At 38.0% G+C, this 144,179-nt stretch overlaps 1 protein-coding gene across 1 annotated transcript; it reads right to left on the bottom strand.

Moving 5' to 3' along the window:
* Positions 1 to 28,771: 28,771 nt before the first annotated feature.
* On the bottom strand, positions 28,772 to 100,856 carry CNTN1 (contactin 1). The gene is given in 24 exon segments (XM_062491142.1): positions 28,772 to 28,954; positions 28,956 to 29,049; positions 29,051 to 29,096; positions 40,482 to 40,638; positions 41,693 to 41,805; positions 43,272 to 43,458; positions 49,594 to 49,697; positions 53,281 to 53,515; positions 56,802 to 56,872; positions 59,659 to 59,808; positions 63,012 to 63,170; positions 66,296 to 66,416; positions 77,872 to 78,047; positions 78,736 to 78,863; positions 79,339 to 79,489; positions 81,067 to 81,184; positions 83,213 to 83,337; positions 84,524 to 84,705; positions 84,861 to 84,957; positions 86,176 to 86,382; positions 87,311 to 87,406; positions 88,751 to 88,923; positions 92,113 to 92,242; positions 100,745 to 100,856. Coding segments are annotated over 24 exon segments (3,315 nt in total).
* Between the last annotated feature and the right edge of the window lie 43,323 nt (positions 100,857 to 144,179).

Raw genomic sequence — 144,179 nt, 5'->3', positions numbered from 1 at the left:
TATAATGCTGAAAAGAAAGGAACTCACAATAAGAACACCTAAGAAAATAACGCCTTTCAAAAAATAATGAATGTTCAACAGAGAGTAATCCCATAGAATGTTGTGTGTATTTCTCTGGTCATTCTTATCCAGACTTGCGGCACCATGCAAAAATCCTTTTCTTGTTTTCCACTGCCAGCTCATCCAGAAAAAGAGCTTGCTGGTTATATAAAATGGGGGTTATCAGCAATATTGCTAATTAATGGTGTAGTTGCCAAATAAAAAGTTAAACTCTGACAAACATGACCTAATGTTACACAAATATGCTTCATCAATCACTGTTAAAAATTACACAACAGCCAGCATTTTTTATTTGGACAAGTAATAGAACTTATTGGCAGTTAGCATAATTAAAGGCTAGTAAGCAGATGAAAATGTTTGGGGGTTTGTAGACTTGCGTACAGAAAAAAAAAAAGCTAGAATTATTTTTAAAATGCCACAGCTTGAACTGGTTGTTTCTTCAAATGAGAAGACTTCATTGGGAGCCCAAGGATCTACAGGAAAATGTAGGTTCAGAATGGGGAGCTCTCAGGTCCCTGGGCACACTGAGGCTGTTTTGGATGTCCTCTGATGGATACAGCTGTTGCTGGCACTGACCTTGCTCCCAGCAGTCAGTGCCAGTGCACTGTGGCACTGGCATGCTCCTGGGTATCTCCCTGGTCTTGTGACATAGGGGGCTATTCTTTCTTTGTCCCACTGTGTCCTGTAAAATTTGAAGCTCTTGTGAAATACTGGAAATGTGGAGAGCCCTGAAGGGCTGTGCAAGAGATAGAGTTGTTTGGTTTCTTCCCTTTGAATGGAACAGGAGGAAGTAGAGTCCACTTGTTCAATGTATTAAATGCAGCAGTTTCTGAATGATGGCTTGTAACAGGTGGGAGCTGAAGAGTGCAATGATGAAAAGGGAAATTCAACAGCAAACTCAAATGAGACATTGAGCAGATTATGTTCTTAGGTTTAGATGCAAAGATTAAAGGCAGAGGGGGAGATCTTGCATGGGAGAATTCCCTTTACTTGTTTAGTGAAGTCAAATCAAAGTTTATACAGTTATGTTTCAAAATAATGAAGTCTAATGATCAGGATGAACCAAACATTCTCATAGACTTTCTCTGAATGCTGATTCCCCACATTCAAGAGAATGGATTCATTTTTTAATGTTGTCAGAAAAGCATTTATCATCTATTTTAGTACAGACTTAGTAAATCATTTCACAGTAATATTTATTTAAGGAGCAAAACATTAGTCATTGACATTGAGAACTAAAGTTCCATTTGTGCTTGGCAATTTATCATTAGACCCACTGGATTCACATACCATCCCAGGAAGATAAGGAATACTATGGAAAACTGTTATTTATTAAAAGGAATATCAAAATGTTAATATTAAATATACTTCACTGTGATTTTTTTTTAAGTACTGGTGAAAGAGAACAGCACTATAAAATCAAAACATGCTACATGAAAAGAACATCGATGGAAGTAGTGTCAGTGATAGCTGGCTCTGAACCTTTTGTGAACCTGCTGATTTCAGTGGTCTTTGGATGAGGCCCAGACAAAAGCCATATTTTTATATGGCAGGCAAATTTGATAAAAGCACAGTCAGAAGCAGAAACAAAGAAGTACTGAGGAGCTTTGAAGAGTAGACAATGAAGCAGAATTAAACAGAATCATACAGTGCAAAGGACTAGAATTTACATTCACTCACACTGAAGCCATTTGTCTAATTTCCATGTAAGGAAAATTGAGCTGGAGAAAAAAAAGAAATCTGAATTGAAAAAAATCTTCAATATCTGGGTTATACATCTAAAATAAGCCTTGCCAGAAAAAATGCATCTATTATGTGTGGCATTTGGCTCATGCATTGTATTTCAGTTGGATTTCACTAATAACAAATTCACAGGAGTTTGTAACTTCTTTCTCCTTTCATGGGATCACCTGGCCAGCTCCCCACTATACTTCCAGCACAACTAAGTGACATTAAACTAGTCTAATCCAGGCTTGAATAGGCACACAGAAATAACTGCAAACTGAAACACATCATGTGCGAAATAAACTTAACAGAAGTACCTGTGACAGAAGTTATATTTGCAAATACAACTTGTGTACACAAACATCTAGAGACCAATTGCATTCATAATTACCAAATGTTATTCAAAGCATTGGTTTTATATCATATATATTATATCATATATCATATATATTTTAAATTATAAATTTTGTAGCTGGAAAGAAAACATGTTGGGCCTTACCCACGCCTATCACAGCCCAGCAATACTCTAAGTTAGGTTTTGGATGAAGTTGCAGGCACTTTGAGATAAACTGGCACAAAAATGTTAATTTAATTGCTACTGGAAAAAAATAATAAAAAAAAAAAAGAAAAAATAAAGTATGCTGTATCAAAAGATTGCTTTGTCCAGTCACTGATATGTTGTCTCATCTTTCTTATTTATGTATCTGTGCTTTCAGCCAGTGGTCCACTCAACACCTGTCCACAAATATTGTTCCTATCCTTCAGAATAACTGTGTTGGGAAGCCTCATGTCAGGTTCGGCCATGAAATAGACTAAAAGAAATACCCCAGGGATCCCAGAGGAAGTGCTGCACCTTTGTCAGTATGGGTCACGTATCTAAATATGTATTGAAGATGGAAAAGAAATCTTAGTGGTTTTGTCTCGTTTGGCATGTTATGAGTGGGCTTAGATGCAGACACGTTAAAACATGTAATGCTAGCACTACCTGCTATATTTTACAATTTTTATTAGTCCTGAATTAAATCTAGCCTGGATTCTATGACATGTGTCTGACTGTCTGATTTCTTGAGAACTCATTTTGCTTTACTTCAGAAAGAAAGAGGCTGTGAAAACCTTGAGGACGAAGATTTGTTCTGCAAATTAAAATTACGGGTGATAATATTTCTATTTGTTCACCAAAGATAAAATTTAAATGTCCTATTTTGTTATTTCAGGCTCTTGCATGCATAATATTTCATTTACTTGTTTTTTAATTTTTTTTTTAAATTAGAGGAAGAAAGGACATATTTACAGCAGTATAATTATTTAGAATGAGGGTATAAAGTTTTATAAGATCATTACTGATATTAAATCAGAAATCATTTCACCAAGAATATAATCTTAAAAATAGTTACATAAATGCTGAGCAAGGAATAAAATTTCCTTCTGTTGCATTTAAGTCTTGCACAAAGTCATGTCACACACTTAGATGAGAGCTTTTCACTGTACCACAATGTTGTGCAATGGTTTCCACACCCATACTGGGGACTGAGAGGGGGATGACAGACTGCTTTATCTTCTTCACTTTAGGAAAAGAAAAACTGGTTGACAGTATGTTCAAAGGGAGAGAGAAAGAAAGAAAGAAGGAAAGAGAGAAATTTGTTTGAAAACCACCAATGTTATTATGGAATATCAAGTTGTAGTCCACATGACTCATACCAGCTACTCTCCCCAGGCTGGCCAGAAGACAAAGCACATTATAATTATGTGGGTAAGATTGGAATTCTCTGAAAGCCTACGTAAGTAGCCTATTGGACTCCACCGAAACCCACCAAGGGCAGCAGATCTCCTAACCAAAGACCATACCTAGAGATTACAAGTGGCAAGGCCGTAGTCCAGTGAAAACATGGTGCTACTTGCAAATTGTTTCTCCCTAAAATGATTGCTCTGCTGAATGCCTGAGAAGTGTGACATCAATAAGTGGTCACTCATGATAGTTTTATTCCTTCAGCCATTTCCAATTGCTTCAGCTGCAAGAAAAAAGGATTTTTTTCTTTGTATAAAGCTGCATTTGAAATGAATAGGCCAGGGAAAGCTTTTCTAAAACTAGAACTCTCACTCCCTGAGTAAAAAAGAAAATTCCTCAAAGGATTTATTCATAGCAAGATTACTGTTATGGCATGGATTCTTCACCAAAATAATTTCTTATTGTATGTGAAAGAATTTGAGCAAATGACGACAAAAGGAGAGCACAAACTTCAGGTTTCATTGGCTGGACAAGATCAGCCTTTGTGATTAGTTTGTCTGTGCTTTTGCTCCCCTTTCCATTTTAGAATGAAAATGCTGCCCTATAATGTGTTCCTAAAAATGTCTTCATAAACAAAAGTTGTTTTTGAATAATCAATTCTCAGTGCACTGCAAGGCTACCTTGACAGTCTTAAAAAGGCAAGGTAAAAAAAGAGAAGAAAACAAACAAAAAAACAAGAGCAAATGTTTTTAAAGTAAAAAAAAAAATCTACTATTTTAAGCAAAGTCTAGAAACACAGATCCAGGAAATAATGCCTACAAATGTCTGCTTTCATTTACTCATTCAAACTTTTCCCATTCATCTTCCATTTTCTCAAGGATCTTAGTATTCACTTCTTTTCCTCTAATTATTTTGCCTTTCCCTATACCAGTCCCTAACCCTCCTTGTTCCAGTCTTCAGTATACCCAATTCTTCTTTCCAGTTCTCTATCCCTCCTCATCTTCATCTGTGGCTGCTACATTTTGTGCCGTTTTTTCTCTTCCTCCTTTGCTAGTGAGGAACCATGAGCTAAAGCCTTCTCCCTGCCACAGAAGAAAGGAGACACAGGAGCACATACAAAAACAAACTCCTGTGGGAAACAGGGAAAAGTAGAAGTCCCACCCAGCTGTTGCCTTGTGCTGCTTCCATTCAAGCTTGCAGCTTACAAAATCTTACTTCATTCCTCCCTCATCCTGTATGAGAGGAAAAAGGGAGTAAGAGATTCCTCATGAGTGTCCCAGACCACAAGAACACCAAGGAAAAAAAAAAAACCAACAAAACATTCCCTTTTAAGAAAAGAAGAACAGATGTAGTTTTCCCTGAACCTTTGGAAATACTGCACAGTCACATCCACTGGAGAAAATAATTAATCAGTTTTCTGTCTATTTTCAAATCACTCCATTTACTTTAATTCTTCAGATTAGATAGTCACCTGGCACAGGCAGTCACCAGGAGCTCACTCTGCTGTTTCAAGTCCCAGGTTTCCCAATGAAGAACTCAGGAAAGTTACAATATCCATCTTAACTAGATTTTAGTATCTTTCCCTTTTCACCCTTGAAATGATATGAAAAAAAAGCTCTGAGGGAGCTTAGATATTTCTAGCAATTCAGTTTAAATGCCAGGCCTGCTATATCTGCTGCTTTTCCCACTAGCTTACAGCTGTCTGGTCTTCTTTGTGAGACCTAGCTGGTGTCCTAATCTACCTGTGATTTATTTTTGGGAATGGATATGACTTGTGTATTCAGCTTGTGAGATTATTAAGCAATAGTGCCAGTATAAAACTGAGCTCTTCTGTTTCTCTGAAATAACTGAGAATATAATACTCAAGTACAGTTTACAGAGATTCATGATTATTAAATAATTCTGGGTAATATTTTTTCTTTTGTTTTTAATTTTGAGGGTAATGCTTCTATTTTTGATTCATGCTTCTTAAATGGGGTTTCAGAGGGTTACAGTCACTTTCAATTTACCAGGATGTTGTCTGAGGAAGAACAACTCTTTAAAATAATTCATCTTTCAGCTGGGTTTTTTTTTGTAACCGACATTGAAATGGCATTACTTGATTGTTGGGGGGTTTTTTATTTCCTGAACTTGTCAGTACAGAGCTGTTGAAAACAGCTTGATGCTGCTCCTTTGCCTCCTGACATTAATCATGGTTAATTAAGTGAGAATAAAGTTTGGGTTAATGCAAACAGGCATTAATTCTTGTCATGTCCCTGCTCTCAGGAGTATACAAATTGGACAAGCAGAGAAAAAACAATATTAAAAATATATCCAAGAAAAAAACATTCAATTAACATCAGGATTTGAGGTCTTGTCAGAGATCTGTTAAAATGTGTTCCCCATATTTTCCCAATAACTGCATGAAGACAAATCCCAGTGTCTGCTCAGTAAGACAAAGGATTGAGATCTACTTTACTAGCACTAGGATAAAAGCTTTTGTATCCTTGCAGCTGAATGTATGCCAGGCAGTGTCAGGCAGCAAATGTGCCAGGCTCATTTTTCTAGAGAACCTTAACAGAAACACTGAAATTTTCCCTCATGCTGCTTAGGTGCAGAAAACTAAACCAAATTAATGATTGTTTTGATATTTCTTGGGTGGAAAAACTAGGTTTCGAAAGAAAGATTTAAGTAAACAGGTCTCTTTTTTTTTTCTTTTTATTTGGGAAAGAATAATAATTTAAAAACCAACTTTAAAAATCTGAATAAATGTCACTAGGTGAAACTGTTGTTCCAACCTGTGTTGGCAACAGCCTTGAAATGTTCTTTCAGCTCAGTGAAGCTGTAGTTAGATACACTTACGTATCACTCACATCTCACTGCCTGTTCTTAGAGAATTAGAAAGGAAATCTCTTTCTCAAAGGGTACGAAATACATGAGGTCTGTTATTACATTCAGCTCACATCTCTGTTTCTAGATACAAGACCCACACAATTAGCTCTGTCTGTAAATATGTTCTCCATGGCTTCTTCATGTTCTTCATGGCTTCAGTTCAGCTCAGCCTTTTGCCACCACCAAACCAAAGCTCTGCTGCTCTCCTCACCTGCTATCCAGCCCTGCAACACTAATACCACTGGCACTCCTCTTCTGAAACTTGCTGCTGCTACATCCCCATCACAGTCTCCCATTAATCCCCATCCCATAGAGTTGTTCTCACTCACAGTGCCCCTGCAGCACCTCTGCTGAAGAAGTTCTATGGCTTACAGGACTGGCTCCTCCCAAATGCAGTAGAAGCTGGGATAGGAGTTGCCTTCTTTTACCCTAAAAACAGTTAGAAGTTTATTTGTAGTAAAAAGATACACTCAATACTTGAACTGTCCCATCAGCTACCATGGCTCTCCAACATTCCAGATTCTTGGAAGGTGCTCTTGTCTGTCTTAGGCCACTTCTATTCAGAAATTGCAACTGCTTTTCAGGTTTGGGATGGAGGCTGCAGCTATTGCACCTGCCAGGACCCTGGGCAGTGCATTTATGCCCTCTGTTCCTAAGAGGGAGCAGAGGGCACTGCCAGGGGAACTGTGAGCACCCACCCCGGGGTGCACTCCTGGGGCCCCCCAAGGGCATGCCAGCACTTCCACAAAGCAGTATGTGACTCCCTGCACCTCCACTGCCAAGCAGCCTGTCCTGGAGCACCCCTGGGGCTGCGTTTGTTTTCACTTTGGATAGCACCAGATAAGCAGAAGCAGAGTGCCAATGAGTGTCTGTTTTGTAGGTTTATGGATGACTTGTGTTGGATGAAAAGTGTCTTCAAAATGAAGTTATGGAAGGACATTTGCAACAAAGAAAATGCACTCACAGCATTTCAAGTTTCTCATAGCAAAAATTTTTAATGAATCTTTTAATTTGGGCACTCTTTTGCATACTGCGCTGTACACATTAGTGTTGGCAGGTATAAAAGCAGGCTTCTGATGCAGTCACAAGAAGAGAAGTTGAATTATTTACAAGAGGGAGCTTTTTCAGTCTGGGAATCATACTCAAATGAAGAAAATTAAAAATCTTGACTACTGTACAGTCCAAAGGCTATAAACATAAGATCTCCCATCCCAATTTTTTTATGTGGCTAAAGGACATCTATATTCAGCACAAAAAATAATTCATATACAAGTGCATGCAGGGGGACCTGCTTTTCCTTGTTTTGACTCTTTATGCATTATATGTGGTAAATACACAATTCAACACAGAAACTAAACATAGCCTTTGAATTGCTTGTCATGGGCTTATTACTTCAGGATTCTGCTTCTGTGCATTATTACTACACTTCTGTTATCTTAATTTTTGCGTTCACAGCATCACTACCCTGCTAGGTGCAACAACCCAGCTATTTTTCTCCTCTTATTGCTGCATACAGTAGATACAACTAATAGCGATGCAGAAGGGTAAGAGGAATGTGGAAGCCAGATAGAAAGCATTCTTTTCTGTAGGTCCATATATTCAATTATTGCATAATATAGATTCATGAATAGCTATGTTTTTCATCTATGTCAACTCATAAAACTCTTGTTTTAAAGATGTATTAGTGTATTGTAACAAAGAAATAGTAATGCATTCTTGTGTTCATATTACAGTGACACTATGGAAAAAAACAGACTATACATTCTTTCTGCAAAAAAAAAAAAAAAAGAAAAAGTGAGAAGGACAAGTCTCTTCTACTTCTGTTTATTGGTGTTCACTCTTCCAGAAAAACCTTTTATTAGAAAAATAGCCTTGACCCTCACATGCCATCCTAGAATGGAGACCTGAACTCTCCCATACCTTTGGATAAAGAAAGATGTGCAGTTGCCTCAGCTTTCAGAGCTGGATTGCTCAGAGGACTCACATTTAGATTCATGTGCTACAGATTTTCTTTCTCATGGCAAGCAACTAGCAGAAAAGAAATTTGTTTCCACATTTCTGATACTGTACAGCAGCTCTGCACTTACTTTTGCAAATCTTTCCTCTAGCAGAGGAACTGAGTCCTTGAGGAAATCAGAAGCATCTAGTTCTTCACTAAATCACTGAGTGGGGAGAAAATCACTGCAGAATGAGAAAACACAGCTCATTTTGGTTTCTTTTTTACCTTCTAGACACTGAACCTGAGACAGAGATCACAACACTGGTTGTACTCCTTGAAAAACTTGATTAAGAGGTGGACAGATTATGCCAAGGAGGTCCTCCACATAATATTCCCATAAAGGCAACACCATCTCACCTGGTAAAAACTATTTTTCACCTCTTAAAAGTCAAAGGAGGAATTTAAGAAAGACAGAATTAAAATTTGCATAATTTTCTTCCTTGTGTTCTCTCATATCCACTTTTAGACAAGATTATTAGTGCTTATGAGGAAGCTTTGTTTCAAAATTATTACAAAAAATCAATTATGACTGCAAGCTTTAAATAAAGAGGTGACACTTGGGAGCAATCTGGATTGTTTGATAAGCTGTGCTCATTTGAACCATATGCACTTGAATATAGTTAACATAATGTCATTAACCTTCACATAACAATGTAGGTTACTGTTACAGAAGGGTGATTGTATTTTGGAAATCAGTAACTACATTAAGGACTTAAAGGTCATCAGTACCAGGGAGCTAATCATGCCTTCCTAATGCAAGGCTGATCCTGATTTCACCATGTAATTGTGCAGAATGTGACATTAACTCGTTCAGTTACCAACGTCTAGCTGCATTTGTAGAAACTCCAACTGGAAGGCAGGAATGAATGAGAACATTTTGAAATAGTATATTGCTACAAAAATAATAACTCAGTAGTCAACTGCCTTTGCCTGGCCTCCCAGAATCATGCAGTCATGTCAGAATTGCAGCTTGCATTAAAAGCTAAACAACCCTCCACCACATATTGCTGCCTAGTTTCTGATTGCTAGGGAAAAAAATCTGAAAACATAAACCTTGTTTTTATTTCATTAAATCTCATCATGCTTGGACCTGCCATGCTTCCTATACAACAAATAGAGATAACAAAAAAATTCATTTTAGAAAATATAAAAAGGAGTAGCTAAAATTAAGACAGTTTCTAATATGAAGGTACAATTTTCTAACCAAGGGAGTTTCAATCATCCGTCTGTGCTTGAGAAATGAAGACTAGTGCAGCAAACAGGTTGAATTGATTTGGCTTAGGTATGTCTGCAGATGGTGAGTAAATTGGGATAGTCCCACCTAACTCTAAAGTTTTGGGGCTGTCCATCTTTGGTTTTTTGGCTCCAGCCAGTAGGATAAGTTCATCATCTCTGTTAACTGGTAATTAGTCAGTTTTTCCAGCTGTCAGCTGTAGCTGTGTCTCTCCCAAATCTTGCAACCTGGAAGGTTTTTTTTTTGTGAATCAAGCCGCTAGAGCCAGCTGGTGTTTCTAAAACACAGAGATCAAGGCTGCATTGAGGGCCCATTAAAAATAGATGTATTTGGAGCCAGAACTTCTGAGCTGTTTCTTCAAGCTGAACCAAGTCCTCAAGTACTCACAACACTTAGTCCTGGCATGGAATGGGACCTGGTTACAGCAGCTTTATTCCCTCTAAGGAAAAATCTGGGTGACAAGCATGGACTTTTCCCTGCCAGCCTTGCTTTCTTCCCAAGTCATAGCCTTGCAGCCAGTGATGTGTGCTGGCTCTTCCTGGACATCACAGCTCCTCCTGCAAAGTCCTCTCCCTGGGGTCATCATGCCATCCTTTGCACCTCTCTCCTCAAGCAACAGTTGAGCTAAAACACTGTGATTCAAAAAAAAAAAAAGAAATTCAGGGAGCCCAGCATCAGGCACACTCTTTCCCAAAAGGAAGACTCTTCCTGTACTTCCAGCTTCTTCTGGTGTTCCTAGAGGTTGTCTAGGTGGGTATCTAGAGCTTACTGCTTCCTTGTGCCTCCAAAACTACTTGACTTTACCTTTGTCTTTTTTACCAGAGAGAAGCATTTGTAAGGCTTACAGTGTTCCTGGCATCCCTCAGCTTTGACCAAAAGGCCTTTATTTTCCCCAGAAGTCCTTACCAGTAGTCTTCTGTCTTTAACCCTCTGTTTCTGTGCCAGGATAGCTTGCAGGAATGGAGCTTATATGAGGATATAATCGCTTGGGAAAGGAATGTAATTAAAAGCAACATATAAAGCAGTTTAAAAAAAATCTTCTGAGGACGCTCAGCTGGCACAGTGAGAATCTTGCTGAGAATGTTTAATTGTTTGCATTATTAAGTGCAGACAGGTTGGTTTGAATTCAAAACAAACATGGCAATTAAATACAAAAACCTATGTCACTACAACATTGTAGCTAGAGAATTAAAAAAATGAAAATGTAGGAAACACAAATATTCAGTCTTTAAAAAAATGGGAAAGACCTACTGGATTAAACAGGTAATTGAAAAAATAACAAAACCAGTCCTAAAATTTTATATCAGCTACTCCTTAAGGAACCAGAAGAAACACTGATGCAGTGCCTTGATCATTAATATTTTTTATTCCTGTTTTTCCAGTTAAATGTGCAGCAGAACATATTGCATCTGATGATATCAAGTGTATGTCATAAGAAACACTTGACAGATGAATTTACATTTATTACATTTTCTTTCCTACATGTCCTGTCTTACCATTTAATTTTTGAAGTCTGAGCATGTTGACATACTAATTTAGATTTTTAGCTTATTTTCAGAGAATACATGGAATTTGTTTTCAAGTTTGATGGAAATGTTTGATAGAAATACTGTCAAATATCAGATAGACTTATGTGAGGCAATGCCCAAACTGATCAGAAAAAGTCAGAGCTAATTTTTTTTTTTTTAACTAACTGAGACAGAAATCCAGCCTTCCTCTGGAAGATACCACACAGTTTTATTTAGTATGTCTCTTCAGCAGATATTAATAAATTAACTTATTCTTACCTGAGAGAAGTAGGAAGCATTTAGCCCTGTTTGATAAATTGGAAACCTAAGCTGGGATATTGTTTGATTACCACAGATCCAAAGATGGAAACTCCTTCTGTACTATTATTAGCTGCTAGGTTCTCTCTATTTCTCACCACCTGCTCAAACCTATAGACAGAATGATGCCATCCACTTCAAACAAAACACTTAACATCTTGTTCTCTAGAATGGATTATCATTAAAAGGTGTATTTTCCCCCAAACTGACCGGTTCCTCTTTTGGAGCCCTTTCCTGAACTCTTATATTTATTTCCATTATACCCTTACTGCATTCAGACACTGCTTGAGCCAAATCTCAGCACAAATCAATTTTTCCCTTTTGTCAAAACTAGTCTGGGGAGGAGGGAATGGAGGGTGCTTGGATGACAGTGCTGGCACACTTGAGCTGCTGTGGAGAATCATAAACATGAAGCTCTAATACGTAATCCCTGCTGACAGGTTAGAAATCAAAGCTCATTAGCACAGAGGGAAGATGAGCATTTTAATGCCTCTGGATTCCATCCACTGCAATTAACACCACATACAGCATATTGTTCACCTGAAGCCATAAATCACAGAAAAAAAGTGTCATATTATACACAGATCCTGAAACCACAATAAAGAAAATGAGAAATGGCTTAGGAAAAGTAGGGAATACCACACTTTTTCATATGACCAATTGAAAATTAAACCTAGCACTGAAAATACTTTAAAGTCTTGTAAGATGGATGGTCCCCATAAATATGTCTGAAGGTCACCATTTACCTGAATAAACTGCATTGCTGTAATGCCTGTGGGTCCAACCCTACCAAGGCAAGTAGGCAACAGTAAGACAATGGTACTCCTGAAGTGAATGCATGAACTTATGTGCTTTAGTATGGAATTTGATATAATTTTTGGTAGAAGTCTTACTGAAATTTTAAAGGGAAAATTAGTGACCCTTAAGTTCAAAGGACACCAAGAGGCAAATTTGAACCTGAATGTGACACACAGGTGCAAATTAAACTAGTGATTATTTCTGAGTATTTCTATTTACTGGTGGTGGACCCCAGGAAGACTGTTAGACTGTTGTTACTGTTTAAAGACATCATCAAATCCACTCTGTCAGATTCTTTATTTTAAGCAGTTGATGCACTGCAGGAGGAGGCAGACCTCTTTTCAAGTCCTGTGCCCTGTTCGACACCTTTCTCTGCAGATTGTCACTTAATTGGTCTCTCTTCCTTGCTGTTTAGGGCATTACGTGTGCACACCAACAGCTGATAGAGAGCTCTGCATTGAGTCAGAAAAGTGCTGGAAAGGGAAAGTGTAGTTCTGACATATTTTGCAGCCTTAATGCTGAAAAGTGTTTACACATAGCAGCATCAGTGAAGTTCTGCAGTGGCCTGTTGACAGCACTGGGGATGCACAGGGCACCCTGATGGCCAGCATTCTGCTCAAGCATACAAAGGAGGCTCAGGAAGCACCAACAACCTGCAGCCTCTGTAGATGATATTCTGAAAAATGCTTCTTCTGCTACCCAGGTGCGTCACCATGCACTTGCTTCTCCCTTCTGCCTCAGCAAGGAGAAAAGCAGGATGGTAGGATGGTGCATGTTCCCCACAAATTCTACATAAGCTACATCACCCTCCCCCAAAAGGTTTCCACGAGCCCATCTGCAAGCAGGGACCAGAAAAATTTCAGAAGTCAGCCCAGGACAGCTTTGGTTTTCCCGAGGGACAAACAGACCTTATGACGAACCCCTCTTTATCAGACTCACCTCTGTCCTGGCCTGGCCTGTCTGTCGAACCCAATCTGGGTGAATCCACATCTCAGGATGGATTGTGCAGCTGTGCAGCTCTACATGGAAATTTTCTCATAATCTGGGCTTGGCTGGATGTGGAGGAGAGCACTAGGTCTCTCTTTGGGAGCTCCTTATTGTAGTAGGATATAAGCTTGGCACTGGCTATATACGAAGAGTGGCTCTTTCCTCTGTCTAATTACCATTTTGAGCTGTGGGCCAGGAGAAGTGAGCTCTTGCTGCCAGTTCATTTGTATGCAGCTCCTGCAGAGAGGAGCCATCTGGTGCCTGCCTGCACCCTGGTGATGGAAGGAGATTTCTCTGAGAGGAGTCCCACTGCCTGCCCTTTGGCTAGGGCGTGACTAAGGGACAGCAATTTCAACCCCAGCCCACCCTGGGACCCTACCTATGGGATCAGGCTCCTTATTACTTGCTATTTTCCTGCTCCATGAGTCTTATGCTCCTGTCAGCAGGGGTTGGGGTCTAACAGGAGCATAGGATAGGGTTCGTCCCCTGTGCCTCCTCTTGAGGATGTTTTGCTACCTAGTGATTAAAGAGAGGTATTATAATCCCTTAGGAGACAGAGATTATCCAGATAGTCTTTCTAAGAGAGGCTGCAGATCAGATCCTATCTGAGGAAGAAGCTGATACCATCAGCAACCTCAGCATTTCTGCTCCCATAGGAGACCATTAACCCTGTCATGAACCTGAAGGTCTCCACATTCCATGGGCAGAGTAACAGAGCACAGCCCTGAAGTTCCAACTTGATGGGAAGAAATGATGGCAGAAATTTAATACTCCTATGTCTATCATATCCTGATGGTTGCTCTGACCTGATCCCTGCTTGATGTGTAAACCTTTCTGGGTCAAAGTGTAAAAGCAGAAATCTTTCCTTGAGTAGGAAATCTGTTTTACCTAGGTGGTCTAGAATTTCCTGCCAGATATCTCTTTCTGCCTGTTGTAGCTGTCTGCTTCATGTGTTGCAATCTCTGTCTTGCCCTTGGGCACCAGCAAAAGAAAAATAATAATCAAGTTTTTTTTCTCCACTTCTCTTGTATTTCAATATATTACCCAAAACACTCAATTACACATCTGAATTTCCTCAGCTTGTCAAGAGAAATTTAAGAATTTTGCTCTTTTCCTAGAAGGGTATGGCTGCAGCTAAAGGAGAGCAAAATTCTTACCATAGTTTTCTAATCAAGTATTCTTTGGGGCAAATATTCCCTGTCCCACCTTAAGTGTCTCTGAGGAAAGACACAAGCTGTCCCATGCTCCATAATCATCAGTTATCTGAGCACTACCAGCAGCATTACTAAGATGGAAGAAAGCAGCTTCCCACAGATATGCTTCTCATTTGATTCTCATGTAAAAATAATTTTCAATTAGCCAAGCAAATATATGCTGCAGCGAGCATGTGAAGGCTGCTGGCCACAGCTGCTGGGTGGATTACTCTGCACATGTGGAGGGGACTCAGCATGGGCCTGGTAGGTCATGGCATCCAAGTCCAGACTGTGCTTCACACCATTGTGATTAATGAATCGTTTTTTGAAACCAGTGGCGTGTTGTGAATGGCCTTTAGCCAGTTCTCTTAGACTCTCCAGCTTCAGTAACCACATCATTTACAGCTGTAGATCCAATTATCATATGATTTAGTGTGGACAGCCTGTGGCACAAGTCCAATGCAAAGGTTTAGTCATGCTACTGTGCCACAGTGTACAGCCTTTACAACATCTTTTACAGCTGAACAGTCACAGAAGGAGATTATACACTTGTCTGTGTGTTTCTGGAATCTGAATGAACCTGTGACAGCTGCAGCTGGACAAATGACTCCTCTGCATTAAGGAGAAAGTTGTGGCCAAAGTCCCTACAGCATCCTTTTCTTCCCTTCTTACCTTCTGCAGTCATCATTTTGTAGTAGCCACCACTGGCAGGGGTTAAGCATTTCTTTCCTTTCTCTGTCACTCTTGGGTAGGCAACCTGTTCTCTGTCAGTAATATTAATGTACTAGTGAGAGTAGATTGCCCCAAGTTTTCAGAAATCCATGTGTAAGAAACCACAAGATTACTTAGTTTATCCATATGCCTGAATCTGCTACGGCACTTTTGTGGGCACATATAATGAAGCCAAAAGCAGAGATCAACCTGCCTTGACCTGTTTGCTGTCTTTAGGACTTTCTCATCAGCCCTGAAGTTTTGCCTGAAGTAACCCAAAACTGCTTGTTACATTGTCATACTTGTTCTGTGGGGCTCACAGCAGTTATCTGGCAAAAACTAACCCCAGACATTTCCAACAACAAATTAAATAAAATAAAACAAGTAGCAACAATCAAAGATGCATGGATTCTGTGGGCAAAGCCCATAACAATTTATTGGCTGTTTACATTCCTTTAAAAAACTCACCACTTATTCTACAGATGTGTTTTGACGGAAGCATTTTGGGCAGCAGCCAAGTAAGTATAAACACAGAGAGACAGTGCTTATAGGGAAAGCACAAGAAATGGAGGAAGGAAAGAAAAAAAACCACACATGCACATAGAAAACCCAAAGGACTTTACAACTAGATCAGGAAACGCGGAGAGTATTTAGAAACAAGTCTGTAGTCATTGAACATTGGGAATGACTTTTCTGAGTGGAGCCACCACAGCACCAGGACATGAAAAATGTGACCAGCCAGTGGGCAGGCAAGTGTGACCTCTGCTGTCCACACTGACCTGACATGAGAGCACAGGCAAGTGCTACAGGGCTGTTAGCATGGCACTGTGCTCATACTTAAAGGCAGCTGTGAGGAGACCTGATTTATGTCTGACCAGCCTGAGGGTAGGGGGAATGCTGGGTTTGTCTGCATCAGTGTCTATGGGCCTGGGTAAAAGAGCTTGGCTGAGCCACGGACTGCTCATGGGCCACACTGATTGATGAATTAGATGAATTGATTAAAGACTAGGATCTCCCAGAATACAATTATTTAATTATCAGTTAGAGGGAAGGTGTATTTGGACTTTCAAGTTTCTAAAAAATGTTAAAATTTCTCCAACAAGGAAAGCTTTGACCATGCCCTTTTCTGACAGCCATTTTCTTCTTTTCCACTACTTTAACTTCTTTCTGTCTCAGTTTTACTGTGAAATCCTTGACAAGTGCCACAACCTAGTGCTTCTCTCCATCCTGGCTCTTATGAACATTTTTTTCCCAAAACTAATCTCCAGGTTTTTCTCTGACACTTGTTCTGCTTGCCTTTGATAAAATTCCCAAATCCAAGCCCTTTCCCTTCTCACTTTTCCAAGGATCTCCCTTAGAAACTTCTGCAAATGCGATGGTGGTAGAGTAGTTAGCTAGCACCCAAAAGTGTCTGAACAGATACCAAAAATCAAGTTTTGATATGTGTATGCAGACCTGATACCTGAAAATACCCACCAGTATCACAGAACAGCTAGGTGAAGACATGTCTAGAAGAGAAACCTAAAGCTAGGATGTGTAAGCAGGTGAAATTTCAGGAGGACCAAGCATGAAGTAAATTCCACTGAAACCAAGATAATTATTGCATGATTGTGGCTGTATTTAATACAAACTCTAGTAAGAGACAGACACAAAAAAGGCAAGATTGCACTGGCTTTGAATGTGAAAGCTGATTAAATGTATTTTCCTTAGCCACAATTTGATGTTACTTGTCACTCTATCTACTGATTACTCATTCCTTCTGCATATCATGCTTGTGTTTGCCATGCTAAAGCACACAGTGTTATTCAAATAGCCCAGATGCTGAAACACAAGCCTGTTGAATTTTGTTGGCCAGCTGCAGAAGGAAGAGTTATTCTATGTGTATATAAGAGGTACTTTTTCTTGTCCTTCTGTGTAAGGGAAAACAATGGAATATTTCTTTCCAAAATACTTTCCACGCTTTTATTTAAGTCTTTCAGGCCCTTATCTGTGAGGAATAATAATTCTAATTCCTTGCATTACTGAACTGTTGCAGGTTGAAATCCATTACATTTGGTGAAGTGGTACCATACCATTGTAAAACACCAACAATAAACACCCAGCTCATTACCAAGTTACATAAGTAAATAGTCACCAACCTGGTTTACCAAATCTACTTATCTGATTACTATAATCTGATGAAAAGACAACTTAACCCCAAAATATGTTGCTTCTGGATATTTTAAGATCAGTGACTGATTTTACCTAGAGACCACATACAGCTCTTGGTTGCTCATTAAGATGTGCTCTGGAGTGGACTGTGACACAGTGAACTGCTGCTGGCAGAGGTTTACAGTCCCTGTAGTCTAAGCTATAAATTCAGCTCTGGCCTCACACTCCTGAGCTTTGCTTTTCTTCAAACCTTCTGCCTCAGGAATGCTCCCACTGCCACCACCCTTCCCTGCCCAGCATGTGGCTGCTGTGCTGTTCTCTTGCTGGGAGTCGAGGGGGCAGGCTCTGGTGAGATGTTACAAAGTCCTTGACTGGCCCTCTTTTTCTTGAGACCAGAACTGGAACGTACTTCTTGCTATTCACAATAACATAATTACAGGTGAGTTTAATCTTGCTGGCTTATCCCCCTTTATCTGCACATCAACTCAGAGTACACCATCGAATGGAAATTCAGTATTTCCACAGTCCTCAGCACTGTTCCTCAAGCATAAATAGGAGGTGTGCAGGGTGTGAGGAATGTATTAAAAGCACATATATTTGAATGCCTAAATGCCTGAATTTGCCAGCCTTGCCTCCCTGGTCTCTCTTGACAGTCAGTGCAGACAGAGCGTCTCCCCCAGCAGGCAAGTCAGAGCCTATATCCAAGGCTCCTCTCTGAGTCACCCCTAGAGGTGTTATGCTCATCCCCTGACTCTGAAGGAGGAGAGGGAGACTTATTTCTCTATGTAGGCAACCCAGTTCAGTGGATAAGCCTGTCTGTGTTACTGCTCTCTTCCCTGGATTTTTTCTATTTTAGTTTTTTAAGGGAATAAAAAATAGTGAAAGAACTGCGGATATTATAAGAACTTGAACTAAACCCAGATTAGAGAAAATAGACTATTGCCACATTGGCTTAATGGAAAAACAAGCCCTGGCCAGGAATGCGTGACAGCAATGTCTAAATCTGAAAGACGGACTGGGATGATACATGGCAAAGCCAAACTTCTCAACTTCTAATGAAACCTGTGGCATGTATAGGCCCATAAGCAAGCGTTCCGTATATGGGAGGAAGCTGGTTGTTTTCCAGTGCATCCTCAACGCTGTGTAAACCAGGAGGTGAGCGACTAAAGAAAGATCCAAAATGAGATACCAGGTAGTTCTTTCATCCAGTTTTAAATATATGAATATATAAATCAATGTGTTGTGTTTATGTGTCTGGCTCCAATTAATAAGCACCCGTCCTATGCCTCAGGCTTCCTGACAAGCATCAGAATTAATAATTTAATACATGGAAGAATGATAATCTTGTGGTTAAGTAATTTGAAAGTTGGATCAGTTCTTGGCTCTGCCATAGATTTCCTGTGTGACCGTGGGCAAGTCACTTAATTTCCTTGGCCAAGTACCTCAAAGGTATGTAGATACCAGTTAGGCGCCACTGCTATCTTCAAAAAAGCATTGCTTAGCTGTTCCTTTAGTTGGTAGGTGTCTGATTTCTCTTAGTAGGCATAAACAGGGTTTGCTGACATCATCCTACAAGTTAATGAGCCACTTTGAGGCCTTATTCAATTTTAAACTTCTGGGTCCCCACTGTGTCACAGATGGAAAAGCTGGCTTTTAGCTCATGGGACCCCGCATGGAGGTGCAGAGGATGTGCCTGCCTAGCTGAAGAGAAGCAAGCAATTTTGGCTGGGGAAAGCACTGCCTTTTTTTGCAAGGACTTTGGCTGTTAGAAGTCCTTTCTCAGCTGGGAAGGCTTTTTCCCAACCATCCCATGACTGGACCCCTGCACATTCAGTTAGGTAGCATGTAATCTCAGTATAGGGGACAATATAGGAAGGACAGAGAAGGACAGAGGCTTAGCCTGGGCCAGCGCAGTGCAGCCTCTGTGGGTCACGGAAGGGGAGCAGCCATGTCTGGGCAGTGTCACCCTGCCCACAGTGGCCCAGCAGTGCCTGAAGGCTGTCTCTTGACTCACCGTCTCCTCTTTGGTGTGAGCATTCTTTGCTCTCCCTTTCCCTTTGTCCTCGTGCTGCTGATTTTCCAAGGGGGAAAGCTGATGCTCATCACTACTGCAAGTCCTCACAATAGCAATGGTCAGTGCCCTGCTGAGTCCCCAGTGAAGTTCGAGTTGTGATCTGAAACTCAGACCAACTAAAAAAAAAAGTCCACCAAACATATTTGCCCTTGTGACAGACTGAGGGGATATTGACCAAGGCTGTGACAGGAAAAATCATGCATTCTTCACATTTCCAGCTATTGTCTGAGGATGGTGTGTGAGGCATCTTGGCATTCTCTGGTCGGAGCTGTTGCTCAGAGGCCCCTGCCCATCTTTCCAGAAAGACCTGGAAACCTGAGTAGACCCAAGTAAATCCTAGTGTGCTGTGCAAAGGGGACAACCATAGGGAACTAATTCCACATTTTGCTGTACTTATCCATATTCCTTTGGAAGAAGAATGATTTTAGACTCAGTTTGACTTCCAGGACTGGATTTAAACAAGTCAGTCATGTTGCTCAGGTCTTTAGCATACCATCTAAGCTCAGCTGGTTGTAATTGATCCAAAGAAATAATAAGCAGAGAAATTTTACACAAAGGAAAGGAGCAAACAGAAAATACAACACTGAAATTTTAAGAAATTATTCCAGCTAAAAGCTCACTTACTCTGTTACCTCTTTTAAGATACTGTAAATCAATCAAAATTATATACAAAATAAGATTTTTTTCATATGTGTTTTAATAGTTTCCATAAGAATGTGTAGCTGCTGAATTACTTTAGCCATACATGAGAAAAACAAAGATCTCTGAGCACTGAGCTACCAAGGTAAAGAGATTTCAAGCTAATGAAAGCTATTCCCTGAGGTCAATGTATTTGTGGATGTGCAGGGCTGTCTCTAGTGCATATATTGTGGGGGTAGCAGCTTCAGTGGAGGGAAAAGCCGGCTCTAGTGATAATTTCTCCTTGCGCTGAAAACACAGAGTTCTCTTTTTGTCTTTTTTACTGGCACAGCCCAATGGAGTAAGCCTGCTTGCTGCTGCTCTGCCCACAAGGAAGAGTTCCCAGCATGGGGGATGAAGACCTTTCCTAGGAAAACTTATCCTGTCATCCCCTGAACAAATGTCAAACAAACCCCATTCTCTCCCAGTAACAATAGCAACTTGACGCTTCAATCTTGTTTTGTTCCCTGTTGTGCAGCTGTAGCTTCGTCCCTCCTACAGAAGTGTAGCCAGGGAGGTACAGGAGAATTCCACAACAAATCTTAGCTGTGGCCAGGAGGGCGAAGGCTCCCCCAGCCTTGCAGGTGAGGCTTTGTGAGATGTCAGATGGGACCACAACTCCCCTGGCTCTTGGGTAGATTCAATCGTTGCAAAGTTAAATAGACCAGGGTTTGACAAAGGAACTCCCCTGATACACATTGCAGGAGAGGAGTCAGGTTCAAGGTTTCTCCTGTACCTCCATGCTGTCAAGGAGTGCAGAATGGCAAAAGTGAAAATTTAGGAGCTCTTTTATGACTTTTAAAGTTACCCAGAAAGTACTTGGGGTGCACAAACAAAACACAACAAAAAACAAAACCAAACAAAAATGCAGGAGATTCATAAAAATATCACAACATTTAGAAAATAAATATTGTAGAAAGGAAAGCAATACTTTTATACCTCTGCTGTATGCATCGTCATAGAAGCAACGTCATTCTCAGTCTGCTGTCATTATAGTCAGCAACTGCCACAAATGCCTTTGGGCAGAATCAGATCTTGTGTTGTCTTTCTGGGAAGTTTTTTTAAATGGATATTGCTATGAATAGAGTAAAAAATGCGCTAGTTAAAAGTTTTCCCCTTCAGCCCAGTCGTTATAAAGGTTGATTTTTTTTGACAGTTGATCCAGCATACAGGCATTGACTAAATAAATAGTGGATGGAAGCTTAGCCAAGAAATTAATAAACGTGTAGGTGGAACACCGGTCACAAACTGTGGTGGAAAGTCTCCCATGACAGCTTTTATACAACCCTGGACCAAAAGGGAAGGTTTTTCCTCTTATTGACTGGTAGAAATCAACTGTTTTCTTATGGCTCTGAGCCACCTGGTCTAGTGGAAAGTGTCCCTGCTCATGAAGTGGGGCTGGATTCAGATGATATTTAAGATCACTTCCAACCCAGGCCATTCTATGATTCTATGATCATGCTTTATTGTTTAAAGAGTATATAGCCATTGCTTTCCATTCTGTGTTTTACAGGCACATAAGCACAAAACACTTTGTAAGCTTAGTCATTATTATTCCTAATGATAAGCATTTAGAAATAGTTTATTAACATCTGGCAGTCATCAGCTTGTAATGAGAGCTAATTTTAATACATCCATTACAGAAAATTACTTTTTGATACTTAATAGACAGAAACATTAGCATTCATAATTGAAGGATTTTTAAAACATCTTTCTACATATTTTCCTTATTTTCTTTTTTTTTTTTAAAGTGAGTTACTTTTTACTTCTGGTTGAGCACACACTTTGTGAAGGAAAATAATGGAGGCTTCCTGTTATGAGACAAAGTAAAAAATAAGATTTTAAATGGGTATTGTCAAATAAACACATAATGCTTTTTCATGTGTCCTTAATGAAGTGTACACTTGCTTTATCCAGATTTTGCTTGCAGTTATACGAGAGAGAAGCAAGAAGCAATATGATTATATATTTGGTATAGCTACTATTTTATCCCTTTACACAGTTCTTTCAGTGGTTTGAATACACAATTAACTTATACAGGACGTGTAAGAAAGAGAACACTAGGCCAGTGAAAAACTATTATTTTGTAAATCAGGAATATGGAAATCAAAAAAGACACCACCACTTTCTACAAATAAAGATGGAAGGGGAAAAGCTTAAAATAATTATCGTGTATTTGACATTTTAGAGAAGGATCTACTAGATGAGATCTCCCATTGTATTTTTACAAATGTTCTTTCTCATGAGATTTTTTTTTCATCCTGTGTTTACTTGCATTTTTAAAGGTCAGAAATGGAGTTGACTTCCCTGGAGTTTGATTTTGTATACAAATTCTCGATAGAAATCACAGCTTTTGGCATAACATCAACATTATCATAGTTTATATGCAATTATTCTCACAGTAGGTTCTAGTTCATTAATTTTTGAGACGTTAATACTGCCAACAAGAGAAAAAGAAAGAAAGAAAGAAAGGCAAAGTATTGTGAACATGGAAAATCCATTTTTGCTTATGTTTGCTGAAAGGTTGAGTGCTGGCAGAGCACTGGCCAGAAGCCACTAGGTTATCAAACTGCAGCAAGGGCATCCTGGAAGATACCAAGTAGGGAAATAAATTGTGTTAACTAAGTTCATGCCCCCTGTGCCCTGTGCTCCTGACAGAGTGAAGGCTTCTATCTTTCTCAGTAGTGATTAGAAAAAGACCAAGCCAGCTATTATGCTGTTTATATATTTAAAAAATCCTACCTCCGGGAATCAATAAACCCCAAAGGAGTAGGTTCTTTTGCCAACACAAAAACAGTGAAAATTAATGCTATTTTCTAGGTCATTTGTATTAGCACATTTGGCTCAGTCTTGAGTATTTGAATTATTGATTCCTCCCTTACTTACATAGAATTGTTTTGCCCTCTTCTCCTGTACTGCTGTCTAAATCATCATCTCTGCAGCATCACAGAAGTCAGTGCTGTAGGTTGATGATAGAAACCTGTTCTGGGCAGAACCCAGTGGAGTCATTCTGTGTGCAATTTTTTGGCTCTTGGAATGCAAAGTTTAACCTGTCTGCATAAAAGCTGCCACAAAAAACTGCCTATGCAGTTGTTTTGGGCTTTTTTTGTTTGAGGTATTAATTTTTGGCAGATTATGTTACAATCCCAGTACATGGTTTAACCTACTTGCACAAGGCTCACATATATAAATATGCCCACCTCCTGTAGACCCTATCATTCCATCATGAGCTTTTTACTCAGGATAAATCAGGTACTGAGGCTGGCTGAAGGGTCTTGTGATTTGATGACAGAGGAAACATCATGTTGGCTTTGGCACACATGTCAGAGGCCTGCAATAGTACTTTGGTGCAGAGCAGGCTCAGAGGAGCATCATAGAGAACTGGCTGATTTTCAGCTGATTTGAGCTGCAGGTAGATCTGTAGGGAGTCTGATATACATTATTCTGTCAAGAGTACAGTTAAATAAGCATCCATAATTAACTGTTTTAGTCCTGTCACAGAGATCTGACAGATGCTTATTTCTCAGTATCTATAGCTAAAATCTTTCTGGGCAGAGGAAACAATATATGACTTCGTGTATATCATTGGCTCATCATAGGCTCACAAGACAAATAATAACAGTTTAATGTTGAAGCATAAAAGGGGGGGTCAAGCAAAAGCCTCATCACAGTGAGTCCCTAAAGCCCTGTGCATCTCTCCACTCCCTTTTGAATTGCAGATAGAGATAAATTAGTATTAAGGACTAAGTTTTGTGGAACCTACAGTAATCTTGAAGATTTTAAACTGAAAACTAACAAGCCCAACCTGCAGCTGGTAGTGCCAACCCTGAGACACAGAATCCTCCACTGCCAAGTGGCTGCCCAGGTCTCTGGTGTGGGTCATGGCTGTGCCATCAGAAAAACCAGTCCTGGGAGAAGCACTGGCCATGAACAGTGCCCAATGAATGCTGTGGGTAGTACAAGATTTGAGCAGTTTGGAAACACCATTTGGTTCCACCAGTCCTATTCACCTACCATGTCCATGACTGCTAGCTACCACGCTGCAGTCAACTGCAGGGCAGCTGTTTATAGAGAGCTGTCTGGATGGGATGAATTCCCTGAGTCTAGTGACTCTGGGAATCTGGTATTTTTCTATGTGTTTCTCCCTGTGAGAATCAGAAATGAATGTCATTGTAGCTAGCACAGTTATTGGCACATGGGTCGTTGTTGTGGCTGGTGCCTGGCATCAGTCTGACCCCGGCTGACACAGAAGTCTTGGATAGAGAACTCACAAGGAACAGCCTGTTCTGGAATCCCAGGCAGTCTCAGCCACAAGGTACCAAATGCATCAAGGCCTGGATTTCAGGCGATCAGCTCTTTTAGTGATTTCAGCTGAGTGATTTCAGCTCAGCTCAGCTCACAAGGTATCTCAGCCAATGCAGGGAGAAGAGATGGGAAGCGCTGTGTAGAGATTCCATAGAGTTCTTTATTAGCAGCTTCTGCAAAGGAGTCCAGTGACAGCTGCATTGCACTGAACTGGGCAGAAGCAGGGGTTTTTATAGGGGAAGGTAGGGCTTGGCAGAAGGACCAAAGATTTGGGGCTGAGGAAATATGACCAATAGTTTTACAAGGAGATAGAGTGGGGCTCCACGATGGGGAGAAAGGTCTCTTAGTCTAGCCATCATGACTAAGCAATTCTTATCTAGGTAGTAGCTCTCCAGGGAGGCCTTGTGAGGAGCCCTGCTCTCTCCACAAGTCGTCCAAGTTGTGCATTCCCAAAAGCTTTTCACTTCAGGGCAGCTTGTGCTGGATGTAACATTTCTGAGGCAAGGGCAAACTTTCCATGTCCGGCCAGAGGCTTTGTGCTCTGAGGACAACAGCTCTGCTTGCTTGTGTGCTCTCCACTGCCCTGAGGCCACACCACCTGGGTAATTCCTGAAGGATTTAAGACCAGCCTGCGGTCAGGTAATGATCTGCAGTACCATTTACCTCTATGTCATGTGCCCACTTGGAGCTGCATGTCACCAAACAGGTTCTAAATTTGCCTGATCTGGATTATCTCAAAGCAATGGAAACACTTCTCTATGTGCTGCTTTCTGCAGGCATCAAGTAACTGAAGGATGGAGGTGACACAGGTAAATAGCTGTACCATGACAGCCGTGAGGAGGGGATGATGCCCAGTCAGTATCTTTGTCTTCTCTGTTTGGATTTGCCTTTTTGCCAGCAGATGATTTTACATATTGTCATGTCTGCTGCCTGCTTCTATAAAGAAATTATGTCATACCTTTTTGTGAAGCAGATAGTGGCTGTGACAACACAGTAAAGACCAAAGGCATCAGGTGTTAAAGACATGATTAGATTCTTTAAATACAGACCAGAAGAATCCAATCATCAGTGTTCACTGGGGCTTGCCTGTTGAAGTTACCACCTAAATCATGAGTTTTTTACGTGTTTTGGAGACTAAAAAGTGGCATAATTTCCAGTGTCATTCATATTAATCGAGAATAAACCAGAGTCAAGACCAACTAAGGGGAAGGAGGTACTTTTCATGTGTCTTTTCAGATCTTGAGACTTGGTCAATTGTCATTGAGGTAAAAGATGAATGTATTAGCCTGGCAAGGAAAGACAGTGCTAGTTCTCTTTGAGATGTGAACACCATTTTTTTTATTTCCCATTCATGAGGTCTTTTGTGCATTCTCTCCTTTCTTCTGTTTTCAGAAATAAGAAGAATTTTTAAATGGCAAAGCAAAAGGAGTTAGTGGTAAAAATGTTTAGAAGACAAATCAAATGGATCATTTCAGGAAGAAATGGAGGAGTGGGGAAGGAACAGCTGGGACAGCTGACCCCAAACTGATCAACGGGATATCCCAGACCATATGACACTATCCTCAGCAAACAGAGCTATGGGAAGATGAAGGAAGTGGTGAGCAGTTGGAGTAACTTCCCCAGTCACCCTTACCCCTGATCTATCCCTGCTTCCTTGGCAGGGAAAGATGGCTGAACACCTGCCTGCCCAAGGGAAGTGGTGAGTGAATCCTTTGTTTTGCTTTGCTTCTGTGCACTGCTTTGGCTTTTTCAATTAAACTGTCTTTATCTCAATCCATGAGCTTTACCATTTTTACTCTTCTGATTTTTTCTCCACTCACATTCAGGCAGAGAGTGAACAGCTGTGTGGGGCTTAGTTGCTGGCTGGGGTTAAATCACTGCATATATCTACTGGAATAGAAAATGTTACCTGAAAAAATTGTCTCCTTAGTTATCTCTTCCTTCCAAAAGTGCCAAAAAGCTCTCGGGATGCTCTCTGTTACTGATTCTAGAAAAGATAGAAAAATCTTTCTATCTGGATCACCTATAATCAAAGCAAATCATCCAGAAAAGCTCTTAAACTCCTGCAATAGTCACAAGAAGGCAGGGCAGGGATATACAGGACTATCCACACTTTTACTATCACAGATGACCACATCACTGTTATGAAATTAGAAAGCTCCAATTCAAAAGACAGTTATAATACTTTGAGTAACATTAATACATTTATTTAATTTTCATTTACTTTTCATTCATAAAAAGGACAAAGCACAGTCCTGTTCTACTCATTTGAAAAGAAAAGATAAAAAGTAACTAAAAAACCAGTTCAATATTTATCAGTATCAAATAATAGCAATATCAATTTTCCTGAAATATAAAGAAACAACAAATATGTCTATCTATATAAACTTTAATTAAGAACCTTGCGTTTTAAAGCAGATGATACATTAGTTAGTTCTTCTTGACAACAATTGAAGCTGAAGGTCCCAGTCAAACTTACACAATTATGTGAAACAGAAAAGTCTCCAACTATCTGATCAGTATGTGACACCTACCTCATCCATGTTGCTGATTTTAAAAAAAAGAGAAGTGGATTTCCTTCCCAGGCCATTTCCATGCAAAAATGAAACAGTTTTACTTCTTCTACCATGTATTAGAAAAGTAAAAGGCAATCATGCATTTGGCAAAAGATGTACTTGTGGTTGTATATTATATAAAAATGAGTCATACTGCAAAAACCAAAACCAAATGAAACACAATAAAACACATTTTTTTTTACAGAAGGCTTACAGCATGTTTCTTATGTATGAAGACAGCTCATTTTTCTTTCAAATAATTATACAATTTATGAAACTCAATAGTGTTTGACACTTTGACATTCCTCTATAGGGAAGTTATCACTTTTGCCTATTTAAAAATTTTTCATCTTGTAACAAATAGTTAAAATTAAACTAAAACAATATTATTGATATTTAGTAATGAAGACTCTACACTTTTACATGTAAATATATAGTACAAAATTATACAAATAAAATAAAGGGGTGTAAATTATTAACAGACCTATCCTTGCTTCATGTAAATATTATTACAGACCTCTACAGTATCAGTTCTAAAAAGATAAAATCTATTTCTAAGTAGCTAGCAAGGTTGTGCTAATAAAATATGATTCAAAGCTTGTAATTCTTGAAGCATCAAACATTGCACTATTACTTGAGCCAGCTGATTCAACATCACTGTGTTTCTTCATCATTCACACTCAAACTAATTCCCAGCATACCATGGAAAATGAAAGGAATGTGCATTTGTTTAACAACTTAAAAAACCCCAAACAAACCAACAAAGAAACGCGGCACTGAAACATTCTAGACACAGTCAGAACAAAAACATTCTCTATTTCAAATAGAGTTCCCACTTTGAAAAGGCCATAGTAAACATGTAGCTTTGACTAACAGTTGGGATCTGACTTTTACGTACTAACACACAGTTGGATCATCCAGTACTCTATCAAATAGAGAAATGGTCTCAGAACTTTAAAACTCTTATTTACAACACTATGAACATTAGAATAATACCAAGTTCTTGAAAAAGCATATAGGTCTCCCAGATGTATGCCTTCAATACAGGAAGGTAACACCTGGTGTCTGCAGCATAAAAATGTAAATATAATAATTTTTTTTCTGTGCTACTCTGCTTTTGCCATTTATTGTATATCTTTCTCTTTTTTATATTTTAAATTTTTTCACTTTAAAAAATAACATATGTTTCCTACCATTTCATGGTCCACTTGGCTGATCTTAGCATGGACTCATCTCCAAACTCCTAAGTGTTATATTGCTACCTTAATAATAACAATAGGAATAAGACTAAATCAAAACCAATACATTACGCTGCTTCCCTTAAAGCTGACATTTGACTCCCAAACCCAGCAACAATTACCATAACATAATTTTTCAACAGAATTCTTTTAAGAAAAGATTCTAATAAATCTCGGGTCAGTGAAGCACTGGTAAATTCCTATAAGCTGAGCATGCTATCCATGTCTCAGGTGCCCCAAACATATTTAAAACAAAAAAAAAATCCTTATCACTGACTTTTATTTGAATTCCTTCAAATTCTATCAAATAACCTCAAGAAATATAGCTCTAAACAATGAAATGTTTTTGCTTTGACTGTCTCTCTAAAAACCAGTAATCCAAATAAATGATAATGGGGATATTCAAAAATATGCAGTACACAAAACATACAGGATAGTACAGACAGACGTAGTACTCTTACATTTATCACATACAATCAACATTTCAATCTCTATTATATTTCACAATTTGTTATTCAAGTTAAAGCACCTACGTATGGTGATTTTACTTTCACTGTACAGCCTATGTTATTGGGTTTTAACACTGTAACTTGCCCCATTGAACCGAATCATGCAACTGTCACAGATCAGCATAAGTGTTTTATAAGGCATATTGGAACAAGTTAAAAATATTTCTTAGCCGTTCAAAAGTTGATTTATTTCATGAAGGAGTTCCTGGATGCCTCAGTCCTCTTAAAGTTTATAGGAAATTGGTAGGGTTATTCTTTTTAAAGTGTAATTTATTTGGCTTAGGATGGTGCCACAGGAATCAAAAAGAAATCGTGGTCCTCATCTTCAAAGGGAGTCCTTTGTGTTAGGTGGAGGACAAGGTGAATCCAGCTACATTCAGAATCCCGAGCAGGCAAGGACACCCAGGGCAGGCACCACTAGGACCAGGAGCAGAGTTGGTACTCCAACAGCGGCACCTGTGCAATGAACAGAAAACAACACAGTATTGGTCTTACTTGGTCTTACTTCAGCACTGCTTGCAGTGGGGGGAATAATCCTGAAGCCCACAGAGTATGTAGGCTGGAAACCAGCTGGCATATCTCAGCACAGCCCCTACCTGTATGGATAATCTGAAATGGACAAAGAGACTTGCTACACTACAGCAGAGGACTCACTCTTTTGTTCTGCAAGAGCTGCATGTTTATGCAGCATGTTTATACAAGAAACAAGGCCATTCAGGACACATCAGTGTATTTTGATTTGGCCAGTCCGACAAGCCAGGAGGTTATTATACCAGGAGGCAAAAGGTCAAAATAAATATTTAAGCATGGGAAAACAAAATGAATGGAGTCTTTGAAATGTGACAAAGCAAAGAGACACCTTTGGAAATGTTAATGCTCATATGAACAGCAATAATCTGAGAGATGTCAAAGAGACTGGTCCATTTGTTTACTTGCCAGATTACAAAGTCCAGGTGGCTGACTTCTAGCAGTGTGGCATTTGCGTTTGTTGAAGTCACAAGGGTATTTCTTAAACAAATATTTTAAGACATAAAATATTAATCTATGGCTTACAAGCTTTACATGACTCACTCTGGCAAACAGAAATAAGAATTGCTATTTTTAAGCAGTTTTTATTGCAATGGTCCAGCTCCCTGTTAAGAAGCATCTGTATGAGAAAAAAACCCAGGCAAACTGTGCCTAGCTGTCAGTCTTGGAGATGGGCCAAAGCAGCCTGAGAACTGGCTATTCTTTCATCCCAGAGAGGGCTTGTCTGTATCAGGATGGTAGATGGGCAGTGCAGGACCCAGCTTACTGCTTCGCCTGCTGGTGAACACTAAGCACAGAAGTGCTTGTAGCTGGTGCTGACAGTCCTGAGGTACTGCTGGAACAGGCCCACTGGACAGCTCTCCAGAAAATGTTAAATCAAGAAAAACCCTACTAAGAAAGTAAAGCACAAACTGAATGGCAGAGATTTCAGCAAGATTTCAGCTTGAGATTTCAAGCACAGCATGACAGACTCTGAAAATAGAGCAGTATATTAATCTTGTTTTTTAGTCATTTATGAGGCACGTAAATATTTAGCTTTTATTCCTAAATATCAAAGTAGAGGTTCTTAATGAATGAAGCCATAGGGGAAAAAGAAATCAGGTTTTATGTTTAAGAATATCCACAGAAAATGTATTCTGCTTTTTTCAGACCAGGATAATGCAGCTGGAAAGACACAAATAAAATTTTTTAACGCTTCTAATGGAGGAAAACTAGACAAAAAGGTTTGCTGAGTGAAGATGAATGATGTGCAAGTATGAGGAAACATCCGTTTGTGTGTTGCTATTTTACAAAGAGAAAGAAATAATAAATCTTCCCCTGAGATGTGCTTACTGGCTCCAGAATAGTTAGCAATTCTCCTCATTAAAGTGGTTCCTTACAATGTTTAGGCACCGTTGCAGAGATATATTTACCAGCTTTCTTAAATAAAGCAAGTCCCACCCTTGGACAGCATATTAACAGAACATTAGCAGGATAAATGCACATTTCATCAAGATCATATTTTCCTTTCTTGTTAGATTACTGACCTACATATAAGGATCCATACTTTTCTGAAAATACAATTTGCCATTGCATGGCACACAGTACACTCCTATGGCTCATGAATTAGTTAAGAAAAGCTTTGCCTAAGAACAGACTACAAGATTTAATTCTGTGCAATAATGCAATCATGAGCTGTCAGTTTTAGCAACCTTTAAAAGCTAGAGAAATGCCAGATAAAGACTTAATGGGCGCGTACAAGTAAATAAGTGGATGTAAATTAAAAGAGAAGGATTATTAAGCTCCCTCTGAAATCTGACCAGGTATGAGCTGGATTATGTACTGTCTGAAGATTCTTTCTCTCCTCAGTGCTATAATGTGTGATCTCTCCTCTAAACTAGCATTTTATGGATTCACTGTGCAAGCAATTGCAAACTAAAGCCATCAAAGTCAGTGTCAAAACCAAATCAGCATCACACGACACAACTATGACTTGAATGAACCATGTGAGAACTTAATATCAAGAGTCCTCATTTCTTTTAAATAAACAAAACACACGCCCTTAAATTTGGCTGTTTTTTTGTGTTTGTTTGGGGTTTTTGGGTTTTGTTTTGGTTCTTTGTTTGTTTTGTTTGTATGTTGTTTTTTTTTTTTTTTTGTTTGGTTTGGTTTGGTTTAGTTTTTTGGTGTTGTTTTGTTTTTTTTCCCCAACAGTCCCAAGCAAAAACAGTGAAATCTTGCACGGGCTTTACTACTGTCTGGTATACAATTAGTGTAGTTATTTTTAAGTTTATTAGATATTTTTAAGTTTAGGACTAAACTATCCATAGAAACATATAGTCAGAATGTAGTTTAACATAAAATAAAACCTGTATGGGGTATATGAAGTTAGCCTAACTTTTTTCTATGTCCTATTCTCAGGAGCCTTTCTAACACAAGTGGTTGTTTATCTGTCTGAGCAAAGGCAAAGAACAACTACTGGATGGCTTTTCCTTCAGCAAGATCTTTATGTATCACAGGAACTCCTTGTAAAGTCCCACTAATCCTCAGCTTTCTATTAGCATTTTAAATTCTCTGTTGCCATCTCAATCACATAATATCTAGGATGAAACTTTTACACTTCTGAAAGCAGATCCTAAATTTTACTGACATCTTGAACAGAATGCAACAGTCTTCCAAATATACTCAAAAGAAATGAAATCAATGCCTAAATGAAACAGGCATTAAAACAGTTCACACTTTGATGTATTTCCTAAGCCTTTGTGACAATTTGTTACATCACTATTTTCTTTAAATGTTACTTGTCTTTATATATGATATTTTTGTCCCTTTTCCCAACATCAGTGTCTTTTCATATTGGATTGAGAAAAAAAAACGACCTCTGAGCTCTCCTGGACCACAGTAAGCTGCAACCTCCCTCTGAGTGGGGCCACTCAGTGATGCCTGCACCCAAGGTATCATCAGAGCCAGCAAACTCTGAAGTTTGCTATGCTCAGAGGACTGCTGATAAATGTGACAGCTGGGTTGATAATCCTGTTGAGAAGATGCAAATGTATTCAACACAAGCTCTTCACTGAACTCAGCAGGAATTATTCACATACTCCTTTAGGTCTGTATGCATGTGAGTGTGAATATGCCATAGCAAACATACTGTGAATATTTCTCTCTCAGATTCGTAGCTCAGGCCTACAAGAGAGCTACTGATGTGCTTACAGTAAATTCTACAGAATCTTTTCTGAAATTGTTCAAGTTAGGCCATTGATTAAGTGCTGTTAAGTTTTAAGTGCTGCTAAAAACTTTAGGACTAAACTGTTGGTCAAGTCCAAGGCTGAGTTTGGTAAGGGGGTCCCCTTGAAACCTTTTGACACAACTGGAGAGTCTCCCTCATCCTTTTATCCCTTTTTGTCTTTACCCTTCCCCATCCATACCTTTTTCCATTCCCTGCCTCTGTGTAGATAATTTAAGGTTTATTTTAGTTTCAGACTGATTGGCTTTAGATATTATTCTAATTTTCTCTGTGTGTTTTGTCCATCTTGTCATGCTTTCATTTTTACATTAAATTTGCTTTTGCTGATATCTTTGCTGGTGATTCTTCAAACTACCTAAAACTCATTCATGACAATCTGCCTTTGTGTCTGTTTTGCAAAACAGATTTCTTTTTGTCTGAAAGAATGACCAAACTCCTACCCATTTTTCTGTAAATAATACTCTCCTTTTGGTCCAGGATCCAAGTACCTGTATTCCATTAGGCTGCCTGGTTTTTATCTCTCCTTTTTACTGTAAGAAAGGTTAATTGCAAAGCCTTCTCATATTCTGTTTCTCCTTGAGTCTAAGTTTGTCCCTGTGAAAACAATAGGCCACCTGAAAAAAATGTATAGATTTTTGCCTCTTCCAAGTCATTATCCTCTTTCTCAACTATTAAGCTTCATTTTTATTTGTTTTCTCAGTGTTTTCATATTTACTCAGGGAGAACAGAAAAACAGATGGGAGAGAAAAATGGGGGAAAAATATTTCTTTAGGTTAAACTGAACTGCATAAAACAGAGGTGGGTTTGTTGTTCTTTCAACTGGCTATTGGAAATAAATTGCTCTTGTCCCAGCTGGAAGTACTGTCTTCATGAAAGTCTATTGCAAAAGAAATTGGTACTATCAGCTGACATGATTTAAATTCTGTTATCCCTATTCATGGTAAATGGAAAATAACTAATTATAATATACTTATCTTGCATCACTGGCATCATTACTAAATCATGCATCCAACTTTCCCTTGTCTAGGAAACCTTTGTTTGTGCACGAGGAAATTTTCCTCTTGCCTGTGCCATGAACCTTTCAAGAAAGGCACTATGGAGCGATTCACAACTCTGTGATTTACTGTTTTTGCAGCAGAGTAGATGTATGGAATAGAAACAAAGCTGTCTGTCCATCTGCCCATGCTTTATGCTATGCTAAGGTTGCTGTGCATCTGGGGAAAAGCTTCAACTCTCCTAAGAAACTTATTTGAATTGCTGCTGATGGTCCGGGTGGTTTTACCACCCCATGACGTTAGTCTGTCCTCTCCTACTTGAAAATTCAGAGTCAAAGAAACATTTTGTCTTATTCTGGCTATAGCACCTTGAACCTTGGCATTGTCAGCAGGCAGAAGCTGGGGCTTCTTTTTCATTTACTCTAGCCTTGCCACAGACCTGGGCTGCCAACATGAAAAGATGACCTGGACTCTAAGGAAAATAAGAAAAATTTCAGTCATTGGATTATTACTTAGCTATCAATAAACACAGGTTATTTCTCAAATACCTCTTCCCCTTCACATACACTAATACTCATTACAGATTGTTTTGCATGGAGAGTAAAGTAGAAGGTCACCGGTAATATTTTTCTATGAAATTTACTCTTTTAAGTTGTGTGTGCAACAAGTAATAGCATGACGAAATTCCCCTGTGACCTAGCCAGAGGACCTTCTTTGGCTAGCTGGCATGTCTGGGGATTTCTGAGTGAGGATTCTACTCCTTGTTCAGGAAAATAGGGATTTGTGAATTTTTCTTACAAATAAATTGAGCCCAACTCTATACCAGATGTGTCACTCTTTCTGACTTGCAAATAGTCCACATTTAAAAAAACCACATGGTGCACTGGGCAAACAGCAGAAACTCTTGAGGAGCAAAATGGTGGCACGGCCTCCCTTCCTCTGCTCCCTGAGTACTACAGCAAGGAATGATCAGTGGGAACAAGCAGCATCTAGGGCTGGAATGCAACATGAAAAACATGCAGACAATGAAAACAATGGACTGAGTACCAGAAAAGAAAATAAATTAGTCCAACAGGACAGACTAGCTTCAACTTAGCCTTGCTCTTTAGCAAGGCAGAAAAAAATCATAAATCAGGCATTAGAGTCACTGCAGAAAGGAAGAAAGGAAATAGGGATTATCACAGGATAATGCAGACTAAGGAAACATAACTAGATGTGAAAATAATTCCACTGTCTGTCCAACCTTTGAGTTTGAATACAAGAAAAAGAGAAAAAATTGAAATCAATGAGAATATGGCTTTTCAAGAAAACGCTTGTTCTATCACCGAGTATGTTGTAATGCATGGAATTGTCACCTTATTCAATCAAACTAAGGCTTGGAAGGAGGCAATACCAATAAATTAGAATTGTGGTGAAATGAAATGTGATGATGAAGAAAAATCAAGAGAAATACCAGAGAATAAAATATGTTGATTTAAGCACATGTATGTACCAGGTTACAAGGCATTCTGAATATTTTCTACTTAATTTTTGAGTCACGAGACAATAAAAAATGCATTTTGAAAATTACTCCTCTTTTAGAGGACAGCTCTTTGGGAAATGTACTTTTACTTTAGTAGAAGCTTTTTGTTATATTCTTGTCCCAGATGCACAAAAAATTCCAAGGCAAGTAACAAAGGACTGTCATGCCCCAGCTAGATAGAGTGTTTTCTTCAGTATTACTTAAAATCTTTACCTGTGCTCTCCTCCTCTTATTACTACAACAATCTTTGCAACAGATGGACATTTTCAAATCACAAACGGAAGATTGTGATTATAACACGAGAAGTGAATGATCACCTGACTTCTTGATACTAATATGTACAATAAACATTCGTCCCCTTTCAAATAGTAATTGAAAAAATTAAAAGATAAATAATTAAAAGGATTGTGTAAATTAGTACAGGAAAATTTATGGATTTTCTTTTGAAAGAGCTGTACTTCAAAGTAAATACTATTTCAGGATCCTGACACATGCCTCTGGCAAACTGAATTCATATGTGTATATATATGTGTGCAGTGAACACAGAGAAACTGTAATTTTGTTCCCTTGCTAGAAGCATATACAATACATAAATTATTCTTTGACCATGTCACTATTTAAACTGAGCTATTAACCTGATTTCACATGTGAAGCTGAAGGTATTTTATTTTCTTTCACAATATTTACCTAAATGAGAAGAGTAACCTTCCTCACTCTCCCACCCTGGATGAAATTTTAAAACTTGAGAACCTGATTCTATTTTTATTTACTCTGGCATAAAGCAACTGTACTGAGGCCAGTGCAGTTACAGAAGTGAAGTGAAGTGAAGTGAAAAAAGAACCAAGCACCATATGGTTTTAGTTCATACTGATTGCAGGATTGTTTTGATTACACTAATATTAGTAATATGACAAAGCACTGCAATCCAAAAATCATGCAAGGGCCAAAAAAAATTCTCAGTCTTTATTATATTTCAAAGGAAACTGATAAGCCTATTACTAACTCTTGCAAAAGAGTCTGTTGGTTAAAAAAGTCATTCCAACCTTTATCTCTTTGTGGTAACCCAAGAATTAATTTTAAATTGTGTAGCTCATTAATTTACTATAATGGGCTTGAAAAATATCCCCAAGCTTCTTACTCTACAACAGGCACTGGCCAATAAAATACAGAAAATCATGGCTATATTTTACACTCATTATACCTACATGCTGAAATGCACATATTCAGAGAGTGATTTTATAAGAACTTTTATTTCAAGATGTTCACTAAAAAGCAATGCATGAGAGATAACTGTGTTTGGTAAAATCCGTTTATATCACTCTCAACTAAAATACTGTATCCTGCTGGAAGCTAACTGGTTACATGAAAGCAAAGTAGCTGCAGGATATTTGCCTCCCACTTTTGCAGGTGACTGGGCTTTCTATGAGATGGAAGAGGATGAGGAAAACAAAAAGGAAGCTTTCCCCTTAAACAAGGAATTGAGACAAATAAAATCTACTTCTAGTTTCTTTTCCATTTGACTTTCAAATGTAATTATGTTAGTTAAAACATGCTACAATTTTAATTCCCATATTAGGACCTCAGGGCCAGTTAGTGCTCCTGAGCCTGTTACAGAATAAAAGACGTCTTCTGGTGTCCTGTCTGGCCTCCACCTGTGTCCAGGTGACTTAATGATGCTGAATTGTATTCCCATTTGTCTGTTTAGCCCAGAAGTAAGTTTTGTGCCTTTGAAACTAGCCCTAAAAGTGAAGTGGGAGAGAAGGAAAAGTGATGGGATTTTTTCGTGGCTGTTTTCAAAAACAGAGTTAAGAGCTTCACCTCTCTCCCAGTGTGTGCTGTCTGCAGCACAGACAGTGAGTGGGAGAGAGCTCTCCTTTGCTTTTAGCTGATTTTTTAGCTAGCTGAGGCAGAAAAGTTACCCGGACTGTGGCTTTTTCTTTTCCTGGATTATTCAAACATTCTCTGCACCAGAAACCCAGAAAAAACCACTAGGACTTCACGCCTGTGGCCTGAAGTTTGAACTGGGGCTGCATTCCAGTGCCGGAGGGACTGAGAGATACTCAGTGAGCCAAAAAACACCCACAGAGGACTCTTTCTGAACTACAGAAGGACTTTCTGAATTTGCCATCACTTCAAAACAGCAAAAGGTTTTATTGTTTAATATTATTCATTTTTCATGCTTATAAATACTTTGCTTGCTAAATAAACAGGTTTTTCCCACTTTTCTTGAAGGAAGTTTTTCTCCCAAACAGGTGGAAGGAAGGACCGCTGAATTTTGCCCTTTAAGGAATCACCCCTTTAGAAGTTCCCTCCCAAATTTGTCTCAAACCAAGACAACCTGCCTGTGCATAAAGCCTCAGGTCCCTTGTATTTCATGTCATGCCTGTCCAAACTGTGTGGATTTCCCTGGTAAACTGGGACATCTCAAATGCTACAGTCTTTGTTTAACATTCTGAATTGCCTCCAAGATGAAAGTTGATCATAATGGGAGCTTAGAGACCTAACTCAGCCATATTATGTAGATTACTTTGAATTTATCCCTAGTGAACAGCAGGAAAACCTCCATCTGGATGACACACTGGTGTTGTAAGACACTCCTTGTTTAAGATCTAGCCATTCCTGGTCAGCATAGAGGCTATTTGAAAATTCTGCCCTAGTTGCTTAATTCTGCCCATTCACTTCTGCATTAAATTAGGTAGGTTTGCAAACTCTGGAATCAGATGTCAAAAAGTCATGTAAGGCAATACTCCTCTCTGAGTTTGGCAAGATGATTTATGTTTTGCTTTAACTATTGTTTACATTTTTGTGTAAATACGTTACTTCCATTTTGGTTAGTCCATCACCAAAACATGCATTCCTATGAAACTACATCTTCTCTTCTTTGCAATTCTCTGAGAAAATCCGTAATTTTTTTTAAAAAAATTCACTACTCTATCATTTTTTTGGGGCAATTATTCTAAACCCTGATGCATTACTGGAAGATTTCCTTGAGAATAAAAATTAGCAGACACATTTTGCCATGTGTAGGTGTTAAAATTATGCCTTATTCTGCCTTTTTGGAAAAGCAGCCTAGAAATAACCTGAAATTCTTGCCCGGTTTGCTGTATACTATGTATTCTAAATAGATTACCTTACCCCTTGTATTTTTTCAAACTTTCCCAAACAGAGCCCAGGGAATGCTACCTCTGTCAAGGTCACCAGAGGCACACTCCCTGTCTGTCTAGCTGGTGTATGGTAGAATTTGTGGATGAGAACTTGTCTGCAGCGTGGAAGACCTTTAATGCAAAACTCTGCAAACCAGCATTTGTACGTACTAACTCTCCTGGTGGTGCTAGGTACAACTGGGACCGGTCATAGTCTTGGCATGTCCCAAGTATGTTCTTATATTAAACTTTAAATCAGCTTGGGCTTAGACTTGACCTTGTACTGACACAACGCTTGTGGTCTGGGAAGTCAGCTACCAGCTGTGACCTAAAGGGTCTTTGCACCACACCAATGGCAGGTTGTAATGCATGCCTCATACAAAGATGCTCAGGACATGTCCTCAAGATAGCAGCTCCCTCAACTTTTTTGCAGTTTATAAAATATGTTGAAAGTGATTGTCCCGGTGTATGATAACACAATATATTTCAGCTTTATTTAAGTGGTTGACTTACTACCCCAAAATATTCTCACCTAACATGGTATACACAATTAACATGTATGCTAAATGGATTAAGAATTCAGTCACCAGTAAATTTCAAAACACAATTGAAGAATGGCCACTGAATTTCTAGTGCAATTCCAAACTGAACAGCTGTAGACTGAATGCAATCCAAGTATTTTTATCAAAAGCAGCAGAAGTAAACACGTACATAACCAAAATGGCAAATCGAGACAACAAAATATTCATATAAAAATTCAGACAGCACAGGAACTTGAACCATTGAAACCAACTGCGCTTTGTCATAGTCACAGGCAAAATTAAACATGAAGTTAAAAAGAGACAAGACACTGGTGGTACTTTGAAAACAATGAGACACTTTATCCTGGAAAGCAAGGATTCCAGGAAGGATTTAGAGGTGTCGGAGAAACAAGATGAACTTAATTCATAGCCCTGTGCAAGGTAATAAATAGCTAATGAAAGCCTTTTGTGAATAATGCTGGAAATAGTCAAATGTGGGGAGGCAAGACTATCTCTGTGGACAGCTGAGTTGAAACACTGCATATATAGTAATCTACAGTCCTAAAGGAAGTCTCAGAAGCTGGAGAGATGAGAAAAAGAGTTGATGAAATTATTTTAGACCTGATGAAAATGTAGTCACGGAGAAATTCAAAGCACACAGTTTTTAACATTTGATTATTCACTTGGCTAGTATCAATACATTTCTTAATGGGAAGAATGTATTAGACACAAGAAACCTCTTTAATCTGACAACAACTATAAAAGGAAACAATGCCCAGACACCAATGCCAGATAAACACAGATAATAAAATTATTTTAAAAATATCAACTCCGCAGGTGTTCATTAGAACAAACTACACACAAAACACAAACTTCATGCAAACAAAAACAGTGATACTTACGAGCTTACACCAGGTGATATAAGCAGTATATACTATTGAAAAACTGCAGATGGGAGGTCCTCTCCTTTAGGAATGAGCAGCTTCCCTCACAGTACAGATAATACAGCCTAAGCATTGATATTTTTTAAAAGGTGCAATAATGATTGCATTGCTTCTGTGACAAGAATAGTGTTGACATTTAATCCTTTCTATTCCCCAAGTTAATTTTTAAAATTAAAAAGACAAGAATACAATGTTAAGTGTTTGAATCACAACCTTGCAAAGATACTATCCAATAACTTGATGTCTATCATATGTTCTCTTTCATATTAAATAGTGTCAAGGAACTACAAGATAAAAAACTAACAGGAAAGAGATGTGCAGACCATATCTGAACTTGTATTTACAGTCAACACTGAGCCAAATTTGAATTATCCTAAGCCACAGTCCCTCCTCTTCTTTACCAATCATCCAGACCACTCTTAATTAGAGCACGTGCAGTTTCTCACTGCTTATTTATCATTTTTGTGCCACAGATCCCCTTTTCACTGAGAAATGGAACTTCCCTGGCAAGTGGTCTGTGGATCACTGTGGACCACTTCTTTTCTCTATTATTTTCCTTCTAGCGAGACTTGACAGAGGAATGAGATAGAGGCTAAAGGTACTGGGAGCTATGGGGTTATTCCAAGCTGACATCTATATCCTGAGGCATGAACCATGTAATTATGCTCATAGGACACTACTAGAAGTGCCAGCCTAAACAAGGGCACCAGTAAAAGCAGACTGGTATTTGGAAGATTGGCAGGGCTTCCAGGATTGTGCTGGATTGCTACAGAAGTGTCCTTTGTGTGCTATGATTCCTTGGAAATGTTTTAAGATATGCTCTTATTCTCAGTGCAGTCACTGCTGAAGGGCTACCTTTCCAGTTTTGGATGTGCCCATCTCTCAATAGCATGCAAGAGGAAAACACTCAGTCTGAGACTTCCAAGGAGTGTGGCAAAGAAAAAGGGAAGTTATCAGCTCACCTGAAATTTTTATTTGGGCTACTTCTCCATCTCCTCCTTCACTGTGTGCTCGCACCTCAACCACATATTCACCGTCGCTGGGGACTGGGACCTCTATTGTGTGCTTTCCAGTGGAAAACAACTTGCCTTCATGCTGTCCATCTGGCCTATAAAGTACCTAGGAAAGTCATGGTAAATAGAGTTATTGAAATGTTACATTTCCGTGAAGATATATTCGTATATGTACAGTGTGTCAATGAAAAAGTAGTAGGTTTTTATTCACATGAAGCATTATATATATATACATATACATGTATATACACATACATACACACACACACACACACACATATATATATATATATACAACTTAGGCTAATGCAACTTTTCTTCATATTCGCACAAGGTGCGAATTCAGCACTTCCACTCAAAATATGTAATTAATTGATGGAGAATAATAATGCAGGGCGGCAGAGACCATTAAATCAAAATAGGAAAACTAGCTGGGTTTTCTGATATAAAATTTATAACTATCTTCGTAAGTGAAACAATTATCAATTTTACTATTAACTCTCAATATGAAACGCTATTAGCTATTCCCAGGAAGGAGTTCAACTTCTCAATCAAATTTGCAAATGAAGAATATTATACTAATTTTCTTACTGTCAAGCAAGCAGCAACATTAAACAGGAATTAATATCTGAAGATTTCTATATGTCCTATAGTCAATATATACACTTGCTGTGGTTTCAGAGTAACTGCATCTTATAATGGTAGAGGTCCCTTCCTTTCCTCTACCTTCCCAGACTTTGAAAACTCATGTTTCAGGAACTGTAGCCGCCATGGAGATGGGAAAGGAAAATTGGAGCAATGCATACTAATACAAGGAAAAATTATAAAGTGTACAACTTTTCTATGCATTATTTTAAGCCAACAGACAATAAATCTGATCATGTAGGAAATGAAGTTGTTGCAGTCATTGCTATGAACTTTCCCATAAAATGGTTTACCACCCAAATAAATTTCAGTGCCCCAATATTTTCCCATCATATTGACTAAGCCCACTGGCTTTGCCCTAAGCCTACTGCATGGTTGTGATCGGTGAGCATGACATCTTCCTCTTCAGCATTCAAGTAGGTCTAAGTCTGATTATGTACAAAGACTCAACACTGTCTATAAAATGCACTGCATGATGCATACATAAAGATAAAAAATATTTTCAGATATCATACTTTGTATCCTTCAACAGCAGACTCGTTTGACATTGCCTTCACGTGATCCCAGGTGATGATGTACCTTGAACCAGATCTTACAGAACTGATAATTCTTGGACGTTGGCTTGGAGCTGAAAAGCAACATATGTATAATGCACACATAGATGAGATTTCACAAATTTACAATGGTGTTTTTTTTATTAAGATATAAAAATGTGAAAATGGAAATTAGCCTGCCATATATATGGGCAAAGGAAAGTCTTCTTCCTGGAATGAACTGCTACAGCTCCAGCCAGGCAATTTTGGATGGCTTTGTGCAGTGGCTGCATTGTGGGTCTGCCTTTCTGTGTTGCCAGAATGGAAGTGGACAACATTACCCTTCACTGTGTTGCTGGAGTGTTTGCTAGCATGCAACTATCTTCAGAGCCTCCCAGAAATGTGGTGTAAGTCATATTTATTCATTGATATCAAATATTTAATTAACTATTTACAGCCATTTCTTCATCATTTAACTCAGTTCATCAGAAACAGAAGTACCCCACTGCAGAAACCATTAATCATAACTTACAGAAAAAGCTTATAAAATGGACTCTTATTAATAAACCCTGCAGGTGCAAGTTGCACAATACAGTATTTACTGACAGAAATCCTCAAATTAGTTTAATGCATTTTTAGCCCAGATAACTATGTTTTAAATACACAAGATGCTTTTCTAACATTGTTCAGTCAATGCTAGTGCTAGGTACCATCATTGAGTAAGGAACAATATTCAAAAACCTGTTATGGTATGTTAATTCTAGGGTGAGATTCAGATCACCCACTTCTCAAGGTTGCCTGAATCTGCTGCTCTATTGTTGATGGAAATGGCAGTTGGTCACATTTTAATCATCAGAATCCTTCTTCCTATTGACTAAACAGAAAGGCAGCTATAGATGCCTAAGTAATAGCTGGTCTCAACTGCTCATCATTTAGAATATCGTGTCCAGCTTTGGGATTCCCAATACTTGAAATATACTGGTACTCTGGAGTGAGTTCAACAGAGCAATACCAACCTGGTGGGGATCTGGAACACTTGATTTGTGAAGGAAGGGTGAAAGAGCTGTGCTTATTCACCCTGGAGGACAGACAGTTTTGGAGTGGACTTAAGAGTCCCCTGTCCTAGCAGGGGGCTTATCATGAAGGATCCAGGCTCTTGGATGGCATGGCAGGAGGATGAGTAACAAAAACCACAAAATTCATTAAGAGTCTCAGACTAGATGCTCAGAATAAGTCAGGGGCTGGAATAGGTTTCTCAGAGAGGTTGTGCAGTCTCTATTCCTTTAGGTTTTCAAGATCCAGCTAGACAAATCCCTGAGCAACCTGATCTGAGCTTGCAGGTGACCCTCCTTTGAGCATATAATCTTAGCCTCTTCACTGCCTTTTGTAAGATATCCCCATCAAGCATGGCAACAAAAGAGAGGAAGGAGAATTTTAGCAGAAATTTTCATACTAAGAAGCAATCCTGCATGAGGAGAGAACATTTGGTATATGAATGAGAAGCCATGTTTGAAAACATGATGAACATGATTATGCTTAATCTAATGCTCCATTTACTTACGTGCTTTCCTGGTAACAACATCAATGGTGCTGCTGGGAGGTCCATAGCCTGCACTATTGAAGGCAGACACATCCACATGGTAGCGAGTGTTAGGCTTCAGGTTCTCCAGTTTGGTTGAATACTCTTGATTGCTCACCTGTACCCGCTGTGCAGCTGCTTCTTTATCATGAGCAGCCCAGTAACGAATCTGTAAGCAAGCCAATTGCAGAATTAAATTTAACAATAAAGAAATTTTATAAAAACTGTTGTATTCCTATACTATGTATTCAGATATAAGCCAGCTAAAAGGTATCTAACAGCAGTGTCATAGAATTCCTTCTACAGGCTGTGATTTTAACCAAGATGTGTATAGGCATAAAGAAACTGAAATAAATGTAGAATTCATTATGCAAACTTTTCTCACAGTGGTATAACTTGTTCCCAGATAAGTCAATAGAAGCCTGGGAGCTGGATAATGTCTTCAAAGAACAAGACTCTTTTCTTCTTGCTCTTTTGTTTTTGCATTCTACTCTGAACTTTAGTATTATTTTCTTACACTAGTAGAGGCTAAACTGTGATAACATTTTTGTTGTATTTTGTTTTGAATGTCTTACAAATTTAGGTATTTTGTACTTTTTTCTATGGAATGCAAAGCATTGAGTAATGTTAGCTGCATGTGTAGGTCTGGATAGGTGTACATAACCATTTTCTAGTGTTCTTCAGCTAAATTCAACCAGGTTTAGTAGCACAATATGACATTTGTCAAAGTAGATGTAGAAGAACATGAAAATACTTAAAATATGGGAAAAAACATGACTGTAAGCTTGCAACACCTTAAAAACCAAAGCCAATTAAGAGTACACAGCAATTCCATGAGGTTTTTTTTTTTCCCCCAAGAACTTGGTCCATCCTACTTTAATTCATTATGCATTACAAAGCACCAGGTGAAAACAGTGTAATTCCTATGGAGTGATGCCTCACATACACAGGGTCCTATTCTGCATGGCCTTGTGAGCTGCAAATGAGACTGAAATACTGTCAGTCTCTGGGCTTTGTCTGGCTTATAACCATTTGCATAAGACTAAAGTACTGCACAAACCAGAAAGAGTAGAAAGCTGTGCCCACTGCATTTTGGTTCTGAGTGTTTCCACCCTCAGCATTTCTGCTTAGCTCCTGCCTGACTTCATAATGATTTCTGTGTATGCTATATGAAGGCATTTTAAAATTTTTAGGAAGAAGTTAATATTGTTGGTAAATTCAGGCTCTAGGAAAAATCTTACTTTTGTAAGACATTATTGGTGACATGAGGTATCCTGTCATCTTGTCTTTTAAATAGTAAGTACTTTAACTTTCTGTTCTTCTGACATTAGTTGTCCATGAAAACTTCATTTAAGGAATAGGTGAAAAAACTGATAGTCTGTCAAAGTGTTAATATCACAGCACTCTTCTTTACAAGTTGTGGGTACAAGCCTTGTTTGGTCAGGTTTCATTTTCTCCCATTTACATTTAAATTACAATATTTAATAAAAACATTGCTTTCTTTTATCTTAGAACACATACTGTGGTTGAATAAGTAGAGATGCAGTGGATTTAGTAGGGAATTTCTCTTTACCTACTTCAAATGTCTTTGCCCATGAGAACAGTACTTATAGCTTGTCTCTTGTCAATATTTTTTGCCACCAGTCCTTCCCACCAGTGTTACAGGTTACTCCCTGATTATTATAAATGTGACATCTTAGTGGCCTTTGTCACTCTTTCATGCTGCAGGGAGAATCACTGTATCTGCAATGATTATCTGCAGTGAAACGGGCTTTGCTTTTCAAGTTCAGCATGCATATGATTTTCAGCAGGCACAAAAAGATAATCTTCGGTTTTATAAATATATGTCCACATTGTTTAGAAAGTATCATCCACTAGCATCCTAAACATCAGATTACTGTCATTTAGGCAATCACACTTACAACATTTGTACTCACAAAGGTAGCTATTTTCCTGACTAAACAGCCTTTATCCTAAAATGAATGAGGACTCAGCCTCCAGTCCATTCTGCAGGCTTCAGCAGTAGAGTGGTAAACTCCACCAGATGAATGGTTTCAAACTGGCATGGACCTGAAACTGACAGCCATTTCAGCTGAAGGTCTGATAGTGATCTTCAAGTCAGAGTTTCTTCTATATGATCATAATTAACATATTGTGGTAGATAAGCAGGTCTTGTTGAATGCAACCAGCTGTACACCATAAGATGTTAACTGTAAGTGTCTGACTCAGGTGAGAGAGGGCGTGTACATTAGGAGCTAGAGAACCTCATGTCTGTCTCTAAGTTCAAACAAGTTTCTAGCCTGCAGCAAAAGGATGTCTGTAAATTTCTAGGTGGCCAAAAGTTTATTAACCATGACTGGACCAATAGTAGCCTTCTTGTTGATTTTAGCTGGCCATTGAAAACTAATTAGTTAATTTTTAGTATGATCTATTATGTTAATAGCTTTATCTAAAGATAGAAAACACACTTTATATGAAGCTTTTATTAATCATGTGGCATATTTTGGAAGTCTTTCAATTCCTCTGCCCTGCAAAGCGTTATACAATCTTGATGTTCATTTGCAGTAAGGGATGCTAATGGTGTAATATAACAGTAACATAGAGCACCAAACAAGACCAGTGAGAACGATGAATGCAAATGCAAATTTGTTCGCTGAGAACATATTACATTTCAGACAGAAGTAATATAATTTAAAAATTAAATAAAATTTAAATCCCAAATACAATTTTTCTTGGCTGCAATGTTGTGGACTTTACTCCTATAGTGTGTGAACTATATGTCATGAACACAGAAAGTTCTCTAATACACAGACGTATTTACATATTTGGAACATTGTAACAACTCCTGGAAGAGAAAAATAAGAGATTACTTTCCTGAAAACTAAGAAAACTACTGTCTTCTTTATACTATTCCTAAATTTCTCACTTTTTATTTAAATAATTTCAAAGTTTCTTGAAATAATTTGGAAGTTTCTTTATTGCCTCTGGAATTAAATGCCGCATTGCTTCAAGAGGTCACATTTCCCCATTCTACTGAGTAGCCTCTCTCTCTTTATTTAAAAAGCTTATACAGTAGCCCCAGACAGCTTTCTTATTCCTGGTGCTCTGCATTTACTTTGTTAGGGTAATCCATAGGCAATGAATCTCCAGAGGACACAGAAAGGGATTTCAACCAAGCTCTAGAGATTTTGTGGGAAATAAGCCAATTGTGATTTGTGTGAATGAATGCCTTAGCCATCATGAATTAATGCAGCCCTCTGTGCTAAAAAACAGGGAAAAACCTATCCTTCATGGTCTTCTCCTCTATTCAAACTTCAATATACTGAAGTTGTTTCTGGTGTCATGAAACAAAAGCTTCCATATTCTTGGAAGTTCTACATAGGACTGACACAAAAATATGCTTTACTCATATTAAGAAATAATGCTAATAGCATATTTCAGTCAAGAGACAGACAATGGTGGTGAGAAGTGGTAAATTTGTTTAATAAAATAAACCTACATATATTGCATAGAAGCAGCATAAAATATGGATAGTATTGCTGGTGCTGCATGCACTGCAGAGATGTGGCTGTTACCACTCTATTGCAAGAACTCATAAATCTTAAATTCTCTATATGCATGAAGATAGTTTTCCTAATTTATCTCTTCTTTAAGTGTGAGCTGAGGATACTCCTCTGTTATGGCAAAACGTATCAGCTCACACTCATCACCATGGAGGCAGTCATCCTGACAGTATGCATTAGTGTCTGAAAAACCTGACTCCTCCTGGTGTGAGAAGCATGGTGAAATACCTCAGGTTCTTTGCTCAGGGTACTCCCACCTCTTAAACTCTAGCATTCAAAAGTCAATTATGCAATTTTCAAGTAATGATAAAGACCAAAAGGACTGAGAAGGTGCTCTGGTGAATGATGGTTTCTATTAACCTGTGTAACATCTAACCAGTAATTTAAAGGTAACTATTGTAGTATTTATCAATGCCAATAGACACAGAGCCTTCCAGAGAGTCACTAGAATTTTATAATGCAGTTTGAATACTCCTTTCACCACAACTTTTACTGCAACTTCACAAATGCTATCTGTGGCCTTAGCCTTCCAGAACAACCGTCTCTATTTTCGCTCTCTCCTACGTCTCCTTCAGGACTCATTGGGGTTCTGATCTTCAGGAACACAAGCAGGAACACAAGTCTTTCTTTTTATTCTCAGTGAAGAAGCATGGGCTTTCCTTTTGCTGTCTTCCCCTCTACTAGAGTGAAACTGGTGATCATCCTGAGGAAAAGGATCTCAGAATTAATACCTTATTGAGCATTGTGGGGCAGTAATTTGGGATGATCAATTTGTTTATCATCTAGCCAGATGGAATTTTTTACATAGTTCTGATAATTAGAAGATTGTCTTAGAAAAGGAGGTGGGAAAAAAGAAGAAATTTATATTCTAATGTAGCTGCTCACTGTACATGTACAAACCAGTCAGTTCACACTGGATTTGTGAAAGTGTATTTCTCCAGGAATAGGTGGATGAAACTACAGCTATCAAAACAAGGCCACACCCCAGACATCCACAGTCCCTGTAAGGGGTGGTTCATTCCCAGGATATGCTGTCTTTCAAACAGTTATGCTCTTTTCAGCTCAAAGATTTTCCACATTTCTTTCTGATTTTTTCCCTTTTTTTTTCTATTGACTGTTCCGTTCATTCTGTTCTTTCCTGCTAAATCCTCTCTCCCCTTTTTCCCCTGATGGCCCCTGACATAACTCAGATGTCTTTACGTCAAATAAGGCAAAAATTTTTAAAATTGGGCAAAATTGGGTTGCCTATGGCTATGTTTTCCTACTGTGTTCTTTCCACAGTTATCTCTGCCCCACCTGCTTTATTACCCTATTCCCTACTACAACTCTGAACATCCGTCTTCATGGTCTATCACAACTGTAAACCCAGCCTCTATCAGCACTCCTTGTTGCTGCTGTATCCACCAGAGAGGGCAGCTGCTACTCTACACCAGTTGCCAGTCTCTACATTCCCAGAAGTCCCCTGGTGTGTGCCTGCCAAGTGTATGTTCAGGTTATTCTGCATGTGAAGCCTTCAGTTTCTGGGCAGACTCTCCAGCCTGGGAGTGCAACATTGCTACAGGGCTGTCCAGGCTGAGCTCACAGAGCTCAACTATGACCATCAATTTGTCTATCCTGTTCTAGCTGCAAAATCCCTATGAAACATCAAAACTGTTGGCTGCTTTGGTAAACTACGAGTTACCACTGATATTAGTGTCTTAATTTCAAACCCCAGTGTCCTCTGTTTAAGACTTTATGTCAGTACTGTATAAAATCAAGTTTTACCTGGGACACTATTCTTTTTATGGTATTGCAAAAATTTTACATAAATATCACAGGGACAGAAAGAGAGTTCAGGAAATAAAAAAGTACTACTTAATTATTCATAGATTTTAATTTAAAAAATACATTCCATGAGATTACTCCTCATTTGTATGTCCTTATTTTGGAACATAGAGGATATTTTCAAGTAGCAGAAAACTCGAATCACAAGGCAAGTAATTTTCAAATTAAAGACCCAAACCCCTATTCTGGGTTGCAGCCAAAGTAAGCAGACTGTATACTTCAGAGTTTGTCAGCATCCACTGTGCATGGAAGATGTTAAGACTTCCCTACTAGAGTACTACATGGACATTTCTCCCTGCACCCAGTCTGTGGATGTTATCATCTCTGTCGAAGGACAAGAACAATTTTCACCAGTAATATCATTGAGATGGACCAGATGGAACATGCCCCCAAGCTCTTCTTCATGTGGAGAATAGAAACCATCAAGAACACGTCACTGTCTTGCACAATAGCAGTGTCTCTGTTATACTGGATTTTGGGCATTTGTCAAGTAGTCCCACTTACTATAGGGTTTGGGGATGAAATATATTAAAAACTGCTGGTAATTTAAGTGGGCCAGAGTTAGTTACAATTTCACATATATGTTGAAAATTTCACCCAAAGTGTAATTTCAATATGTTTCAAGAAGTTATAGATAGGCATTCAATTACATGAAAGAGACAATTTTCTTTCATGAAATAATGGACGGTGCCTTTTGTTAGTTGCAAAGTGCAAACATACATTTCTTAATCTATTTTAGTAATGAAGTACAAAATACCAAAAATAATCTGTTTCTCAAGATGCAAAATCTGCACGGAACATGCTAACTAAAGAGAAGTGAACCCTAAGAGATGGGATGCCAAAGTAGGAATTATTGCTGGCTATAACTACTGAGAGTAAATGAGTAAGAAGATTCACAGTGTCGTCACTGAACTCACCTGATATCCTTCCACAGATTTATCAGAAACATGGTGCCAAGAAACAGACATTTCAGAAGATGACAAAACTTTTACACTCACATCTGTAGGTATTTCAGTTGGAGCTGGAAGATAAAACAAATGTTAAACATTCAATCTGATCCTGTGGTAATGTTACAAGGACTCTTCTCACTTCAGTATTTTATATTATTTTCAGTATTTTATATAATTTTCCTGACATCACTGAGCCAAGTGTTAGTCCTTAATCTTATTTTTCTTGAATAAAGTTCAAGTCCAGTGATTATCTGTAAGGAAAATGATTCTGTAAAAACAAAGCAATGATCCTGTTACTTGGCTCAGACTATGTATTTTTATGCTTCAACAGATTTCATGCTGAAATCTGTGTAAACTGAAAAGAGCCTTTGATAAATATAACAAAGCATCCAGTGATCTTTTACTAAATGGGACAACAACTCACATATTGCACACATCAGATTTTTAAAGTTAGTTACATGCAAATAGTCAAGTATATCATTTAGCCCTAACAACATAACATTTTTTGTGAGAGCAGATATTAGATACACAGATGTCCAGTGGCACATACAAACTTGAACATAGGTGTGAAATAATCCAAAGCACCCTTCTTGTAGGGCATACATCATAAGGTTGATTTTGTTTGCATTCTTAGTTCTGAACAGCAGCCAACAGCAGAGTACAGACCATAATAATGTGATAGACTTTTATCCAGGGCTTAGAACACTAAAGTCTAGTTGCATTTCACTGCTTCTTGAATTTTAAAAGAGGTAAGGAATTAAGAAAGGCATAAACTTAGCAATGTCTGTAAAAGATAAAGTTTTCCAAGCTAACAACAGTTCTCTATCGTGAATCTTTTGAAACAAGTTGCAACAGACAGGCATGGCAGACCCAGCTGAGGAAAGTTTTCATATATTTAATCTTCCAGCTGGGCAGCCAGTCAACTATGCATCAAAACAGCCACTGCTAAGGAAAAAAAAATCACATCTCTCATGAAAAGTATCCTAGGTAACAAAATAATCTTATATGCAAAGTTACCTTTTGTAATTGTCTTTCAATGGCTGCTAATAATGCAAATGTCTAATTAAAAATTATACATTATTGCAAAATTGTTTTCACAATGACAGGAATTTAGATAAGCAAGAGACCTGTGCACTCATTACGAGCAATCATTACTCACTACTAGCAATGGCAGATATGACTAGCAGTTGTCAGACATGCAACTTGGCTTATTACACGTGGGAACACAGAAATTCCCCAGTCACTGAAGGGAAGAACAATGCCCATAGTTACAACTAGACAAACATAGATCTATTATAGAATACACAACCTAGTGAAAAAGTTGTCACTATATTTATGTACACATTGATATTTATACATATCTGTATGGAATATTGCATGACCATATTGCTTTAAGATTTCCCTAATACATTTGAGAAGTTGTGTTGTTTAACAGTAATAATATCACTTGCTAACTCAAAGGTACAGAAGTACAAGTGGAATAGTTGTGATCATTTAATCTATTCCCAAATCACCATCAGACTCTGCTCTATTGCATCAATTACAGAACTTTCCAAAAAATTTCATACTAAAAAGTTTCAGCTTCCAGGGCTTTTGCTGATACAATACTCTTAACAATATTTCATCTGCTCATGCTTGTTTATGAGCTGAAATAATTGACATCCTTATTTGTCATTTATGTTCTATAAAATTTTGCAGACTCTCCTGAGCCAGAAAGATGGAATCACTTGCTTTCCTCTAGCTTTCTAACTCAGTATTTCTAGCAATTTTTCTAAAAGGAGAAATCACATGGTCATCACAATATATTCTCTTCACTGAAAATACAGTGGTCATCACACATGTATCTTCTAAGCAAAACTATAAAAAGTTCAGGCTGGCAACCAGTAAGCACGCTGAAAGGTATGGAAGTGATTTTGTTCACATCCTGATGCCAGAAGACAACTCTCAATGCTCTTCAGAGTAACTTCCATTATATCTCTTGGAATAATTCCTTCTAACCTGCCCTGAAGTTCCTGGATTGGATATTGGCAGTAGTGAGGGTCACAGCTTTGCACAGGAGCTGTGAGCACTACTGGTAAGGTTTGCACTCTTGTGCTTGAAATCAAAGAAATAGGTTCACTGAGCTTATATTTCTTTTGCAGTCTGCATCTGTCACCATTTAACCACAAATGCTTTTTACCAGGTGACTGGACTTTGCTAAGCTCTGTGCTAGAACATCAGCAGCCACTCAAGTGACCTCTTTATCTGGAAGCTGGCACCACTGCACATTTGCTTTTCCTGTCTTTTTGAGCTACTAGGCTCTACCATGCCCCTGGACCTAAGAGAGCATACAACCACACTTGCTGCTCCTGACATGGTTTGGATAATCCTAACATAAACACCAGGAGCTTATCAGTCAGTTGTCAATAAAGTCTCTGAGCAAGGATGGATACTTCAGTGTTATTTGACTGATACTGCTTTCATTGCACCATAGCTATTTCCTAACATATTTATACAACTGCAAGAAAACCCTCTGTGTTGCTGCAGCAGCAGCTGAAGATGATTTCCTAAGGGGTGCTTTCCTGAGAAAAAAGATCAGTATTATCCTTATCAGCCAGCTTGGTATTGAGGACTCTTTTGTCTTTTCTCTGTGTGTGGCCAATTTGTGAGCAAAGTTCCCATTAGTGCTAATGGGAACCATGAACATAAATCTTCCGTAATGTACACAGAGTACGGGACAAAATCGGAAGTGCGAGAATGTGGCCCTGTTATCACGGGTATGTTATCATACTCCTCCTCTTGGCTCTTTGGTCTACATCTGTTGACTTTGTGTAGGAGATTTTGCTCTCTGGAAAGAAAAATACTAGCAATTCTTTGGGTTTGTGGCAGAAATTAATAAACTGCATTTTTTTAGAACAGGTTTGAGTGATAACACAATTAAAGATGTATATATTTCTTCTGATTTAAGGTAAACTTTCTTCCAGTACTTTCTCTCTTCAGCTAAGTTTGGAAATGTTATTTAAACATCAATCCTAAAGATCATAGCATGTGAAATAATTACAGTAAGAATTAAGAAAAAATATTTTAATGGAATGTGAAAGAGGTTTCAATTAAATTTCATAGCTCTAACATGCAAACCAGAATAAAGAATGTAACAGGGATAATTATATGAGACTCTAAACATGCTGGAAATGTAACTAGATACAATTGAACTATCATTCCTTCACAATTTTGGGCTAAATTCTGATACTGATCTTCTAAAATACTAGGCTTTAGTGTGGTCAGTTAAGAAGAAAAAAATCTAGCATACATCAAATACATGTATTAAGATCACAGAGACACTGCTGAATAAAGATCTAAATGTTTTAGGCAACCACTATGAAGATAATAATTTCTTTTTCTATATTCTTAAATCTTTTAACAAGCTGTGTAAAGAATCTTGCATGCTTCTGTGTATTGCTTGTTGTCAGCAAGTACAGCCAAGGGCTCCGCATTACACAGAAAGCAGAGAGTGGAATTTGGGTGTACAGAGCAAGTTTTTGTGCGAGCAATGCACACCCTCCCTGCTGAAGATGTATCCTGCTATACAAACCAGTGTCAAGGACCACGTTCTTCTGATGCTGGTAGTGCTGATCTGGACTCACAGTGTAAAACTAATTTGGGACATTTACTCACCATCTTGTGCTGAATAAATTACAGCAGTGAGACTGAATGGCCCATCCCCTTTGTTGTTAAAAGCTTTCACTTTTACTTGATACTGAGTTGAAGGGGGCATTGATTCATCCTTGTGGACATATCGGCCAATTTCAGGATTAGTAACTGTAACTCTTCTCCATTCTTTCTCACCAAATGGCTTGAAGGCCACTATATAACCAAAATTATTGCCATAGTGGTATTCTCTTGACAAAGGCTGAACAGAGACAAAAAAATAAAATGTTAAATTTTGCTAAACAGCTAGGTCTAGAATGAAATAGAAACAATGCAGAAAACATTGATATGTACATTGTAAAAACACTGAAATAAACCTCCATTTTGTCCTGGTTTCCTTCAATGGCTGGCTTCCACCCCCTTTAAAAACAGGCCCTCTTAGATCTGCAGTATTACTGTATTTGCTAGGAAAACATTTTAAGATAATTTTCCTCATCTGAACTCAGTGCAACACACATCATGTTACCTCCTACAGAAAGAAACCAGGAATAATTGTGTAACAAAACGTCTGTAGCTAGCAAAAAAAGACCTAAGGAATGAGGCACAGCAGTTATGTAACACAGACATATTATGCCAGTATATGGGTTCATGTACGTGTGGAGATGGATATTCTTGTAGAAGAATCACAGTGAAGAGAAAATCTATGTGGCTGGCCCAAACTATATTAATTTACTGAAAGTTTGTCACCTAGGCAATGGGCACAGCTGATAAAGGAAGATGGACACATTCAAAGAATGACTCATCCTACCATTTTTCACTGAAGATGGAGGGGATCCAGCTGCTGATTTAAACTACCTTGCTTATAATTGGTAAATCATTTAGCAAAATTACTCCCACTTTCAGTACAGGCATTAATGGTACCTATCCAAAATATTTCTTAAAACTATAGCTAATTTCCTATACCTAGGAATACTGGAAAGTATGAAAATAAGGAAGACTATCTGCCATAATGGATTTTTCTTCTTTTACTAATGCTCTACATTCTAGTGATCCCTTCTCAGTCCATGGAGCTTTTACCACAACTATTAGACACTGCACCCAAACAGCTAAAACCACATCATTCATCTATACATCAGGAGGCTGACCAGAAGCATCCTTTAAAAATAAGCTTCTTCTATCACCTTTTTTCCTAATGGAAATCTCACAGAGATGAAACAGCTTGTCTTGAGGCAAAGGACTTGGAGCAGTGACACAGAAGGTAATTATTCTCCTTAGGTGTTTGACCACTATTGCAGCACATCAGCTAACATGTGTTAGAGATATTTTGAGCAAGGTTTTATGAAACTTCGATGCAGCTGATCTTCTGAATCTATCACTGTAACTAGCAGCTTAAAATAAACCAGAATTCAATCTCATATGCCAAAGTAAGCAGACTGGATGAGGCCCTAGCCTCAGAATGATTTTCAGCCAGAGCAAACTTTAGAAAGCCAGGACTGGCACTTAAAAAATATATTCTGAAAGGTCTTATATGAAGTTTGAAAGCAACTTTCCCTCCAATGGCTGCACATAATAAATAGGTATAAGTAGCTGAATAGTTTGTAGAATCCACTGAAAATTTTTAAAAAGAAAATGGGAGAGGGAAAGACAAATGGGGAAAAATGAGGAAGGATGGGCATGCCACTCCTAGCTCTCCTTCTCAGTTCCTCTTTCAAAACAAGTCTTAGAAGAGCTTTGATTGCATCTTTGGCTGTCTCATTCAACCTGGACTTATGAATCATAGGAGAAGCTGAAAAGGGGTTGGCAGCTACATGTGAACCTGCCATACATTTTGTTCTTCTCTTCTTAATTAAGGAGTATTTAGAATAGCATATGCAAATGTCAGCACATTTGGGGGAATCAATATATATTTTTATCTTAGCCTTACAGATAGATATATTGTTGTCTGTCAGACTCCGTGAATCTACAGTCTCTATTTAAAAACCCTTGCTAGACATAGCATAGAAGATTCTTGAGAAATAAATACTTGAAGCCATGCTTAATTTGTCTTACTAAAGGAGCTACTCAGAACAGATGTGAAAAGCATAACATTAGGTAAGAGAATTAATGAGAATATGAATCTGCCTGAGTGTACAGGAAATACTAAAGTGGTCCTATGCTTCTGATCTTGCATTAGTCACTATTACTATTGGTTATATTTTCTTTGTTTAGTTTGGTCAGAGCCAAATTACCACTGTATTGGAAATTCCATGAGTACCAGTCTTTACACGCAATGCAAGAAGCAGCTCTGTAGTTTGTTAAAGTTTTTAGAAGAAAAGCTTGTAAAGTAAAATAAGCTAGGTCTTCTGAACCTGTCCATTGCATGAGTTCTTTTGCTCTTCAAAATAAGAGACCAGAATTATGCCAGACAGGACACATTAACTTCCTAACCTATTATTAGGGGGACTAAGATACAACCTTTCCAATATATTGTAACAGAACTGTGGACCTTCTTTTTCAGAAACTTATAAATCTTTTCTTCACTGCTAAAATACTTAGGAAGACTGAATAAATATTTTGAACGCAATTTAAAAAAATGCAAAAACAAAAACCCAAAGCCCGAAACCAAAACCCAGCCAGGAAAATCCAAATCTGATAACTCAAAGATATGGCTGGTTATTTCTGTCATACTTGAGAACTTTCACATGCATATGATCAATCCTAAATACAAAAAGATGGAAATATGCATATGGATTAAAATCTGCATATTCATAAGGAGAATCCTCATACAACAATACATGCTATTGGAATTATGACATCTTTTTATAACTTCCCACAAAAAAAAGCACTCTTACTAGAGCTAATTCAGCTGCTATATGAAACAACTATTCCCTAAAAGACACAGATGGCATAATGTGCTTATGTATCTCATACCGTTATGACAGTGAACAGAGAGGTCAACAAAAAACAAACCTGGTAATTTTCTCAAGCATAACATAACCATCTTTATTCACCAGAGGTAATGCTGCTGTGTCACTGTTTTTCCTGGATACTGATAGGCTCTGACATGAATCCAACAATATTTTTTAAAATTTTTTCTCCCTAGCTTCACCAAATACCCTGAAGTAAATTTCAATTCTCTTTTCCATTCTACTTTTGCCTATGCAACTTTGTTTATAAATCTTTATCCTCTCTCGTGCTACGTATTGCTTTCCTCTTTTCCCTTCTTGCTTTACCTATACCCACAGCTTAGGTAAGTTTTCAAAACCATTGCTTCAATAGCAGAATGAAGACTGTTTTTAATGATGCATTATCATAGTCAGTATGGGTTTCAGTCTCTTTGTTTTAGAATGTTTTAGTTTGTGTTTGAGAAATGTCCAGCACATAAACCCCTAAGGTACTCTCTTCCCCGTTCGTCTTCATGTATTTTTTCACGAGAGAAGTCAGAAAACTTATATATTAGACACAAATCCTGTTCTCACATGACCCAAACTATCCACAAGTTTCAGGAGGAGTAAGATCTGATATGAAATAGTACAGGTTTCATGCCATCTTGCATGCGCAATACTTACCATCCATGTTATTGTCAGCTCTCGATTGCTTCCACCCCCTCCTCCAACATCAGAAGGAGCCACATTAGGAGCTAGTGAAACAGAAGATACAAGAAAAATTACTACAAAGTATGCAGCAGACAGCTGCAAGGCCAATGAGCACACGTGGCACACACAATTAAAGTAATGACGGTAAGCAATCTGCCAAGACTAATGTATAGCTACTGCTTCAGGAAACGTGCCAGCTGTAACCATAGCTAGCAATCATTCTTCCTTCTCCCTGTATTATCTACAAATATTTTACTGAATGTTCAGGAATGGAAAATTACTCTTAAGTCTTCAAAGGATCACACTGTGTATTGTTCTTGTGCTTTCCCAGATGTTGGTATGCCAAGAGCTCAAGCACCGTGGACTTGCACGTGTAATTACCTTAACACACTGAGATCACTTCCACCTACTTCAATGGATTTACTTGCCATGTGTAAGGTTAAACCCATGGGTCTGTCTTTGAAGCACTGGCAGCCTAATTGTATTCTAGATTAGTAGAACATGTCTTCTTGATAGTCATGTTCAGGATGGGTAGATGTACCTAAGCAAAACTGCCATAGCACTTTATAATTCACTAATTGCATTTTACACTGCTATTCCGTGTAATGAAATACGATCTTTTGATCTACCACCAGTGCACAGCTGGGTGGTAAAGCAGGATACTTTTGAGGACTCCATTATAAATCACTTCTATATTGACATTTCTCTCAGACTCTTGGCACTGGGTGCAACGATTCTGTTACTATTCTCTACGGTGTTTGTGTATTTATCTGCTGTCACTCAATACAGACACACAAAGTACCACTGAAAACTTAGGACATGATAGCCTACCTATAGGGCATTAAATATGCCTCATAAGTTCATGTATGAGCTACGTGCCCTACCTAAATTAATGTGTTCTTTGCACAAAAAAAATCTGATAGAATCAGGTATTTTCTGCACTTATCAGTGAAAGCCGTAAGTCACAGTGCTCAAGCACTATGTAAGTAAGACGGCTGCTGAGGCCTTCACTGAGGATCAGCTGAAGAGGAACACAAAGCAGAGCAGAACTAATGTTTTCAGACAGGATAAAAATATTTTAAAATAAATTCAAAATCTAAATCATCATTCAATGCATGGTTTGCCTTATTTATTTCTGGCCTTTCTGAAAACAAATTAGTGGCGATCAAGACTACACATACATATGACAATTTGAGAGAAAGCTGGAGTTTGTTACTTGACCTTGTAGTCCCAATATCTATTATAAATATACAGCTTTAGAGCTATGTTAGAAGCAGAGGGTTGCTAGAATGCTTAAATAGTCAAAGAAGATACACAGGCTGCCAAAGAACAGAAAAAACCCTGACCGTTTGAAGTCTAACAAGTCATTCTTTTCTAAAGAATCTTCCTCATTCTCTCAACCATTAAACCCACGTTTCTCTCTCTGCTAAGACCAGGTAACTAACTAAGACAACTATACTTAGACAATTACTGTAATGCACCCAGAAGCTAAAATACATAAAAGCAGACCTTGATCCATTGAATTTCAAGAAATCACTGTGAAATATTATTGATAAAGCAAGCTGTTTTTTTAAGAATAAAAAACATTGCATGCAGGCCTAGAATGATAGTAAGTTACCGAAATTACTCATCTACCAGAAGAGAGACTTCAAAATTGAAAAAGACACTGACAACTTTTAAGTGTAACAGACATTACTTGTCACCCACATAGCGCACAAAGACACAGCACTGTTTCTTCTGTTTAACACAGAAAATGTTAACTATAACTACAGTATGTGGACATGGCTTGTTGTTTGTTATTTGCCTTTTTCAGAATTACATGAAAATCACATACAGTTGTGCATATTGCTTCTCTAGTACCACTGATACTGGCAGTGCAACCAAAATCCTACTGTTGCTTGTAACAAATTCCAACTTCTGGCAGAAAACCCACTTGGGCACAGAAGTTGATCTGTAAACTGTGAATTATTTATACCCTATTTTGTCATAGCAATAAGTGCTGACTGATGCCTAAGAAGACAACATTACCATCTTCCATGGTTAGACAAAACCTTTCTCACAGTCTGCCAAAGCATGGTGCTGTGCCTGGGGAATCAGACAACAGACTAAACAGACCACTTCTTGCAAAAGAGGTACATCTTGCTACAAAACTGGGAAGTATGCCATTTTTGGGGAGGCTACAAAAAACGCCATGAACATGGCACACTACAAACTGCAGGACACTACCCCTATTACACCTGTTATCCTTAAAAATGCTCTGAGCCATTAAGACTGAGCAACCACAGTGACAAGAGAGTATGTTGTGTCGGATAATGTCACATACGTGAAATTAAGTAAGACACCAGACCAAACCTTCAATCACAGAAAATCAGCATTATCCAGTAGAACACACATCCTGTCATGTATTCTTTAGGCAGAATTCATACCAAATGGCAAATGGACATTTTCCTTGTTAAATGCATGCATGTTTTTTCCTAAGTTCTGAACCATGGTCCCAAACATGTGCATGCACTCATACACACACAGCCTGGCTGACAGATACAGGGGGGAGTCCCTGACAGATGCAGAAAGGTTCAGTTTCAGCAATGGAGACAAATTTGCCATATCATGATGTTTCTTTTCTGTCTGCTTTGATGCTACCACATGTTCATAGTTTGGTACTTGCTTACTACAGTCTGTAGTAGTGGGTGGCTGAAAATATATTCTCTGCACACTGGATATTATAAACCACTTTTTTAAAAGTAAAACCTGAAATTACCAAACAGGTGAACAACAATGTAAAAATTAAGAAACACATTTAAAAAAATCCTGACATTTTCTGTTTACGTACGAGCGCCTTCAGTTCTAATCCTCTGTGACGGCATACTAGGTTCTCCTGTCCCCAGAGTGTTTGTTGCTATTATCCGGAATTCATATTCCATCCATGGAATTAAATCGATCACTGTAGCAGATTCCATATTTCCTTCAATATCTGATGGGTCTAAAAAAAGATTAGATGCTTTAGAAAACAGCTTTTTCACACTTCGGTCAGCAACAGTGCAGTTGATTGTGACAAAACTTGCATTATTCTGCAACCACACATAGACAACTAAAAAGAAACTTGGCATTGTACATTAAGAATATCACATTTTACAAGGAGTATCCACAGCAGTGATTGGGAGTTTGGAAACTATGACACTATCTTGGATAAACCCTTACTGACTTTTAAGTTTTAACTGGGTGTGAACTAGTACATGCAATTTCGATATTTCCTTACTAATTACAGAATTTTACTTTACCTACAGACAAATGCAATGAGAAACCTGCAATGCAGAAACAGTAAAATAAAAATTCATTACATGGACAGACAAAGGCTAGACATGTAGGGTTCAATCAATTGATGAAGAGTGGTTTATAAAATGTGTTCCTAATTTGGTGAACCTAATTAGTGAGCATGTTATAACTCGCTATCTGGTTCTGATAAACAAAGGTAAATGTTCTTGTAATTCCTGTGAAAGGACTTGCTATTGTCATAAGGATGAGCTTCTTTATCATAAATAAAATGAGTAACTCATGACTGTCTGCAATTCACAGACAATAGCTGTTTCTATAGCTGTCTGCAACTATGGAAAGACAGAGGATTTTCATTTATATACAAACAAGACTTGTTTGTCAAATTAGAGTCTTGTGTTCAGAGGAGGGTGAGAACTGAGATATTCTGCTCTGGAAAGGCAGCTGATTTGGAATTAAAATATAAATACAATGCCTGCACAAAAAACAGGCAACAACAGTGTAAGCACTAGATGGTGACACCACTTCCCTCTTCCTAATGATCATTAAAATTTCATTCCAAAGTGAGATCCTGAATAAGAAAGGAACACACTTTCCATCTTTCTTTCTATCTGCCCACCACCCTCCCTCCTCCTTACTCAAATTATTTTACTGTCTAGTCAGTAAAGCAATTGCAAACCTCCCATGTCATCCAAGCTGTAATATAAATTTAATGCTCCTTCCTGGGCTACATCTGATGTCTTAATTTAACTTTACTGTCCCACAGATTCCCTGAAAAATTATGAACACTTGGCACAATGAGAATCTGATCCCCTTAACTGGAAAGAGCATCATAAATGTAAAAAACTTCTTACATAATCCATTCATACATACTTTTATACTGTGAAGTAGAATACACTTATTTCTCAAAATACACCCAGTATTATGAAACCTGAGATGAATGATTTGGTTGAGGGAATAATGGTAGTAGTAACAATAACAATATTTCCAAAATGCAATGCCAAACTATATTTTCTTGTTTTACACATTGAAAATTAGCAGCATTAAGTTATAGCCTAAATATTTTGTGACAGTTCAATTTGGACTGTTCACCATCTTCCCTAATCTGAAAGTTAACACTGATTCAAAATGGGAGCAGCTCAGCAATTAAGTAAAAGCTTGCAGGAATGCCAGTGATGGTTATTAGGGTGATTTTACCTATTTCAAGGGAATCATCTACTTAAGAAAATTCCTAAGTGTGGCTTGAATGCAAAAGTAATGATTTTGAAAACACCATAATAGTTACTTTCAACTTTTCATAAATTATTAATGTATATAATTTGTGTTAGCATATTTAAAAAGGAATTCAACAATCTAGATTCCTCTCTGTCCCACCCAAAATATAAATACCATTCTTTAGGGTAAAATTTCAAGTCTGACTGAATGTTTCAAAGGCTATCTCAGTGATTCTGAGAAGCAGGGAACTTCAGAGATGCAGAGAAGTTCATCCCATCATGCCTATAACATTGCAAGTAGGGAATCTTCCTGAGAAGTGAGAAGAGTGGTTTCAAATCTCTGTTTTGAATCAGACAGAATGAAGATCTGAAACCAACACTTATGTTAACTCTTGCACCTCCATTTCCAGTAACACACAGGACAAAACAGTATCAGTTGCCACCTGAAATTCTTCACATTTTCTTATTTTCTTTAATTGATAACTACAGAATGAATAAGAAATAAAATTAACATCCTGAGAAAGTGGAGACTAGTCTAAAAGGATCCTCCCCCCTGCATGTATTGTTACTGAACCAAAGAATCAGTTATTTGAACAGCTCTAATTTCTACATTCCTTTTTTTTTTTTAAAGTTCATATAAATCTATTGTACAGAAGCCATTAAATAATATATAAGAGATAGGAAGGTGCTGGGGAACCTTCTGGGTTTACTTTCCAAGCTACTTTGACATAAAAAATATCAGTGCTGGCTGATGGAGGCAATCATCTCCAAGAGAACTACATATACTACATAACCTGAAAGAAAAATATGATCTAAGACAGAAGGCCTACTATATCTAAATTTTTACACTAAAAAATGTAGCAGATTTTCAGTTCAATATCTTAGTCTGTTTCTTACACATCTGTAGTTTCAAGTGAAAACTTAAATGGAAGACAATGACTGCAACTATTAATATTCTTAGTATTCTGAAATGCTGAGTATGTGCTATCTTAATTCCATAGGAAAGCACCTAAGCTGCAATTTATAAGGGTAAGATAATGAAACATATTGGTAAGAAAAATCTGTATAGCTTGTGACAATACTATCCTTTATAAAGCATTCAGAGATACTAGTAGTTTAAAAATACTTTTAAATTTATGTTTTTATGTTAAATCCTGAAAAAAAAAAATTTTTTTAGCATGTCCTGTGCTCAGGTAGGTTCCTCTTTAACTGCAATTTTGTGGCACAAGGATGACATCCAGTGGTTAAAAGAATAATCTTAGCTATGTTTTCTCTAGGAGTGCCAGTTTAAATGCAATTGGAACTTAGTGTGCTTCCAGGGAAAAGCAGACAATTTTAACCAGCTTTTTCCATAACAAATACAGAAACAAAGATATCCACTTTTCATCCAAATTAACCTGTAAATAATTTTTTATGACTCAGGTAGTTGATGTTGAATGTTTCAGGCAACAAGGAAGGAGGTAAAAAAACAGGTAGCAACTCTGGCTGGTTCTTTTCTGCATTTCTTGATATTCAGTTCAGGCCCTCCAAATGCTGAGAACAAAACTGTTGACAAGACACTGACAGGACAATAAACCTGCAGCAGACATTAACAGCATCCTTGGTTTCCTTCCTCTGTGATTACTTTCTGATTAGTCAAACTTTCTAACAATCATATTTTAAAACTTACTGTCTTTATTCCTTCTGGCAGTACTCTTACCTGTTTTGGCATCTTTCCACTCTTCAGATAGAAAGGTTTTTGATTGGATAGTGTATTTAGAAATAGGACTATGATTGTCTGTTCCACGGCTCCAGGTAAGTGCTACAGCAGTGTCTCTAATTTCTTCTACTCTTATACCTCCAGGGGGGCCTGGAGGACCTGGGGGGAAGAAATAGATAGTACAATTAACAAATAAAATATGCTAAAAATATTAAAGTTCATCAACTTTCCATATTCTACAGAATGATTCATAGGAGACCTGCTCTTGCATTTTGCAACTACCATATAAAATTTCCATGATTCTTGCCTAATCAAACTGTAACCTTAAGGGAAAAGATGATACTTTGAAAATGTTGCTGACCTTCTTACCAAACATAACTAAACTCGGACAGAAAACAAAACAATTTTCCTTCTCAAATTCTACCTAATGCTGACCTTACTGGGAACCCACCTTAAACCTACACTTCTGCTTGTTCCTTATAGTCCCTGGCTAAAAGTTACATGGAAAACCCTGTTACTTATTTTGGAGAAAACTCATACCTTAAAAGAGATTTCTATAGATCTCTTCCCAATTTTGTTGGCCTTCATATTACCCCCATGTGGTAAACCCCTCATCAGGTTCAAAGTTTCTACAAAGTTTTGGTTTTGTTACTGCACTTCTGTTTTACATTATACACAGGTACATATTAATACCTATTAATGATATGATACATATTAACTGTTGTGTAAAAACAGATACAATGCATTTGGACTACTAAGATGTATTTTCTGGTTCAACATTCAGAGATAATAATATGCCAACACTATTCAGATAATTATCCAACAACCTGATTGAACAAGTCCCAGAGAATATTTAAAAAGCCCAACGATACCATAATATATTTCTCTGCAATATTTACAGAGAAACCACAGAGAATCAAAACAAGAAAAAAGAATGGAAGGAGATTTCTACATCAGATTTAAACAAGCTGTGTGCCAAATGTATTTTCAGCTCTTGAGCTCTTTTTTTCTCCATACAGCTCAGCAGAAGGACTCAAATTAAATTAACTGAATCAAAAGCATATACAAGCATATGTTGCTGTTCCTTGGTTTCAATGAATATATCCTTCAAGCAAGCAATTTCATTCCTTGGACCTCCTTTCCAAGGTAAGAACTATATACCACACTGAATGTGGAAACAGCTTCTTGTCCTTCACAAAGGATGCACAAAACAGAAATTGCTGTTAAGAGCTGATTTTTAAGATGAGGGTTGTTGGTCAACTTTCCACCCTGGTAACATGTATATTTGCTATCCCAGCTCTAAGGACACACATTGGTAAGGTCTGATCAGAGACTCATTCTCCTGCAAGACTTCAGAAGCACGCAGGCTGGAAGGCATGGAAAGATTCATCAGTCCACTAACTTTTCTTCTTTCTTGAAAAGGTACCTCTTACATCTTCTCACCTCACCATCAGCTTCAAAAATCGGCCTGTCTCAGGAAACACCAAGGGCCATAGGAATAGGAAAAGTCTCCATAGGAAAGCTGATACTGGACCCACAACTAACCCCAAGGTTGGTAGTTCCTTTAGCAACAAGGCATGGTTCCACTGGGTCTAAATACAGTGGGCAGAGCCAGGCGCTGGTAAGGTAGTCCCAGGTACCAGGGGCAGTGAGCTGGGGGCATCCAGGTGACAAACTGCTGCATATATCCCAGCAGCCCATCCAGGAGGCAGTTGCCCACAGCACAGCCTGAAGAACACCCTGGAGGCAGGGCCAGAGACAGAGCTGGAAGCAGGCACTCTGTGACACAGCCCCAGCGAGGCCAGCACAGGGCCAGTAAGGTCCGTAGGTGCACGCAGGGGCTGCAGAGTCTCCAGCGTACTAACATCTCTAGCAGTTTAAACAAGACCACACAGAACACTCCATGTGAACTGTTAAATTGTATTGCAGACAAAACATCTTCATGTGCCTGCAGTGACAGTGGCTATCCTTTACTGCTCCCTGATGACATGCTATGGAACACAGCTCTTTGTTTTCATACTCTGTTGCAGCCTCTTCCTCTTCCTTCCTTCAATGCAGTGAAACTATAATCCCAAATTTGTCATATTTCACAAGATATTTACTCTTGGCCTCGTAAGATGCTGAATCTTACAAAAAAAGGCAGCCGTACACAGAACGGTGTTCATTGCATTAAAATCTGAATTTTGAGAACAAAAAGAATGCTAATTTCTTGTACAAAGTAGTCTCTGAGCAATGGCTCTAATTACTGGGTTGGAAGGGGAATCAGAAGCTTGATAAAGCACATTGTCTTTTAATTTTTAAAAGGAATTTCTTACATAATACTAAGGCATATGAACAGATCCTAGTCTTTTACTTTGCAGATCTATTCTGTAGTTTCACCACTTACCATATTTGCTTTGACATTTCATCCAAAACTGATGACATTTCATGGGCTGTTAATACCCAGCAAAAATTAAATGCAGAAATATTCAGCTGCACAGCAACCTGAGATGACAGAAGTTCAGAACCACAACACTAGCTGTACTTCAGCTGCTACACAGCGCTGTGGTGTAACTCGAATGTGGGGCAAAACACAACAGCAAGGCAACTCAATGTACAGGTTATAAGGGCTTGAATTGTCAGCAAAACAGAGTATTAGCACTTCAGAATGTGTTAGGCCCACAGGCATAAAAGAGAGCAAAATGTCCAAAGGACATTATGCCATTAAAACTTCATATTGTAACAGACCCTGTAGAATACATACTATACGAGCAAGAGCATTTTGAGACTGTAGTAACACTTAACAGACAGGAATCAGATAAAAACAGAGTGATAAACTTAACCTCAGATGTCTTGGTTTCTGTAATTTGAAAACTCAGAATCCTTTTAATGTAGGCCTAGTATTATACACAATCGTTTAATCCATACAGCTTTATGAAAAATGAGAAGTGATTTAGAAATGCATCCAGGAGATACATTGAAATGATCCTTGAAATTTATTTTGAATAATGAACACCAAATTAAACTATCTAAAAATTGCTTTCACATAAGGAAAATACCCATAATCAAAAAATCCTTATTTCTTTCCAGGAAAACACATGCTCAGTTAGACCTCTAAATGTCTGCAGCCAAGTCAGTACCCTGAGTAGACTTTCATGGCTTTGCATGGTTATGTGCTAATCATTTTAATTTCTGCTATCTGTTGATGAGAAATCACATATGCTAAACAATCAGAAACACTCTTGTCTTGGTGTCTTGCCTAGGTGAAAACCAGTCACATTCCTGTGTTACCTGGAGAAGCTTACCTCTTACCACAAGGTCAGCTGAAGCTGAGGAGTTGTCCACAATGGTCTGAGCAGTGCACATGTATCTGCCTGCATGCCGCAGCTGGACATTTTTAATCAGCAGCTCACCATTGGATTTAATCTGTCACAAAAACAACACTCAGTGAAACTGGTAAGCATCCCTGTGCAGCTGTATGATACCTGTCTACATATTCCTCCCAACTGATTTACAGTGGTTGCTATTTCTAAAAAGTAAGAGCTTACTTTGAGAACAGATTACCCTCAAACATACATCTGATTTACAGTGATGCCTGGAAACCCAAGGCATCAATAGGACAACAGTTGAAAGTGTCCTGTGTTTCCTGAGGAGCTGCAGCTCTTTACTGGACATGGAAAAAAAAAAAAAAAGAGGCACCTTAGTAAATGATTATTAACAGGTCAACATTTCCCTCTTACTTTTTGAAGCCCATATTTGAACACTAAATTGAGTTAAGAATTTGTTCATAAACAACAGTCAGATGATTTTTCTGCACCATTACTTGCTTTTTTAAAACACATTGGTAGAATAGCATGTCACCAAGTCCTACTAACAGAGGAGGATGCTGTTTGGCTCTTCCTTTTTAATCCTAAAGCAGTACCTGAGTTTTTATGTCAGAGAGGCTACAAGCACAGCCTAAACAAAGGTGCACCAAGACCTGCCCTGTTCTCCTCTGCCCTTCCTTGCTGCTGAGGCTCCTGCCAGGCTGGACATGCTCTTCCCCTGGCTCAGCTCTCACTGCTCCTTGGCAAACGGCAGGAGCCCAGGGAAGCAATTTACCATTCAACAAGGCTCATACACTCATCATCCCGGACCCTAATCCTTCCTTAAAACTCTTCACCAATGCCAGACTATTGGGAAATATGCAGCCATGTTTTCAGATGGCTGTGTAGGCCACTGGCTACCTCTGGCTGTACAGAGAGACAAACAGAACATAGTACTTTGATCCTATGACACTTCTGAGTAACCAGATGTATGCCTATAAAACAACGAGTAGAATACAGACTGCTAGGTGCAGCACAGCTATTTCTTAATGAAAACACATTTTCATTAAGACTTCAACTTAAGTGTTAAAAATAACATACTTGAAATATTTTGCTTTTCCATCCTGCATTTTATTCCAGAAAAAGATTACTAGGCTAAATCAATGGGTTGTATATGTGCTAGTCTTAAACAGATTTCACAAAAAGCCCAAATGTTCTCTCCAAAATACATCTTAACTTTCATGGGAGTAAAAGTGCTACAAAAAATTAACACATGGATTTATATCACACTATTAGCAACAGGGGCAACATTCAGATTTCCTAGTTCACTGAAAATTGTTCAAAAATGTAACTGGAAACACCCTCCACCCCCTCTGCAAAAAAAAAATCAGACACTGAGATAACTTACTGCAATCCATAGACTTTTACATACAGGAATAAAAGCAATTCATATGCAAAGTGGTATCTACAAAAATAAACTGGAAAAATACTTAGGTGTAAGAACTAGTGCTATCATCGTCACAGATTCTGGGTAACAAAAACGACCTTCAAGACAATCACAAATATTAGGGCTGTGTCTCTGCATTTAGAAATTCAGAAGAAATTAAATAAAGCTAATGCCATCCAAATTTATGTTTCCTGATTGGAAAGGATGAGGGAAGAAAGTAAGGTTAAATCTTTTCCAAATGCTCTGAAACTAGGAGAACTTACAGTCTGCATTTAGGGGAGATTAAAATACCCAGATAACACTACCATTTTCCTTTCCAGACTCCAAAGAGGATTTTGGTTGCCAGCTTCAATTTCTGCTGGCATAAAATTTCAGCACAAACTTAAATCCATTAACATTAATTTTTTTAGATCCAACATAAGAATTCACATATTTAAGAAATTACTGTGGTAAATAAATAATTGAGTGAAAGAAGAATCAAGCACACATGAAAGAAAGTGCTTAATTCTGGCTAGCAATACTTCAGCTGACTGCCTTACACGGTCAGCTAGAAAGGAATGTTACACTGTGCCTTCTCTCTTTTTGAGTGACACAAGTGCTGCTAGCAAGGATCAAATGGATCTGCTGGATCAGTGAACAATCCAGTATTCCTGATATAATCCATATAATTTCTCTCTTAGTTATTATTAAACTATTTTCATGTGTAGATATATATATTCACACTTTTCACTCAAGGCTAATATGACATGGCTTTTAATTTGATTTGTATGCATGCAGCCTACAGCGATGATGAGAATCTGGGATAGTGTCATTTCTGGGCTCATGCCTCTCCAGTTTATTCATGAGAACTCCAAGGAGACTGCTGTAGCAGACAGCATCCTTTGAAAATCTGATGGAATTACTGCATAAGTGAACACTGTCTGGCTGAACACCTGACTAATGACATGTGAGCCCCACAGTGGGCTGAGCAATTTTGTCAACAGCTTCCAAGGAGAAAAATCAGTCAGAGTGTCAGCAGCTCTATGGGAACAAAGAAGGCAGTTACCTCCTCCTCTGCCCTCCAAAAATTTACAACAAAGAAGCTGCAAAACATCAAACTCTTTGAGTTTTCAGATCCTGTTTTTTCACTTGGTTGTTTTTTTGTTGTGGTGGTTTTTTTGTGTGTTTTTTTGGTTGTTTGTGGTATTTTGTTGTTGTTGTTTTGTTTGTTTTTTAATTCTAGTCTTATTATTTAATTATTTATGTTATTATTTAATTAATTATATAATTTAATTATTTAATTCTGGCTTTGGTTTCAATTGAAAAGACAAACAGTTCTCTATTTGACTGCTGTGCATTCGTTCATTAACACTAAATGTCATCCTAGAAAGAACCACAGTGCCTGTGATTCTCTGATCATTGCTTGCATTTCTATCTGCAAATAAACTTCAGCAAGTGCTGGGCAAAGCAATAAGGTTTAGAAATAGACCAGAATTCTCATAACCATATTATTACTTCAATAACAAATCGTTAAAAATTCTTACTAGGACTAGTATTCATTAATTTCTATGTTAGCACTTTAATTTAAATACTTTATTGCATTTATTAATGATGATATACTTGCACTAACAATAATTTCCCTTATGGAAACTTGGTCTTATAACCTAAATGATGAAAAACAGATGGAAAAAATGCAACATAATTTTAAAAATCGTCAACCCTTAGATATGGTGTTGTATCTTGTTGCTTCAGAAGCTTTCCTGAAGCAAGGTTTTATGCAGTTGGTAATGAAGCTTTCCATACCTCAGAAGAAGCCTAAGTTCTTGGTGGTAAAAGAAGAGCTTACCAAGCAAAATGTGAGTACAGGCATCAGCAAATTCTGTCCACAAATTAGATATGAATGTACTGTATGTTTTCATCCAAAAACCTCATCTTGGCTACATTTAAAAATGCCTTCCTTAACTCAGAGAAGACTGAATCACAGACTGGAAATAGTGATAGCAACACTCAGGGATGTTCCAATGGTATCTGTGGTTCACCAATCAGTATTTATCAAGTTCTGAGCCAATACTTTAATCATATGAGCCCTATATTTATGATTTCATAGCGATGTCAAAAATAGCACTCCATGACCTATTTCTGATAGTAACTGGTTTTTTTTGACCACCACCTTTGCCAGTGCACTAAATTGCTAAAAGCCATCAGAATGTGCCCCTGTAGAATTAAGTATAATTTACAGGAATCCAGTGTTTTGATGGAAAATAGTGTTTATCCAGTTTTGATGGGCCCTCAGAGACAATAAAGGAACTTCTGTTAATATGACTTACAAATCTTTTGCAATAGGAAAGTTAACTTGGCAAAAATAGAAGAACCTGGTAAGCAGAGACAAGAGTGCTTTTTAAAATTCAGGTTCTAAAATTAGACATCTGATCTTCAGCATTGTTTAATACACAGAAGATGTAAAATGGTAAAAGAATCAGTAAGAAGTAATCTGGAAGAGATGGGATTCTTGGTGATAAAACCAGATTTGTCCAAAGCTAGAAATAATTTTAAAAATCATTTTCCACTACCTGTACCTAAAATTATTAACTCTAAATGAGCTCATGTGAATTGGTTTGATCCTGCCAGTACAGAATTAGCTGTGTGGTTGCCAAAACCAGAACAGATAACCCAACAGCTCTCGAGGTATGTTAATGTAAATGTGATTACAGACGTTTTCCTGATACTGATATCAGAGACATGGGGACAACACCACCAGTGCAACACTACTGTCTTAAACCTATTCACCTGAGACCTTGTTTTGTTTCATAAGCCATAGTTACAAATAAATAAAAACCCAGCAGGATAATGATGCCAGTCACTCCCACTAAAACATCTTTTCCTTCAGTGAGCTATATTTATATATAAAGGATATACAGTGTTAATTCTATGCTTGACATGTGGACCAGAAAGTATTTCCAACAAATACATTATTCTTCTCCATTCCATGCCACTGAGAATTCCTGAGGACACTGTGCTTTGTACCAGCATCCCTGTGGTAATTGGCCTTGTAATTTCACTTATAACAGCAGAAAAAGCCTAGGTACTTGCTCACTTATGCTCATGGCTCACAGCTTTATGGCTGATGACAAAAATTCACAATACACTGCAAACTATTTTTCTCTGAGTAGTGTTCACACCTGGCTTTCCCAGCTCCTGCTACCTAACTATAGATGGTACATGAATTTTGGTAGCCTGGTAAGTCTCACAAGTACAGAAATGTAACAATCAACTGCTTTTGAGGAGTATTTTTTAATTCTAGCACAGAAGTTGGCAGATCTTCATCTTCTAAATGAAGTACAATTTTTTGTGCTGTAAGTAGAATAAGTTTACTCAAAGGCTTCTGCCAGAAAAAAAAATGCTTGTTTGGCTTCACCCTCAGCATTATTATATCTTCTGCTTTTCTTGCCCTCCTTGCTGTTAACCACTGACTCCATCCATCTCATTCCATTCTCACTCGGTCATTATTAGGCCATTGCCTCTAAATATTACTCCAAACCTACCCAAAATAGCGTAGCTTTGGAGTAATATTTAGAGTGACTTCTAGCTCACTCATATCTGAAGCACCTCCCTAATACATCAAGGCACTGAAAACAGTGTATTAAGACAGTACCCTGAGAGAGTGCTGGAACTCTCTTTTATTAAAAAACCAAACCAGTAAGCAGTTGATTTGTTTGGTTCATGCTTCATCAACAATCACCTGACACCTTAATACATTCAAAAACTGTACTAAATGAGCTCATTACAACTCTGGCTTTGTTCTAGTCCATATATTTATGGACCTCTTCTTCCTATTCAGTGTGTAACTGAGCTTTCCTATTTGGAATAACCTGATTCCAACAAGGTGCCCTGTTTAGTGGGTGAGGGAAAGGCTGTGGATGTTGTCTGCTGGACTTGGAAAGCCTTCAACACCGTTTGCCACAACATTATCCTGGAGAAATTGGTTTCCTATGGCTTGGATGGGTGGACTGTTTGCTGGGAAAAACCTGCCTGGATGGCCGGGCCCAGAGAGTGGTGGTGAATGGAGTTACATCCAGCTGCAGCTGGGCACCAGCTGGCTCCCCAGGGGTCAGCACTGGGGCCAGTCCTGTTTAATATCTTCACTGATGATCTGAATCAGGGGATCAAATGCATGCTCAGTGAGTTTGCAGATGACACCAAGTTGGGCAGGACTGCTGATCTGCTGGAGGGCAAGAAGGCTCTGCAGGGGCATCTGGACAGGCTGGATCAATGAGCCAAGGCAAATTTTATGAGGTCAGGGCCAGGTGTGGGTCCTATACTTGGGTCACAACAACCCCTGCAGTGCTTCAGGATGGGGGAAGAGTGGCTGGAAAGTGGCCCAGTGGAAAGATCTGGAGGTGCTGGTTGACAGCAGCTGAACATGAGCCAGTGTGTGCTCAGGTGACCAAGAAAGCCAGTGGCATCCTGGCTTGTATCTGAAAAACTGTGGCCAGCAGGACCAGGGCAGTGACTGTCACTCTGTACTTGGCACTCGTGAGGAGGCACTTCAAGTAGTGTATTCAGTTTTGGGTCCCTCACAGCAAGAAAGACATTGAGGTGCTGGAGCAAGTCCAGAGAAGGGCAACAAAGGCTGGTGACAGAACTGGAGCGCAAGCGTGATGAGGAGCAGCTGAGGGAGCTGGGCGTGTTCAGCATGGAGAAAAGGCTGAGGTGGGACCTCATCACTCCTTGCAACTACCTAAAGTAGTGAGGTAGGGGTTGGTCTCTTCTCTCAACAAGGGAAAAATTTCTCTGTGGAAAGGACTGTCAGGCATTGGAACAGGCTACTCTGGGAAGCGTTTGAATTATCAATCCTGGAGGCATTTAGATGTGTACATGTGGCACTTAGAGACACGGTTTAGAGGTGGACTTCACAGTGCTGGGCTAAGTAAAAGGTCTTTTCCATCCTGAGCTATCCTATGATTCTATAATTTTATCTAAATATTTTACTTCAATTCTTCAGTTCTCTTGAACTTTCTATTAATTTCCTGGTCTACAGCTGGAGCTAGACTAAACACTCTGAAAGGAGAATTACCAGGGAAAGCAATGAAGAAAAATGGAAATTAAAACCCTTGTTTATTTTCTGCTGCAGGTAACAGTGGAATAATAGAATAGTTTGGCTTGGAATATAGATTTATAGAATAAAACTACATGTCTCCAAACCAATCTTCTGAAGCAGGAGCATGCAGTAGACTAACTTTGTCTATTCACGTCCAGCCAATGAACTGCATCTTAAAATAATGTACAAAAACAAGGCAGCTATAAATCTCTGATATTTATAGTCCAACTAATTTTTCATTATTAAAAAAAAACAACAAACAACAAAACAAAACAAAAAAAAACCCACCAAAAACCATTCGTTTTGGAGAAGAAACAAAGTGTTTTGGCAAACATCGTCTCCAATCTAGAATTCATGTCACCTCTTTCAGAACTCTGCAGTGTGAATTTTGGTATCTGGACTAAACACCTTTAACAATTAAACAAACAGGCTCTTCCATGTGTGTTGCACTTAAAATGAAAAGTACCTGTCTGGCTGTGTCTATCCAGAATATTATGAGTGTAATCCTAGAAGACTGCAAAGCTTTCTGTACTTCAAAGAGAGATAAAATTAGAGGAATAATATTTGCATAAGGGGAAAGCAAGCTTTTCAGTATTCAAAGAAGTCTACACTACTGCTGGTTAACCACAAGATAGATGCAGGGGTGCAGAGCTTGTTATGCACAGACACCTTGGATTCAGAAGCTACTTCAAAGCTGACTAGAAATTGAGCTATGGGTTCTGCAAGTTCTACACTGAATGTATTTGTCTGCCTCGGTGCCATGTCCCTGCACCTATGAATACTGGAGACAACACTGCAAACTCAGAATTCAAACTTCAGAGTCAGTGTGGATTCAGCAGGACTTAATTCCTGTTCCGTAGAAGTCATGACTCTGAGGTGTGTCAGCATCAGTTTGACAAATGCCCCTTTATATGAGAAAATGGCACGAGGTAACAAGTCAGTTGTCTCTATGACAAAATTCATCACCTGGCTTTACTGTATCTTTCCATCACCACTTACTCTTTCTTTGAATACTAAGTATTGTACTATTCAAGTACTAAGTACTTGAATACCTAAAGAAGAAAGCTATTTTCAAGCCGGTCAACTTCCTGTACACTTGTACAGCAATTCAATCTAAGTTATTAAAGATAAAAGGGTGATAAGAATATCAGGGTTTCAGGTTCACAGATATTGCTTAAGACAACTAATAAACAATGTAGCAAAGAGGAATACTGCTGGTATGGAAAGCATTTTAAAATGTATTTGTGTCATTATGTCCCTATGACAACTACAGACTAAATTTGAACTCTTCCTAATTCTATGTACAAATTTCTGGCTTCAACCAGTTAAATTATGGAGCTTCTTTTCCTGACTATCCATACAAACTGATTAATCAGACTCAAAAGTATAAAAAGAGACTCTTTTTTTTGTATTGAACTTAAAGGAATATTCTTATTTGGATACTGTATTCATTTTTTTAATATAAGTATCTTAAAAGTAATCTTTTCCATCTTTAAAAAATATGACAAAAATCAGATCTAAAACAATAAAGAAAAAAACATTACGAGTTTTCCAGATTACTTGAAGAGTACCTTTTTGGGACTTGAAAAAATGTGCTAATGTTCAGTTCCTTAATCAAATAATCAGAGGAACCACCACACATAAAGTTAAAAGTAGTCTATTTAATAGTAAGATTTCGACGATTCCATTTGACTCTTTGGAAGCTAACCAATTTTTTTTTTCCTTTTTTCCCTATATTTGGTTTTTCCTCCCTTTACATACTGCTGTCACAAGAAATGAAAACAGAACTGACAAATGTCCTTTTCAGAAATTAACAAGTAATTTTAGTACTAATGTAATGCAAATTAGCTTTGCCTTCAGCAGTGATGGAGATACCAAAATTTGTATTAAAAGAAAGAAAAATTATGCAGGTGTTTACCTGAATTTAATTAGCATTTTAATATGTTTATATGACAATAATAATAGTATAATTTTGAGAACTGAAATACTGTGACTCTATCAAGTTTAAGCAACCTGACCTGCATAGTCCCATAAATTAATGGTGATATTATCAGAGGGACAGATGAGCATCCTTCATCAACAGGAAATTATAGGACAGAGCACATGCTTCATATACCAGGCAATCTTAATATTCACCGTAGAATATATTTTTCTTTTGTGTTTGTGGAGTGCTGGTGAGCACGTTTCAAGCTCAGCAGTTCAGGATGTGGCTGTCAAGTGCAAACCAGCTCGCCCCTTACATCCAAGAAAGCGTGAGCAAACCTGCCACCCAGTGACTTCAGCTCAGAACTGCCAGGGAGAGGGAAACTGGCAAGAGAAAAGAAAAAATCCCTTTGCCTGCCCAGCAAGGAGAAAAACCCTTAATGCAACAATGCAATAACAAATGAATAGAATGGAAATAGAGAAAGTGCAGATTCCTCTTAATTATATTCTACATAAACCATTGCATTGGATTTGCTGAATTTGCTAAAATATTCTGCATTTGTTATTACTTATGCAGTGAGCCACCTAATACCTACAAATGCAGACTTCTAATGCAATCCTACTGTTCACTCTGTCCCAGATAAAGACCAAGGTGCCAGCCCATGTTAGAGTAACAAAGACTATTTGCACTTGCTTGGCATTTGAAAGCCCAGAATTAAGGCTTAGGAATGCAAAACAAGAAGATGCCTCTGCTAAAATAATTTCTACCAGAATTGACAGATCAAATGCAAAACAAACCAAGAAATATCCCTCAAGAAGAAGGATATTCTTCAGAGGATATCCTTACACTGACAAGTAAATTAATTTATATATAAATCTAAACTACCTAATTTTAAATGTCTAAGTGAATTAAGAGTTCTTCAGCTTCTTTGGAATCCTGGGGAGTATCCATCCCTATAATCTATTGAAGTAGGAAACACTCTAGAACAAGATTTAACAATCACATGAAGAGAAGTACCTCTTTCCCTCCCTCTGCAGACCACAGAATGTTTGTAGAGACCAAGGTCATCTAGAAAAGTTAAGGTAATTTGGTTTTGAAATGAAGCACTTCAATAAAGGGTCCAAAATACTGTGGAGTTAATCCGAATTTGAGATCAGGAGTCCAGGACTACTGGCTATCTGGAAGATGAAACAGGCAGCTGGGAATTAAGTAGTGTCAATCTTCTAAGAGAATTGCACATTTTCTGATGGCCGTATTTGGCCCTGCATTTGTCAACTTGAAATGCTTTGTTAGAAAGTGCCTAAAATCAGGATTAAACTTCAGAATTAATTTCCCCTAAACAGAAAAAAATAATCCAGTTTACTTCTATTTTCATTATTTAGAGGAAACCCCAAAAGTTTACATCAGTGATACAAAAATTTTTGTTTAACATGTTCGACACATGACCTACAGATGGAGAAAGCTTAGGTTCCTTTCTTTTGCACTACAAACTCTTTTGATAAAGATATTTTTACCTTCCTTCCACACCAAAATAACAGATTCATCGACATTTTCAGTCTGTTTTTCTGTTCTATGGAACAGATTTCTTTGTGTGGTATCTGTCAGATAAAAGCAATCAACTAAATAAAATCTGACACAGACCAATTTTATTTGCTCTTTTACAAGGAATTAGTTTACTGGGGCTTCACTCTTTAAGCTCAATTTTTGTCTGACATTCAGACTCATTCCAGTCTGTATCTAAGGAAAAACTAATGAAATTAGGAGGCAATTAAAGCTTTTTCAAGGTATTCCTATGCATTAATTACTCTACTGGAGTGTAAATATAGACCTATCAAAAGTGTGACTTAATAGCCACCTGCAGGAAATGTTTTAAAGATGCCAGGGGATTGGAGAGTAACTACATACTTATTAATTCCTGAGGCAACACAAAATACACTGCAGACTACTTACTACCCTGCTACTGAGTGTGGACACAGATTCTCAGGAGATTTATTGCAGAAAGGAGTGTATGTCTTTGGGTTTCAATGTTTATCAGCTGATCTTACATACTTCTACTGGCTTGTTGGACGAGGACATGTTCTCTCACTGAAAGAGAGCAGTGTGGCTTCTAAACTGTGTCTTAAAACTCAGCAAATAAGCAGATTGAGGCAACTCTTGACTCCTCAAAGGGCTGTTTTGTTCCAAATCAGACTAAAATAGCTGCACGTTAAACATCTTTTCACATGGAGATAAACAGAGGCTAAAAGCAAAAAAGAGGAATCTCTTGGCCCATGGATGATCAGATAATATTGCCAGCCTAGGAGAAGGACACTTTAAGAGGCACTAGTTCATAATTTTGAAGACAGAGCTGAAACTAAACGTAATCCCTGGTGTTCCCAGACACCAGACTCCTCATAGCAACAGTTTTCCTGGGTGCCCAAAAAGAAAAATAATAAAAAAATAAAGGTATCTAAATATGAGGATTTTGTATCTAAATCCATTCAAGTCCAGAGTAGCAGAATAAATATTTACACAAGCAGACATATGCAGGTTGCTGCATGTTAGGAAAAAACAGCATGTGATTAGACATAACAAGAAAAGATTTCTTACAGAGATATTAATTTTAAGTAAACCTGATAAAAGACTCTAAAACATAACCTTATATGAAAATACAAAGGAACTATAACTATTCTATATGCCAAAATTAGTATCTTTGTATTAACTTGTTTTGCCTTCACATAAACTGTTCTTCCTCAGTCTTTACAGACTGTTTGACTCCTGTCCATCATCTGGCCCAGTTTTGTGCCAAATTCCTGAAATATTGATAAGAAAACATGAGTAAGTAAAAACGAATGCATATGCAAACTTTTCTGAGGTAATTTGCACCCTGTTTACAATCAGGCTATCTATTTACCAGCTACTTTCACTAATAATCAGAGTGAGATTTATCTGAGGTATAAAAACACATCAATTTAGATATCTGATTTCAGTATCTGCCTGCAAGTGTGTATGTGTCTGTAAAGTGTCTAAACTGTAATTCTATTTTATGTTCTTGGCCTACTGGACCCCAACCAGCACAGAAAAGGCAACTAATCACAACAAAGGAAACTAGGCTTTCATGTATTAAATAAGGATCTATAGTATCTTACCATAACATTCCGTTCATAATGTTCGTGTTCTTTCTCAAAATCTATTACAAAGCCATTTAGAGACCAAATAAATGTCAGGTCTAATGTGGGATCATGGGATGCAATGCATTGCATGGTAGCATTCTCTCCAACAGTGACATCAACATTCAATGGAGCTAAAGTGATCCTTGTAGCTTCTGTGAAATTAATCGCAAACATGGAAAATTCCAATAAATAAATATTCAGATATAAGCTTGGCTCCATAGCTGTTTGATCATACATTAAACCACTACCTCGAAGTCTAGTTTATATGTTATTCATACAACTACATTTCAAAGGACCAAACTGAAGACAACAAAGAAAACATTTTACAACTAAAATACCTGACTTCTGTTTAGCTGTTTAAATCTCTGAATGTCATGACAACTATTTTTATTCCCTGACTACGCCTCAAGTAGAAGGAAGACACATGATGAATTTTACGTGACTTGTGTTGCTTTTCTTGTTTAAATTATAATATTTCCTATGTTTTGAAACTTGTCTCTTTAATGAATGAAAAGTTCTACTTGGTTAGGCTGAGTCACAGTGCTAAGCTACCAAATACAGTGAATGCATTAAAATATGTTGATTTAATGTATCTTGTTTAGTAATCTCTTATGAAAAAATTGAATTTATGAAAATTGAGATACAGTGTTAGAACTGATACAAACATACCCAGTTTCAACTGAGCAATATGCTTTAAAAGCATCAATTCAGTGTTAATGAACAATTAAATTAGAAAGATGTAGAATAGCTTGAAAAAGTAGTGCAATGCTGGAACAAAAACTAGTCATTTTGAATTAAGGGATTCTACCCAAAACAAACCAATGCCATTCTAAGGCTTACCTGTCATTTCTAGAACACCAGTGCTATTGGCTTTTCCTCGGTTATTTTCTGCAAAACAGGTGTAGCGACCTTCATCCAGCTTTGTGACATTGATAATTTCCAGGCTCCCATCATCCCAGATACGTATGCTATGGAAATTGCAAAAATACACTAAAACAAATTAGATTCTCTATTAGAAATCAATGCTTCCTGTAGAACTGTAGTAAGTGAAAGAACAAGCCACAAACATAATTTGAACACTCTATTGGATTTGAACACTCTTGGATTTATTAACATGCCTACAGTAAAAAATATTTTAAAAGGCTGTAGCATGATTAGATGTCTCAGATTGCTGAAGCAAGAGAATGTACTTCTATTCACTTGTACTCATTCAAGTATTTTTCTTAGAGTGTTATGATACAATTCCATTCTTAAACCAGACTGGGCAAAGTTGGAAACCCTGCTAACTCTTTCAATCCATACTGCCAGCAACATTTTGTTGTATTATTTTCCTGAAGCTACACATTCTTCTGTCCCTGAATTCTGCCAAATGGAGAATCATCCTAAGGGATAGATAAGGTTACATTTTAAGGCTCAAAGCGTTTGCTAACAGTGAATACTAACCGGCTCCCATTTACAAGCAATTCTGTTCCTTTGCTCCAGGAGAATTTTGGCTTAGGAGCAGCTTTAGGCTTGCATTCAATGATTACACGCCCCCCTTTAGCTGCTAGAATTTTCTTCTTCATAGGGTTCAGTTCAAAAGTAGGAGGTGAAGCTGAAAGCAAAAATTAACACACTTAATGCTGGTAGTGATTTTGCTGCAAAATAGAATTGGTTTGCAGAATACAATAAATGACAGAACTACTGAATTGTTTACAAATGTTCATTATTCAGACTAGTGAGAAAAATACCAATGATACAGAGATGTACTGGGAAGAACATAGTGATCTACAAGAAACACGAAGAATCATTACACAGTTTTGTGCTGTGTTACACCAGAGGTTTCTTTCTTATTGATTTCTGAACTTTCATCTGAGTCTAATCTAACAAGATCAAAGTCACTGAAAGTTCCTCCATTTCAAAAGGCCTTTTGATCAATCCTAATAAAATTCAGATTCCTGGAGATAAATTCCTTTAACAAGTTTCTCACTCAATCATAATTCCAAAGAATAGCTGGGTTTACTTTTCAGCGGTTTTAACCCACTCTGCAAACTAAAACTGTGCCCTTCTTATTCTGTGTGGTTTTCTGTTTGGCCAGCTGGCTTTAGGTGCACTCTCAGAAGTGCACGAGTATTGAGACATGACTGTCATAAGCACTGCACTTACATCTCTGAGGTCAGATCTTTGCTAACTAATTTTCTCTTTATTTGAAACCAAATGAAAGAAAAAAAGCTTTTAATTATTTTGCATCTTGGCATACCATTGGCAATCATGCCAGCAAATGCGTGCACAGCCTGAAGAAATAAGGTTATTTTTTAATTACAGAAGTAGAGAGCAAAACTCTGATCTATATCCACATATTACCAACCCTGAATTATGAAAATGTACACATAAAAAGTGCTCATTTTGTGTAAACCAAGCTGGTAGTGAGTACATAGTAATGAAGAACAGTGTAGAATGAAGCATTGTTGCGCAATGGGTTGGGAAAACCAAGAATAATTTAGTTCTTGGGAAAGTCTGAAGGCAGGTGTGAGTTGCAAAGAACAGCAAGCCAGTGTGCCTGCTCTAATGAAATCATAAAAACATCAGAAATTTTTTTAAGGTTGAGAACTCTGGATATGAGAGTCAAACATTCAACAGGATGCTCCTAGGAAAACACAATGGATTCATAACTACATCCATCAAATGGCACAGCCATATTGCATACAAACGTTGTGACTTTGGTGTTTGGCTTTATAGAAAGCAAAACCAAAGGGGAGACTGAAGACAAAGAGCTTCAAAGGCCAAGTAAGTGACAACATGGTTTCTTAAAAAGCTGATTTTGCTTCACAGAGGAATGAGCAAATATGTGAGCAAAAATGAAAATGCTTCTTAACCAGTTTTCCAAGCTTAAAAGTGTAGGCTACAATTCTATGTGTTTCATATAACTTCAGTACTATCAGTTCCTCTGAGGGAGAGCTGCAGGAAACAAACATAATAAATACAAACAGAAAACACGCCCCATAAGTTCATAAATTTATTCCCCAAGTGCTTGTCAAAAAACAGGTAGCTCAAATAAACCCCATCTCACCTAGATTAAGTGAGAGTTCTTAGCTTCATCCTTACAGGAATCTGTTACTATACAGTACTTGCAAATATAACTGCTATCTTACTCAACCCTGAAATAGTAAATAGAGAAATAATCCCACTGACCCACAATCTTCAGTTCAGCATTTGAATAAATAATTCCGTGCATATTTTCTGCTATACACTGGTACATGCCGGCATCATCAAAGGTCAGACTTTGCATTCTTAGTTCACCTTTCCGGAACTAAAACATAGAATCAATAAAATAACAAGATATTAACATAAACCACATAAACTGAAAAATCCACACCCATTCACATTCTTTATTTCTTTTTTTTTGTTTGTTTGTTTGTTTGTTTTTCTTGCTTTTTCAGCTACATTGGGTTTACCTTTTTTAAAATAAAGATTCAGTATCATTCAATAAAATTTCTGGAAAAGTTCTAAATGAGTGTCAGTAGACAAATTTACTCTGAAGTCACCTATTATAATATCAGTGCTAAAGGTACTTATTCAGAAATAAGAAACAAGGAATTAAATTAATTTTATGCACATAAGCTTTGTTATGGCATGCTCACTGGTCAGTACTTTCTGTTGTTATATCATTTTCCAACAGGAAAATGTCAAAGCAGGCCCCAATGTGGTAGGAGTTTTTCAGATTCCTCTGGGAAATAGTACAAACTATTTTCTACTACTTTGTTTTAATGCAAAAAAACCCACCAAAAACAGTCAATCAAAATAAGGTATCTAAGGTGGGGTATTGTGCAAATTACAAACAGATGTTAATCCATTAATCAGTCTTTGAAAGATCATGTTAATGCAGTCTGTTTTCTTGTGAAAATCAAGCTGAAAGCTATAACTCTTGTATCTAAGTACATTGGAGCACATGGAGTGGAAGGTTAAGAGAATAGTACTTATCTGAAAAGAGAACAGATTAAAGGAAACATTTTCTGACTGTTTTAAGTGAAAATGTTTTAACCAGATTTTATAGAAGGAATCTTTGTGGTGCGCTAAATGAACTGCCTAATTACAAGTTATCTGATTTAGAAGCAAATTTTATTTTTAAGGCAATTAACATATTTCTGCTACCTTCTACTTGGAAATCATCTTATCATCATAGTTGCACACAGCATAATCTTCTGGTGTACACTACGTTCTGCAATCCAGTATGCAGGTTTTGTTAGTGAAAGCCAAGTTCAGTAGGGACCAGCAAGTAACTCACTTGTTAAATTATTTTTTTGCAATAACTACCAAAGCTAGACAAAAGCATTGTTTTTCCTGGTTTAAGCCACCTCCATATAGCAGATGGTGATATCCCTGCTCTCCCTCCAACATCATACATTTTTCTAAAGATATACAGTCAAAAAACAAACTGCCTCATTGTCTTTTTTTTGCTTGCTTGCCAAGATAAGGGTCAGCACAGCTCAGCAGATGCAGAACTGCATTGTGCCCTCATATTCTCTTGTTTTTTTAATGGCTTTTCATATGGTATAAGCAATAGACTTTGAATACACTGTCAAAATGCATGAATAGATTTTTCCCAGAGAAGCTGTGGATGTCCCATCCCTGGAATTTTTCAAGGGCAGGCTGGATGGAGTTCTGAGGCTAGTGAATGACGCCCCTGCCCATGGCTAGGGGTTTGCAACTAAACAATCTTTAAGGCATTTTCTAACACAAACGGTTCTATGATTCCATGATTTTAGGATAGAAGATCTACTTTTTTAAAACCAAATATCCAATGCAACAGAACTAAGTTATCAAACAGTACTTCAAATTTCTTCTAAACATCACCTAAACATTTGCAACACTCTGTGTCTAGAAAAAATGTGAAAAAATACAGGATATTGAAAGACCATTGATAATTTAAAAAATAATCTTTATTGTCATATCTCCACTGACTATTTTGTCTTGTATTTTTAAAGACACAATCATGTTTAATGTGGTAAAAAGGATTAATTTTAAGAGAAGCTGATAGACATTTTTTATCCAGAGTGAAAAGCATTTACTTAAACAGGCCAGGGGAAAAAGGGATATCCACCACCTAAACGTGTGATCTAAAGTTAAGTTTATAATTTAAAGGTGAACACTAAGTAGCCTGAAGAAATAAGAGATGAAACTTTAAAAAGTAGATTTTATTGCCTCATCCAAGTGGCATCAGCAAATATTTGGATCATTACAATGAATTTTCCTTTAACTTTTTAATAATGAATGCTTCAAAAAACTGTTTCCATGAGCTAACCACTCAAGCCTGTGTTATGTACATCAATACACTCACCGAGGCACCATTCTTCAGCCACCTAATTGTTGGAATAGGCTTGCCCGTAGCTACACAAGGCCAGTACAGGTCACTGCCTATATCCCTTTCTGTGTCATTGATGTGTTCTACCCACTCAGGAGCAGCTGCAGAATAAAATACATGATGCATTGCAAATATAGCACATACACATTAGTATTATGTTCTATTAATTCCACTGTTTTTTTCCATGATACTTAAACAGGCAACTCAAAGTAATGATGATAACTCAACAATGCACCAGCACAAAAAAGAAAGAAGGTTTTCTCTTACAACCTAGATTAATAAAAGGCTTCAAACTACTTTTTATGAGAAGAAAATATGGAATTAAAATAATGTTTCCTGAATGACAGAAGACATAAGATATTACAACTTATATTGATTTGTAGATTATTCAGTGTGGAAATTACTCAGTAGCACCGTGAAAATGATAGTTAAATGACATGAAATTGTGCAAAACTGCGTACGTACTGAAAGGATCTCCAAGAAATTATTCTTTTGGTGCAAAGAGCATATGTAAGAAATTAATATTGAGAATTGTCCAGCATATTTGCTTTTGCTAAGCAAACAAAACAATTTATTAGCTTTACTTGTTATAAGCAGTAATAACCTTCCCACACTAATTTTGAGTTTGATCTATTGAAGTTCTAGCACTTAACTGAGGATCTTAACTCAGAAGATTTTCTGTACAGCCAATGAAAGAGACAAATCTTCTAAGTGTGTTTCAGACGTTACATGTGAGCTCTTCATGTCATGGTTTTGTGGCATAAACCTCAGACAAGAAGCCAAGTTACTTGGGATGATTTCACAATGAGCAGTCAGATACAATTTTTGGTTACCTAATTTAACCAAATGCATAAATGGAAATGACAGCTGATGAATAAAGAACTGTGCATAGCTAATAAGACAGAGAACTAAGACAGAAAATACAAGCAAAATGAGAAAACAAGAAATCCTAACAAACCTAATGGTCTCTTTTTCTTCCCAGAAGTTCTTTCACTTTGAGTACTATAAATTTATTTAATTTACATTATGCATGAGTATATTAACTTAGAACTATCAAAGTGTATATACCAGCAATCATAACCAGAAAAATTGAGTAGTTTTTTAATTATTACAGAAATATCATGCCTGGCATTTAATGGAAGAATTCTGATGCTGCTCTATTAACTTGAAGAGCAGTGTGTGAGGATGATAGTACGAATCAACACTGACATCAACTGTGAAAACAGAGATATTTCCAACATAACTGAAAGTAACACAGATCATCAAGAATAAAACTGCTCTTCCTACCTTGTACATAGACTCTTGCTTGATGTTTATCTTTTCCTTTATAGTTTTCAGCTTCACACTCATAAAGCCCTTCATCTTCATACTGAATATTGAAGATTTTAAGAACTGCACCAGACATGCTTATCTCAGCAGAGGCTGGCAAGGGTTCAAGGTATTTACTCCATCTGAGTTCAGGAACCGGACTTGAAAAGGTACAGTAAAGTACAAATCAGCATGTTCAAGAACTGGCGGTTAAATTGCAGACTACAAAAAGAGCATTTGATCATGAAGTATGTGTTTTCATTCCCTGAAGTATGAAAGCAATTCATGCTGTACAATAACTTTAAAACACACTTACTTTCCAAGAGCAAAACACTCCAGTGTCACGTTTTGCCCCAGGAGAGCATACGTGTCCTTGAACTTCACCTTGATATCAGCAGGATATACTTTTGCCCCTAATATGAAAAAAGAGATTCTAAGAAAAGGCATGTCAGAAAGTTATATAGCTATTAAAATTTCCACAGTTGAGTAAAATTTTTCTTAGAATTCCAGACAAAATTCTTCTTTACACTGCATAAAGAGCCTGTCAATTCAAAAAGTCTGACTAAGTACTGAACTTTTACTAGTAAGGCATAGTTGTTTTACTCAGCAACTAGTTGTCTTTCCCTGGATGACAAATCCTAACATTTTTGGAAGAACTTCTAATAGCATTTGAAGTTGTGTGGGTAGACAAAAACCTTACTCTGTTTTCCACAGGTTTTTCACTGGATAGAATACTTTCAATTATTTTGAATTTAAGCTCAATTTTAACTCAATAGGGTAGGAAGGATAGAGCAAGCACATATACAGTTTAATGAGCATACAGGAATGTAAATATAATCAAATCACCCTACTAGTGATTGCTGTAGGAGCCCTGTAGCAGTTCTAGATGAAGATGGCAGTGTGAATACTGGAATATTTGGTAAAAGATCATTAACTTGAAATTATATAAATTCAATCAGTAATATGGAAAATTGTACAGATAAAAGGGTTGCTGAAAAATTGATGATCAGTTTATGAGAATCTAGCGATTGACGGTCTGAAGCTGCAAAAGGGAATTTGGTTCCTACTTGGAAAACATGCAGTCCTCCTGAAGAAACTGTAGCAAATAATCCAGTAACACAAAGCCACAGAGGTGTTTTAGGAGATTGACCAAGAGACACAAAGCTCTTAGGCCACCATTGGATAGGAAGTTACATCAGGGGAAAAGGATTTTCCTCTTTCATGGGGAATTTCTGGAGGAAAAAAACCCCATAAATCCTGAAGCTTTATTTCACTTACATGAAGTTTCTGCTTTACAGTTACACTCCTTTGAACCAATGCCAAGACTAGAAAAGATATTGAAGATTTTGGGATGGGATGTGGGGCTTATCGCATAAAGGAGATGGGGATTCTGGGGATAAGAACTCTGTTCTCAATTATTTGAAAGGAAGTTTGTGAATTAATCCACGAAGATTTCTTTCACGAAGTTTTTACTGTGGATGGGAATGATCTCTACCTCTGCATCCGAAACACCAAGTAACACTGTGTAGTAGCCATTATAATTCTTACAGAAATGAAAGTAGTTATGAATTAGTGAAATTATAATACAAACAGTTAAAATGCTGTGCTTGGTATTTCCAATAAATACTTACGATCAGATTGTGGAATAAGTGGAATAAATTTACTGAATACACTCTTTGTTATCGAAGGGCTGGACACAAAACATGAATAATTGCCCTTATCTGATGCTTCCACATTTGCAATGTAGAGATTGCCATTCGTCTGTGACACAAATCGTCGTTTGTCCAAAGCAATGAACACTGGGAACTCATTTAGAAGCCAGCGATAACTGAGGTCATCTGGAGGAAAATATTTTATTCAATATTAAAACCCAACACTATCAGTTATTTAAACCACATAATACTGTCTGCATATAAATCACTTGAGTCTGATTTCTAGGTTATAGATCTTTTTTTTTTGGAGAGGCAGCTACGTGAAAGAAATTTATACATGTCTCAACAGCCAGCTCATTCCTGTCTAAACACTGGGGCACTGCTGCTGTCAGTGCAGGTTAGTGAGGACCTGGCTACACTGTGCACACCTTGCCCTGGGCACAACCATCCCTCAGGAACTGGAGTGGGATGGGATGGGATGGGATGGGATGGGATGGGATGGGATGGGATGGGATGGGATGGGATGGGTGAGGCAGCTGAGCCTTGACCTTATGCAACTGAGAAGCTGGGAAGTTTTCACCAGTCTTGTGATTTAGACAAAACCTTAGAATATTTTAACTAGTAATAGGTCTAAATTCTTCAGGTCTTTGCAATGCTTAAACAGAGCATGAAAACTAAATCATTATTCCATTTTACAAGGTACAAGAGATGCTAACATGTCATCCCTCATGCTGGAACTTCAGATGTTTGAGATTATGGGTATAATCCCTGCAGACATCTTCAGTAACTAATGATAGGAGAAAGTCGGTTCCAGAGAATACATAACCTCATTTCTGGGGGTGCTTCTGCTGTTCCATGATTTTAACAGAAGCTCATGACCATAGCAGTTGAGGTGATTTTACCAGGTGGAATGAATGGTCAACACATGGTCAACAACAAATATATTCAAAACAGAAACCCAACCTAAATGGTGATTCTCAATCTGCACAAAAGTTACTGTTTAAGTCAACATAAAGGAAACATGCAAAAATAAATGCTGATTTATTTTTTACTCTTTTCTTTTTGAAAAGTTTACAACTTTTCATTGAAAATGAAGCACTTTCAGCTGAATTACCTGGGTAGTGGTAAGGGGGCTCACAAAGAAGCACTGCTCCAACACCTTCTCGTACTTTAACCTCATAACGTTCCTCAGGTGGAAAGGGATCCAGATCTAGTTTTTAAAAAAGCAAGGGGAGAAGAATGGGGATTTTAACTACAGTAACTTTATATTATTATCATTACTTTCAGTCCTGCGGAGAAAAATATTTTTAAAAATAGATATTTATCAGTTTCAAGCTATCATTTCACTATTGCTTACCTCTTTAACCTATTTCAGTTTACATAATGTAACACTGTATATTAGGATTCTGTTCAGTACACTATCAACATTCAGCTCATGCAGCCAGTGAGCTGGTAGGCATAAAACATGCCTCAGACTGTTCTGGTTTTATTGGTTTATTTTTTTTTAATCGTATTGATTATTCAGGACTGACATGACTGAAGACTGCTTTAGGTATAAATAAACATCCCACAAATGGACTGTTGATGTTTTCTCCATTAATAGGAAGTAACAACCTGGCCTTCTTTTTTTTTTTCCCCTAGAAGATACACTGAGTAAATACAGACTAAGACTATATCAATAATGATATGATCCATCAGCTCATTACAGCTTCTGACTTTTCCCAGTATTTGTGGTCACACAGTCTCACAAGTACTATCAGAAAGCTGAACTTTTCACTACATGTGTTATCTTATACAGCAAGGAGTTAGTTCTACTTATGGAGGGGCACCAAACCCTTAGTGGCAGGTCACCCAGGGCTTTGTGAATGGACCCAGTTAGAGTGGGTTCCTTTTTTTGGGATTCCTTCTTTTGCCATCTTATGATAAAATATATCCGAGGAGAAGGTAACTTAAGGCAAAATAAAACAAAAATCACAAACACTGTCTTAAGTCCATAAAATTTCACTTAGCCTTCATTTAGTACATCATCTTTTTACAACTCATGTATTTGGTGATATGTAGGTCTTCGTAAAACTAGCTCATGACTGTCAGAAGTTGACAGAAATTTCTCCCAGCGGGGCTTACTCATTGCAGCCTAGGAGTCAGCGCATACTTTACTAGCAAGTGCTGTGCCTTCCTCCTGCAGTTCTGTTTGCATTGCACCTCATCACCATATGTCCTCACTCAAGCCTTTCTTCTGTGACTATTTCCCCTCAGGTCCCACCATGATTTTAAAAGAGTCTGAACGTTATTATCTCCAGATCATGAGTCTCTTCAATTAATAATTTAACAGTAACTCACTGGGCAGGCTATGTTATGTCAGCTGAATGCTGAAGATTATAAAATGCTTACAAATTTATTTTGTGTCTGTCTCTGCAGACTAAGGCACTTAAGATACTGTTTTTACAAAGTAATACAGATACAGCACACATTAGCAGAATACACCGCAGTGTAAAACATTGGGCATTCCTAGCTAACCATAGTCTCTCTATATTCAACATAAACAACAGCTTACATCCAAAACTCAGTGTGGCTTCACTGCTTCTGACAGTTCCAAAGAGATTTGATACTACACAGACATATTTTCCAGCATCCCTTGATTTCTCTGGATTATTGATAACAAGTCTGCCTCCCACCATACTGTAGCGCTCCTTTGTTAAATCAATATCCCAGTTGTTCAGTTTCCACCTATTTAAAAAGAAAAGCCACATGTAAGATTTGGCCCCAAAAAGCAAACCTGGTGAGAAATATGATGTGAAAATAACTCATAAATTCTGACAAACTATGCAGCAAGTTATTAATATACTTACATACAAGTTTTAAGTTTTCCTTCAGCAAGAGACACAGATTTGAACTCCAGAGGTCTTTTAAACATAACAATGCCACTTCTTCCTTCTTAGAGATGGGATATAGTTTGTTGAAACATGGTTGCTGGTCAAGCAGTAAGAGATGCTTGAGCTGGCTTGGAATGAGCTAGCCACTCACCAAACACACAGATTTCAAACATATTTCAAATAAATATCTAAAATCAGACAGGATAAAAATGTACTCCCTCTGCACTTTTAGAGTTTGGGTAATGAGAGATTTTTGTAAACCTGCTGCAGATAATGAAAATGTTTTATAAACATAATGTGCCAGTAAAGTTAGTGCAAAAACTGTAGCATGCTTCATATAAGAGCTACTTACTACTACTTCAGTAAGTTGCTGGACACACTTCCCTTAGTTATGGTGAAACCCCACAGCTAATTCATTGAATTACCACGATTTTCACTTGAGGGATTAAGACAGAAACTGGCAGCCCAGTTCTGACTGATTTATACTTATTTTAAGAAATGTTAAAAAACACAGAGTGGGTACCAGTATGATTTATATTCCTGTTTATTACTGTGTCCACAAGAGGGAGCACGTAACCTTAAAAAGGAACTGCCTGGTTCCTATGCACAAATAGCAAAGATGCAACTTTAATAAATTTAAAGATCATAAAATTATTTCCGCATAAATATTTACATTTTTCATAAAGTGAGATGGTAATTAGTATTTGAAAATGACAACACACATACCACCTGTTCATTCATTATTGAAGACATACCAAAATATGCAGAGTTCTCATTTGGAGGTGGAACTTTCAATTGTCATAGAAAGAAACAATAGCAAGAGTGGCATGAACAGCAACAACAAAATAATATTTTAAAAAATCTAATTAAATAGAAGAATTTTAAAGATGCAGCAAATAGCATTTTGATCTTACAGAATTTTAGGGGTATCACTTCAGTCCTGTGAGACATACTATATGTCTCTGTTCGAAAAAATAATATCCTCTGTTCAGAAATATCTAGGTATAAATGTCCTGAGGACAGCACATCCTGCATTGAAAATGGCAGAAAGGACTTATTTACCTCTGAGATAGAAGAATTTTGCCTCAGTCACTGTTAGAAGGCCGAGATTAAGATAACATATTGAGGTATACTAAAAATAATGTGCCAGGAAAGAAGAAAAGCATCCTTGTTCTGTACTGCAATTACCATCACATCACCTATCAGTGCCAAATGTCAGATCTGTTCCTAGACAGAGAAGCTCTGGAGGTGCAATGAAATTCTTTGAGAGCAATTTTGCAAGTTCAGACTTTGCTCAGCCCACAACAGAAAAAGAAGAATGACAAAATTTATTTAGTCTGTAATCATCTATGGATGGTGTATTTACAGTCTTGTAGACAGGGTTGGGGGAGTCTCTGGACCAACTGAAAGGGATGGGGAAGTACATCAAAGGGGTCTCAAATCTTAGCATATGTAATCTCTCTACACTTTCCAAGCACAGCAAGAGGAAGTAAGTGCAAGAAAATGTCATGTAGCAGGATCATATTCAAAATGTGGTTCTGTACAGGTAGACAACCCGTTAGCATATTTTTAAAAGTGGCAATAAAGATGAAATAAGCTGTTTTGATGGAGGAATGCCACCACACTTGACCAAAATACTGTAAGAGATTAAAAAGAATAGCCAGCAGACTTGATTTGTTTTTTTTCTGCTCCAGAAACCATTGTAGGAAAACATGTAAGTGAGTACTGGGGGCGGGTCATAGGGTAATTTACTGAAATGTGCTGGAATTCAAAATGTAAGGAATTCTCAGAGCATTGAACCTGTGAGCCAAATCTTAAAATTACACACAGTTAAGTAGAGATAGGTATAGCTTTAGAGTTTAAAGCATAGAAAAAATAAACGAAAAGTTTAAGAGTGCAGCAACGTAAGTTTGTGTGTCAAAATAGGATTGGCTAAGAAAGGTCACACTGTAATTCAACAAAAGTTTTTAGTATTGGTTAATAACATAAACATCTTTGTTGGCAGTGTTTTATTGGTTAATAAATCCTTAAAAAACCTTGTAACCATGTCTTGTGACTTGTGACCCATGCTGTGAACATCTGACAAACTTACCATTTTTACCTGTGTGAAACATAAAAAAAATAAACCACAATTGCTAAAGCAACTCAGAAGTCCTTCTCTATGCTTCATTCAAAAAAAGAAAAAAATCCCCACAAAAAAATGTAACGTGGGAGCAATAAACCTGCCCTTAAAAGACGCAACGTGAGAGCAATAAACTCACAGGGTAATTTACTGAAATTGATCTCTTTTGCTGGCAAGATATTGTGTCTGTCCTTAGTACGATGACAGCAGTTTTCTACCTATGATCAGGTTGCAATTTAGTCACAGTCTTAATACTGATAATATTAAGCACATTTCTCCTTACACAATGAGCAGATAATGGCTGACAAATTCATATGAATGCACAACAAAGCATTGCCTTCTACAATACTATAATTATTGTGCAAGAAGTCACGTGGGAATCTGTATTAAAACTAAATGAAATGTTTTTCAGAATGAAGTTTTTCATGTCTTCAGTAGCATAATTGACACGTTCTTGATCACTGCTCTGCAACACAGTGGATGCAAAAGCAACATGGGATGTAGAATATTCAGGTTCAACAATCAATATTTCTCCTTTCAAAGCAAAATAGAATTTAAAAAGCCATTCTGAATCAAAAAAGAACAGAGACTCAAATCTCAGTCAACCTCAGCCTAAGCAGGAAAGACAGCCTCTTATTTTTTTTTTTAATGTCACGGGTTTTTTTAAATTTTCATATGGAACGGTATTTCTTTCAAAAGCTGAAAATATTTAACACAATATATTGTTTTTAATACTGATTAGACATTCTGTTAAATTAAATCAAGGTTGAATCTTACTCAAAAATTGTGTATCTCTTCATTTTTTCCTGCCTTGAAGACTTGTCTCCAACCTTTTAAGACAGTCAATCATTTAATAACACAATCTGAAATAGCTGCCACATAAAATATGCAAGATCTGACAACCAAAACAGGACATGTTACCTGTAAGTAGGAGAAGGAACTGCTCGAGCTCTGCAGTTCATTGAAACTTGTCCATCTGAAGATTCTTCTGGATAGATGGTATCAATAGGTTGCTCCTCAAAAACAGGTCCAAAACCTTTGTTTCCTTCCTCTGAAAACAGAATGAAGTTTCAAAGTAATCACTTTTTAACTAGCAGTCAAACTGAAGATGAATTTGCATCACACAATCAAGAATCAAAATGTGAAGGCAAAACAGTGAGTCACCTTAAATTCTATGTGCTTTAGCAAAACTGGAGCAGTTTGGGTAACAAAAGTGCTGTCTGTCCTTCACTGCCTCCTGAGAACCAAAGTAGCTCACACTTTGCTCCTCTAATACTACCTTGTGTGCCTTCTCTGATGAAATTAATTATTTGTCACTGCTTAGGCCAAACATGGAGATAATTAGGAACTGAGGTTATGTCCCTTAGAAATACAGTGAAACCAACTTCACAGAGAACAAAAAATTCTGATCAAAAAGGTCCACATCCAAAACAACTACACATAGTTATTCCTGATCTTATAGCCTAATCGTCTCCAATGATTTTATGTATTTAGAAAGAATCTTTACTACATTAAACAAAAAATCCCCTTCTGTTGGGTATTAAAGGTAAAAATTACATTACTTCCAGATCACACCTGTCTTTCCTTTTAAGCTGAGGTATGTATTAGCTTCTGCACTCCAAAATACAATTTTAAAAAAGGTCCTTCACTGAAAATAATTTCAGTTTGCATAGTCTAGCACTTAAAGGTGAATTAATGTAAAACAGGTTTGAACACAAAATGTATTTTTTAATCTTTATGCTTCATTTGTGGATGGTGTTGTAAAGTTGGTAGGGTCTGCCCACCCCTGCTGCACTCCCTTCTCCTTTATCTCCTCCAAGCCTACAAGCTTGCTCTCTGGAGTCTAAGAAGCAAGACTAAGAGCAAAGGTGGAATGTTCTGGGGACATTCTTCTCAGTAAATCCAGGATGTAACAGGCATTTTTTAAAAACGCCAAATACGCATTCTAGGTACAGAATGACTTTGTGAGGAGGCAGTGGATGCTCCATATAGATAGAATTTGAGACAACAGTTTAGTAATTCTCACAGGTGTCTGCTGAGACTGAAATAACAGTATGGACACTTGTAAGCAAATTCATGTGAGAACAAAGGCGTACATGACTGCTAACAGGTTCACTTTTCATTCAAGTTCAGAGCCTTGCTCCAAATCCTAGAGATGCCAGACACTTGTAAAATGACTGCAAGAATATTGTAATACAAGGGGAACCAACACAGTTTTCAGAGATGGCTGAATAATTTAACTCAAAAGCAATGATTAAGGACGGAAATGATTTTCAAAAGCAATGGTTAAGGATGAAAAAATTCTAACATTTTGCAGTAGTTTCTCTGCTGCCTATAGAAATTTGCTACATCTAGTAATTTAAAAAATCTCCGATCAGTAAATTGTCCATGTAAAAGATGAATGTTCTTGAATCAAATTATGACTTTGTACTCATGCCTTTCAAAGTCCTGTGTTTGGTCAGAAAACATTTTTAGACTAAATTAGACAGTTTTTAACAAACCTATAAAAGAAGAAAGAGTGTATATATATATATACACACACACATAAAAATACTCTTTATGCAGATATATTTTTTTATTTTTTCTAAATTCCTTATTCATAGATGGACACTGGATTATAGCACTAGAAGAAGACTGTTTGCGGATAAAAAGTAAGTTCCCTTTTGACTTCTGGGGTAAAAAAATCACCATTTCCCTTGAGGACAGGAGCAGATATAGAAGATATTGTTATGCTCTGAGATACATGGTCAGGCAACTTAATTTTGAAAAACTAATTCATGTAATGAGAAGTCTTTTAAAGAAGCAAAGAGCAGCTAGAAAGGCAGAGCTTTCGAAAAATGATCTGCTTTCTTTCATATTTTAAAGCACAACATAATATAAAAATCTACATATTGCTAGACCAAAAGTAGAACTAATTTCAAACTGACAAGGCAAGATTCACGTACTTGCTCAGAGACTGGAATGACTAAGCCAGAAACCTGATGGCATGTTCTGAGTGGTTCTTAAATATGAATACAGAATAACAACAACCTCTAGCAGCAAATACCCATATCGTATGCAGCTGACTCTTCACCTTAGGACTCAAATGATGTTACAGAGCACTTAGGCATTTCATGGCATGCATTTTTAATGCTGCCAGAACTATTAATTATAGAGTGAATACCTGCTTCTCACACCTATCAAATGTGCTTTATAAAGGCATTTCTGCTGCAATCTATTATGACACCGGTTTCAGGTGTCTTTCTGAGCAGAATAAGACGTGCACACTGAATTTCAGGTATGGCAAACAATAAATGTTTCATTCTCAGCCACAAGGTGAACGTGGACCAGTGATATGAAACAGCAAATGAGAGAAAAGAGAAAGGGGTTTTGAGAAGATCTGCAAGAAATGTTCACACTTTAAGTGAAGTACCATGACTGTGTGACAAAGTTTGGAGAGTGACAAAAGGGAAGACTAAGAGTACAAGGAAAAGAAACCGCTCACTGAAGTTGTGCCTACATGAAAAAGAGAAGTAGAGAAAGAAGAATAAAATGGATGCATTAAGCAACTGAGGATGCAATGAAGAGCACAATTCCTATGTTTGAGTCCTGCCTTAGACAAGAAGATGGACTATCTGACCTCCCAAAGAGTGCCCCATGCTTCGGGCAAAATTCTTGTGATTTTTTTTTTTTTTTAAATTGGGGTAAAAGTTATCATCTGACTATTAGAGGCATTCTTCAGTGAATTCTGAAAACAACACCCAGACCTTTCAATAGTGCTAAAAAGTATTAGTAAGTCTGTGCAAAGGTCAAGAAAATATTTTCTCAACTGATGAGATTACATATCCTGTATAAGAATCTTTCCCTCTAGAAGGTGGTCCTGTCATCTGTCCTCTAAGTGACATTTTCTAATGAGTCTTCACCTTCTCTTTCTGCTTCCTGTACACCTATCTATTTCCTTGGCACTTAACATTGCCAAAAGTGGCTGCCCTAGACAGTGGTTGGGTGTGAGTATTGATCTACCCTGAAGTGTTGTATCTGGTTACGTATTCTAACATGAAAGAGGGACAAAGATCTGTTGACATGGTACACGGCTAGATTAATCTTGAGTGCTAAAGGATGCTGAACATAAAAGTCTTGAAGCCATTCATTATCAGTTTAACTAAGTTGTCAGGCTCTGCACTAGCCTTGCAAGGCCAGAAGCCATTTGATATTTAGGAGTAGATCTTGTACTGTTTTCAATATCTCAGAGAAATGAGGACCCGCTCATGTCTGAGAAGCTCACACTCAGAAACAAGATAGTCTGGGAATGAGCCAAAATATCTCTACCAGGCATGCAAAAACATAAACAGGGCACTTCCTCATTTCCACACATGAGCACTGTGATCACCAAACGTATTATGATTATTTATCTATGAATTTCAGACACTCAGCAGTAGCACAAAATGGTCTTCTAAGATCCAAGCAGGGACAAAGGCAGACAAGGTAAACAGGTACTAAGTATTTCCATCCACTTCTTCTATTTTGTAAGAAAGTTATTCTCTCTCTTTAGGAAATGTGAATAATTCTGTATGTTGTGATAAAAAGCTTAAAATAATGTAGATCCTAGCCCTCAGTTCAGAAATACCTTTCTGAACCTACTGTTCTGGAAAATGTCCAAGCATTAATAATTTAAGATTTGGGGGCTTGATCGTTTTCCTTAGTTTTCTCAGTCATGCGGGAAAAGTTGTACTTGGCATTTATGGGAAGCTTATGTGCTGAAGCAGTAATGTGTTCATGTTGAAAAAGTCGTAATGTAGCATTACCATGATGGAGAAGAGAGGGTACATCCTAAGTGTAAGTCATCAATATGCTAAAGGGAAATAATTTTTCAAGAGCCAGTAAGCACTCAAATAGAAAAAGTAACCACTCCAGCACTCCCACTTCATATTATATGAAAGACTAAGATTGTCTTTGGGAAGGCTGCCTCTATTTTCCTGGACCCAAGGGAGCAGGAGAATATACTTCCAATGTGCCAGTGAGGACACTGAAGAGCCACATAGTTACTGATGTAGTTTCTCCTTCACAACAAGTTTCCAGTATAAAAAGCTCCAGCCCCTGGCAGAGCAAGTTTCTCCACTTGTGTCTAACAGGGTACAGTTTTTCTTGTTTTCTCATACTGCCAAGACAAACTTCAGCCAATACTAATTATTTTATTTTAAACATATTCTCACTTGCCTATTCAGTATTTAAATTTTAAGGTGGCTCTCCCTTAAAAACCTAGGCGTTACTTTGAAAGTGACTGAAGAGTCTAGCATGTTGATCCCATGGAAAGCCAATTAGGGATGAAGCTAAAGTGCAGTATTCTGCACACTCTCCCCACATAAGTCTCCCTGGTGAAGATGAAATACCAGCAACACACTCAGAAACCCAGCATGCTGTCTAACAGCATCCCCATGTACTCATCAAAACAACTGCCTTGCATTGAGAGGGTCTGCATCTTACTGTCTTTCTTGCCTTATCAGCCTTCTCTGAAGTTTCAGTTTCCAGTGATTTTTGGAAATTTGCTGCCTAGAAAGTAGAAGGGCTTTTGACATTTTTGATTCTGGACTATTGCCTCATTTTGCACAATTCCTAATAGTTTACTAGAATGACAAACTGCCTCCTACAGCATGATCTGACTCAGATACTGTCTGGCTCTGCACTAGCAAATCCCAAGGTAAAAAGTAGAACAGTTTTATGAGAAAGAAATTAACAGAGGAACATTTTTCACCATTGATTCCTTTCATAGCCAAATGCAATCTACTATCCATTAAGCACAGTAAAATACAGGTCTTTTCAGCTTTTGATTAGTCTTTTGGAAGAACAAAACAAGTTGTAGCTGAAAAACACTCTTAATTCTTTTGGTGATAGATTTGTATTCCAAGTGAAGATACACTTTAGTTTACTGATTTATATGGGAAGTAGCAGATTACAGAAAAGTTTGAAATTCAGGCTTAGCAACAAGACATGAATCTAATGGGGAGTAGTGAAAGGCAACTTGGAAGTGTGTTGGAGAAATGTCAGGGGGAAGTGGAGAAGAGTCAAATATTATCAGTAATAGGCATGAAATAATTTTTTTGGCAGTGGACTGACAATCACTGACATGTTCCCTGAGGAGTGATTTGCTGTTCTCATTTGCCCTGCACTACTCAAAGTGCACTCTGAAAAACAGCCCTTGTAATAACTGTCTGCTCTATCAGTAAGTGGAAGACTGAATTCTTCATGGCTTTTTTACCAGTTTATATCTGCAACACTACATTTCAAGCATTAATTTACCCGGAAAATAAATACTGCTCCTGTCTCATTGCAGAAGATGATCTCTGCCTGTAATTCTAATGCCCTGTTTCATAAAATCTTTGCTTCCCTTCAGTTAAGTAACTGTGCATTCACCACTGATGAAAAATGGCCAGTCAATGCAATATATCTCAATTTCTGCCTTTGATTACCACAAAATAGAACAGAGTAAATTAATCAAGGTGTTTACTCCAAAAAAAACCCCCTATATTTCTAAAAACATTTCACTTTGGGAAATTTTTCTAGAATTTCCTGCAGAGAGAAAAAAGAAATTTTGAAAACAAATAAAATCCCTCAGCTTTTAGGGTCTCAGAATAACTGTCATCACTTCAGGCCCAATTCTGAACATCTCAAGTCAGTGCAGCTTCAGGTTGCTAGATCTCTGCTCCCCAAATACTTCTAGGTGTTAAAATCTGAAAGCTCTCAACGCTTAGTCAAATACATGAATTCTGAGTACTTTGAGGTTTTTTGGCTGATATCTTTGAACTTGGGTACACCCATAGGGTGAGACATCTCAAAAGACAATGAATCTGCAGGCTATCAGTCTCCTTGGTTCAGAGCAGTTAATATAATGGTAGGTCTGTTTAGGAAGCATGGTCTGCAAACGCCTAGACTACAGAGTCACAGATGAGTTTGCCAAAGGCAATTTACAGAGTAGAGCCACCTAGAACTGTGGATCCAGCACCCCCTAGAACTCTGGATATAGCATCACAGAAGGCAAGAGGAGATAAATACACTTCCAGACAAAGTGTGTTTTGCTAAAAACTGCTAAAACAACTTCTTAAGTACTCTGCTTTCAACATCTGCTTCCAATTAACTTGTCTCCACTCTGGAATTTCGTCTGTCTTTTTACTTAAATAAGAACTCATGATCTTTACTCAAAAACCATCCCCAGTTTACACATCTTCCATTACTGTTGACACTGCCAGCATTCCCCTTGGTAACATCATGTGTGGAAGAACACCTCCTAGAACCTGACTTGATCACTCTACTTGCGCTCCTTCTTTCCCCTCAGTATCTTTCACTTTTTAACCACACTGAGAGCACTTTCAAGCAACCTCTTATATTTCATACTGGTTACTGCAGATACATATTTTCTGGATACAATAGCATTTTCATCGCCAAGAAATATATTCAAAAGGAAAATTTGCTAAGACTGCCAGCAGCTCTCACACCCATTTGAAATGAGACACCCTCCAGCAAGATTCAAGTGCTGGGGCTGAGCAAAGACTGCAACAACAGATCTACATAACCAGATGGGCACCATAAACCCTAGATGATAGAAGCAGATTTCCTCTGCACTCAAAAGGTTATTTAATGATTTATGCTAAGTAGAGCAGGTCCAGAAGCAGAGAGTGTGTGCACTGCTCAGTCTTGCAGTAATACACTGGCAGTTACAAACATCCTCTGATTACATAAAACTATGAATCTTCCACATTGGAGGGCAGTGCCATGCCTTTAGAGATGGTCAGAGATATTAACTTTGGCTTTTGATGAAAAATTCAAGCAAGTATTTATTCCATACCAGAAGTTAGGAAATTTCTCTGAATGGTAACAACACTATTATAACCTTCCCTGGATTCACAATCCTTCACACCAATGGCTCCTATCTTGTTGTGGGAATCTAAGAGTGCCAAGAACAGTCCAGTGAGAGATCAAGTGAACCTTGCTGTGACAGTGTCAGTGGGTACTCACACTGCATGCAGCATCATGATAACCCACTTTGCTCTTCTTATGTCATTTAGTTGTGACCCTCACAGCACACAGCCTTCCAATGCCATTCTCAGGCACTTCCCAGCAGCTACATTCTGGTCCCAAGGTTTTGGTTTTTTGATAATGGGCACAACACTGATGTGCAGAATACACAATAACATTAATCATTCCATCCTGCCTGTCAATTACCTGAACATTTTGTTCTCCTGGATTGACTCACCCCTTTTTATCTGTCAATGTCCAGCACTTGTTTGGCTACTGCAGCCGATTTTTTTGTTTGATGTCAACAGGTCCAGAACAAAATCACATGTGTAGCATTACTGATAGCACTTCACAGTCTTTTTTTTAATTATTATTTTTATTCTTTCATTAAAAGCCCAGTATTGAATGAAAGTGGTGAGTTGAAAGTTTTAATTTTGGTGCTATCAGCAAGCCTCATATCTGAACAAAGAAAAAAAACTTTTGAAACACACAGCAAATATACTGGGAAGGTATTTATTTTTATTAGGCATCAGTAAATCCTCCATCAAACTCAGACATGGAGCAAAGAACAGCATTCAAAACCACAGAATAAAGTAATGTTCCTGCTACACCAGAAATCATTCCTGTGAGCTCTGGACTAATTTCTTAAAGGCTATGAGCTTAAATCACAGTATAAATCAGAATTTTTGACTCAATAATGAAGAATATGGTCTCATGGTAGTGAAATTGAGGCAATGCCTGAAATGATATCCCAGATCAAGCAAGTCTGTGACCCTCAAAGTAGGGAAGACCCTAAAGCCTACCTTGAAATGAACCAAAACAGTAGTGCACAATCTTTGTACTTTTCAAATACTGGTTGATATTTTGTGCATGCTCTGTTTACACTAACAGTAAAATTCATCCCAGCAATCAAAAACCAGCATTCATTTAAATTGGCATGGAAATCTGAAACAAGCTTTGTTTGGAACAGTTAGAATTTTGCCTTTTCACAGACCTCATTCTATCTCTTAAAATGGAGCTAAAATTTCAATTGCAAACATTACTCTAAATGCAGATGCTAGAAATATGACTCCAGAATCTTTTATTATTTATGGCCCCACCTCTATTTATGAAAAAAATTGTAATTTTTAATAAAAAATTGAAGTCAGAACATGCGGAACTACCTCACTGTATTATGAAAACTACCACTACACTGACCTTCTGGAAAATTATGAATTCTAGATGGTGTCAATAATACAGAATTCTGTTTTTCATTATTTCTAAACTTTTTGATCATCTGTGCACAATAGACAATTGATCTACTTTTTATACTCTAGAGGAAGATTTCATCCCATGTATCAAATTAGACAAGGCCAAATTTAAAGTCCCGATCTGCCTTTTTTCAAACTTTTTATTATGGCAGCCATTCCAATAAATATGCTTCCTGCCAGTTTCATTGTTCACATTTAGTAATCTGTTGTATCTACACAAATAAATGGAAGTCATACAAACATTCTGCTTGTCCTTGAAACATATTAAACTAACAACAGTTATTTTAATGAATTAACACAAATGATCATCTTACCTGCCAGGGAGTAGGCAAAACAGGGTGTAATAAGATGATAGACGAAAAACCAAATGGTTATCTTCCGTTCAGCCATTATCTCAAAAGGAATTGTGCACTGCAATGCCATCATTCAGAGAACTAATAATACCTGTTACAGAGAAAGAAGAGAGAGTGAATAATTCTGACACAAGGCTTTATCTCATATCACATTTGGCCTGGCAGATTATGTGACTAAACTGAATATTTAAGAGTCAATACAGGAGAGAATATTTTGAGTAATAAATGCATCATCAGAATTTCTGGATCAAATTAATTATCTCTACTATTCAGAGAGCACTCTTTTTCAGAGTACTCAGATTTTCTGGTGATAGTATAATATGGTAAATGTTAAGACTTAACCTTTTTTGCACTTCTCTTCTGGATTCTATCCTGCATCTCAGTAAATATTACATTTCAATTCATGACTTCAAAGTCTGTAAAGAGAAGACTACAGTGAAAGTGCATGCATCTCTTTCAGAATAATTTTGTCTAATACATCACTATTTTAAACTTTCAATATACAATTAATGGTTGTAACTGTGGCACGGGAGTTCTGCACTACTTAATTAGTGGTTTGTTTTAGTCTTGTTTGTTTTTACTTGGAGCCAGGATTAAAAAAACACAGTAGAAACGGGGTTTTTTGTGTGTTTGGTCTTGGTTGTTTATTAAATTTTATCAGAAAGTATAGAGCGATCGATAGAACTTCTAGCTTCTTGCTAGAAGCGAGGAAAAATGGAGGAAGATGCAGCTGTTACAAGGTCTTTTAAAGCCTAATAGAGAATTAACAGTTATATTGTTTATACTTCTGACTCAGTAACTAGATTTCCATGGCTTTTAGTGTGACACTGATTGACCAACCAGAAACTACTACTTGCAACCCATGAAGAAGAAGAAGAAGAAAGAAGAAAGATGAAGAGACAACACCCAAAATCTTCCATGTTGTTCCCATACCTATTACTATACTATAAAAACCTCAGATTTATAACCCATCACCCTGTGAAAGCACACACTTCTAGTTCACTACACACTCATGATTTTAACTTCACTCAAATTTAGAAGCCTTCTCCAAGGCCCTAGGTCAAAAGCACTGCTCTCCAGGGGGTCAGTCCCTGAAAGCACAGAAAGATTAAAACCTCCAGGTTTCTGGGATCCAACAAATGGTCCTTCACAAAGGTGGTTTTATTTTTATAAGTTTCCTTTTAAATACTGAATATAATTATTATTGCAATGTTGTTTTCAAAGGCGTCTCTTTTCCACATGGGAGAAACTCCACCTGTATATATACTAAAACCAAGCTAAAATGCATGCAGCTTCTTTTAAATATTCTAAGATCTTATAAATTATTTTTAAGACACTTCTGTAAGATTTGTTACTATTTTCAATCAGAGTATTTTGCTAGCTTTTTGTTTCTTGCTGGGGACTATTATCTGCTTCTTTAGGGAAACGTGTCATCATGTTTGCAATGTGCAATTCTCTACGTTTTTTTGATGGATTTCTTGACATGAATATATAAATACACCCTTTACATACATCATACCTCATTCTTGTTCCTTCATTGGTTCTGCTCTAGTACTTGTTAAGAATTTTACACAAAGCAAGGCTTCCAGCTTATCACTGACAGGATACGGTATCTCAGGCACATGCTGGTATCATCCATGATATTCATTTTGTTACGATTTCATTATAACATACGCTTATACATACTTAAACACCCTTTGGTAAAACCCATCTCAGGACACAGTGCATGCTAAAAAAGAAGACTTGTAGATCAGGGACATTGTTTAGTGGTAGACTTGGGCAGTTCTGAGTTAGCAGCTGGACTCAATGATCTCAATGACCTCTTGAGATCATTTTCCACCCTAAATGATTCTGTGATTCTAATAATGTATTGTCACTTTTTGCAAGATGTAGTCTCAATGCTCCTGCTTTCCAGCCTCCCACACCAGGAATTGATGACTCTGACAGTGATGTCCACTTTTTACCATGACTCCTGCCCTTTCCACATTAAAATTTTTACTAAATTGTTCACTTCCAAAATCCAGATATTTTAGACCTTGTTTTGAAACTGCCCTGTTTCCTACCTCCAACACCAAGAAAAAGGAAATTTTAAATTACAAAGCACAAGTACAAATACACTTGACTCCCTTAGTATGGTTGGGATAAATCCTGCCCCTATTACAGAGAGCCTCTCATCTGAGCTGCTGCTGGACATGCCTGCTGCAGTGCATGTCTCTCACACCTCCCCCTGAGGTGGCCAGGAATGTGTCTTGACCACTGGGGCCTTTTACTTGTCCCCTCTTTCTCAGAATAATGCTAAAATGTTCATTTGAACATGCTTCAAATTGTGAACTTTCCTCAGAACAGAGTTTTAGGAGTGTGTTGGTGAACTCATAATGAAGGAAAATGACATGAAATATCACAAGAAAATCTTCTGGCTCAGAAATTACAGGAGCTGTTGCATGTCACTTCTCCCCTCCCCCCCCCCCCCACCCCTTTTTAAGCAGAACAAATCCTTAATAAAAAGTTAAAAGCTGTATGACCCTACAATTATGGCTGTTACATGAAAACTGCTCAGCAAAACAAAGACAAGAGTTAAGCAGTGATTCCCCAGAACCAAGATTTATTTAGAAATATTCCCTAGAAAAAGGGTCCTACATTAGCAACAAACAAATATGCTTACTGTAGCTGGATCCAAGGAGAAAAATGTACTAAACATCTTTACCTTCCCACTTCTACTGGCACTAAAGTTTCTTCAGATTATGTCACTAAAAGGACATCCACAACTATTTCAGGCATCTACCTTGACCAACGTATGAATACTGTGTCTGTATGATTCATCCAGAAGACAGCAGTAAGTTAGATTAAGAAATGACTTTGTATACTTTTCCAGCAGCCACACCCTGGCTATGACATTCTTGTGATATGACACTGCCTTGCCCGAAACATTTATTTCCAAATGACATGAGTAAATTGCATGGTTATGCTGAAATAATGCACATAATGAAATAGCAAAGAAATAGGAACTCTTTAGGGAACAACGGTAATTACACAGCAGCTCATGGTGATAATAACTGTGTTCAAGTGTATTGATAGAGGAGACTGTTAAGAGCACTTTGTTCTCTGGCATTATGGTCATAGATGGAAGATCCCTCCTCCCTCTCTTCAGCAGAATCTAGGTTTGATTTTCGAAAGATACAATGTCCTCTAGTTCTCGAAAAATCCCTTTTTGTTGGCTCAGGGAAAAAAAAAATGGTTTGAACAATGGTTCCAATTGCAATAAATAAAAATTGTGTCAGTAAATGCTATAAATACTTCATTTTATTCAGAGATAAAAATATCCACCCTGCCAGGACTTAAATCCTTTCCCTACTCTCACTTGTTTCGGCTGAGTGGTTTCTGTATATATAGCACAGCCATCCCTCCTGATTCATCTCAGCTTGTGAGTGAGAAGCTGTTTCCCATCGCTCTGCTGAGTTTTGGCAGAACTGGCTGCTCTGAGATGAGACAGCATGCAGGATATTGCTGTGTGTGAGGTGGTGTAGCTGTGCACAGTGCTACCACCCAGCCGCCCAAGGAGTTGTCCTGGCAGATATGAGCTAGCAGCACTCGTGCCAGAGGCAGCACCATGGGCTGCAGTGCTCAGGCAGAACAATCTACTTTTGCTTTACAGTTCTCAACCTTTTTTCTTCGCAGAGTGAGAAGACTATTGCTGCCTAATTAAAAATAATTTCTAAGCCAATGAACAACCAAGTCACTTTTCTCCTCTGAAAAAGCAGAGTGACTACACACCTAGACAAACTTCCTTCAGTCTGCACAGTGTGTGGTCTTCTTCCAAACAAAGCATCACAATTTTAGCAAAAAGTAAGACATTTTAAAAATATGTAATAAAATGAGCAGGCATTTAACTGCAACCATGCCATGTTTAATTACTAATACTCATTAACACACCTAGGTCCCTTTCGACTGTTCAGTTTCCCCAAAGAGCCAGTCACCACTACAGACCCTTTGCTAGACTCAACAAAAAACAAGTTCTGGTGGGTGAGCTGTCTGGAGTGTAATCCTCCCAAAGGAGTTGGAAAAAACTGGGGCATTGGCTACTGAATGGGAAGCATGTTCAATTTTGAACACAGGGACCTACTGGAGTACTTCTGGAGGCTTGCACTCTCCTGATGTTTCATTAGGATGAGAGGTGTTCCCAGGACACAAGGATAAACCTGTCTATAGTACCCAATTTTAAGGACTGTTTAATTGCTCAAAATGCACTTTAGGAAAATGTCTGCATTTTCTGCTATATCCTGTGTGGCTTTCTTTAGATCTTCAGCTCACTTTGGCATTTAGTAAAGAGAAAAAGACACCTATTTTACAGCTATGGAAGCAAAGAGTGTTTTCCATCACTTCCCTGCTAAACCCAAACATGCAGATGACATCATCGTTTTGCAAGGACAGAAATCATTTTTAATGTAGACACAAAAAGAAATTACAAACAGCAGGTAACTGAAGTCAGTTGAATAAAGATTTTCAAGATCAAAGGCAGTACAAATAAGGTACATAATCTACCGGATTTGAAATCAAGAAGGGATAGGGACAGACAAGGGACTGCAGAGCAACAATAGGGGATGTTGAAGGGGTGAAGAGGAGACAAAGAAAAGACCTCAACACTACAGAGGGAAGGGATGCCATGTGGGACATGTAAGTCATCTGTGTGAAGGTGAAACAACAAACCAACCCAAAAGGGCTGATAGAAAAGAAGACAAAGAGGGAAAGAGACAAAGACATAGGTAGATGAAGGTGCATGAGAATTACCAGTTGCCCCTGTCAGTAAATCTTAGCATTTACCAGGGAAGAGCTTTCCTGAACCTTGCTTGTCAAGGCTTTCAGTGTGGAAGCACTGTGATTACTGCATCAGTTCCTGACATCCACTCCAGGCTCCAGACAGGAACCCCAAGTGCTGATGGAGAACAGGTCAGAAAAAAGTGTTTAGAAGCTCTGGCATAGTACACTTCACTAGAAGAGGTAAATCAAGATGCTTGTTATGATCCTCATTTCCTGGTATGATAATTATACACATTCAAGTTTTAGAATTGGTAGAGATTCCGTCCAGATTAGACTGTAAATAGATACAACAATATAGAAGAAATATGTGGTTCTCTACCCTTTTTCAAGAAATGAATATATATAATTGCAATAATTCCACTTGCAAATTAACACAGTGGCAAGTTATAATCAAAGTCTTTTAGGAGTCACACAATACTTCAGCCTAATCAGTGTTTTGTATTTGTTTTTACTTCAGATTCTTTCAGTGATTTTTGTAAGCATGTAATTGCTCCTCGTCTTTATTTTCTTAACAGAGTTGGCATTTTCTTCTATGATAAGTAACTCCTCACAAATCTTATTAGTTCCTTAGCATGCAGAAATAACATCATTTTGATTTAAAAAAAAATGGTGTACATTGCATATTATTTATTGTAGTACTTGCTGTCCTTTTCAGCTATTTTGGCATTTGCAAATTAATTTTGTGATCAATGAATGAGTTCTGACAATCTAGGTAAAAAAGTGCCATTAAAAAGGGCACTGAATCTTGTTCATAAGTCTGGCTTCCCAACCAGCCACCCACACACAATCCAATTTACTTCTGAAGCCAATACTTTAGCCACTAGCATTCATAGCTTTCTCTATTACTGGAAAAGTAATGACAGTCAAGTTCCTTGCCACTGCACAGATTTGTCTCATTCCAGTGGTCTGGGATTGCTGTAAGCGAAGTTATAAGCCATCCCTGCTCTTACACACTGCTGCATATGCAGAAGATTTCAGGTGTTAGCTGGCTCTCACCTAGGAGTCCAGAAGTTACTTTAACTCCCTTTATAAAGTCTTGTAAAAATACTTCATTTCCTTATGATTTATGTAATTATAATATTTGTTTTTGACAGATTTGTTCAAGAGGAAATGGAATCTCAAATCCACCGCTCACAACACTGCCCACTGGCCCAAACAGTCCATCACCAATAGTTGTGCTTCTAATATTTTCCACTTCATCTTATACAAAGAATACAGCTACACTCTCACATGAATGAAATCTAGCTAAAAGCACATCAATTTGATAGCCCATAAGTAAGATACTCATCTTGAAGAGTATTCACAATTTCAAGGACAATATGCAATAGCATAACAGAAAAAGCATGAAGTTGGAGCACAGTGAAGTCGAATTCTTACCCTCCACTAACTCAATGTTTTTAACTGCTTACAGGTGCTAAATAACCAATAATTAAAAAAAAAAAAAAACAGAATCAGTTTATTAGTATATTTTAACAGGCTAAATTAGCAAGTGATTCTATCACTACTGGATAACTCAACCAGCTCTGTGATTTTGCTTAATAAACCTTGACTTGGAACCAGTCTCTTGGAAATGATCTGAAATTTAATACCACCTGGAATTAAACCTGGACAAAGATGACAAGGAAGACAAGAAGGGGTTCTTCAACTGCACCAACAAGAAAAGGAAAACTGTAATGTGGGTCCATTGCTAAATGGAGTGGGAGTTGATGGACACCCTTGCTAAATGGAGTGGGAGCTGATGGACACCCTAACAAGGCTGCCAGGAATTATCTTTGAAAGGCTGTGGTGATAAGAAAATGTCCCTGAGGACTAGAAGAAAGCAAAGGCCACCCCGGTCTTCAGAAAGGTCAGCCTCACCTCAATCGTCAGAAGGCTGATGTAGTGCCTCATTCTGGAGGCCATGTCTACCCACACAGATGACAAGGCAATCAGGAGTAGGCAATGAAGATTCCTCAAAGGAGAATCATGCTTAACCAACCTCATTGCCTTCCACAATAAAACAACTACCTGGATGAATGAGGGGAGAGCAGTGGGCAATTTCTAGCTCGACTTCAGCAAGGTTTTCAACACTGTCTTTTACAACATCCTCATAGGAAAACTGTGGAAGTACAGGCTGGATCAGTAGACAGCAAGGTGGACTGAGACCTGGCTGAAGAGCTGATCCCACAGTGTCATAATATAAGTGGCACAGGGTTTAGTTGGAGTCCTGTCACTAGCGTCCCACAAGGTTCAAAACTGGGCCCAGTATGGTTTAAAGCATTCATCAATGACATGGATGAAGATGAATCCTCAGTAAGTTCACTGACAACACAAACCCGACAGGAGGGTTGATATTCCAGAGTGCTGTGAACCATTCAGAAAGGCCTCAGCAGGTTGGAGAGATGGACAGAGAAGAATTGTCTGAAATTCACTGAAGGCAATTGCAGGTTCCTGCACTTGAGGAAGAATGCACCAATTCAGGCTGTATCATCCTTTCTATTTTCATTATTTCTCTCTGTTTTGTGTTTTTGTTATTTTGTCTTCATAGTTCACACAGCTAATAATATGACTTTTCTTATTTGCATCCATTGATTCATTATGAATGAACAATAATTCTTTTCCCTGCGAGGGCCTTAGCGAAGTCACACATGTCTCAGCAGTTAACCAACACCTCTGTAAAGAAGGCTCATCTGGTAATACTATTACAAACATATTTTCGGGAACATTAGGCATCTTCAAATTTGTGGTAAGCTCAACAACTCATCTTTACTATTCATCATTAATACAATTTAGTTACTTTTCTTAATTCAGCTGCAAAAACATAGCTTTGAAATACTTTCAGATCATGAAGTGTTGCTTAGTGGTACTTAACGCAATGTCTTTAATTATCACAGCAGCAACAAAGGCTCAGACAGTCCCCATCCACACTATCTGCTCTACCAGCAACTGGTTGCTCTTCTAAGGTGATAAACAAGAAAAAGATCACTTACTACTGTCATAACTCACAGGCATTACTCACTTCTGAAAGCTTGCTGTAAGGGCTTTCCTGCTTAAAGACTGCCTCGTAAAATATTTCAGCAACAAAAACCAATAAAGTTCTTTCCAAGTCCTGAGCATCCTGCAGAACAGCGTATTACTCTGTTCCCATATGTACAAGTAGCTTCCACTTATGTCTTAAAGACTAAGCAGTTAAAATTTGACTCCAAGGTAACCAAACATATTCAAGTCTCTAAAATCAGCATGAAAAAACATCAGCCATTAATACAAATAAATTTCCGTGACTAAAACTAGGTATTCCTTCATTATAACACAAATTTTTAGGTTACTTTGGTCAATAACTTTGAAGGGACAAAGCACATTAACTTCTTCAGAAAAATTAAGTGTATAATTGCTGTTATTTATTTTTGAACTTTAAATGTTGTTAAAGTTTACAAAAGAAAAGACATGCTAATCAGAATATCATATTGAAATTAAATCTTAAAGAGATCCATTTCTAAGACAAAGCAATCATTTTATGTTTCAGAAAAATTAAATGAAGACTGTAAAAATCTTTATCATGCTCTTGGCATTTTCATTTGATTTTCACACTTTCTTGAACTTAGTAATACCTTGTTATTCATCAGTAAATGGAGATACTGGAATGAATCATGTATTCTATAAGTTCACAGCAGATGTATTTATATACATAAAAATCTAACAGTTTATCCATATAATCTGTAACTCAGGATACCCTATAACATACTTCATATCATACAGCCAAAGACAAGCTCTGTGTGAGATTTCATCTTCAAAATGCATGTTTCTTAGCAACTCTCTTGAAATCAGAGTAGCATTTTTAAAATTTACATCAATCACTTGGAACTGTTGAGAATACTTAAAAACATCTCTTTCATCCTATGAATAAACAGAATCAGACTAGCAGCTGCAAAAAGGAGAAAAAACTAAAATCAATCCAATGTTTACTAGGACTTGCTGGTGGATTTTGGAACAATACATTATTTGTGCCTTTTGGTTTTAAGCTTACACATTTCAGAACAGATGTTGGTGAGATCCATTGGCAATTTTTATAGGTTTGAGCTGCCATCACCATTTCAAAGATCCTCTGTGTTTTAAAGACTACTTTTCAAGGATACATACTCATAAGGCAGGCTTAGGTGCACTCTGAAAATTTTAGCAGATGAGTAATGGTTTCATAATCTACAACTAAAGCGTTGTTTCTGTGGTCTTCAGATTTTTGGGGAGAAAAAAAGAAAAAACCTGATTTTTTTGAAAGCTCAGTTTCTTGCCTCCTAGTTGTCAGTTGATAGGCACACAGCACATACAGAAATCTCTCTCAACACTTAGTCAACAAGGAGGAAGGGACACGAGGACATATACCATCAGAATAGCCTTTAGAAATCTCTGTGCCAAAACCACTACACTTGACATAAGAAATCATATTTTCCCAAAGCTACCCAGAATCTTGATCTCATGATTGCACTTAGATTGAATCAGTGTGGATCAAGGAAGAAAATGGACAGGAAAATGGACAGGCAATGGGACAAAAGGGTCCGTTTGCAATTCTTCTGGGTGATGGGTCCCTATTCCATGTGCATGTGTGTGGATAGACAAATGCCCACCACTGGGATGGGACCATGAGCCCAGATCCCTGTGGTGGCAGCAGCAGGAGACAACGGAGTGTGTCAGACGTCTGAGTGGAGACAACTGGCTGCAGGGATCCATGTATTCAGGCTGCCAGCAGCTATGGAAGCTGATTAGATATTTTGGTGTGAGCGTGAATGTCAGTGTGGGATTGTCAGCAGCCATAAAATAGCCAGCAAATACAGCAAGAGGCTTGGGAGCAGGTACTGGTACTGCTGCTGCTGCTGCCAGCAGCTGGGGATTGCTGGGCATCCAGGGCCAGGTGCTGGGTAGGGTGGGTGCCTAAGGGCAGCTATGGCAGGGAGGGGTCCAGGTGTGTCCAGGGGTCCAGGGAAGCACACGTGCTTTCCACTAAGGGATCCTCCCTGATCAGCCAGACAGCCGGAGGCTCTTGGGGCTGCTTCTGTTGGTGACTCTGCTGCTGTAGGTGGCCTGCCACACACAGAGCTGTGCATGCACTGGGAGCTGCTGAGCACCACTGCAGGTTCTCACAGGCACAGGGAGCTGCTGCAGGATCACCTTGCCCAGGAAACCAGACCTGGCAATCCCCTCAAAAACAACCAAAAAAATTCACTGAAATGCATCTGATGCTGAATTCCTACAATGATGTCAAAAATAAGCTCCATGAGAGTGTGAGTGTTTTATGTTTGGCATGCAATACATTTGAAAATGCCAGTATTTTACCTCTGAAATACAATCACGCCTGTATCTGAAGTGTTAAGAACTGTATTACAAAAACTATGACTAATCAATTTAATGACTGAATGCCAAGAACTTCTAAGATCACTTCTAAGCAATAACAGGTCTATAAATAAAACCAAAAGTGAATTGTTTGATTTTATACATGGAAAACAATCTGTTTTGCTTTTTATATTTTAACATCAATAATAAAAAAAATAAAAATAAAAATAGAAAAAAAACAACCAAACAAGTATATATATGCAAGCCAAAAGCCTGATCCACTGACATAACTGGAAACATTTAAATATAGATTGAAAAAGTACAGAAAAATCATAAGAGGCAGTCACCAGGATGCAGGAATGAAGCCTAGGAAAATTCATTTTAGGGATCTTTTTCCAAGTTTCATAGTTTGGTGTCAAAAGATATATTTTGGTATGTAAATAAATTCAGCTTAGGCATATTAGCCACAAAAAAGACATTTGTCTTTAGTTATTGAAGTTGCATTAGGAAGTACACTTCAGTCAACTAATTTCAAATATTAGAAATGTTTTTGTTAGTAACTATTCTATCGTACATAAGAGTATTCTCTCACAGATGCTATTTCACTAAGGTGATAAGCCAAGAAATGAAAATAACCTCACTCAAAAGGTGTCAAGTCATGCTGTCACAGCTTCCAACAACTCCATGTTTTTTCATGCAACAGAACAGAATCCCCAAAGACTTTGTTAAACAACTGCCTGCAGGTCCTGCACAGCTAATCTGTACTTACTGCATTGCTGACATGGAGCTTACACAGCTTCCAACACTGGGGCTTTCCCTGTTTAGGAGCTTCTGAAAAACCAGGTATAATGAACACTGAAGTAAATTATATCTGAAAAAGATGATCCTTTTAAAATAAGAATCTTACCTGTTTTGAATAATAGCTCTGATTTGAGATTTTGAGAAAGTGTGTAGTAGTGTAAGATTTATGTGCTTACTACTCCTGTTTTTCAGCACTGAAGAGAGTTCAAACATACCATGTTAATAATGTTTTTCTAGCAAAACTTGGACAGTAATTATGCACTGAAATTTTGATCTTTTTCCCTATAATGACCTAAAGTTTTCATCTTTAGCCAAAGAACAATATTTGCTACTTCTTGATCCCCAAGTTCTGGAAAGAATATTATTATTATTATTATTATTATTGCTATAATTAGCAGTAGTAGTAGTAGTAGTAGCAGCATATTTTCATTTTCCCGATTATTTAGGTTTATTTGGGGGGTTATATAATGCCAAAATTGTTCAACAAGCAAGGTTGGTCATTCAAACCGTACTGTTAAGTGCTCATACAGTATTAATGTTCTAATTTTTTCATTCTCTGGTACCACAACTGAAGGGCAAGAAACCCATTACCTAAGAAAAAGAAAAGCATATAATCACCTGCAGACATTTTTCTACACAGTAAAAGAAAAGTAATCAGCATATATTCTAACATCTCTGGTGATATGCTAGTGGATCTACAAATTAGGAACATCCACACCTTAATGTCTTTCAAGGAAACAATTTATAGATGCTTTAATCCATTAACTTTTACACATACTTTCTATCATGCCTGCCTTTGTCCTTTTCCTCAAAGTGGCCAACTCTTCTTAATTGATCTAAATTTATCTAATTTAAATGGAGAGGCATGTAAGGTAGTTTTCACATTCAATTTATTTTTTAAAAAAAAAATTATAAAATTACCCCCAGATGTACAGCTGAAATAACAAGAGAACAGACCAAGCATTACAGTAGCCAGTACCAGAAATAAAATAGCATCATTACCTTCATTGGAATCTCTGTGCTTTCATACTGATGGAGACATGAGAACACAGTTTAACATGTGTAAAAATATTTTAAAAGGCTATGTGAAGGATGATGTTATTTGTAGCTACCCAGAACTGCTGTACATCACATTCAGTGGTCTGCTAATGCATCTGTCAAATGAATCATTATAGCAACACAAACCTAGTCATTTAGCATTTCCATTTCTCAAGATATTACAAAAAATCACCTTTTAAATGTACAATGTACAATGTCTGTTCTGTAACATTCTGTGGGGTTATTTGCCTTCTTTTGGTAAAAAAAAAAATTACAATTTCCATTTCAATTACCAACAATATGAAAAAAATCTTCTAGTGGAGAAAACTACTAGAAAATATTCCATATACTCAAACTAACAAGGCATTTTGCATCACAGTTTTATATATCATCTTTTTCTTCTTATAAGAGAGTAGCTAGAGAGTAGGTCACAGCACAGATAGCTTCTGCGCTGATGGTGTAACAGAAAAATCCTTTCATAAGACACTGAAATTTGGCAATAAGTCGGTGTTATCATCTTACATTACTATTTGCTTTGGTAATTCATTTTAATGCTGTGATCTGGCTTTCCTTTTATAGCAAACACAGAAATGCAAGGGCAATTCTGAAGAGCCAAAATTTCAGTATTTGTGATCTAACACGTGATCTCATTTCCAAACTTTGCAGATCATTCTTTGGACTCCTCAGCAGAAACATGACAATGGCAGGAGCACACAAGTCCTTTGTCAGTATGGCATATTGGCACTGAAGTATTTAAGTAGAAGCACAGTGGAACAAAGGAAATAATACAATAGTTTAGGATCCCAGGACCAAGGTTAGTGTTTCTATGGGAATAAAGTGTTACCAGTTTATCATGAAAAGATGAGCTTCAAAAAATATGCAGCAAACTTCACTCCAGGAGGCATGAGATTCCCTAAGAGAGCATGTACCAAAGAATTGAGAAATAATGTACATTAATACATCCCTTTCTTGTACATGAGAATTGAATAAAAGCTAGATTTTTCCTGGTTTATATGGGCAAACTCCCCTTTGTCTACGACTACTATAATGTGGTCAACAACAGATTTTTTTGACACAAAGAAAAATTCTCTTCATCTCTGCTCTCGGATTTGACAGCTGAGATTACAGTTGAGATTATTTAAGACACTCTGCTATATTCTTCAGTAAATTGTGTGACTTCATACTTGTCTCTAAGTCTTATCAGAAAAGCAATTAGATTGAGGAGAAAAAACAAAGTAAGCAGGATTTCATTCATTTGCTAACTATCAGCCTTCTTGTCTTGATGTCTGTTTTCCAGTATACAGTTTGAAGAAAACAGTAACTAGTGCACAAGTTTACTACTCACAAAATATTACTGTGCCGTGTCTATAACACAATGTGACAGAATATTTAACTAAGTGCTCCTGTTAACACCAGTATTTTATGCTTCATGTCATATCTAAAGATTATTTCTTCTAACACATCATTAGTAATTTTAAGAAAATATTTGTGGTTGGCAATTTGGATTTATCTTGCAAGGAATGGGAACCTACAATGAACACCAAATGCATCTGAATCAAATACAGAGAGAAATGGTCAGAGGATGGTCCTAAGTGACCAATATCAAGAGCCCTTGGACTTGATTATGTAACTCCGTAACTCCAAAATGTTTCAAAACAGATGTGACTCATCCAATGTCTCATAAAATTTATTGAAAATATTTAGCTAAAATAAAATGCAAAAACATATTAATAAATTAAAATAAATTCTGAGGATGGTTATCTGAAAGTGATCATCTGTTATTGTGAAACAATGTAATGAATTTGACTAAAATCTGTATATATTTTGAAGATAGTTTGAATAACTTTGTATTCAAAACTGAATATGCACCTTGAAGATAGTTCTAAACACTTGTTTTGTGTTTGAATCACCAACTTTTTGTTACTGATTTTGCACATTTGATTCTTCATTTCCTATGTAGTACATAACCCACTTCCTACTTCCCAACAGAAACAGGTTAGATCTTACAATAACACTCAGGTAGAAGAAGTCTGACATCCCTTGTTAACAGGCATTGTGAAAGTTTCCTTCAGTTCAAGAAGAGACTTTAAAGTATATCTTTTTGAGGCTATGTGTCAGGATCACTTTGACACAGGAAACTTCCTTTCTGATGTTTTCCCCTTTTAGAACTGTATTGATGAACATGCTGCCAGGCAGGCACACAACTGCAAGATATCAGCAAAGCTCTGAAGTCTTGGGTCTTTCCCATGTAATAGTGCCAAAGGAAGGACATGGAAAAAGAAATTACATTTCAGAGGAGACTTTTGAACTGTTCGGCTTGGTAATACTTGTCATTTAGAAATAAATGTAAATTCACTCCTAGTATGACTGCAAATTAAAAAAGTCTGGATTTTAAAAAACACAATTAACAGTAAGTACAAAGCAGCCACAGTGTTCTTCCATGCTTAGAAAACCAAGGCATTCAGTTAAAAAAGGAATAAATTATGGAGGTCTTAAACTAGAATGGGTGCTCTCTGGACAGCAGCAACTCTGAAAAACACCTAAGGGATACAGTAGACAAGCATTTTTACTGGGGTTTCCAGGACAATGCTGTGGCTAAAAACTGCGTGACCTTTATGGATTAAATTATTAAGAAGTACAATTATCATGTGCATTTTGCTTGTTAGAAATAAACAAATTTGCTTGGAACTAGCATGACTCATACATGAACACTATCAGTAATTGCGATGCTGGGAGATATTTGTTTAAAGAGATTTTTTTTAAAAAAAAGAGCATGGAGAGATGTAAAATATATACATATATACAAAAGGAGTGGAGAAAATGACAAAGAAAAGAACTTTGCTTGTTCAACCTGTCTGGCATACCAAGGAGATGACTGGGGAATATCCTGGTTACAGGACATAAGTATGGCTTGGAAATATGGGAGACAAAAGGGTACTGCTATCTTTCAGACAAAGACATAATAAAACCATAAATCTGAAATTTGATTCTGGAATTATTTAGAGGGGATGCATAGTAAAATTTTAGCAAGGCATACATTGACATTCCCACCTCTTGAGGTCTTCTGTAACTACTGAACACCTTCTTGCAAAGCAGTAAGTACCAGCACTGAAACAGCTGGCTGAAGCTTGCTCATCTACCTCAGAGCTCTCTGCCTTTCAAGACCTCGAGCTGCAGACAGATCTTCTGGCACAGTGTTTCCCCAGAGTGGGATCCTTTCAGACTGACAAGACTTGCTCCCTGTTCCCAACACCATTCTACAGCACCTCCTTTTAGTGTTTTCTGCAAAAGACACTGTGAGTCCAGAAAATAAAGTGCCATGCTCCAGTGAGTTTTAAAGTATATTATTTTTTAGTGAGCAGTAACTTTTATTGTTCCTAAAAATTAAGTAAAAGAAAAACTTTTTGAAAATACTACATCAATTACAAAAGGTCTGGAGATGATATGGGGTTATGAATTTTGGTGAAAGATGTTCTATTTGCATAGAAATAAATGACCTGCAAGAAAGAAAATCCTTATAACCAGCACACTCATCATTTAATCAGAAGCAAGATAAAGAAACAGACTTCCATGTATTATGGATAGATCCAACTGCCTTTCTTAAAAAACAAGCTTCATGGAACATTTTAAATTTATGCAATAGACTGTATGTCAAAGAATATTGAGACACTTTAAACTTGACACTTCAAATGCTACATGCAAAGATTTTCAAGACTGACTTCTTTATCTATTATTAAAAATTAATTTTTCAAATATTTTGAAATATTTTTGGGTGCTCTCCTCTTTCCTTGTTTTCCCCTAAGCATTTTGCCCATTTCCACCAATTAATTTAACACTGACACTTAAAATCACATTATTCAAGATGAAATGCTGCTCACTCTAACATCTTCTACACTCCCACTCTTTCCCCAAAAACAATTCACTTGTGTCTCATTTTTCATTTTTCACAGAATTCACAGAATGACTAGGCTGTAAGAGACCTTCAAGATCATCGAGTCCAACCCATGCCCTAACATCTCAACTGGACCATGGCACTGAGTGCCACATCCAGTCTTTTTTAAACACATCCAGCAATGGTGATTCCACCACCTCCCCAGGCAGACAATTCCAGTACTTTATCACTCTTTCCGTAAATTTTTTTTCTTAATGTCCAACCTTTATTTCTCTTAAGCACAGTTTGAGACTGTGTCCTCTTGCTCTGTTGGTTGCTGCCTGGAGAAAGAGACCAACCCCCATCTGGCTACAGCCAACTTTCAGGGAGTTGAGAGTGATAAGGTCACCCCTGAGTTTCCTTTTCTCCAGGCTAAACAACCCCAGCTCCCTCAGTTATTCCTCACAAGGTTTGTGTTCCAAGCCCCTCACCAGCCTTGTTCCCTCCTCTGGATGTGCTCAACATCCTTCCTAAACTGAGGGTCCAGAACTGGACACAGCACTCAAGGGATGGCCTCACCAGTGCTGAGTACAGGGGAAGAATGACCTCCCTGCTCCTGCTGGCCACACTGTTCCTGATCCAGGCCAGGATGCCATTGGCTTTCTTGGCCACCAGGGCACACTGCTGGCTCATGTTCAGTCAGCTGTGGACCAGCACCCCCAGGTCCCTTTCTGCCTGGGCAGTGTCCAGCCACACCATCCCCAGCCTGTAAAGTTGCAGGGGGTTATTGTGGCCAAAATGCAGGACTCAGCACTTGGACTTATTAAACTTCATCCCATTGGACTCTGCCCATTCTTCCAACCATTCTTCTGCAGAGCCCTCCTCCCTTCCAACAGATCAACACATGCTCCTAGCTTAGCAGCATCTGCAAATTTACTAATGAAAGGCTCAATACGCTCAATACCCATGTCATCAATGAAAATATTGAACAGGACTGGCCCCAGCACAGATCCCTGAGGGACACCACTGGTGACTGATCCCCAACTGGATGCAGTGCTGTTCACCACCACTCTCTGGGCCTGGCCATCCATCCAGCCAGTTCTTAACCCAGCACAGAGTGCTCCTGTCCAAACCGTAGGCTGCCAGCTTTTCCAGGAGTGTGCTGTGGGAGACAGCGTCAAAAGTCCAGGTGCACAACATCCACAGCCTTTCCTGCATCCTCCAGGCAGGTCATCTGATCTAAAAGGAGACCAGGTTGGTCAAACATGACCTCCCTCTCCTAAACCCACACTGGCTGGGTGTGATACCCTCGCCATCCTGTAAGGGCTGCGTGATGACACTCAGTATAAACTGGTTTTGGTCATTTTTGCCTAAATTTAAGCACATTCAGATAAACACATGCACATCCATTCAGTTTCTTGTCTACACATGTCTAGTGCCAGGAACCAGCAGCATTAAGAACTAGCCTTTTTGTACCTTTATTTACTAAACAAAAGCTTCCTCCAACAGTACTTTAGCATTGCTTGTAGGTATTAGTTGAGTTCTTGTAAGTTAAGTAGTCCATAGTATTCACCCCTTATGATAAGGCATGCTTTCAAATACTTCCATTATTCTCATTATTTTTCTATGAAGCCACTCAGATTTTAAGATCTGCCTGAAAGGCATCTGCAGTGCTTTCCTGAATCTTACTGAATATTTCCTGTTTTACTGTAACTGAACGTCAGAGAAGAATATTTACACATAGCACTAAGGTACTGATTATCTCCAAGACTCCCTGTGTCTTTTTAAAAGCCATTCACCTCATGGAGATGATAAGATAATCCACAGAAATGTCTGAACTGTACAGACACCTACCTAGAAGAGGAGGAACTGAAAACCCCAAGAACTCCTTGTCTGCCTATCTTTCCATTCTGCATTGCAGCTATTCAGTATTAAAGAAGAAACTGCTCATTCCTTAAACATGTTTTTAAAAATCACGTGGCATGCTTTTGGTTTTGTGAAATGCAGTTAATGAACTGTGCACAATAATTTTCTGTTAGATCTTGTCCTTCCCAATTATTTAATTGGCAATTAGTTCAACACACTGCACCACATTCACTGTTAATGTTACCACATTACCCAGACAGAAAGCATTTTTTTTCAGAAAGGAGTAAAAGCAAAGAAAAAGGGTATATGAACTTCCATCACTGGAAAGGATGTTTGAAACCCCATTGCTACCAGCCCTTGGAAAGACTAAAGGCTAGAGATTGAAAATAACCTGTCTCCATAGGGAGCATCCTGCCAAAGTTCAGTGTGATGGCGCATAAAAGAAAAAAATAAAGAAGGCTTAAAAAGTGACTACAGCATTCTTCAGATTTCTTGGCTGTAATCCACTTATGATTCTTACAGTTTTTATTAGTTTTCCCTTCGTTTAATGAAAACTGAAATATAACACAACCATTTATATTTGTAATTTTTCTAGTTCAATATAATACATGGAGAATAAGGAAAGGAATGACTAATATATTGGCTGCTCCTTTTTCTGCATGAATAAGATCATTATGGCTTTGGACTATAATCTGAATTCTCAAACAAGTCAGTCTAAGTGAATCACAGATTTTGAAAGTGTCCTGAGAAGCCACCTGATTCACCACTGTGCTACTACACTTCCTGGATAAGGTCATACAATATAAAAATAGAAACAGTGCAGCACTATACTAGAAACATGTTTTAGCTGTACAATTTTCTGTTTCTATTTAAATAACTTTTCTAGAAGGTTTTGTGGGAAAAGAAATGTCATTTCAAGAGTTAAAATAGAAAGCAGATTATTTTAAACACAGTAGGGACTCTTTTTTTCCTAGGTAGAGAATTACAGGCAACAATCTGTCCCAATGTCTTGTAGCAGATAAAGAGTAAGTGATGTATATAACTATTGTGCATCCCTGCCATGATGCAGCTGCTGCTTTTGTGTCACTAATGGATTCCTCTCTTGGCTGAGAAGGAATCTCCAGTCCTTTTTCAACAGGTGACAGGCAAAAGTAAATTGCAAATTTCTGAGTTGGCCTGTCAGGGAGCCAATTACCATTTCAGCCAACCAGAATCACTCATAAAGAAAAGCATGGAAGATGAAACATGACAAAAGATGACAGAAAAATGACAGGAAAAAAACAACAGAACTGGGCAAAAAGAAGAAGTGGATTCAATGCTAAAAATATGAGCAGTCTGAAAATAAAATTAGGATAGCCTCTCAGTAGTTGTGCTGTTTTGCTTGCTTTCTTTTTCATTTGATGGGAGTGAATGCAAAGACCAGGCCCCTGTGGATCTTTTCTGGTATCTCAAGAAAACACACTTTGCCCCTGGCAAGTTTTTACAGGTCATTATTTCAGTGATTTGGGTTTTAATGGAGTGCTGTACCTTATTCAGCAGTAAGTACTGGCATGAACTTGAGAGGCAGCATGGGTGGAAGAAGGGGAGGAGACAGAGAGAAGGCTTTCTCATCCCTCCAATTGTAATACACTTTACAGTTTGCCCAGAGGAGGGAAGGGTACTGGCCTCAGGGACAAGGGTGCAAAGAAAAAAGGGATAAACATGGTGATTTGGCGTAATAGTATGCTGCCTACTATGTCAAACTGGATTAGATACAGTTCATTTCCTGCAAAGATTTCCCAAGCTTTGCTCTACATTGCCTTGTGCCAAACCAGAGAGTTGTTTCCTGCTATCCCATAAACATGGGTTTAGTAGAAGGCTACAGCTTTAGTATTAAGCTGGCTGCTGCATGGTCCTGATGGTGAGTCTCAGCATGTGACACCTCCTGCTCTAAAGCTTGCTCCTGAATTGTCCTCCAGTACCTCAACTGGGTAAACAATGACACCCAAGGTAGATGACAAAGATCTCTCTCACAGCTGTAATTCTACCACAAGTAAAAGATTAGAGCAAACCAATTTAGAGACAGCTTAATGAGTGCCAGTCCTAACATAATACCTAGATCTTTCCTTCCTTCAGAATTTGCAGAAAGCATGCCAGTACATATGGTGTTTCTGGTTTCGTAATTCACAGTCTAAGGTGTTTGATTTGATTTAATTTGTATGTAAAAATGAAGTGGAGAAAAACATAAAACATAACAGGTTCTCAAGGAACTTTAAATGTTTGCAGCTCCTGACATGTCTGGTATCCTGCTTTCCACACAAAGAAACCTACTGGCTTTTTTCAAAATGTTTTATTAGGAAAAAAAAGATTAATTGCTCTCTTCAGAAGCTTCCCCTAAAACTTTTCAGGTAAAAAGACAAGGTTGTATCAGTATTCTTATGCTCTAGCACAGAAACACAGGGCTGGAACTCACTCATTGCCACAAAATGGGGAAATATCCTGGCTTCTGTCTGCCTCCAGAACTGCTGTGCAGGAAATTATTATTTGAACTGAAAAAGAAGAGCTGGTACTGAACAGTACTCAGTATCTAGGTAGTAAACTAGCAAACTAAGTCAACGTGGTATACTACTAGGTATACTAAACAGTAAACTAAACAGTACCAAAGTTCCTAAATAAAAATAAATAAGCAAAAGGAAAATGGCCTTCAAAGCATTATGTTCTTAGCATATGGCTGCAGGTTACATGGAAAGAAGACAAATATATTTTGTTTTTATAACTGGGATCTATACAGAGTATTTGGTACAAATTGGAAAGTTGCTCAAACTCACGTTTTCAGATACGACACAAGATTCTGTTTTATCAATGTATATCAAAGTTTAAAAGATTCTATTAGTATCAAATAAACTATAATTACATCCTCTTTCAAATCTTGAAACTCATTTGACTGATAATGTTTACATTTATAAAATGTTGACCGGGGGCTTGAGGACTCAATGCACCTTACTGTGCCAAGTTTGCCATTAAGAAGAGTAGGGCAAATTGCTCAAGCAGAGTTTACCACAGATTCTGGGAATGCCCTTGATAGAACTTCTGCTGTTCTTGAACTGCATCTTTGTATTTTGCACACCTGTTTGAACAAACTCCATAGGTCCCTAACCCAGTTATGAGAATTGTCTGTGAGAAGCCTCCCTGAGGCCTCTGCTCATGCATGTGCTGAGCCTTGGGCTGGGGGCTATGCTGCACTTGGGCTCTTGCCAGAGGAATGCTGCAGACACCTGTTCCCAGATCTGACCTTACCTTGCTGACTTCAGTCCAGACTGGCCATCCAGACTCTTGCCTGATTCCTGATTTCCATCACTGGACCTTCTCTGCTCTACTTATTCAGTTATAGAGATGTCTATGTCTACGTAGAAGTACATGTACCTTCGTGTGGTTTCAGTCATAAGAAATGGAAGGCTCTGCATGTTTGCACGTGTCTGTGTGTATGAAAGGTGAGTGAGGAAGGCTGCTGCAGCAGGGTGAGTATGTAAATGGGGACTGTAAGGAGGCGATGTGTGTGGGCAGCACAAATGGTACTGGTGTCACTGAGGACACCAGCCCTGCCTTGGCTCACGCAGCGCCTTCCCCTGCTGAGCAGCCTGCTCTTCCAGGCTCTGAGAAATTGCATCATCTCCTTCTGAAAGCACACAAAGAGCTGCGCTGGTACACAACGGGAAAGATACACAGAATAGGTAATTTTTATAGAATGTTACAATTTGCATGAGACAAGATGAGGTCACAGAAAGCCATTCTGAATTTATTGTATCCAACAGCTTAAATAGCTCATTACATTTAAGTTAAGATGAAGACAACTGGCTAGCTTTCATATCAATGAGACACTTTCATTCTGTGCATGTCTGCAGGAAATAAAATTAAATTGAGTTTAAAACTTTCCTGTGCTCTCTGTGAGCATCCAAAGGATTATTACTGTTCAATTGCCAGGCAAACCTCAAGTTCCATTTGTAGAGCCAGAGAAGAACTCCAGGACAATCACTGAAGCATTATCCATGCTTTTGTAATTGTGTGGCAAGTTTCCTATGTCATGAAAGCAGCTGGAGACTGCTTACTTCCAAATGCCCCAATGCCAAGTTTGTTTGTCCCAGTTTCAGAGTGTTACAGCAAAACAAAGCCAGTCCACACACTTTCTTTTCTAGTCTTCTGCAACACTTTCATCTTTACTAGTCTGTTTTGAACTACCAATCTGTAATAAGTGAAGATTATTTTTATCACAAAGGTAGTTGCTCAAAAGTTAATTTTGGAGATATCCGTTAACTGATATTGTCTACTGCTCTTATTTAATACATTTGATGACAGCCTTGCTATTGAATTGCCTTTAAAAGCACAGATAAAATAAAAAAGGAAAACACATGTACAATAAAAAATAAATCAAGATGATGCTTCCTCAACACTGATCTTGTTTGTAAAAATTCCATCATTTTATTTGACCATGAAAGTGTTAAAAACATGTTATCTCTATTCATTGTAACACACAGAATTATTCTTTTTTAACAAGTATACATATCCACTGAGACATTAATGATCCTCTGAGGATCATTCAATGATCCTGCTTCTTCTTCTTTCCAAAGCTGAAGTCTTCTATGTGTCTTAGACTGAACGAAAATCTTCACACACACTGTATTTTTCTTTCAAGTGTTATGTCACTTAAAAATCCTGCTACAATTCCTATCTTTCCAGAAATACCTAGAAACTCAGCAGTCACAGCTCTGTATCTCAGTTTTCTTTGTATTATCATCCTATGTATCACCACCACCATGTTCTTTCTTTGACACCAAATCAGGCCTGATGACATGGACAACTGCTTTCCAAGGAAAGTAATCACATTAACATGAACTTTCATTTAGTGGTAAGGTAGTAAAAGAAAGAAACCTATTTTTGTATAGATAACTGATACATAGCCTTTTAGTTCCCTCCTGAGCCTCTAACTCTTCCTTGTCATTCAGCTTGTAATGAAGGATTTCCCACACATGCTTCCTTTCTAAATGTCACAGAAAAGCAGCTGCTTATTTTAAAAAAGCACAATAAAAAGGTCTGTCTCTACAATTTAAAATAAAATTCTATCATGGGATGAAATCTGAACTCTACCCACTTCATGATGTCTACAAGGTCACATAACTCCCTGGAGAAAAATTGCCTTCAGACAAATTTATCTTTTGTCAGTGCAAGGAAAGACTCACACAAACCCACAAACTGTCTCTCAAAACTATAGTCTTTGAAGCAATAAATTAATATTCAGTTCAGGAGGACCATCTGTGTTACAAATGCCAAAACAAACCCAAAGTCACTAAGGAGACACTAGTGATGGAAGCTAGATCCTACAATCTCTCTTGTTCTGGTCTCTGGCAATTAGAGAGAAGAAATAATTCATAGCCTACCAGCTCAGGGTGAAGTAACGGGACTTACCCTGTCCCTAAAACTGATGCCTTGAGAGGCTACCTAGAACAGAGGCTAGACAGCGTTTAAGGAATAAAGGAGGTATTTACTAAAAGACCTTTAAAGGATACACCCTGGGCGGTACAAGAGCCTGGCTGTTACACCCAGGATGGATGACCGGTCATGAGTTTTCACACTTTTGTAAGTTTTGGTCCATTTGCATATTGGGGTCAATTGTCCAATTACAGCTTCTGGTTATGAAGTCCCATCCTCTCAGATTGCTCTCCTCAATTTGCTGTTGTTTATAAATTTTGGGCCTGAAGCTGTAATGGTGTCCTTGCTTCTCGGGCTGGAAAAGGATTGCTTTGTCTGTCTGAATAAACTGCTAATACTTCATATGAAGTTCAGAGTTACATACTAATGCAGTACAGAATCTGGAAAATGTGAAAGCTAAAACTTTAGGCATCATTAACTGCCAAGCCCTGACTGTTCTGTGCCCTTCTCAAATACTTAACTTCCAGGAGACAGTTCTCACTACTCTGCCAAGAACTAAGCACAGCAATTCAGAGCCAATGAAGGCTGTTGTCATGAAAGGACATTTTCCATAGGAAGAAAATCCAGGAGGCTGCCCATCTCCAAGAGGGGACAGAAAATGCCTTGTAACACCTGCTATGGTATAACCTGTTTTTTGTCATAGTGGAAATAGTTGCAATGCCTCTGCAGTTCACTTCTCTGCTGTGAAAGTGTATCAGATGATGGTGATAGTGTTTTTGCTCGATCCTAATGTTAAGATAATCAGGAATTTCCAGCAAAGTTCACATTTTCCAGGACACCGAGTTGTTCAGTGATGACAAAAGTCTGCCCAAGTCCATTTACTGTGATTTGGTGGGCCTGTAGCCACCTCAGCAATGCTTTCCACAAGCAGATTTTGCCTTTAAATATGCTAGAAACTAGTACTAGTACAGTGGGTTAAAAACAGTAGAGGAAACACTGATGGCAATTCCCTAATCCGTTTCTACTGTCTTCTGAGGAGGACAAGACAATTGGCAAAGCATCTCATCTGCTGTAGTCAGCAGCATCAGGTAACTGCAATGGAGTTTCCTAGGATGGGACTCTTCTCCATTTACATGGTATAGACTAAGGTTCTACTGTAAATGGTATCAAATTTCATTATGTAACTAGCTGAAAGCGCCTCCCATCCTTCACTGCATCAGCTTTATTATCTTACAGCTATTCACATTTGGACATTTATTTTATTATCATTGGCACAGTTACACAACATTGGCACCTTACAGTGATCCTTACACATAATCATTTAGACTGAATTTGGAGACTGAGTCATGGCTAAAATCTGATTTGAATAGAGCTTTATTCATTTAAGTTGGAGGATGAACAGTTCCAGAAATGGAGCATAGAGTCCACTTCCTTGATTACTTTGATTTTCAGTAACTGCACTGTTGTAATTTCTCAGCAGTGTCCAATAGTACCTCCATGTGTTTCTGTAAATAATTTTGGTACAAACAGTAATTTCAGTAGAGTGTAACTATTGGGCAAATACCTCTTTTATGGAGAGACATTTGCAAATGTTTGAGAGACGTGGGACTGAAAACAAGCAAAGGTATTTCAACAATGACCTATTATAAAACAGAAATTTCCTTAGGGGTCTGTGTGACAGAAAAGTAACATACACTATAAGAACAAACGGGTGAGCACAGAACAATATTTATGTGGCATAGGCTCTCTATCAAACCCCTTTTACTTCTTGCTGAAGAAGCTTAAAGACAAAGGCACAAACTGAAATCTCATGGCTTCTCCTAAAGCTCTGGAAGGATGTGCACTTACTACTGAAGACAGCCTGATTTTTGATAATGCAATATAGAATCTAATTTTTCTTGATATTGATTAAGCCACCAGAGAGGTGTTAAACTCTTTATTTCCACCAAATGGCAAATTCCAGGTATGCTCATAACCTGTTGTTTCATTCCAGTGAGTCTCAGTAGTAGTTACAGATGTTCAGCACTTATAAAAGTTAAGTCCTTTGTCATTCTAAAGTAATTAATTGGTTTAATTTTAAAATACACCAGGACATAAGGTGAGATTTTCACCAGTTAATGAAAATACATAATAAATGCTATAATAAATGACACTTGTAAGGAATACATTCAACTGACCTAAGAGATTAGAGGGTAAGCAAATTTTAAGGAGGTTATCTTTGCAGGTAAGTCTGGTGCTTTAATTCTTCCTTAGAATTAAAATTCATGTGCACGTTTAAAAAAAAATAAATCTCCTTTTTTGAGAAAAAAATCTACTGATTTTCATAAAGAATGAATAAATGCTTAGTCTCCATCATGTGCTCAGCAACCCAGCATCTTTCTTCTGCTACTCTCCTATTTGTAGACAACAGCATTATCCTAGTACCAATGAGACAAAACCCATTCACTGCTAATAAAGTTAAGCCAGCTTGCCTTTGCATTGTGGAAAAGCTGCCTCCATGTAAGATGCTAAAGTTCACAAACTTTGTTGAAATGAACAGAAAAATGTGAGACTGAAAAGAAGACTGACAGCACTGGAAATTTATACAGTGAATAAGATTCTTTGTGCTTGGTGTGGAGAATGATTGTATTCTCTCAGTTAGATATTACAGTACTAATGCTTGCAATACACCAACCTGTTCAGATCTGGAATGTTTTAAGTAGATGAAGACTTAGTAAGATTTCCTAACAAAACTTGCTTTGTTGCATTTTCTTTTCCAATTTTATCTTACCTATCTTTAATCTCTAATGGAATATATTCTCTCATGAAACTGAGATAGAAATACATTAAAACATTAAAACAAAGGTGTTTTGGTTCTCTGGTTGATACTGCAGTCAAGCATCCACTATAATTAGGTAATAATCATAAATTAGTATATTTGAAAACAAACACATTTTAAAAATTTGCTCCTTGAGGATTTTCCCCCAGGTGATATTAGGATTCGTGCTGGAATGTTATTTTCTGCCATGCTGGAATTGGGAATATGAGTGGATCTGAATGTTGCTAAAAGTGACACGTTTTACCACTAATGACATTAAGGTTATATTTTGCTTCAATTCTTTTTCTTTGTCACCAGATCTTGTTTAAATTCTTTTTTTTTATTTTTTGTCAACAGACCTTTCCAATAAATTGTTAATTATTCTAACAGTGCTGACAGAGATAATAACACTAACAGTTTGATAAATAATTTAGAAACTTACCTATACTGCTACAGGGTCCTGATTTGTGGAGTTTAGACCTAAAGTTCCCTTAGTTAGGGAATTAACAAGAATTAATCAGGAATAAACAGGGAATGTCTGTTCTGCTTCATTAGAAAAATGTACAGGATACTGGTTATTACTATAGTTGTGCTATAAACAACTGGCACAAGCCCCAAGATTTGCTACAGAAGCTATAATATCCTGTAGTTTATAGTGGCTATTTGCATGTCATACGGACTCAGTGGAAAAGCAGCACTATGTTAAAACATCTATTCAAGAAAAGCATTCATGGTTTGGAAATTTAATTAAAAACAGCTAATGATTTTAAACATGTTTCTTTTTTTTACAAAAAAACAAACTAATCAAGTTATTGCTTGGGAAATCACATTTTAATATTTCAATGGGTGATTTTTCAAAAGCATATCTTTTACCGTTGCATAATCTTGAAGCAAAGGCTAATGCTCTGAAGCACATCCTGAAGCCTTGTTATTACAAACTTATGTGCAGAGTCATTCAAGATACTGTCTATATCTGGAGGATAGAGATCTCCTGACTGCAAAAACAGCTCAGCCAGCCAAAGATCTAAGTGTCTTAGTGGGTGCTTGATTGTCTTCTTTCACTTGCCCCCTCCTAAGAGTGGCAAAGCAGACTATAAAGCTAGCTCATGCAACTCCCTTGGATGGATAAAGTCAGGTGTGACAAGCCTGGTTCCTGACTCCTAACATTTTGACATTAAAAAGTGACAGGATCTGTATCTCCTATTCTTTTTAGGAGCAAATCTTCAAAGAGTCAGACAAAGTGCTCATAAAGAGCTTACTCTTGAGACCATTCTGGCTTAGTGACAGGGTCTAGTTTCCAGTTTTATCCTCTCTGACACACAGCATGCCTGTCTCTTCACAGTCTTGGTTACTGTCCCTCTCAGAAAAGAATATGCCATTCAGCAAAACAACGAAGCAGAAAAATGGAAATAAATACATCATTTCTCACTTTGCAGAACTGGTCTCTTCATGTAAGATTGTGTCTCGGGGGAAAATACAAATAAAGCACCATAATTTCTGTTGGAAACTTTCAGGTTTTTTATATGCAAAGCCCTACTACAATCCAATATTCCCAGTTGTGCTGATAGTACAAAGACCCAACAGCACTAAGTTATCGAGAGAAGAATCTAGCCTTTAACTGCTCTCATTTACATCTCCAACAGGAAAGAGCAACCTCACAAACTGCTGAAATTATTTTTGAAAATGTATGCATTTAAAAACTAGCCACTCTTTCTAATTGATATAATACATGTAGAGGGCAGCTGAATGCCAGATAGTGGTTACTGCCATGAAATTTTCATCTAGTAAGTGTGACAATTAACCTCCTAACTGCATTTGTCTTGTGCTAATGCTGAGTATCAAGAGACCAAATAGAGCACAACTTATTAAAAACCTGAAGAGAAATTTAATATAGGAATAAGTGTTTGTGGCCAGCTGATATTTACAATTTTTCTCATGTAAAGTAGAAGGATACGTGGTTTCAGCTTCTGTTGTCAACACTACAAATAAGCATGAACTCATCCCTAATAGGCTCTTCAGGAAGTCAGCTATGCAATCCTACAGATCCTAGACTCAGACTCTTTTGCTAAAGCATACAGTTCGTAATCTTGAGCAGATTCCACAATTCTATGTCAATTAGGATATCATGCAGAGCAACAAAAAAGACAACACTAGCTGGAGGCAGTCATTGAATCTCATTGTCAGTGCAGCAGAAAAAGAAATCCTGTTCTACCAAAATGAAAAGCATAAAACAAAGGTAAGATTAATTGGGTTAGGATGTAAAGCAATCCTAAAATGTGGCCCTCCAAATGGCTGAATATTAAAGATCTTTGGGTAACTAATTCCAAGTCAACAGACTGGGAGTTGTCTAACTGGATGCCACCACTGGATATCACTGGTGCTTCCATAAGTAGATGCTGAACACACATTTATCAGGCTGCATATCTTGGAAATGGCTGTACTGGGAGTTGGAAATGCTGTCATGTTAACACTTTTCTTTCAGTTGCTTTTCACTTCTATAATTTCTCTAATTTACTCCAGAAGCTGAAATTACTCAGTAAGCCTCAATAATAATTGAAGAAGTGAATAAAGAGAATATAATTTTATAGCTAGAAACCATACTGCTGCAATTACCCTAATCCTCACATCATGTTTTATTTTCCTTTGAAGCTGGTATAGCAGACCTTCTGGAATATCATCTGTTGTACTTACTCTTCTGTCTACTCAACAAAGAATTGAAAATTTCCTTATTGTGTGCTAGCATCTTCATGTTATACAACACCATGAATTTCACTGGCCAGATAAAATGTGATACACACTTACTACAAATCTAAACAGCAGAGTTTTGCAATAGATGGATCCCAACAGCTAAAGCTGAAAACCACCAAACTTTATGCATCTACTGTTAATATTTCTTTGGAATTCAGTCACGATACAAGCCTCCTTTCACCAAAAATTATAAAGCTATGATGAAAGCGATATTTTTGCTCTTCTGATTATTTATTGTATTCTACTCACAAATCTAGAAAGAAGGGAAAAACCAGCCTAATCATCGAAGTGTAGTATTAAAGCATCCTCCTCTGCTGATTGGCTCTGTGAAGGAAGCAAACTGACAAAGCAAAGGATCCTGGAGACCTACACACAGCCTCTACCCACAGCTAACAGGGCACTTCCCTGGAAAATACTGATTCCTTCAAGAATCTCTTTTTGTAGATTAATAAGCAGAAAATAAAGGGGGGAAACTGTAGAGATAATGGGTTGATTTGGACAATGGAACAAGGGTACCAGAGGGAGGTATTTTGCTGTGCAGCAGATCCATAAGGGTCACAGAAGAGGGGACAACACTGAGATGATACAGAGTGCTGAAGATAGAACACTCTTCAAGGCAATAAGACCTAAAATCTATCTGTGAAGAATTACAGGGGATCATGATACCAAGTTACTGAAGGTAAAATGGTAACATAGCTGTTGGAAATCAGTTCTGATAATAACAAGTGATGAACATTGGGAAAAAGAACTGCACATACAGAAAAGCAGGGTCTAAATCAGACACTACCACTCAACCTCCCCCACATTTTAGCACGAGTAAAGTCTCCAAAAATATCAATCCAGTTTTCAGTAGCAGTCAAAAGGAACTAGACTTGGGAATACTACTGGTCCAGTTGTAGCTAATGATGAGTTCTAGATAAAGGCAATTATAGTTTCACAACCAGTATCTCACATGGGTGAAAAAAAAATAAAAAGCCTTCAGACTTTCTCTTCAGACTCTGGCTCTTAGCAGTAGCAGCAGCTTTCCAAGCTTACTACAAGCTGAGAACAATAATTTTGAGTTCAACTTAACTATGTCATGCAGTTACACCACGTTGAGCAGAAAGGGCGCGTTAAGTATGGTAACTCTAAGGAGCAGTTTTAAATGAGCTCTGCAAACACCCTGTGTGAACTTGCTTTGATGGAGAAAGAATCCTCACTGTCGTATATTGACAGATGTCACAGCCTTCCAGGGGAAACCATACAGAATAATCATTTAAGAACAGTAATCTACATGGAAAAATGATCCTATGTCATGTATTTTTCTTTTGCCTCTACTACTCAAGCAATCCTCAGCTTTGCTAAGCTCCTGAATAGGAGCAGCCTCTCCTCACACAAACATTCGCTGCCACTGGACCCAGCTCATGCTGGAGCAGCAAACACAAGACTTGGTGACTATCTGCACAGCCCGCAAAGGAAAGTGCTGCTCTGGCAAGAACCACCCCAACTCCCACATCTGCAGGGCCACCCCTACATTTGATACAGTGTACCAAAAGCCCTTATCACAGGTACCTATGTGGCCAAAACTGAACAACCATTTTGACAAGAATAAACAATTTTCCTTCTCAGATTAGTGGAGCTAAACCAGTATAAGCATTCTTACTGATATGCAACCTGTAAAAAATATTTTAAAGAGAACATATATTAGTGCTTTGCTATTCTGAGGAACTGGAGAGAATGTGCCATATTATAAGCAGGCATCCTCTCCCTACATCTAGTTCACAGTTTTAGGTGTCCACCTGAAAGATGGACAACAGGCTATAATCTAAGTGAAATTCAGCATGCACAGACAGAGAGATATTATTCAGACTACAGCAAGACATGAGCTTCTGCTTCCTCATTTAGAAAATGGTCACTTCAACTTCTGTAAGCTTCACGTTCTTTTGGATTTATCTGTTTTCTACCCCCTTCAGCTCATGAAGAAAACAGCTATCTTTCCTTGTAACCATGGCAAGGTCACTTGCTGCAAACTGGGAAGAGAAAACTGGCTGCAATTACTGGATGTAAGCACAAACACTCATTCTCCTCACTTGAGAAACTGAGCTGTTGCTATCAATTACATGTATTTAGCTCTTCCCTGGCAAGCATAAATGACTGCATACAGTAATTACAGCTGCTCTGATGTCCCCAGAAGGGAGTAGGGGAAGAAAATAAATTATAATAATTAGTTTTTATTGCTTTCCACTTAAGTTTTATGCTTTTAATTATATAATGTTACAATTAATAATTTAAAACATATTTTCTTTTTATTAAAACAGTTTTCTCCAGTGTTTTGTAAACTTAGGCCACAAAATATTGTAGCTTTGTAAAAGCTTCTCAAGATCTACTGCACTGCTTGTGGGCTCAGAATAAATAACTTGAGACTCATTGTTAAGCATCCTAATTGATTTGATAGACCATATTTCATATATACGTGTTATGCCTAAGAAATTTACCACTGTAATTAATAAAAATGCAGTAGAATACATTCTTTTACACCAGATCCATTTAGTACTTACTTTCAGTACAACTGAAATTTACTAACTGAGGTAAGTAAATACCTCTGTAATAATTCTTCATGAACAGCCTAAAAGCCACAGCATTTTTATGTTCCTTATGTATGCTATATTCTTTTGCAGTCATTGATGCTACATGCTTAGTAAGAATAAGTTAATTATTAGGAACTGAACACAGTATGTAATGGTATTGGTTTTTGTGGGAACAAAGCAAGGAATTGAAGGTATTTATGTATGCTATGAGAGAAAGCAGCAATTATTATTTTAAAAATTAAATATTCAATGAAATGGTAACTCAAAACTGCAAATAAATTCTAGTATTTGATAAGTGTGATATACCAGGGAAGAATAGCTGCATTCATTAGCAGGCAACCACCCTCCTATTTGTGCTGAAGTTTTTTGAGGGAGCCAACAAGATAATCAACTTATCACTCATTAACAGTGAAAAACCCTCAAAGCTGGCTAAGTGTTACTAGGAAAGAAACAGAAACCTCAGGAGAAAATGTCATGATGCCATCCTATAGATGCTGACATCCCCAGCTTAGGTGCATCAAATAGTTCTGGGATTTTCATTCTCCTCCACTCCAAAACCCTAGGTGCAAGGGTACCAGTAGGTGGAAGGTACCAGTGATGGTCCCTGCACTGACCCCAGAAGCAGTGAGGAGGAACCAGCACCAGGGACCCCACCCCACCCTACCTGCACTTCAGGTGTTCCACCTCTGCCCAGTGCTACTGTGGTGGCAAAAGTGAACCCTGGCCATGTACCCTCAACCGAGGACTCGGCTGTCTGTGGTGCCAGACTCAGCTTAGCACAGCCCAGCTGTGCAGCCCATGCTCCAGGTTATTCACAAAGAGGGACAGGAAAGTGTAAAACATTATGTGACCTACAGTTAATGTGAGGTAAGAGAAGTGCAGGAAGCAGTGATATTGTTGAGAAGATAAAATACAGCAGCACAGCAGTTCATAAGAAAGACATAACTGTTTAGAACTGTTAGGTTTCTAAGGTTTAAACCCCCAAGGTTTAAAACCCCAAGAGTAAAAAACAAGACTTGGAAGATGGCAACTCAGGAACATTATAGTTAATAAATTATCATTTCCCCACATGGCTGATGCCCACTGTGGAACATCAGGACACATGAAACATCTTCTTGAGAGTGGCGTTTTGTTGCTCTTAAGTTCTGTCTCTTGCATGCATTAAGTAATAAATCTGAATTCCCAAACCGCATATATCCTGCTTGCAGAGTCTCTTAAGGAACAGGTTACTCAGTCCCAAAGACAGTATTCACTTAAAATAAAGATGCATGTGAAGCACAAGCTTCACATCACTTTCCTCAGAAGAAATTCAGTTTGTGTACTGCACATACCTTTACAGGGAAAAAAGGAAAAGCTGGCGATTGCCATCAAAGTTCACTCCATGGTAGGCAAGCGTACTGTGGATCTCACTACTGACTATGTAAGGACGTCAAGTTTATTTGAACTAATTCAAAAGCAATTACACAATCAAGCAATACAGAAATCTCTGAAACAAAATTAAGACCAAAAATGGCAGCTCTAATTTGGGAATTCCCAAAGTAACAAACTTCTGGGGATAGACAAAATATTGTAGGTGTACATTATGCAAACTTTTCCATTTTTTTATACTCTTCCTTCTTTATATGTTATTTCCAAGTCCTTGAGAGAAAATACGAGAAAATACTGGATAGACAGACTATTTAAAAATCTTGCATAATTCCTATATCCACACCGTTTTTATAGTATGTACTCTGTATACAAATCAGTACATTTTATACACATGCCCCTTTGCATCAAAAAAAAAGAAAAAAAAACACCAGTAGTTTTTTGTTTTCCTTTCATTTTTCTATTACAAAATATGAGTTTTTTCAGAGGTGGCTTCTTTGCCTTTAATTTACTTGTCACGTCAAACTGCTGCCTCAGCCTGATGAATGACTTCACTCAAGTACTGCATAGAAGTCAGGTGCTATTATACACATCTATATGCTATAAAACCTTTTTATACACAGTAAAACACACAAATGTCCGTGAAAAGAAAAGCCAGGATAACCAGGCCTCAGTTTAGCCACAATCACATTGGAATATGTGACTCTTCCCTGCAAACTCAAAGGAATATATAACATAGACGATTTCCTTTCAAGATGAGTATTTTTGTACTGTCCCCCATTCACCCTGTACTAAAATGACAAAATTAACTCAATTGACACTTGGGTATTCACCATAGGCTTAAACTTCTAGCATTGTGTCCAAATGCTGCCTGTGTGGGACAGTCTCCTCTCAAGAACTCCATCCTGTGATTACACAAGCTCCCTGGTAAAGGGAGAATCAAGCTGGGAACAACAGAGTCACAGCTTCACTACATAACTCATGCATTACCACAGGAATAAGAATGGATGCATATGGTGTCTCAAATAGGGCCATGTACTGTAAAGAAACTACAACTACTCTTTGTATGCATGAGGTTTGTATGAAAGTCCACACAATGATCAAGGACAGGCCTTTGGTACACACTGACAAAAAAACCCAGTCCTCCATGGAAAACAATTTTCTAAAAAATTAGCCATCTATGGAAAACAATTTTCTAAGACACTTACTTTGGTTTTTGGAGGAGGGAGAAAAAAGAACACTCTTCAATCAGGTAATTACAAAGCCAGTAACTAAATCAGATGGATTTTCAGGACACTGAAAGTAATTTGTTCTTCTAAAAGCCCACATGAACCCAACATCTATCATTCCACCTGAAGTCAATCATTTCACCACTCAAGATTTTTGAAAGAGAAAAAAAAAAGGGTTTTCAGTCCCCTAATTATCACATAATCACAAGTTTATTTCCACTTTTAAAAAAGACCAGAGGCAAAAATATTTGTGTTAATAAGGGTTGTCTAAGAAGATAATCAGTGTATGGAAACAATGATGATTTATTTTTTTTTTTTTATGATCTGGGTGAGGGGATTGAATGTACCACTGGCAAATTTGTGGACAACAACAAGTTGGGTCATTTGTTGATCTGCTGGAGGACAGGAATGCCCTGCAAAGGGACCTGACAGGCTGGATTGATGGGCCATGACCAGTGGCAGGAGGCTTAAAAAGACCAAATGCCAGGTCCTGAACTTGGGTCACAACAACCTCAGGCAGCACTACAGGCTGGGGGCAGAGTGGCTGGAAAGTTGCTGAGAAAAAAGGGCCTGGAGGTGCTGGTTGACAGCAGCTAAACCTGAGCCAGTGTGTGCCCAGGTGGCCAAGACCAATGGCACCTGGCCTGTATCAGCAATGGTGTGGCCAGCGGGACCAGGGCAGGGATTGTCCCCCTACACTCAGCATTGGTGGGGCCACACTTCAAATCCTGTGTCCAGTTCTGGGCCCCTCACTGCAGGGAAAGCATTGAGGTGCTGAAGCATGGCCAGAAAAGAGAAATAAGAGCTGGTAAAGGGCCTGGAGCTTGTGTCCTACAAGGAGCAGGTGAAGGAGCTGGCATTTAGCCTGGAGAAAAGGAGGCTGGGGGTGATTTTATTGCTCTCTGCAACTACTTGAAAGGAGGCTGTGGGCAGCTGGGGGGTTGGGCTCTTCTCCCAAACAACCAGCAGTAGAAGAGGGCTTAGTCTTAAAATGTGTCAGGGTAGGTTTAGGCTGGACATTAGGAAGAATTTCTTCACAGAAAGGGTGATTAGACATTGCAGTAGACTGTGCAAGAAGGTGTGGAATCACCATTCCTGCAGGTATTTAAGGAAAGGATGTGCCACTCAGCACCATGGTCAAGTTGACATGGTCCTAGGTTACACTGGATGATCTCAGGTCTTTTCCAGCCTACTTGACTCTGTGACTGGGCACTAGCAAAGTGGGAGTGCCTGCACTGCCCTAACAGGAGAGCTCATATGTGATCTGGTGTCAGGTACAATTTGTAGCTCCTCCTTTAGTAAACCTGGGCTCTTAAATGCAGGTTAAAAATTCAAATATGGTATTTTAAATAAAAAACTACTTGCATTCTAACATCATGAATCTACATATCCATTTGGAGTTGAATGGAATTATCTTGTCAGCATTTTTGAAAGCTTAATCATGTTAACTTAAGGATTTGAGAAGCTGACTTTAAAGTTTCAGAGAAGTTTCTTGGTTCTTGAAGCTTCAAATGATAGAAATACCATCTCAGGGGAAGTACTCCAACCTCTAAAGGTCTGAAGGTGACAAAGCAAATCCACTGATATTTATCTTCAAGACACCCATTACTGGAAGTCTCCCATTTGATATTTAATGATTCCAATCCATCCGTTTTCAAATTTTACTGATCTCATATTTTACTTTGTGCTTTTGGCAGTATCATAGATTTATGTGTAACAAAAAATGAATCTTTAACTCACCATTTTAAAATAGAATCATAGAATATCCTGATTTGAAAGGATCCCTTAAAAGTTCATCAAATCTTAACTCCTGGCCCAGCAGAGAGCCATCCCTAAGAGTCACAATATGTGCCTGAGAGCACTGTCCAATCACTTTGTGCACTCTCTCAGGGTTGGCGCTGGGACCACTTCACTGGGGAGCCTGTTCAGTGCTCAATTACCTGCTGGGTAAAGAATCTTTTTCTAATATTTAACCTAAACGTCCCCTGACACAGCTTCAGACTATTCCCTCAAGTCCTGCCACTCATCACCACAGAGAAGAGATCAGTGCCTGCCCCTGCTCTTCCCCTCACAAGGCAGTTGCAGACTGCAGTGAGGTCTCCCCTCAATCTCCTCCTCTCCAGGCTGAACAGATCAAGTGATCTCAGCCGCTTCTTGTACGGCTTCCCCAGAAGGCCCTACACCATCTTTGTAGCTTTCCCCTGGTTGCTTTTTAATCGCTTAGTATTTTTCTTATATTGTGGCTCCCAAAACTACACAAAATATTCCAAGTGCAGCTGCCCCAGCCCAGGGCAGAGCAGGACAATCCCCTCCCTCACCTAGCTGTGATGCTGTCCTGATGCACCCCAGGACAGGGTTCACCCTCCTGGCTGCCAGGGCATTGTTGGCTCACATTCAACTTTCCCTTGACCAGGACAGCCAGGTCCCTTTCTGAGGTGTTGCTCTTCAACATCTCCTTCCCCAGTCTGTACATCCAGGGCTGCCTCATCCCACATGCAGAATTTGGCACTTGTCTTTGTTAAACTTCATACAACTGCTGATTGTCTAGCCCTCTAATTTGCTGAGGTCTCTCTGCAGGGCCTCTTTGAGGCAATCAACAGGTCCTCACGATTTAGTGTCATCAGCAACCCTATTCAATATACATTTGCACATCCAAGTTGTTTATGAAGATTTTGAAGAGCACTGGCCCTAAAATGGAGCTCTGTGGAATGCCACTGATGACCAGTTGCCAGCCTGATGTCACCCCATTTACTGTAACCCTTCGTGCTCAAACCATGAGCCAGTTGCTCACCCAACACATGATGTATCTATCCAGTTGAGTGCTGGACATTTTACCCAGAAGGATCCTGTAAGAGACAGTATCAAAAACTTTACTGAAATCCAAAAAGATTACATTAACTGGTTTCCCTTGGTCAACTGGGCAGAGACAATTGGACAATTTAGTTAAGTTCTACATTTTTTTTTTATTCCACGAAGTTTTAATATCAAGCATCTCATAGACCATCATCATCATAGATAACTCTTACAGCAATTTCTAACCCATACAGATTGCGATTTTGGGAAAAAATATACTGATGCATTATGTAAATTGAGATCAGAGAGGAAAACACCCTGATCCAAACACCTACTTGCAGACAATCATTTGAGACTCTACAGTTTGGGGAGGCAGCCCCAGCTGGACTCCAGACTAGGAACTGATTGCAGTCTAAAGCATGGCAGAAGTGCAAAAGCCTGAATCACTCAGAACACTCACAGACAGGCTCAGGGTCTGGCATCATTGACACATCAGCTTCCTGTGGTATACTGCTGTGCCCAGTTGTGATATCTGGTGTAGGAATGGCCTAAATACCCAATGTCTAAGCACTAACTAATATTCATAGAAAACAGACGGGTTGGAGGAGATTCCAAATGCCTGAAGCTCTTATTTGTCCTCATCCTGCTCCTGCATGGAGTATCCAGCAGCTGTACTCTGTTTTGAATTAAACTTCTCTCTGCTCCTGTCCTACCCATTTCTTTTTTCGTACTTTGCTTGTGACCCTCAATGCACATGGGTCTGTTTTAACTATGAATCTGCCTGAGTAGGGCAACCTGGACTTGGCTTATTATAATATTTACCTGTAGGTCCTGGGAAACTTTTTTAATCAGCACTTTCAATGCTAGATTAATCTATTACCTTGTTCTACACTATGGTTTGCTACAGAAATCCTCTTAGACGTCTTAAAAAATTTAGCCATGGTTTAAAATAAAATAAAAAGGTTTTTCTTTAAATATGACCTCTGAATTTAGCTGATGAAGTTAAAAACACTCCTGCAAACTGTTCTGGTTTGTGTAACAAAATAATTCAACCCCTAATAATTGTGTTCCAACATCTCATGAGAATTGTGTAGTCCTTGGAGCTCCTTTTAAAAATGTTTAATCAATCTGAGCACATTTCATTAAAATCAGAAAACATTTCATCAAAAAGTAAGACAGAAAATGAAGGCAAAGTCTTTCAATGACTCAAGCATGTGCTACACATATATGTGAGAACTTTTGTATATACACGCGCTGAAGTATAACAGATCTAGATGGTGTAAAATAAAAAAGACTGCCTTGCCTATTCTGATCTGATTCATCACCCATTTATTATTTAAATCTGATAAGCATCTTAGTTCGATTCAATGCAATAAATGAATACTTCTATTAATGTTTAATAAAGCATAAAAGTTACCATGAAAAAGCCTTTCTGACCACTGCAATTTACAGTTGCTAGAATTAATATTAAAATGAAATTATTTAAAGAGAATTGCATGCCACTGAAGTACTGAAATTAATTTTCTTTTTTTTTATCCTGAGGTATTATTTTAAACTGAAATACAGAATAAGATTAATCTGTATATTATGACTTACTTTCTAATGTCCATTACAACTCCTTCAAGTCCCTCTAGGGCAGTTATTTCTTTCTCTGATTAAAAAAATCAAGTTGGACCACCTTCTCATATTCATAACTTTTTATTCTAAGTAAATGTTAACAACAAGTAGCTCAAAGATGAAGAGGAATTCAATTTATGTTTTATTAGCCTTCTACAGGATTCATCTGCTTGTACCAAATATGATGTTCACTACTGCAGCCATGGCACAATGCATTACTGCCGTGAGTGGCTACACCAGCAGCCCTGAGAGCCTGAGAAATCGTGATGGTTTATCTCACTGCCAAGGGACTCAGATGAAGAGCAGATTCAGAAAGTTGACAGAAAAACAGTCAAGAGGTTTCCTGCTGTTTGGTTTCCTGCCCTGCTCTCATTTTATGCCTCTCTAACACATGGATTCAACTTTATATAAATCTGGAACTGATTTATATACTGAAAAAGGCTAAGCAGCAAAATATGGATTTTTATAAGAAACTGGTTAGCCTCACTGAACAAACAGTCCAATCAAACTATGACCATCTTGAGTTTATTGACTGAACTACAGCAGTGTTTGAATAAGCTGGACACGAGGAAAGAACACCATTGTATTCATGTTGGACAGAAATCTTCAAAAGTTTGAAAAAGGTTCAGCAAATTGAAATGGGGTAAAATAAAAACAAAATAAAGTAATAAAATAAGCACCAGCACTTCCATTTCAGTACAAACAAGATGGCCTAACCTGATCAGTTCTGAATGAATGAGACAGGAGCTATTTTAAGACTGTCTTAAGAGTTCAGCCACCAGAGGAATTTTTAGCCCACAGGGTTTTAATTCTACTCTGGCTCAGAGGACAGAGGGCACTTTCTGGTGCTGTCTGTTCTGGACTCCAGAACTGTGACAAAGCAAAATATCACAGAACAGGCTCTACCAGAGAGAATTTTTGCTTCCCAACCACTGAATGCGCTTGATGAGCTTTCAGAGCCCTGCTAACATCAAGCAAGTTCACACATGCCTCTTGATTGGTACATGCCTGATGTCACCAGTGAACCTGGACAGAAAAACCTGGACAATCTGCATCCCATGAGGTGGCTTAATGATTCCTACTCAGATTAAATCTGAAAAATATTCCACTGTCTTGAGGACATTTTGTTGATCTGATTATCATGGATAATGCACAAGATGCTCTCCCATCAACCTTATACTAAGACAGCAACAAGCAAAACCCAGACTTCTCCCTGCTTGTGCTTTAGAATGAATGACTTCACAAGGCCTGAGAGCTGTAAGAATGAAATGCGAGGGCAAGAAGAGATGCTAGTTTCATAATGATAGAATGTTAATGAGTTCAGGACTTCAGAATTACTTCTGGTCAAGACAAATAAAAGTGGGACTGAAAGATTACATACAACTTCTCTTAAGTGAAATCTTTAAAGATATGCTGTCCCTAGAAAATTCTGCTGTAGGCTCCCATGCACCTATAGAATAGTTGGAACAGAAGGACAATAAAACAACTTTAGTCACAAAACCTGCTGTGCTGCACTAAACTGCACTAAAACCACGTGTAAGAGCACATTTAAACTGTGTGGATACTGCATCTCGGGACAGCAAAGCTGGAGGGCAGTGATACTACATCTGAGAAATGAGGCAGAAGGAAAGACCTGGTTTGGTGCATAGACACGCTTTCTTTCTATGTCTCTGATTTAATGTATAGCGGTGGTAAAAAAAAAACACTAGAGAGAAGCAGCAGAGTTTCCACTCCTGGGCGTATGATACAAGGGAACTTAATGTGCCCAAACACATTACAACAGGGATGGTGTCTAGAAACTAGACTTCACTGATAACTCTTCAGAGAAGTATTTAATTCCAGGATCAGTTTTAGAAAAATTAATTGGCTTTTCATAGAATGAAATCTATATCCATCAAAGGAGGGGGATTCTGGAACAACCTTCCAAAGAAGGAGCCAGCAACTGCTCTTAAAAGTTGATATATTTTTGAAAGAAGTTAAAGAACAGAATGCTTTCCTTATTCTACAGTCCTGGATTTTAAAATAAAATTATTACTGATAAAGCACTAGAAAACACCACATTAAAAAAATTAATTCAGAAGTAAACAAGGGAAAATTTGATGTATAGATTATTCACAGAAGGAGTTCTGACATCTTCCAGTGCTGGAGAAAGTCATTAAAATCAAGGACACAGCTATAATCTGTGCTACAATAAAGTCATAAGACCCTAGATAAAGGCTCCAAAAGCTGCTGTTCTGCACGCAACAAAAATTATAATTGAGTTTCCCAAACATTTTATTCAAAATAAAGAAGTTTAATAAACAATGAAAGAATGAAGCATTGCTATGCTCACATTACATTTGATGAACTTGAGTAAAACAAGAGCTTAGCATTTTTGTTTTGTCCTTCATTGCAACCAAGAGCAGAGCCCAGTCCTTGTATTTCCTTCCCATGACAAATCCTCACTCAGGAAGGAGGAAGGATGGCACTGCACAACTACAACATCTAATGACTCAATTCACAGCATCAGGCCACTGGGCAGGCAATGGGCCTCATTTCACAACTGGCAACCTCTAGCGACCAGTCTCATTTTGCCATTTGCCCATTTGGTCTGAGAACCACTGCTGTCAATCACTTGAAGTACCTCTTTCATCAGAAGTTATGGCTGAAATTTCATTTAATAGAAGTGAAAGGTTTTGGATGTGCACAAATAGCAAACTAAGCATAGAAGGCCGACAAATGAAAATTACAGCATTAAATGTTTCCTTTTACTCCTGAAAAAAAAGATGCATGGAGGTTGTTTTCCTAAGTCTCATCAAAACTTTCACTTTTTACCACAATTTCATTAAAAAATTATTAGTGCTATATAATAACATTTATACAAGGCTCAGTTGTCCGTACTTCTTTCAAGCTAAGAGAGAAAACAAACATGAAAAGTATAGAAATGAGCAGCACACATATGTTTTTCCTTTTCCTCCAGTCTCCATTAAAAATAGCTGGCAGTATAAGCAGTTCTATAATTCATGGTAAGATACACACCAGAACTAGGGAAACAAAGTCACCTGTGAAGTGTCTGCAGGCACAGCAGAGATACAGTAAAAAACTCCTAAAAAGTCACCTTGAAAAGTACTAAGGCACAGCCCTCATCTCTACTGTGGGAAACAAAGAGGAAGCACATTATAGCATCCAAGACACACTGTGGTAGTTAAGAAGATGGAGTTTCTCTGAGAAAGCACATATTTCTGGTTTTAAAATCTTTTATCTTCATACTTTCCCTGTTTGAGGTAGTTTTGACAGAATTTTCTGAACTCCCATTGGACTGAAAACAAGAACATACTACAAGTGCAGAGACAAGTGTCATGAGAATGCTTTTCTGGGCATTTGAACAGAAAAAAACAGTTCAAGAAGAGATTAAACAAATTCCTGGTGGACGGGCTAATCACACCAAACTAGACTACCGAACATTTACTAGCTGGCTCTGAATCAGGGATTCTCTGAGTAGCTGAAGGGTGGAAACTGGAAGGTAAGCAGGGGAAGCATTTGTTGCTAGTGTCTGTTCAAGCTAGGATGCTGGACCAGGTCTGGCCCACTACAGCCCTCCTCATGGCCTTGCATTATGCTCCCCAAAAAATCTGAACTGCATCCACTTTCACCCAAAATATCCTGTGAGATAAGCTAGTCCTGGGTATCTCTGATACGTATAGATGCTCTGTAGGAATGATGGCAGCAAAATAACCAACACTACCAGTTTTCTGAATACTCCTAAATGCTTATTTGGATGAAGTCCTTGGCAAAGGTTCTTTACCAGACTCTGGAAAATAATGGTTCTCTTTTTTTCTCAACAAAAGCCCATTTAAAAAAATCTTCATAGTCTGGATTATTACCAGTGGACTTCAGGTTGCTGTAGCCCAGACAGATCTTTTGAACAGAAATAACAGGTAAGAGGGGTCTATATTTTATGCCAGATGTCAACTGTTTGGCATCTCCTTTTTTAAAGTGTTACCTCATTAATGACTAGATTCCAGGTGAAAATTAAGGTAGTCTTTTCTATTTTTAAATGTGTCCCAAACAGAGATTCAAAGGAGAAGATACTGGGGGGAAGAGGAGAAGAGCGTTTCTGTCTTCTTAGTGATCCTAGATATAGCTCCTGCAGTATACGTAAGCAGTACTTTCACACCCAAGTGTGTCTGTGTCTGTTTCGATTTGGACTGGTTTACTTTATCTGACTTGTGTGAATATACCTTTATTTTATAGAACATGCAATGTCTGGAAGGATTTTTCATTACTTTCTCTATAAGATTATAGCAAACAAAGCATTAAAAACAATCAGACAAACAGATATCCAAAATGCCAACCTCAAAATCACAAAGAAGATCCTGCTCTGTAAATGTACTAGTAAGTGACAGAAGGTACACATCCACTGAAGAAACTATCACCAACACCAGGGATAGTAACCTCCTGACTTTGGCTTGTAGTTTTGGCTTGTGGCATAACCCAGAAGGTGCTGAGGAGTTTGGCTGCATCCCAGTGCCTGTGATCACCTGCATATGGACAGCTCTACTGCCCAGAACCTCCGCAGTACCACACACGGCAGCTTGTTCGGCTGCCAGCCACACCGCTGGCAGACCCCACACCGTAACACCTGAGAACAACATGCAGGGTCACACCAGGGTGTTTCTAATCTGCCAATCCTGCCCATAACAGGGAACCAGAGCATCTGGCCATGATGCTGCCCCATACTTCCCCAGAACACCCTTCCTTACAGAACTTGGGGATTTTGGAACTTTCCACATCAGAGTTTGCACCTTTCTGCCTAACAGTCTCTGCAAATTTGTCTCATCGCTTTCTCAACCTGTGTAAGAACATTTTGCACCTATACACCCTGTAGCAACAACACAAACAGTTTAACTGTCCCTTAAATTAAAAATACTTTCTTTCACTTATTCTGAAGCTTTTCTCACTACAGAGCACGATTTGAATGAAATAATGACAAGAAACAGCAAGAGTCATTCCCTTCTGCACACACTGCATGATCCCCTCACCCATCTGCTTCCAAGGCTAAAGACAGATACTTTACACCTATGCTATTTCATTTGTTTTCAAGATTTAGGTTATTACACTTCCCAACAAAATTCTTCAAATTTTATATTTCTTGCAATGTTACATCAGACTTCCTCCTTTCAGAAATACCAAAGAAGTAATCAGA

This window comes from Cinclus cinclus, chromosome 4 (assembly GCF_963662255.1).
Source record: "Cinclus cinclus chromosome 4, bCinCin1.1, whole genome shotgun sequence".
NCBI classification, from domain to species: Eukaryota; Metazoa; Chordata; class Aves; order Passeriformes; family Cinclidae; genus Cinclus; species Cinclus cinclus.
This window is presented reverse-complemented; position numbering and strand designations above follow the sequence as displayed.